Source organism: Cynocephalus volans, chromosome 3 (genome assembly GCF_027409185.1).
Source record: "Cynocephalus volans isolate mCynVol1 chromosome 3, mCynVol1.pri, whole genome shotgun sequence".
NCBI lineage: Eukaryota > Metazoa > Chordata > Mammalia > Dermoptera > Cynocephalidae > Cynocephalus > Cynocephalus volans.
The window spans coordinates 98,635,811-98,779,989 of NC_084462.1; the positions used below are offsets into that span (position 1 = coordinate 98,635,811).

General features: G+C 35.3%; 1 protein-coding gene and 1 pseudogene across 1 annotated transcript; one reads left to right on the plus strand and one right to left on the minus strand.

Moving 5' to 3' along the window:
- Positions 1–5,580: 5,580 nt before the first annotated feature.
- On the minus strand, positions 5,581–113,800 carry SPRED1 (sprouty related EVH1 domain containing 1). The gene is made up of 7 exons (XM_063091313.1): positions 113,508–113,800; positions 58,863–59,037; positions 36,539–36,707; positions 33,709–33,755; positions 17,269–17,427; positions 9,891–9,992; positions 5,581–6,706 (listed from the first exon to the last, which is right to left on the minus strand). Exons 1-7 carry the CDS (start codon positions 113,537–113,539, stop codon positions 6,056–6,058), a joined length of 1,335 nt encoding a protein of 444 aa, XP_062947383.1. The 5' UTR covers positions 113,540–113,800; the 3' UTR covers positions 5,581–6,055.
- On the plus strand, positions 76,038–76,639 carry LOC134374097 (rRNA-processing protein FCF1 homolog; annotated as a pseudogene).
- Positions 113,801–144,179: the final 30,379 nt, after the last annotated feature.

Genomic DNA, 144,179 nt, shown 5'->3' on the forward strand with positions numbered 1-144,179 from the left:
GCCCTGATAATAAACACAACTCTGGTTTCAAGGACAGGTTTTGTGGAATAACTCACATGAATGGCTCACCATTCAAACAAAAAAAGTACAGTATACAAAAGACTCATTTGAGAGTACTGTTTCTATTGCCTCAAGGTGAAGTACCCCAGCTTTGGTGAAAATGCCACCAACTGGGTAAAATGAACAATACCACACATTGGACTGTATATTTTTAGTGTTTCCCATTGATTCAGCTCACAATCGACGTAGCTTGATAGCTGAAAGATTACAATTTTATTCTCCTAATTATAAAGATTTCCCCTTGCCTCTGTGTATATCATTCCACAACTTAGTGAGATAGATGAATAGGAGGCCCAGAAATGAAACAATAGGGAGTGGGAATTAAATTATTCCAGCTTTGGATAATAAACAGAATTTCACTTTGAGTAATTTAATTATTCTAGTAGTACATCTGTAATCCCTGTAACAGAAAAGCAAAACTGCATTGGGACTAAAACCATGGGCTTCAGAGTCAGAATTTGGTTCAAATCCTGGTGTCTCTTATGTGATCTTGGGAACAGTTTTTAATCTCTTGAAACATATATCTCCTCCTTAGCAAAATGAGGAGGATATTTGCATTACAGGGTTATGTGAAGATTAAAAGTTACCATGTATAAAATATATTAAATAACAAAAATAAAAACAAATGAAAACATTCCAACTGCGATTTTGTTATACTTTTACTATGAATGCATTTTTATGAACCATCATTTCAAGGATCTCCCTAAAACTGCAAATCTAAGTAGTTAATTTTAAAGGAATTGACTCCAGCTTTCATGGTATTAATACCTGTATTTTTTCTTTAAGGAGCACCGTGTGTGCAAATCTGAGTAGTTAATTTTAAAGGAATTGACTCCAGCTTTCATAGTATTAATACCGGTGTTTTTTCTTTAAGGAGCACCGTGTGTATGACATTATATAGATGGCCCAGCAGGAAACCTAGTTTCAATTTCTCCGACATAAAAACTATTCTACTTACTTGTGGGTATTAACTTGATATGAAGAAATTAAGCAAATTTCTGAAAACCTATAAATAAGCATGAGACTACATTTAATAATTCATGGTAAAGGTATTTTTGGTTTTCAGATAAATACGTTTATAACATAGTAAATCCAAAAGTTACTCGTGTTTACACTGATTTTTGAGTAGAAAACTGTCCTAATAATTCTTCATTTGAATTATTATTTTCATATATATTGCAAGTTAAGTGAAACTGTGAAACTGACTAGAACACACAAAAATCAGTAGTAGTCTTGGGTTAAACATCTGCCACATATTTAAGGTGGTTAATCCAGACTTAGCTGCAACATGGTCCCAAGCCAGTTAATATAATTTATTAGATAACAGACTAAGAAAAATCTAGATACAATCAAGGATAAATAAGTCAATAAGATGAACTACATGTGAACTTTCATTTAAAAAAAATACCTTTAAAGAATGGAACTAAAAAAATTATCAAAAGCTTCCATTTTCACTATTACTTTCTCTTTTAGTAATTATTATCTCTTATGTGATAATTTGCCATGCTCTAGAAGAGTAAGAAAAAGTCCTTTTATATTTCATGATAGATTTAATCAGGTAATTCAAGGGAGGAGGGGAACCATTAAAACAAATTCTTTTATCATCTGATATGTCCAATTACATGGGTATAATGTAACAAAAACAATTACAAACTTATATATGCATATTTACATTATATACTCAAAACTAGCTAGTCAACTATATCTGAGGAGATACATTATGACATGAGTTAAACAGTTTTTCATTGCTTATTAGAAAGAATGCAGTCAAGCTTTTAATGGAAATAATATACATGTGAGGCACTTTTGAGGTCAACAGAAAGCAAATGACACTACACACTGGAAATGTTCACAAAAATCTATGTGTATCTAATACAAAGGTTTTTCAACTAGATTATTCTTGAAAAATTTCAAAACTAACAACTTACGCAATTTTAGAAGCTTTCAGGAACAATGACTAACATTTATCAGTGTACCAAAGAATATGAAAGTTTTATAACCACCTGGCTGCTAGGCAAACAATACCTAAATACCTTAAAGCCCTTTTTTTTTTTTTTTTTTTTTTTTTTGGTTTATATAAATCACCTCAGGTTGTGTTTCTTTAAAACAAAAAAAATCATTTTTTTACATTTGACTCTGCAAAACACCTTATGATGCTATTATTATCATGATTTATAGGTTAATTTTTCTTAGTGCAACAATAATGCAAGTTTCTACTGCATTCCCTTATACTTAGGAATGTGATCATGGAAGTCAAATCAAGAATGAGAATAATATCTAGTAAAGAATCTGTGTTTTTCAGGTAACTGTGTTTTAAAATTTTTATGTAGAAAAATGTTATATTTGCTTAATGCACCTTTGGGCTCTAATTAGAAACCCACTCTTAAACACAGATTTCCAAGTGTAATTACAAAACCTAAAGTAAATTTCAACAAAAGAAACATCCTTAAAATTCTTTACATTGCCTGTCTAGAGGAAAATACATGTTTCCTGTAATCCGGAGACTTACATGGATGTTAAGAAACATCTCTGTGCCATTCAATTAAAGGGGAAGGGGGAAAGAAAAAGAAAAGTAAAAGCAAGACTTACCCAAGATATCAGATGGCACTATACACATGAATTGAAAGTGCATTTGTATTACCTCAAAAGCTCATTTTAGGCACTGCTGAATTGAAAATAGGTAGTTTCAAGTTTTTCCCTTTAAATTTTAACCCCTGCCCCCTCATCAACTCAGAAACATACACACAATCTCTCTGAAGTTGTCATGATAAAATACAGGTGATTTTGTTAATTTTTTTTCAAAAAAAAATTGCCCCCCGACTAGCAATGGGAGGAAAAACAAGAATACCATTATGGTAATGGCTTTTGCAAGTTGAAGGAACTGGTTCTATAAATGCCTCAGCACATCCATTAAGTTTGACTGCCAGTTCCAAATATCAATAAATATTTTAAAATAGGATATGTAAGAGAAAAGTGCTTAAAATCTTTCAGCAACCAGCAAGACGCATTAGGGAAGAGGATCATTTTACAGTCCCTTTGAGTTATTTCTTACTCCTAGTTTCCCCACAGGAGGTAGCCACCACTTAAATAGCCCTTTACTGGTAGTAATGATGAAACCCTGTCAGATCCCTATTGCCATCTCACATCTCTGGTCTGGAAATCGTCCAGTAGGTGGTGCTGAAGTTCCACACCTCATATTTCTTCAGAAATCAAAATGACTTCCCTGTCAAGCCAGGAGAAATGTCATTTAAGAATTAATTCTGAACAAAACAAGCTCATCAGACCAACGTGTTTCTTGCTATGCAATCTAGATGATTTCATTTTCAATATTTACTACTACTTAAGCAGTTTTGTTGAGCCATTTGCTTATACTAATAGATTAAAAACAAAGAGAAAAGTTTTAGACGAAGAGCCAATTGGCAGTGCCAAATGTGGATACAGAATGAGAAAATGTTCCTGAATGTACCTATACACATGTCTAAGAATCATAGATTTAAACTACCCATTTGTATTCACAAAGGAATTCTAATCTACTCAAGAGAAAATCTCCACATAGGAATTCAGATAACATTATATTATCAGTTAGTCTTTTAAAACTGATAAGGAAACTGGGTGCATTAACTCTAAAGATCCAAGGTGAAATAAAAAACCATTACATCACCATAGTTTTTAATGAAGAAATCTGTTTAAAATTGTAAAGGAAAAAATGGGGATGGGACGGCAAAATCTTAGCAGCAAAGTGGTTAAACAAATTGAAAATATTAATGCACAAACATTAAAATATTAAAGCATATATGTTGCATATAAAATACAGTACAGAACCAGGAGTTGCACTATACTGATTAGTGCTTAACAGAAGAAATGATTAAATTTGTTCTTCCCAGAAGTATATACAGTTCATTTCCACAGCATTTTCCTATATAGCCAGCAAGTCATTTTCTTCAGTTAGTCACACCTTGCTCAAACCTGAATTATAAATTCAGCACTTACAAATATGAAAATTCACAAGGAAAACAAATTATTTCCATTTCACCAATAAAAGGTAAGTTTGAAAGTTAACAGTCTATTCTAGGAAACCAAGTTTAGTTGAAAACTTCAGGGATGAAGATCATCTGGTGTAGAGCAGCATCCAAATATATAAACAGTAAAAATAAGACTTAAAACTGCTGCTACAGTGTCATGTTTTGGATTTAGTTCATCCAATTGATTTTTAGTACAAAACTAGAAATAACCTCTTCTTCATAACATCTATAGTTATCAATATATTTTTCTTCTTTTCAATGTGAAATAATACTTCAAGATGATCTATATACACAATGTTGTCAGTTCAAGCTGTCATATAAATATAAATGCTTTCTTAAAAAAAAAGTATTATACAGACAGATAGTGTTATATACATTTGTTTGATCTAGGGCAAAAGAAGAAAGCTAACACAAGCTTAAGTGTGATATGTAAAAAGAATACATAAATGACATTTAAAAACCTGCATAGAAAATGAGCTTCAAATGGTAGTGTGGTTTTCATTTTTATCACCTCTGAAACTAAAAAAAGGCACACTTTTCAACTTTATCCCTCTAAGAAAATGATCTTAAAGAATCCCTCTCCTGGTTAGAGTTTCAATGTCACACCTTAAAAAAAAAAAAAAAAAAAATTTGACTGCAAGGTACTTTAAAGTTTGTTGGAACATTTATCCAACTACTTTGTAAATTAAACATCCAGTAATACAATGCTCTGAAAAGAAATAAATTTATATGTACAAGATATTTCATTCACAATGTTGGACTAAATATTTTCCTGGGATAGATTAGCACACATTTTAACAAAATAATTTTGCTTTTGGACAGTTTAAATAAAAATAAATGCAACTGAGAAAAGTTATCATTGTTATGTGAATAATAAGCACTGAGGATTAAGCTAAAAAATTACTAAACACAGCTGAACATATTCTGGTTTTGTAGAATGATAAATAAAGATCTCAAGAGGAAACTGTTTTACACTAACTATCCAGTTACACTTTTGCCTTGTAAAACATTTGTAAATGCGGTAAAATTTTTTGGAGGAGGAAGCTCTGAAAGAAAACAACTTGCTGGTTGAATACCACAAAAAACAAAACAACTAAATTTTTTCTGTAATGTTTACTCATTTCTTTTTATATAAAAATAAGTGTTACGCTCCCATCAGAACATTAGACAATTACATCTGTGCTTAAAAAAAAGTTGGTCACTCAAGGCTATTAGAATATTTTAAAGGATTTTAAGATTACCAGAATGTACAGATATAACTCAATATAAATGGTAGCCAAAGAGAAATGAGGATGAAAATATCAAATCATTCACATGGAATAAAAACATTATTAACTAGATGAGTTAAATATTCAAAATATATGGAATGTGACAGTAGATACATGTATATCTACTTCAGAACTAGGAAGGAGAAGAAAAGTTTAATACATAATAATTCGTACCTTACATTTAGTTAAATATAAACATTTGTTATTTATACATAAAATTGCTTTCAAAAAACAACTAATAAATGATTTAGTTGCACTTGTTTTACATCTTATAATTCCCAAGTGTTAACTTTTCTTAGATTGAAATGTACTGTCCCCCTAGTGCACTTTTAATTTTAGTTCATGTCCTAATGAATTCAAACTTTCAAAAGTCCCATCACCTAATACATAAATATACAAAAATGCCAAAAATTAATCCCTTTTAGTTGGATCATATTTTATGCTGACTTTTTATAGCCAACAACCAGAAATGGTTTCCTTCTGCAAATGCACTACAACTTGTAACAAAACATGCCATGCACTCAAGGGAAAAAGTTAGGCATGGCTAGCATTTGTGAAATGCCAAGAATTGACAAGTTCTGCTTCCTCCACGTGTGGCCCCAATACCAGGCAAGATTTCATGTTGCTTGCCAAAAGCTTCCACAAATCCAAGTTAGCTAATTCTTGGAAACAAAGATTTTAATCTCATTTTGGCACTGGATCATTTCATCCAGCAGCTTTATGTTTCCCACCACAGCACCCACATGCCTCACCACAGCGATGGCACATTCTCAAAGGGACGTAGCAGCACATACATGGTACAATGAAAGACAAAGCTACCAGGGCTAACCATCGTAAGCAGAACTTGTCATCGCTAGTGTCACATGAACAAGGATCAGAAAAATCTCCCTCTGAGTCTGACATACAATGATACAACATGCTCTCTGCGCAGAGCATACAACTAACTTGATATATGCATCTTTTAATAGGGTCTGGAGCATCCTGACATTTTCCCCTGCCATTTTCTTCATGATTAAACCTTTCCTGGCAGTATACGCAGCGAGAACGTTCACCATCCTCTTTTCTTCGTTTTGACTTCTTAAATTTTAACGAGGAAGGCTGTGTCTTAAATACCACAGAGTCTTTGAGTGAACTTAACTTAGTCTCGTCCCCAAAAGAGTACAGATAGTCTGATTTTTTACTGTCTGGTTTAGAAAAGTGAATACTGGCATCAGTATCATCTCTGTCCAAGTCATTTTTCCACATGTCAGGATGTCTGTAGTCTGCATAGCGACGTATTAAGATATCTCGAGGGTTTATTCTGACAATCTCATCCTCATCTTGAAAGCTGACATGTCTGATTGATTTCAAAGGGACCTAAAAAGGAATGAGATAAAACTGCAGTAAAAACTATAATGGTTAATTTTGTGTGTTAACATGATGAGGCCACAGTGCCCATATATTTGCTCCAACATTCTGATGTTTCTGTGGTATGTTTTCTGGATGAGATCTACATTTCAACTGGTGGACTACGAGCAAAGCACAGTACCTTCCATGATGTGGATGGACCTCACTCAATCAGTTGAAGGCCTTAACAGAACAAAGAGTGGTCTCCCCCTGAGCAAGAAGGAATTCTGCCAGCAGGCTTGCCTTAAGACTCAGACTGTAACTCTTCCCTGGATCTCCAGCCTGATGCCTGCCCTGCAAATTCTGGATTTGTACCTCCATTACTGCATGAACCAATTCCTTAAAATAAAACTCAACCTATCTTCCTATCTATACATCCTGTCAGTTCTGTTTCTCTGGAGAAGCCTGACCAATACAGATTTTGGTGCCAAGCAGTGGGGTGCCACTACAACAAATATCTAAAAGTGTGCAAGTGGCTTTGGAACTGGGTAATGTGTAGAAACAAAAAGAGTTTTGAGATACAGGTTAGAAAGCGCCTTGAAGAGACTGTTGGTAGAAACATGGAAAAAGGTGCTTCTGACAAGGCCTCAGGTGGAAATGCAAAACATGTTATTAGACACTAGAAGAAAGGCAATCCTAGGTATAAAGTGACAAAAAACTTGGCTGAATTGTGTTCTAGTATTTTTTTAAAGGCAGATCTTGTGAGTGATAAACCTGGATATTTAGCAGAGGAGATTTCTAAGCAAAGTAAGTGTTGATAGTATAGCGTAGCTTCTTTTGCTGCTTACAATAAAATGTGAGTGGAGAGAGATGAATTGAAGAAACTGTTATGCAAAAAGGAACCAATTTAGAAAATTATCAGTCTATCTATACTGTAAAAAATGAGAAAGCATGTTCTGGAGAGAAGACCTAGGGTGTGGTTGGACAATCATATAATAAAGTGAAATGCTACTGACTTGGGCTGAAGGGGACAGAGGCAAGACAAAATGAGGGAAGGCTGTTGGATTCTACTGTAGTATTCTACTGCAGGATTCTCCAGGATGAGCCAAGAGAGCTATGTGGCAGAATGAACCTGAAGGCAGGGCTGTTTCCTCCTTAGTCACAGAAGGTGGGGCCAACTCCTCAGTTTCAGTGGTCCATGCTATAGTAGCCCAGGGCCTTAGAGGTGATGCTGACACCTCCAACCAAGGGAGTGGGACCACCATCCCAGTGGGCCTGGAGGACAGAGGATCAAGCCAAAGAGCACTATTCTTGAGTCTTAAAATTAATGAAATTTTCTGTTAGGTTTGGAGTTGCATAAGACCCATGACACCTTTCCTCATTTCAATTTCTCACTTTTGGAATGAGAATGTTTATCCGTGCCTTTTCTACCACTGTATTTTGGAAACAGTAACTTGTCTGGTTTACAAGCGCACAGCTGGAGAGAAATTTTGCCTCAAGATGATTCATACCTCGAGTATCACTAACATTTGATTGAGATGATAGTTAGATGAAATTTATAGGACTCTGAATTGATGCTGAAATGGGTGAAGACTTTGAGGTGACTGGGATGAGGATAAATGTATTTTGCATGTAAGAAGGGCATAAATTTGGGACCAGAGGGCAGAATGTACTGGCTGAATTGCATCCCCCTCAAATTCATGTTGAAGCTCTAAAACGTAGTACTTTGGAATGTCACTATACTTGGAGATAGGGCCTTTAAAGAGCCTTATGTTAAAATGAGGCCTTTAAGGTGGGACTTAATCCAATCTGACTGGCATCCTTTTAAGAAGAGGAAATTTAGAAACACAGAAAAATATACCAGGGATGTGTGTGCAGAGAAAAGACCATGTGAGGACACAGTGAGAAGGTTGCCATCTACAAGCCAGGGAAAAAGTCTTCTGAAGAAACCAATCCTACCAGCGCTTTGATCTTAGACATCTAGCCTCCAGAACTGTGAGAAAATAAATTTCTATTGTTTAAGCCACCCAATCTGTGGTGTTTTGTTATGGCAGTCTTAGCAAACTAAGATAAGGAGATAGATGTTTATAGCTTAGCTATATGGAAAGTCTCTAAAAAGCGACTTAGCACACACACATGCACACTCTCTCTATTGCTTGCTCTCTAACCATTCTAAGCCAAGGTAGATTGGCTCTTTGATCTTTGAGATCAAGAAGCAAAATTAATCTTTTGACCATTCCCATCACCCATTAAGGCAGACTTCTAGTAGTCAAATTTATATCTCCTAGTTACAGTCCCTGAACACAGTAACTAGTCTACAAGTAAGTACCCGACAGAGGTTGGGGCAAACTTCTATTCCCCAGATATTTGAAATTGGGCTTAAAAAAATCCCAGATCTGGGATAAAAGTGAGGTAATGGATATAGTTCATTAAATTAACAATATATTATTCTTATTGTCCTATCTGGAATTGGCAATCCCCCAAACTCAAAGAGAAGTCTGGATAGAGTAACAGTGTTTATAAGCATATATGCAGCAAATTAACACCCTGAAAAATTTTCAAGTACAATTCAACTATGGGGAGAATTAGGAGGACTGGAAAATTTCACCTATATGCTAATTAGTTATGTTGCTTTGCCCCCCACTGATTTGTCCCCCCTCTTCCCCTGGGTGACGGAGCCACAAAGGATTACTCAAAGCCCATCTCTTCTGAGCAGTGAGAAGCCCCAAAGTGGTTAATTTCCCAGAACCCTCTAGAGGCATTCCTTTCATTTGGGAAATTAACCCCGAATTGGGGTTCTCTTCCTGCATTTATTCTCCAGCCCAGAAGTTACAGGAAGAGACATAGGTGGGGTTACAGTTTAACAATATCGGCTGGTAACTCTCAGTGAAACAAGCCAGATGACATTCCATAAGATAATTTAAGTGATCCACCAACAAAAGCTTGATCTCAGCAAACATTCCTTCCCCCTACAGCAGCTTCCCAGTAACTCTACGTATCAATCAGTAACTAGTCTGTCTTTGAACCAGCAGCCTTGCTGTGTTACAACTTTTTATCTTACAACACATACCAAATAGCCTGGGGAAAATTTCCTGTTTTTTTGTAACGTCGATATTTGAAACTGTAAGGCTTTGGAAAACCAGGCCCTGTGAGGTACATTTGCTTTATAGTATATTTCACAAGTTATATTCCATAGAAGATAAACATTACTTACCCTATTTTGAGACTTTAGGCTTCCACATTCCTTAGATATTTGCCGCTGTACATATTCCATACTTCTGCTCTGAATGTCTAGGCCTGGCTGACCAAACGTTATCTAAAATACAAATAAGTGACAAAAGAATGAATTTCTTATTTTTAATGAAACCAAATTCAATGTACCTTCCAAAACTTCATAACTATTGGCAATAAAGTTTTTCAAAATGATTTTGATAAAAAACTTTGAGTCATTCCTTCTTAAAAAAACAACAACTTAGAGTATATATGTAAAATTTAATTTAACGAGTAATACATAGGCAAAAATACAGAAACAACCCAAATATCCTTCAACTAATGAATAGGAAAACAAAATGTGGTAGATCCATATAATTAATTATTACTCAACCATAAAAAGAAATAAAGTGATGATATGACACAATAGTGGTTGCCAGGGACTGGGGGACAGGAGAGTAGGGGCAATGACTGCTATTTGGTATGGTTTTTTTGAAGTGACAAAATGTTATGGAATTTGATAGTGATAATTGTTGCATAGTCTTACAAACAAATATACTAAAAACCACTGAATTGTATACTTTAAAAAGGTGATTTTATGGTATATAGGTCATATCTCAAAAAAAAACCTATCATAGATACAGTTAGTGTTCTAACACATTCATTAGTTTTTTAAATTGCAAGGCCCATTTCAGAGCAAGATTATAGTTCAAATTTATCAATGTTTCATTTAAAAAAAATTTTTATAAAAATTCAAACATACACAAAAGAATAATATAACAAATCCCCACATGTACATGTATCACCTAGCTTCAATAATTTTGGCAATCCTGTTTTTTTCCTTCATTATTTTTCTGGAGCATTTTGATCCAAATCCCACTGTTACCCTTAATAAAACTATAACCTTGAAAATAAAAAGTAATACATGCACATGGCAAAATTTTTAAACAGTACAAAAGCACACACAGTAAAAATCTTCCTTCCATCTCAGACCATCAGTCCCTGTCCTAGAAGTTAACTATCTTAAAAATTTTTAGTGCATTCTTTCAAAAATTTACATACACACACACACATGCGCAAATATGTGAATCTTTAGAAGTTTTAAATACAAATGGGACCTTTTGTACAGTGCCTTGCTTTTTAAATTTAATAAATTAATAAATTATGGATACCTTCTATGTTTATAAGTGTAATATATAAAAATTCAGGAATTAGGGAAAGAAATTACTATGGATTAAATGGTCTGGGAAGGTTTCATAAAGGAAATGGGACTTGAAGTAAATGCAGAATGAGTTAAGTACTTGGTCAAGTAAACAAAACAAAACAAAACAGAAGAGCATTATAGAAAAGGAAGTAGAGAGGAAAAATGTTTTTCCAGATAGAATGCAATAACCTCAAGTTATATATTAAATATACATTCCTGAGATCTATTTTAAAAGGTAAGGATATCCACTTTTTCACTTATTACCCCAATTTCACCTTCTCAGAAAAAAAGTCACACACACCACTCAAACACATACATACTTTGAAAACTACGCCAAGTCAATAGTCTACAAATATTAGTCCTCTACGTGAAAAGACAAATGGACAATGTTGACTTTGCACATTTATTAAACACAGATGTTATAAGACACACCTCAATTAACTATGGCTTTTTAATACCCTGGGAATTTGGAGGTATTGCTATAGCCTTTAGGAGAATTTATCAGCTGAAAACAAACATGGGAGATGCTTCTTCAAAGTTGTTCACAAACAAAATTTTAAAAGGATTCCGTTTACAATAGCAACAATAACAAAATGTTACAAAGGATTAAATCTTATAAAAGATGTATAATCTTTTCATGAAGAAAATGCAAAGTTTTATTGAGAGATATAGAAGAGCTAAATAGAGGGATATAACATATTCATGGATAAGACTAAGTTCTCCCCCAAACTAATATACAGATTCAGTGCTATTCAAATACAAACTACAAAAAGATTTTTCACCAAACTTGACAAGTTGATTCTAAATTTTGTGAAAGGGCAAATAGCCAAAAAAAAGAACCGAGAAGAAAAATAAAGTAAGCACACTTGCTCTACAGATATTAAGACTTATTCTAGAGTTACAGTAATTCTCTAGTAACAAAGACAACATGGCACGAGTGCAGGGATAGAAAAAACAACAGATCAAATTAGAGAGGCCATAAACAGACCCAACATATGGAAATGATATATGACAGATATGGCACTGCACATGGTGGGGGGGGGGGGGGGGCGTGGAGAAGGCTCCAATAAATTGTGCTAGAAAAATTAGGTTTTTCTTTAGTTTTTTATGGAAAAAAATAAAATTGGATCCCTACCATAGAAGATATATCTGAGATATCTGTTTAAAGTGGACTAAAGACAAAACTTTAGCATTTTTAGCACAAAATAAAGAGAAAATCTATGTGATAAAGACAGGGAGGAGTTTGTAAAACCAACACGAAGAAAAGATTGATGAAATCAATTTCATTAAAATTTTGAATGTCTGTTCACCAAAATATCATAAAGAAAGTGAAAAACACTCACAAACTAGGAGATACTGGCCACAAATAAAACTCAAAAAGACCTGCACCCAGAATACACAGAAGTGGCACTGAAATCTTCATTACTTGGTAATGAGGTTACAAAAGAGCGTGTAGTTAAAATCAATTTTTAAAGGAACAATCATGGCTATTTTTAAAGATTTTCAAATGCTCAATATATATCCCTTGCACATGTGGCACACATCAATCCTAAAGCCTACTTTCTCTCAAGCCTTTTGTAGCACATCAATATCAAAAGCTCACTTCTATACACCCTAAAAAAAAACTTTGCACATGGATAGCTGTGGACAAGAAAGTTTTTATTAGTAGTATGCCTAATAACAACAAAAACCTGGAAAGAACTGAAATACCCACTGGTAGAAGAAAAAAAGTGTAGAACTATCAAGAAAAGCATGAGAATGCTAATAAATAAATAAAATCCAAGGTAATGGTTACCTCTAAGATAAAAGCAAGAGAATAAATTGGGAGTATTCACTTTTTAAGATTTTTGGTGTTTCTCAGGTGTTGAATTCATATATTCTTTTCTGCGTATTAAGTATGTCATAAATCTTTGATCATAAGCTCACTGATACACTATGTCTTATTCATCTATAGTGAAAAGACCCTCAGGATCTTGAAAGTAAGAGAAATTCAGTAAAAGAGCTATTAAGGTTTCCAGGCCTATAAGACTTAACTAAAACCTGACTGAGTGTATTAGAATTTTAAAACAACCTACTTATATATGCAAAGGATTTAAACAGCCCATAAAAACAGAAAATGAGTTAAAGACAAACATTGGCAGTGCCTATTTAAGCCTTATGACGAGAAAAACCTAAGCTAGCATTAGGTGACAATTCTTTGCGGGTCTCATTTCTGCAGATCTAGTGAGCATAGGCACTATCTGTCTTTTGTTTCAGACTATCTTTTCAAGGATGCTTGTATAATGAAACCCTTGAAAGACATAGTGTCTGTCCTTTCAAAAGAGGTCTGTTCAGTGTCTAGTATAACAAGGACAATGTCTCCTTCCACAGTAAAATTCAGGCAGACTTATTGCACATTATAAAAGACTAAGCTTCCCTAAGCTCAGGGTTCCAATGCAGTGATGCAAACCCACTAAATGTACAACATCTTCCTGAATATGACTCCCATGGGACTTGGGGGCACAAGAGGAACCAATACAAACATGAAGCTCATGTTACACATTGTGATCTGAGTAAAAAAGTCCTTTGTCTCTGACCCAGCAGTCTTATGTCTTCTGGCAGCATTCATAAAACTGGCAGGTTAACTTGCTAGCTTACAAGTAAAGTAAAATCTTCAACCATTCATAGTTCAATGGGGCAGTAGTTTAGTCCTTTTGGCAAGGTTGTTTCTCTATTGTATTCCAGAAAAGGATCCATCAAGCTATTCCAGTTCAATGCAATGAAATATTCCAAGTATCTAATTACTCTGTTTAGCATTTACACTCACCAAGGTAGCTTTTAGTGTGTAGCATTTACACTCACCAAGGTAGCTTTTAGTGATGATCTAGTATTTTATGAAGACCTAAATTATATAGAAAACGTGCTAAACAATAGTCAAATTTTAGTCTCTTCCAAGAATACTGAGGTCCACAATGATGAATTAATCAAGTTTGAATTTCTTTAACTTTCTGTCTCCTTCATAATAAATCTGTAGCTCTACCTAAATTTCTCTTCTGCCTTGGAAGATGAAGTAACTCTACCTCTTTTCATGCAATTCCTCTGTCTGTGTCTTTGATAGTCTCTGTTGTGCTTTTGCTCTATCAATTATTTTCTCTGTCCTGAATCTTTAACTTTTCCACTTACTTCATTTCATAAACATATTCATTCCTTGATCCTGCACCTCTCTAGCTCTATGTACTCATAAGAAAGGCTTTTATAGTCAAGCTTCTAGAGAGAAGTGCACGGCAAAAATATTATCTTTGTTTTCTCTCCTGTCATGCATGCCTCTATCTCACAGAAACTGTGGTAAGTTTACCAATTACCTTTGCAGAGATGAATTCAAATTTTATTGGAGCATTTTATTGTGATATATTAACTAATTACTACATCAACTCCTTTAAACTCTCCTCCCTAGGCTTCTGGGACATTATTATTTCTGGATTCTCCTATCTATGTGACTGTTCTTTAACTCACTATTCTCAATATTTAGTGATCTCTAGGTTGTAATTTTGAACACTACTCTTATTCTAGATAGTCTTTCCAAATAATTTTAATTACTTTCATAGTTTTAATTTCCATCCTTACATAATGATTCTCAAATTTTATCTCCAGTTCTAACTCTCCATTAGCCTCAAATCCAGAAATAATATTTAAAGACATATTGGTTGAGAAATTTCTAAATCTGTTCAAAGACATCAAGCCACAGATCCAAGAAGTTCTATAAGTCCAAAACAGGATACGTAACATAATACCTAGGAATAACATAATAAAATATCTGAAAACAAAAATAAGGACAATATTTCTTAATAGAAATGAAAGAAAATAGAAGACAATGGTATTAATCTTTTAAACTGATGGAAAAAACAATAACAGAATTCAGTAATAAGCAGAACATACTTCAAAAATGGAAGAATAAAAGATTTTTCAGGTCACCAACAGCAATAAACAGCAAATGATCCTAGATGAAAGTATGGTAATAAACAATGGATATAAGAAAATGAAATAATCATAAATAGGTAGGTAAAATTTCAATTAATATTGACTTTAAAATAATATTTTGAAAGGTTTTAAGATATCTATAAATTAAAGACATATATATGTATATATATATCACAGAGAAAGAGAGAAAATTAAAGTTCATAACAACCACACAGAAGGTAAAAAGATAGGTAAATGGACTTAAGATACTGTAATCTGTGCATTGTCCCTGAAGTGAACAAAAAAGTATTAATTTAGGGCAGATTCTAAGGAGTCAAGGATGCATTTGTAATCACTATAAGCTCTTAAAAATACTGAACTGTACTAATCAGCTAATAAAGGGGAAAAAGCAAGTAATTAAGTATATTTGAATAAGGAAAGGGAAAAAAGAACAGACAACAAATGAGAAATGGAAATAGGATAGTAGATTTGTACCAGTAATTACAGTTAAAAAGTGTACAGAATACTCCAGTTAAAAGACAAAGACACTCTGGGAAAAGACAAAATTCACTATACATAGTTTAAAAGAGACACCTTAAATAAAAGATAACAGAAATGTTGAAAGTAAAAAGATGAAAAAACATACTCACATTGTACAAATGCTAACCAGAAGAAAACTGGAATAGCAGAGAAAGTAGACTTTTAGGCAAGAAGTATCACTAGAAGGAGGATATCGTAAAATGATAAAAGAGTGAATTCAACAAAAAGGCATGCTATACCCAAACTAAGAATACACATTCTTTTCAAATGCACATGGAACACTGACCATATGGGGGGGTCATCAACGAAGTCTCAACAAACATTAAAGAAATGAAATCATACTGAGTCAATTATTCTTTGACAGGATATTTGTAATAATAAAGAAAACTAGAAAATCCCAAATATTCAGAAATCAAACAATCCATTTCTGAATAATAATGAAAATGTGGCACCTCATCATTTTGCCAGTGCAGGTGTTGAAAGTAGTGTAGTATATGGTAGTTTGTTCCACTATTCATTCTATCTCTGGCATGTTAAATTTTCCATTAAAAATGGATAAGCAATATAAAATCCTGTAAAATGTGAATACAGCATGTTTAAATGGGAATTTATAGTCTTAAATACATAGGTTAGAAAAAAAAAAGGCAAAAAAAAAAGGCTAAAAAAAGGGAAAAATCAAGAAACTAAGCCTTCACAAGAAGCTAAAACAGAAAATAGCAAAACTAAAAACTAAAACCTAAGAATGTAGGAAAATGGAAACCAGGAGCAGAAATCAAAAAAACAAAAAGCAAATATAAAAAAAAAGTAAAAAATCCAAAAGTTACACTCTTGAACAGGCTAATAAAACTGATAAACTCCTAAGCAAGTAAGAATGATCAAAAAGGACAGAAGGCACATATTTCTAATATCAACAATGAAAAAAGGGGACATATTTATGCCAATAAACTTGAAAATTTAGATAAAATGGACAAAGCTCTTGCAAAATACAACTTGTTATATCTGAAACAAAAAGTTAGAAAATCTGAATAGTCCTTATCTATTAAAGAAATTGAATCTGTAATTCAAAACCATCTCATAAAGAAAAATCTAGGCCCACACGGCTTCAGCAGAGAATTCTACCAAACATTCAATTAAGAAATAATAACCAGTCTTAAACTCCTTCACACACTGCAAAAAAGAAACACTGCCCAACTTATTCTATGAAGCTAGCACACCTTTATAGCAACACCTGATAAGACTATTGTAAGAAAAGGAAAATTATATGTCCATCTCTTTCATGAACATAGACATAAAAATCCTAGACAAAATATTGGCAAATTGAATCCAATTTTATGTATGCATGTGTGCATATGTGTATATGTATGTGTATATAATGAATATAACATGGCAACCTGGACGGGTTTATTCCAAGACTGCAAGGTTGCAAACCAATTACTACAATTTACCCAATAACAGAATAAAGGAAGAAAAAAATAGAATCATCTCGATTATTGCAGAAAAAAGCATGTGATAAAAACTTAGTCATTTAAGAGTAGAAAGATATCCTTAAAAAGGGGTCTATGAAAACATATAGTAATATCATACTTAAAGGTGAGTACTAACAGCTCTCCCCTGAGATCAGGGAATAGTCTTAATGTCCTTCTCTAACACATCCCATTTCTACATATATGAGTAACATGCTGAAAAATATTTATCTACTCACCTGATTGGCTTGGCTTTGTAAATAGACTCTTCTGGCATTCAGATCTTCAAAGGGAGAAGGTCTTATATTTGAGCTTCTATAAGGCTCACTGGTAACAACTGTCTCTTGCTGGAAAAGGTGATCTTTCACTAGAGAACTGGAAGTATCTTCTTCGGGTGCCTAGTGGGAACAACCCTCAACTCATTAGGTGCCAGAATATTAAAAACAACAATCACAAAATAAGATACTTTCATGTTAAGAAGTATTTAGCAAATTAATAAGCATGTACCACCATCATCACTATGAATGACAATTCCCAAAACTCAAATGTACATGATTAGAGCCATGTCAAAAAAAAAAAAAAAAAAGTTATTTAAAAAAAAAAGTCAACTTTGAGTATTCCTGTTGAAAACAACTTAGAAAGAACTGAAAGGCTAACCATGCCATGTAGAAGAGACATCTAATTATAGTACAGCTTTAACTAAAAGTGGCATATGTACACAGAAAATGAAGAAATTCTTAGGAAGAAACTACAAATCAATGTCTTCTTTTGCAAGTTTGTAAAAAAAATATGCACCAAGAACAGTACTGTTGATAGTGGATCGAAAGAAGGAAGACAGTAGTAGTCCATGACCTTGTGGAACTGAGTGAATGAATAAATTAGCCTGAACTTGCTGATTACTTGGATTTCAATCATGCACAAGAGACTTAGGTTGGGGTATATGCTCAATCAATGACAAGTCACTAAAGACACTCTTCGAATGTCAGAGACAATAATTTCTATGAAATAAGTGTTAAATAAGTGAAATTTAGCACACTACAAAACAGAAAATCCTGGAAGGGTTTTTTCATTTAGTTTTTTAAAGAAATGAGATAATCACTTGCTATTACCTTCCCAATTATTGTACAATAATTTGAAAAGAAATTATGACAGCCAAGTAACGATGGTTGAAATACTTACACTGGCTCATTCTAAAATAATTCAGAGTAATCACTATAGGACTAACGATTTTAAAGGTTCAAACCTTTATAAACTTTTAATTAAAAAAAGACAAATTTTTGTTAGCGGTACTTCTAAAATCAATCAATAAAATTCATAAGATGACTAAGATATTTTAAATTTATATATGCAAGTTCTAGTTCATGTTCTGGAACAAAGTATCCTTCTGCCGTTTAATTTCTTGGCACTCGGTTTTCTCAATTACAGAATAATAGTAACACCTATACAGTACTGTCTTATGACACTGGATTGTCATAAGGAATTAGTGAGATAGTAATATAAGTAAAAACATTCTGAAAACTAAAAGCTGTTATTGTACCAGGGAATAGGCAATTAAATGTTAAAAAATATATCTGAGAATCAATCACTTAAAGCTAACTATGTCAAAACTAGTTCACTGCTATTTTTACCTAATTTTCATAACAGTTCTAATGTGTTGTCACAGTTAATGCTAAATTATTAGAAAGGAACTGACTAAACACTAGTATCCAACAAACATTCTTTCAAAATGCAAAATGAGTAAAAAAATTCAAGAAGTATTTTTATCGGTCCCAGAGATTTCTGAAAATAAATGACTCAAGTAATTGTCAGAAATCATTAAGTAAACTGAATAGAAACAAACAAACAAACATCGAGGGAGGAAAAAAAGGTTGAGAGAAAGAGCCTAGCTTAGAATTTTGTCTCATCCAATTAGGGTATAAAATATAATCAGCTAACTTCCCCAAATGAGTTTCTTTTTATTATAAATAAATTGGGTATAATATCTGTGTAGACAATCTTAGGGTTAGTTGGGATACTCAAGAGATTAAAAACTATAAACAAGCATAAATTATAGTATGAGTATCAGTGAAAATGACAAAATAATTTTTTTAATGCAGATGATTTTTTGATTAGGTTGTCTTTTATTGAATTACAATCTAATTGAGATGTCATTTAAGAATTACAAACTAAAATAAAATTTTCTTTAAAAAATTTGTATCTGAATAAACAAAATGGTTATATAATCCAGTGTTTTATTATACTGACTTGGGTTATTCTATTTATATTCCGTACATTAACAATAACATTTTACTTTAAGAATAAATACATTTATTTATTTTTAAAGGGAAATATCCAAAGTGTTTGTTATTTTGTTATTAAACAAGTAAAAATGTGCATAACATTTGGGTAGCAAATGATTTTAAAATGTTTACCAAAATAGATGGAATTAACAGCGAATTTATCATTACACACATAAATGGGCTTCAAATAATAAAATAACGAAAGTTCAGGTTTCTGATATGACAAACAAAGCAAAATACTGTTCGAAAACAGTTATAAAATCTATAATAATGTACATGTTATTCATGAATTGTGAGAATCAAATTAATATGTCAGAGAATCCTAAATTAGAAAAATTTTATTTTCCTACTATTTGATTATATCTCTTTAAGCAAGTTAAAAATTGACATGCATATCAAATTGACAGTTAAAAGTGGTGATAAGGAAAACGGGCATTCTTATTCATTGCTAATTCTACACACATAGGAGTAAAACCTTAAACAACCATTTCTGAAAAGCAATCTCAAGTAAAATGTATGAAAAGCTTTTAAAACATTCACGCATTTTAACCACTTCTTGAATTTAGCCAAAAACAAACAAACACAAAACAAAGTACTAAAATGGAAGGAAGAAGCTTTAGGCACAACATATTTTTCTCCAACTTATTTTTAATAGTATAAAGCAAGAAACAACTTAAATGTGCCATAATAAAGGAATGGTTAAGTAAATTATGGTACACCCACGAAATGAAATATTGTGTGGTCATTTAAATTAAGGTTTATTAATAATACCCACTATGTGGAAAATATTTAGTGTTAAAAGTCAGAATATAAAATTTTATTTACAGTATTATCATAATCATAAAAAGATAAAAGATTGGAAGAACATAAAATGGATGTTAACACCATCTTTGATGGTATGATTATGTGTAATTTTCCAATTTTTCTGAGTTTTGCTTTTTTATACAGTTAATTAAAAATAAAAATCTATGTGTATACTTTCCCTGTTACTTTTGATATAAAGTGATATTTTAAAATACAACAGAAAAATACTCTATCAATGAATTGGTCACTTGTTTTTTGTCTTAAGTACATTTTTTCCCTCTTCATTTGAAATAATGAACCAAGACATTCTACACCCTTGCCCAAAACTCTCTGGATTCATGCACAATCTCTTTATGTTAATAAAATAATTTTATAAACAAGTTAATATTTTGAGTATCTTTCAAATCAATTTTCTCTTCTCAATACCCACTATTCACTCACTGCCTTAATGCAAGCCCTCATTATCTTTTATTTTTGTCTGTCTTATTGAGTAGGTTTCTAACTGACTTCCTTGCTTTTAACCTTTGTCCTGTTATTCTTCATGCAAATCTGCTAGTTTTTCTACTCAAAACCCTTCTAAGGTTTTCAATTACCAAAGCTGTGCTGGGGCACTAACCACATTCTGGAGAGGAGAGGGAAGAGGATCTGTATTGTTTAAGGAATGCTTTCATAAATATATAATTTACACAGTCCATAGGAATGGGCCTTCTTTCCCCGGGAAACACTGATTTAAGAAGACAAAGTTCAATTTTATTTCATAAAAAAATGGACAATAAACATATGAGAACATGCTGAACTTCATTCAATTAAAGACAAAAATATAATGCCATAATGCCATTATTTTATACTAACTAGGAAAGAGATAAAAGATGGATAATGACACAGTGTTGGCAAGGGTCTGGAGAAATAAGAACACTTTTTGCACTGTTGGTGAAAATGCAGTTTGACAATGCCACTGGAAGGAAAAATCCATTACCTTTTGACTCAGCAATTCTACTTTGAGAAATTGACTATATATAGACACACACACTTTCTCTCTCTCTCTCTCTTTCCCTCCCTCTCTCTCACAGTAGCAATGTTTAAAAAAAGAAAAAGAAAACAAGGAAGAAAATATTTCATGACTATTAGTAGAGGAGTGGTTAAAAATTATGACATACATGTATGATGGAATTCTATGAAGCAATTAAAAAGATCTGCATAGAGTACTCACAAGATACTATTAAATGAAAAAAGCTAGGTACAGAACAGTCAGTATGGCATGATCCCATCTGTTGGATTGGTAGGAGGATGGATAGATGAATAAATTTATGTTTATATTTTAAAAATACCAGGAAGGATACACACCGAACAGTTCTGGGAAAATTTGACAGTTCTGGGGAATTGAGGCTAGAACAAGGGATTCAAGGATTTTTTTTCCCCTAAGGAAATATTTTCTATACATAAAGAACTACATAATGATATAAAGAATAATAAAATGAATATATATGTACTTGTCACCCAACTTAAAAAAGTGAATATAATTAACGCAACTAATAACTCCATTGTGTTTCTCCATTGTTTATTTTTAACATCCCCCATCTCTACCATTTGGATCCCCTGCAGGTAAACACTATCTTGAAGTCATTATTTTTCATTTTCTTATTCTTCTTTAGAGTTCTACCATACAAGCATAATCCTTAAACAATATTTAGTTATAGATGCTTTTGAGCTTTATTTTACTGATATCATACTATGTGGGACAATCTGAGACTTACTCTTTTTGCTCAATTTGGGGGTGAAATTTATTCACGTTGATATATATAGCAAGGACTCAGTTATTCTCATCTCTGTGTAGCAATGATAGCTAACACATATTAATCATTTTCTGTGTATCAGACATAGTCCCAACAAGTACTTTACATGGGTTAATTTATTTAATCTCCACAACAATCCTTTGAGGTAGATAGTATTATTTTATCTTCCCTACTCCATGTAAAGAAACTAAAGCTCAAAGGAATTAAGTAACTTTCCTGAAATGAAACAGTTACTTAAAGTGTCTGAGCCAGGACAGACATTACAATTTATCCATCTATGGATGTTTGAGTTGATCTAATTTTTTGCTATTTCAAAAAATGTGCTACGAACAATTCTGTATAGGCTGCATGGTACACAGGTACAAGAGTTTCTCTCACATATATCCAGGAGTAGGAATGCTGATTTACAGGATATACATATGTTCCAGTTTATGTAATAATAAAGATTACTTTCCAAAGTGGTTTTAACAATTCACATACCCACAAGCAGTGTTCTGTATTCCTACCAAGACTGGGCCTTATCACAACCGTTCACTTTTATATATGTATATGCTATTTAATTTCTATGATAATGGATTAGTCTTACTAAAAATTACATAGTGGCTTCCCTTAGGAGAACAAGAAACTTTGAGAATGAACAAAAGAACTAAAGAATGCATAGGTCTGTTGCTTTAAAAAAAAAAAAAAGTCAATATATTTTCTACCATAGCTCATCCTACTGTTTCACACTTATCTCTTTTTGTTTCAGAATACTGATGTACTTGTTTCTACTACCACCTGACATCTCATAATTCTCAGTTTTTGTACATGTCACTTCCTCTTCACAATGGCTATCTTCAAATATTCCACTAAAAAACTCCTCTATACTTAACCTTCAAAAGCCTTTGTTGATCCACTTCCAGGTTAATAATTCCCTCCTTTGAATTTCCTTAAAAATACATACATCTATCACGCTATACTCTAACTATTCTCTTACTTATATTTTTCCCATGAGCTGGTTCTACACTTTGAATGTTTATGTTCCTCCAAAATTCATATGTGGAAACAATCAATATGGTGGTATCAGGAGGTGGGGCCATCCGGAGGGGATTAGGTTCTGAGGGCTGAGCCCTCATGAATGTGATTAGTGTCCTTTTAAAAGAGGCCCCAGAGAACTGTCTTATCCTTTCCACCATGCGAAGACAGCCCAGAAGGTACCATTTATGAACCTGAAAGTGGGCCTTCACCAGACACTGAATCTGTCCACTCATTTTTCATGGACTTCCCAGCCACAAGAACAGCGAGACATAAATTTCTGTTGTTTATTAGCTACCCAGTCTGTAATATTTTGTTGCAGCAGCAAGAACAAACTAAGACAGCCAGTAAGGAGAGACTCTGCCTGTGTTTTAGCCCTAAAGCTTAGAACTATGTTTGGCATACAGTAAGAACACTATAAATAATCTGTAGTGTGCAAATATCCACAAATCAGATCACATTAATACAGGCCTCAGGAGTAAATGTGGTATAACAGAAAAAATATATAGAAAGAGAGCTTCTTAAACAAATCTTCACACTAAAAATACCTTTCTGTTAAAAGTTCAAATTATGCAAAAAATAAAAATCCTTCCCATAATCCTACTCCCTTGGAATAGCCCATTACTATTTGACATTTATCTTTTTAGACTTCCTAATGTGTAAGTATATGTTTACACTCTATGTCTTAAACTCACATCTGGCAAAGGCCTTCTTGCTGTGTCAACTGATGGAGGAAGGGTGGAGTGAGGGAGAGGGACAGGAGAGGAATAAGAGACGGTGAGAGGTGGAGAAAGAGGGAGAAGGAGGTGGAGAAAGAGGAGGAAGAGGGAAGGAGGTGGAGAAAGAGGAGGAAGAGGGAAGGAGGGAGGGAGAGAAAAGGGCCAAATTTATTTTTATAACAAACCTACTCTTTCCATAACTAACCCACACCTGCAATAGTGACATAAATCCATTCATCAGGGCAGAGCCCTCATAACCTAGTCACCTCTTATTAGGCCTCACTTCCCAGCACTGTTGCTTACAGGTTAAGTTTCTAATGCATGAACTGTGGGGAACACATTCAGACCATAATACCCTCTGTATAATTTGATTCCATTTATATTCTAGACAATCTATCAGTTAGTGCTTTTTTTCCCGCTTCAAAACACTCCATGGACCTTTCCCCATATCACTCTGAAATGGCTGCAAAGAAGTCCAGTGTTTATATATGTCATTTATTACTCAGCCAATACTCTAATTACGGGCATTATTAGATTGTTTCCAAATTTTTGTTATATACATTTTAATGTACCTCCTTATACATACATTTTGTGCATTTTTAATATTATTTCCTTAGGATTAATTATCATAAATAAAATTATTAAACAAAGGAATTGCATATATTCAATTATATTAACAGGCTACCCTTTGGAAAGCTTATGTACCAACTGAAAACACCTCAATAGTTTATGACAGAGGGACCACTTCCTTACATGTCTGCCCACATTGGGCCTTACCACTTACCAATCTTTGCTAATCTAACAAGAAAAATACTATTTTCTAAAAAGATTATCAGTACAATTTCCATAATGAAAATTAATATTAACCAAAAAATTAATTTTCTTAGCTTGTACGTGATTGGGTAAAAAAGTGTTCAGACTTAATAAAATTTCTGTTTTTTACTGGATTATAATCTCTGAAAAGTAACAACTACTACGGAAACACAAAGTGAGGTGGTAAAAAATACCAAAAATCTTCTACAAGAGCAAAAAGTTGAACATGAGACATGCATGAAGACTGTACATCCATTAGCATGGTCTCTAGCTTTTAAAAAACCATCTGTAGCAGCTATATACATGCACATTCAGTGAGGTCAGTATTATGTGCCAGCACAGGCTCACCTATATTATCTATAAAGTAACCCATGCCAATATTTAATGTACAGTGGAAATCTGTTTTACTCTCAGTTGTTGGTATAATAATTATTCTTCTATGGTTGCTAAGGGATTGTTCAGCATTTTCTTTTTCCAAGATAACTACAGCAATTTTCTGCGGAGAAGCAAAAGGATACAGAGTAAAGCAATAAAATAATTCCAGCTGTAGCTCTCTATCAGAACATATGGCCAGATGACAGCTACAGAGAAAATAAAAACAGATTTTGCTTCTCTCCTTCCTTTGCCTCTTCTAGTATTAATTATGAGCAGAAAAAATCTAACGTTGTTCTAGCAAACCTTTTTAAAAAGTGATTCCCAATAAATAAATCAAGTATGGAAGAAAGTGATGTCAAAGTCTACATACTGCTCAAGAATTTCATTTTTTGTAGTTGTATATCACAAATCACAAACTTGAAAAATGTGTGGCTGGGTCATATGCAACAAAAGAAGTTTTTAACTTATACTATTGGTTTATCAAATGATGAAAGAAGTTTAAGACTTTCTTTAGTATAAAATCTTTGCATTGTAGCATTTCATATGTTAAAAAGGCTATCAAAGCAATTATTCTTCTGGTATTTAAAATTACATGCTTAAATTATGCCAACTTAGAAATAAAAGAAAAAGAAAAAAAATTTCCCACAATTTCTCAAGCCCACCAAAATCATTACAAATATTTCACTATAGTGTTTTGAGTAGTAATTCATTTTAGATTTGGCCACAATTGTCTCCTATTCTGGTCCTTAGAATTCTTTAGTTACTTTTGATCAGTTTAAGGATAAGATTAAATTAACCCTTGAGTTTTTAATTTTGTATTTGTCTATGAGCTTTGTCTAGAAACATTAACAGCTTATTGTATTTTCTTTAAGCAACCTGAACACATTAATCTGCGATGCAACAATATGGAATATGAAAAATGTACCAAGACATAATGTCTAGCAACAGTAGTAAAGGAAAACAAGTCCATTTTACCATGGCCTATTTGACAAAAGAGCAAAACTACCTTTCTAACAAAAAGCCAGTTCATCTTAAATGTGTATTAGGTTTGCAGAGATTATTTACTGTCTATATAGATTTATGTTTGAGTTAATAAGCAGCAGTTACATAGTTCCTGCTACTTATATAAATCTTTATACAACGCTTTAACCAGTAAACCTATTTCTAGGATTTCATCCTAAGGTCACAATCAAAGATGCAAACAAAAATTTATGTAAAAGGCTGTGGAAAATAAATTTTCAACAATATGTGAATAGTTAACTAAACTGCAGTATAGCTACCCAATAAAATGGCTAAAAATCTCTGAAGTCAGACTGTGTAAGTTCAAATTTTATAATTCATACTACTTAAATTCCAACTAAGACCATCGCCACCACAACCAATACAAACAAAAGTCTTATCAAAAATACAATCAAAATGGCTGTTGGAAAAATGGAATGGTTTGGTCAGGGCCCTCGCCAGTTGGGTGCGGTTCATCAGCATTTGTAAGCAAGTGTGTGTGCATGTGCGTGTGCGTGTGTGTAGTTAGTGCGCATGCATGCCAAGGTATCTTTTTGGTTTTGTTGCTATTCTTGTGTTCTTTTCCAGAGAGAGGGGGAGAGGGAGTTTTAGTGAAGCAGGCAGGCGGGCGTTTGCCCGGCACAGCCATGCTTTCCAACCTATGGCTCCAAGGACCGTTTGGCCGGTTACCTAGCTCATAGAGACCTGCATGAAGGGGTCTGGTGACCCAGCCTGGCATATGAAGGGTTTCTGACCCAGTCTGTGAATGGGCTTGAGGTGTCTGGGAGCTCCAGACCCAGCCCACATGCAACAATCGGCCCAGTTGGCAGGATTACCAGCAGGTAAAAGAGCCCGACAACTAGTGTGGTCGCCTAGCTTTACAACTGGCGTCACGAACAGGATTAAGAGCTAGACAACTGGCATTGTGAGGACTCTAGGCTAAGGCAATGGCCAAGAGATTTTAAACTGACTGCGTTTAAAAAATACGTTCCCCGTGCTTTTAAAAAGAAGTACGCAGTTGTATATAATGTGTAAGAAGAAAGAACCTCCTAGGCAGAAGCGCCCAAAGTATTGATAGCAGTTATCTTTGGGTGAGTATAAATGATCGCTAATTTCATTTAAATAATTTTCTAAATATCCAAATATTCTACATAAAGATACAGTAGTCTAAGAGTCAAGAAAAAACTTAAATAAAACATTATGCAAACAGGTTATATACAAAGGGTTTTTTTGCTTCTTTATTGGATAATAAATAAAACCCAACCCAAAATATATCAGGGCTTTTGGAACTTAACTGTAGGATAGAACTTACTGAAGGATGGTGACAGGTAGTATTATCATTAAATACTTTCTACTAGCTAAATAAAGTCTATCTGTTAATGTTGTTTTCAGATATAGAGCCTTTATTAAAATATTACCACCTTTGAAAAACAGTACATGAACAATTCATAGCCCCCTTGCCTAAAGCAAAATTACTTTAAACAATAAATTTAAATCATAGCACTTTTCATCATTTTGACTCAGAAATGACATTATCTAATTCTAAAAAAGATTAAGTTACTCAAGTATTTCTCAATGGCCAAAGGAGAAAATATGACAGCTTTTCACTTCAGATTGTGATCAGGTCTCATCTTCTGCCCAAAAGTATATTTTAAGATCTTTTCCTCTTATAATTTCAAGCCTGTTGTGAGATGAGTTTTGTTATCAATCCAGCATATCTGAACAATAAGAGTTGTAAATGTTATAACTGACAACTCTGGTTAGAAAAGCACTAAAAATGATCTTAAAACAAGCACAAGCTAGCATTTTTTTTTAAAAGCGCAAAACCTTAATTTCCCCACTAAAACAGTCAAAGGCTAGCCAGTTAACTCAATAGGTAGAGCGTGATGCTGATAACACCTAGATCAAGGGTTCCAATCCCTATACCAGCTAGTAGCTCCCCAGCCCTCAAAAGAAAATAAACAAATGAAAAGAATATCATACACTAATACTGGCTGTTTTTTAAAAATCCTAATTTTTATGATTTTTCTTCACTATAGTACACATCAGGGATAAAAGGTGAACAAAATAGGATTTTAAATCCAAATGATCTGTTATGAAACTGTTCGAAGACAGGAAAGGTAGACTTCTTTCTATTGGCTTATGATATAACTGAGGAAGGCACTGAATTGGTGAAAGCAGAAACTTGCCCACCAGCAAACAACCAATGTCTAGGACAGTTATTAGCATATCATAGGTACTCAATTATTTACTGAGTGAATTCATGAATATTCAAAACGGAAAGGATTTCCACTCAGACATTTAATGCCTTCGAGGCATGTTTATGAACATAATCATTACCTCCTAATCATTACTTCCTCTGGGTTAAAAAAATTAGATAATAGGTTATTTTTCTAAACTATATTAGTTGTCCTTGCAAATGATGACCAATAAAGTAAACCTGATATAATCACTACCTTAAGTCACAGTCAACTTGTATTCAATATAATCTCAAATGAAACTTAATATGGTGCATTTTATTCCTAGAAGTTAAATAAAGTAGAATACATTATAACCTTCATCATATTCCAAAAGAAGAATGATCTTCTAAAACTTTGGCACACGGTGAAATAAATAATACTGAGGTAAATTTAAGAGTTTTCTTTTGCAGTTTTAATTTCGGACGTTGACTTAAGAAATTAGCTATTGTTCTAATCATCATAAGGAAAAGTTAAACTTCTTTTTCTGCTCATGCATTGGTTATGTATTGCTGCATAAAAAGTTACCACAAAATTTAGTATCTTCAAACAACAAACATCTATTATCTGTGATTTCTGTGAGTCAGAAATTGGAGAGCAACTTAGTTGGGTGGTTCAGGCTCACAGTCCCTCATAAGGTTGCAGTCAAGATATTAGCCACAGCTAGTTATATGAGAGCTTATTTGGGCTGGAGGACTTGCTTCCAAAATGGTCCACTTCACATGGTTGTTCTTAGAAGGTCCCAGTTCCTTGCTGGCAGTTCTAGTTGGCAGAAGGCCTCAGTTCCTCACCAAATGGATCTTTTCATAAAGCTAATCAAGTGTCCTTGCATAAAGCAGTTGGCTTCTCTCGGAGTGAACCAAGAACGAGCAAGATGGAAGCCACACTTTCTTATGACCTATCCTCAAAGGTCACACTTCATCATTTCCATTACATTCTATTTGTTAAAGTGAGTCACTAAGTACAGCCGACACTCAAGGAGAGGGGAATGAGACTACAGTGAAGTGGAGTATAAAAGAATTTGTAGACACATTCTAAAACCACCAAGTTTGCTGCTCTTTGGACACAAATACTTAAACATTTTCTCAAATGCAAAACACACTCACCCTCTTCCAAAGACTCCCCCAAAATCTCATCTCTTTACAATAACTACTTCAAATCTAGGATGTTGGCATCTATGCAGGTCCACATACAGATGACTCTTCTTGGGTACAGTTCCTTAAGTACAGTTCCTTCAATATAGTTCCTCTCAATCTGAAGACCCGTGAGCTAAAGAGATGATTATTTACCCAAAATACAATGGTAGGACAAGCAGAGGATAGCTGCTATATGATCTTCTTGTTCAAAAATGGAGAAAATAAAAGGAACAATGGGGTCACTGGTCCACAGCAATTCTGAAATCAAGGTGGGAGTGCTGGAAATTCCTTGAGAATAACGTAGGACCTGGATATAATTCCCCACAGCTTTTGGCTCTGCCATTTGAGATCTGGGTTCTGATTTCTGAATCACCCTTCCATTTTCATAAAAGGTAATTCATGTTTGCATCTGCACAGTGTTTTTCAACCTGCTTCCTACCAGTGGAATCTTGGGGACCCAAAGGGCCTCTCTTCAGTCCAAGTTGGTGGCATTCCAGACAACTACATTGGCTGAAAAGCTTTTGGATAACTTTGTTGGTCTCTTGTGAATCTCATTGGGGTTTGCTCCATTAGATAAAAAGTACACTCACAAATCTCTCAAACTCTTCTCTACCTTAAACTTCTGCTAAGGGACATACCCTTCAGCTTCATATAAACCAAAGAACTTTGATTGAAAGGTTCTCTGAGGTATGACCTTAGATCTTTCTGAGATCTTAACAAAGGAATTTACATTACACCCTTGGCTTCATCCTTAGACAATGCTTTTCTGAGAGGGTCCTGAATTTGATCTTTGGAAACCATTTCTTAATTTTAGTATAGTAATGACATACTGAGTGGCTGAGAATTTTCAAAACCAGCAAGTTTAGCTCCTTTTTGTTTAGGAACCCTAACTTCGTGCAGTGAGAAGAAACCATACAATAGTTTTAACCTTTTAACAGAAAACCTCTTTAGCTGGATCATCCAATTCATTAGGTACATTTTCTGCTTTCCACATTACTGCAGGTGATAATGTTGCTAAACTTTCTGCCACTACAAAAGAATTCCTTTTCTTCAGTTTGAAATATGGTTTTCTTCATTTTCATTTAAGCCCTCACTGACAGTCTGCTCAAAGACCTTTAAGCTTCTAGTAACAGCCTCCTCAGGACGTCACTAAAAAACTCTCCTCAAAGACCTTCCAGCTCCCATTTACTGTCCAGTCCAAAGTCACTCCCACATTTTAAAGTATTTGTTAAGGCAACACCCTATTTATAGATACTGAAATCTTCATTGGTAATAAATCATTCCCTAAATTAGTGGCTTAATATAACAAGCATTTATTGTTTCACAGTCTCTGTGGGTCAGGAATTCAAGAATAGCTTAACTAGGTGGTTCTAGCTCAGGGTCCCTCATTAAGTTGCAGTTAAGATAATAGCTGCAGATATCTGAAGGCTTGTTTGGAGCCGAATGACTTGCTTCCAAGATGACTAACCCATATGGCTACTGTCTGAAGGCTTCAGTTCCTTACCACATGGACATCTACATAGGGTTGCTTGAGTGTCCTTATAACATGGCAGGAGAGCATCACCCAGAAATAGCGCTCTGTGAGAGGGAGCCAGACAAAAGCTGCAATGTGTTTTATGACCTATCTGTGGAAGTCACACTCTCTTTTCTACCACATTCTCCTTGTTAAGATAACAACTCACTAAGTATAGTGCACACTCAATGGGTGGGAATGTTTACATTCCACCAAATGGAAGAAAATAAAAATATTTGTGAATCTACTTTAAAAGCATCACAAAATTAAAAAAAAGAAAACATAAGAATTAAAACTTGATACAAAAGTTACTTACTGAAATTACATTTAAATTGAAACCTATTACTAGTTTCTCCAGTGACACTGCAAATTTTCTATTCTATTGTGGATATAAAACTAAGCAAGCACTTTAATGTTTAATGAAACTAAGATATAAACAACCCCTTTAGGCGAGTGTGTGTGTTATGTTTGTGTAAACTGTTGGAGTGAGGGCACTGAAGCAGAGATCCCAAGGAGCTAACAATAGAATAATTACTCTTGCTGCATTTGCTATACAATAATCTCCTTTACTAGCTTTCTTCTCCCTATTTCTAACTTTTTATTATTTTACCTGCCTCTGTAATAAATTTATTATGCCTCATCCATATCCTCCACATTTTTTACTCTGTACCAAAGCCCTCACTTATACGGTACTTGCAGTGAACATGATTATGAAAACATACAACAGTTTTTACAATATCCATTAATTGCTATATGTACAAAATCTTGCAAACTATGTTTTTTACATAATGTTATATACAGATATTAGGTGAAACCAAATCAAAAGAGTATTAAAACTAAATAAAAGACATAGTGTTAATATGTGAAAACTCTACTTTTTTAAATTGAATTTTAACCTAATTTACTTTCATCACAAGGAAGGAATTCCAAAAGTGTATCTTCCATTTCCAGCCCCACATTTTAATTGATACCAGAACAAAATGAAACCTTGTAAAATATTTAACTAAAAAATATATTTATTTTTGTATTGTATTACATATTTCCTATATTTAATTAAAGGCAATTCACTGTATTTTTAAAATAATAATTAACTATCAATGAAATCAAACATTCACACACACAAGAACTCTCAAATATATAAGAGGATGGGTAATTATGATATATCCATTAAAAAAATACAACTGAAACATTAGAAACTGTAAACTTGAAAAATATTGAAGGACAAAAAAATGTTACTATGTATTTAAGTGATCAAAGCACTGTGGTATAATGATACCATCATAACACACGTTTATGCATTTATGTATACAGATAAATATACCAAAAGCCATATTTTAAAATATGTATGTAGGTTATCATAAATACTAGCACATTTGTTTTTTCTTTAAATTCTGTTATATAACTCAAATTTTCTAAAATAAACATATTTATACTTTCTAATTTAAAAAGTATTAAAATAAGGAACTACGTACATAAAACACTTTGCCATGTCCTTAGGTCACAACTATTCTAAAAAAATATGAATACTGGAATACTAACACAACACATGTATATAAATTTGGGTTCTTTTACTATTACCATAAAAATAGTAATACTTACTACAGGAAATTTGAAAAATACTGAAAAGCTTTAAAAAGAAAGCTGTATAGCTCAGAATCCCACAATCCAAGGGTAACCAACAAACATTTAACGTTTTAGCTGAGTAATAAGGACAATACCATTTTTGTGTTTTTACTGCTCACCATATTACAAGCAAATTCTTAAACAATAAAGGTTTTAATAGTTGCATGACAGATGTACCTTAAATTATTAAACCATTCCTATCATTGTCCTATGGTTAGCTATTTAGATAGCTTATTTTTTTTATCAAATAATATATATAATTATATATATATAACCTAATCCATGTATAAAATGTTTTATGCATCTCTATTTCCTTAGTATACATTACTGAAAAATAAATCACTAGATCAACAGGCAAGAGTACTTCTTTTTGCAGGGGTGGCTGCCTGGTATGGGGATCCAAACCTCGGGTTTTATAACACTGAGATCTAACTAACTGAGCTAACCAGTCAGCTCTCTATTTTTAAGGCTTTTTAATACATATTGCCAAACTGTTTTCTAGGGAAAAAATGCACCAATATACATTTTCTCCAGCAGAGCATCGATATGTCAACCTCACAGACACATGCAACATAGGGTGGTATCCTTTTTTTAAACCTTTGATCATTTGGTAATTAAAAATGCTAATTTGGTCAAAAATTTAGATCCATATACCAGACAGCTGCTAATAAAAAAAAAATGTTAATTTACTTTAATGTATACTACTTGCTGATTACCAGAAAGCTATAACACAATAGTGTCCCCATATGCTTATTAGCAATTTATAATTCCTTTTCTGTGAATTTTTTACATAAGAATCTTGCCTATTTTTCTTCTGGGGGATGGGATATCTCTGATGGTTAATTTTATGTGTCAATTTGGCTAGGCTATGATACCCAGTTGTTTGGTCAAACATCAGTCTAAATGTTGCTGTGAAGGTATTTTTAGATGTGACTAACATTTAAATCAGTAGACAGTAAAGGAGATTTCCCTCCATGATGTAGATAGCCTCATCCAATCAGTTGAAGGCCTTAAAAGAAAAGACTGAGGTCCTCTGAAGAGGAAGAAATTCTGCCTGGAGACTGCCTTTCAACTCAAGACTACAACATCAACTCATGCAATTTTTAGCATGCCTGCCTGCCTGCCTGTCCACCTGCCCTGTGGAGTTCAGACTTTCCAACCCCTGCAATTTTGTGAGCCAATTCCTTTAAAAAAAAAAATCAAAACAAAACAAAAAACACTTTCTCTATATATATTAGTTCTATTCCTCTGGAAACCCTGACAAACAGTGTACTGGAAATTTTTGTAATGATTTATTAGCTGCTTATTATTAAGGCTAGTGATTTCCTCTACATCCTTTATTTTTAGAAATTCCTTTCAAGCCAGACTACTTACTTGTAAGTCATCTTCTCCTTCAGCTTCATTTTTTGATGCTGGGCATCCTAAAAAAAATAAAAAATAAAAAAAATAAACCAAGTAAAAAGTTAATTAAGCACAGAATTTTTGTTTCAGATTTTAGTATTAATGGCTAACTGATTATGTCATTACAACACTTTAGAAGAGTGTTATTATTCAGAGATCATTCTGGGCTGCCTGACAATCAGTCAGACATTAGCCAATTGTTTTTGCTCCTTTGTTAGAATAAAGTGATTATTTCCCTCTTCTACAGGTAAATTTCCAGTTACTTATTAAAGAGATGTTTTCTCTGAAAGCATACCACCTCTAGCAAGCCCTACCCTAATTTTTCCCAAATACTCAAAACGCTAGGCACATTACATGCATCACACTCTTTGTTGTTTAGGTTATCCCAACATGTGATTTATTCAATTTTTCTAAATGCTCTGACCCAGGAAAGAGTATTTGGTACCCAGAACCAGGATTTTAGCTGCTTTAGTTCAGAAAGAAAATGAGTCTTAATCCAATATTGGTAGTCAATGGCCAATTGTTGCCATTGACTTTTGTGCATCAATGTCTCTGTATAGGTTTTCATAGTGTTCAAAAGTACCTTTAGATTCCTATAAATTAATAAAAATGCATTTGTCCTAGCAAAGTATTCTGAGTTTATGCTACCCCGAGACACATACCTAACATGAAGTAGGCATGAGATAAGGAGAAATTTGCCCTTTGGAAAGAAGAGCATAGTCTATTCTTAGTATAGCATAAAACACTAAGTAAAAGAAATTTAATAGGATTGTTGAAAGTCTACACTGCAGCTGATAATGATGCTAACCAGTATGTTTAAAAAACGTTCACAAATAAGACAGGCTGAGTACTGTAGTCTATTCTACCTGGCTAGGAGTTTGTAAGCTCCTCATAAACTGCTTTTTAAAACACTAAATCCAATCTATTTGATCCTAGTGAAAAAAAAAGTATACACTTATGGGACATGAGCATGGGCTTAAAAGTAATTCAGAACTTGAAAATAAATTATATAAAATGCAACAGCCATGGACAATAATTTCTTCTTTAAAGCACTGGTTCTTCAAACCTGGCTAAAAATTAGAACCAAGTACGGAACTTTTAGAAAATACTCTTATACTGATGCCAGAGTATAGCCCCAAACCAAAAGATGTCAAAATCTCTGTGGGATGATGCACAGGGCATCATGCATTTTTTAATTTTGAAGTTTCTTGCACTACAATCACTGCTAGGTTGAATCCTAGGATCTATGGTCAATGTTTTAATTTTTTTTTTCAAATTCAAAGCATAATCTTTTGACTAGAGCAACAATTTCCTCACCATATTCCTCTCAGAGCTTTTAAAAAATAAGGATGTCTCAGTTCTACGCCCCAGAAAGTAAAATTCAATTGATCTAGAGACCAGAGATTCTTTTTTTTTAATTGAAACATAACTGATTATGAATATTTGTGGGGTACAGAGTTGAATGTCAATACCCTGTGTACCATGTGTGATGATCAAGTAGGATAGATAACTGGCAAACTTATCATTATAAAACATAATCATTTCTTTCTGTTGAGGACATTCAATCTCCTCTATTCTATTCACTTGCTAACTAACATGCAGTAAATTGTTAATTACAGATGCCTAGCTCAACTGTACATCAATAGAACTTATTTTTCCTAACTTCCATTAACCCATTTCTTGCTATTCTCTTACCCTGAGACCAGTGATTTTATTTTTCAAAAACTTCCCAGGTGATACTAATGTGCAGCTCAGGTTGAGAGAACATTGATACAGGAAGAATTTGTGGGTTCTTGTAATAAAGATAAAATGACTAATGATTATCATTTCATGGTAATTTTTTCTGAATCAGAAATTAAAGATTGCTTGTTTATCACATTCTTATCTTTTAAAGTAGCTAAATAAATTATTTAACCACAATTTCATGCACTATCAAAACAGATCTGTACTAAGCATTTCCCTGTTCTAGCGTGTGGTCTCATAATTATTTTCAATTAATTTCTTCAATTTTTCCTATTAAGATGCCATCTTCAAAATATACAAATCATAATGCTATCTAAGATTTTGATTCAGTAACTTTACATAGAAAGTTACTTCCATTAATAGAGATAATTTTCCCTCTTAATTAGAAAAAAAAATCAAATCTTAGTTATTTCTTCCTTTATGGAAAGAAATAGGTTTTAATGTGATTTCTTTCTGTTTAAATAAGCATAAGCTAGTCTTCTATGAAACTATATTCTTCCCACATTCAAAATCTGCATGCTTTAGAGTTAACCATCTTAATAGACTACATATCTTACAAAAGGGATAGAGTGGGTTGTGTCTTTGCTGATCCTCAAAAATCAAATCAAGTAAAGAATTTTGTCATTGAATAACTAAGTTCTACATATATTTGAATATTTCAAGTTATCTCTTTATCTAATTACCAAAAAAAGGGTGTGACTGATATCATAACATACATACAAGTGGAATACCTCAGAGTGATTTTGACAGCTCTACATTACTGCTCCACTCTTCTTCAAGCACTTATTTTAAAACATATTAGTTACCTGAAGGCTGCTGTTAATGGGCTCTTCAAAATAATACATGCACTGGCACAGACTGTGATGTGACAAATATAAAATAGGCTAAGGAGCCCATTATTTTTTTTTTTCCACCTAATGTGAACTTTTCAAAGCCTGGTCATGTGTCACAAAAGCTAATTTGCTTAAAGTGGCAGAACTATTTGGGGTCAACTTTAAGAAATAGACCTCTACTATACATAATTGGTAAACATATTAATAAAAAGAGTAAGAAAACCTACCTTGAGAAATATCCTCTATAGCTCTTCGAATGCCTCTATCAAAAGCCCTAGCATCAGCAGGACTTTGAAAAGTAAGGCCAAACTTCTTGTCATCAATCTTCCAGTGGTGAAATGTTGGAGTGACCTTATTATAAATGAGGTCTTTTTTAAGCATACACTCCAAAACCACCTGTCAAAAGTCAAACACCAAAAAATTAACATACATATATCGAATGCATATATGTAGCTCTTTGATACAAACCGAGGTGAGAAAAAAGCTATTACTTTCTCAAATAAAAATTTTTAAATAAATAAAGACATCTTGCTATTAAACAACTTCACAAAGCCATTCAATAAAGAGATTAAGATGGAATCAAAAAAAGTCATTCAATAAAGAGATTCAGACAGAATGATACAATTTGCAAACAGTATGGTTATCATACACCCATTTTAAAGAATGCACATATACACATACTCCTACTGCATATAAAATTACCAGAAGAATATGCCAGGAATTACTTCTGGGAAAGAGGTAGGGTGGTAGTTGTAATAGAAATTAGGTTTTTAAAGTCACTTTCCTAAATTTCTTAAAAGATCTATTAATATTTTGTTCGAGGATTTAATGGTCATAAGCAGTAGATCAAATATACACTTTGCCACTTTCTCAAGTTATGTATTTACGTGAATTACCTAACCTTTTAAAGCCTTAGTTTCATCATCTATAAAACAGGAATAGCAAAATTAAACATCTCATAGCTTGAATGGAATTACTAAATGACCATTCATGTAAACAGCTTTACACAATATGTGAACGATATACCCTTTTTGCTTTTTATTTTTATTTTGAAATTATTTCAAATTGATAGAAAAATAACAATAATATGGAAAATTCTTGTCTGGCCTTTACCCCAGCTTGCGACATTTATTTTTAATGTTCTCTCTTTTTGTGTATGTACATGTATAAACTTTATTTCATTCTAACCTACTTCAAAGGAGGTTACATATATTTTAATACTTGAGAATTAAAAGAGCAATGCTGTTCTTTTATGTAATCACAGTACAGTAATCAAATTCAGAACATTTAAAACACAATACTTTAATCTACAATCCATATTCCAATTTTATCCACTGTGCTAGTAACATCTTTTATAGCATTTTTAAAAACTCTTAGTGCAGTATCCATTCCAGCATCATACATTATATTTAGTTACAATGTCTCTTCAGTCTTTCTCAATCTAAAGCATTTCCTCAGACTGTGTGTTTTGTGACATTCATAATACACTTTTAATAAATGTTAACTTATCACTACTACATAAAAGTGAATCTATGAGTGAGCCTTGTGATTAATCTAATGAATCAAAAACTAAAACTACACATCTTAATTATTTTGGAAATACCCTATGAGAAAGGAGGAGGAAAAATTTTTAAAACAATCCAAATAAAACATAGATCCCATTATCCCACTTCACTCCTTCACAGTACTCATAAAGGTGTCAAATCATTTTGCTTACTTGTTTACTGTTTATCTCTGCTGTCCCCCCAACTAGAACATAAACACTACAAGAGTAGAAATTTGGACTTGTTTTCTGCCAAATTCCTGGACCCAGAACAGCAAATGACATGTAATGAATGTTCAATAAGAATTTGGTGAAAGACTGAATAATTTTTCACCACCTCCATTCTATTCCAATTACCATTATCACTTCCATGCCTCCTCATTGCACCTGCTCATAACCCCCTTAGAATAGTTTCACTACTTTGCAGGTGGAGTGATGATCTTTATAAAAAACAAACTTTATTTATCAGACCGCTCCCCTTGCTTCAATGTCTTCAGGGTTTTCTCAGTGCTTTCAAGCTCAAGACCAAAATTCTTATCATGACTTACCAGGCCCTGAAGAAGTTGGTCCTTTGTCTGTTTGAGTTCCATTCTTATTTCCTACTCTCACCCTGACTCTCTATGTTCAAGGTTACATTGACTTCTTTCACATCCTTCAGTGCCCTTGCAATACTGCTACCCTCTCCCTGGAACTCCATTTTTCATCTCTACCTTTTTAATACCTCCTACTCATCTAGATAAGATCTCAACACACACATAACTTCCTGAGAAAAGCCTTTCCTGACCCCTAGACTGAATAAAGTCTCTGATATACAAGGGTGCTTCAAGAACTTTGTAGAAAAATGGAATTAAAACATGTCATTCTACGAACTTTTTGAAGAACCTCTTGAACATTTTAAATTTGAGTGATTATTTGATTAATGCCTATCTCCCCCATTAGTATATAGCAGGGTGATGGGAGAGACTGTGCTGCATTTGGCCATCACTGTATCCCCAATCCTTACACTACAGTAGGCAACATACATTAGATACTCAACGAATATTTCTCTTCAGAAAAATACACGTGTACAAATTTTTGTATAAATTTTCTGGCTTTATGCACTCCCCTAGAAACTCACACATGGATCATGAATTAGAAATCCCTGATTTATACTTTAGGAGTGATTTAGGTTCAACACAAGCAAGGGTGTGCTAAAGACTGCTTGTACTAGCTCCCGAGAGCCAGATGATAAAATTCCAGGAACTTTACAATCCATTATTTAAAGCTAAATTATATAACCTTATAATAAAATAAATTACATTAAACGCTAAGTAGTAAATACTCAAAAACTCATCACTTATATATTATTTTTATTTTTGTTTTACTATTACCCATGTTCTTGAGGTAGTTTATGTCTATCATATATATGTGGTTGAAGTACTCTACAGCTGTCCCTCGCTATCTGATGGAGATTGTTCCTGGGACTCCACAGATACCAAAATCTGTGGATGCTCAAATCTCTTATATAAAATGACATAGTATTTGCTTACAACCTAGGCACATCCTCCCATATACTTTAAACCATCTCTAGATTAATTATAATACCTAATGTAGCACTCTTAATCCTGTTCGTGACACCAGTTGTAAAACTACACAACCACACCAATTGTCGAGCTCTTTTACCTGCTGGTAATCCTGCACCGACTAGGCCGACTGTTGAGCTAGGGCTGGGTATGGAGCTCCCAAACCCCTCAAGCCCACTGACAGACTGGGTCACAAACCTTTCATACGCTAGGCTGGGTCACCAGACCCCACACATGCCAGGCTAGGTCACCAGACCCCTTCATGCAGGTCTATGAGCTAGGTAACCGGCCAACAGGTCCTTGGAGCCACAGGCTGGAAAGTATGGCTATGCCGGGTGAACGCCCAAGGCTGATGCTTGCATGCCTGCTTCACTAAAACTCCTCCTCTCTCTCTCAAGAACACAAGAATAGCAACAAAACCAAAAAAGATACACTGGCGCACATGTGCACTAACTCCACACACACACGCACACACAATTTGCTTACAAAGGATGCTGAACTACACCCAACTGGACCCAAGGAGAGGGCCCTGACCAAACTATTCTGTTCTCCCAACACCTAATACAAGGTATATACTATGTAAATAGTTGTTATACTGTATTGTTTTTATTTGCATTATTTTTTATTGTTGAACTGATGTTTTATATTGCTTTTTTCCCGCAAATATTTTCAATCCACGGTTGACTGAATCTGTAGATGCAGAACCTGTGGATATGGAGGGCCAACTGTATAATGCTGTACTACTGCTCATTTCTTCCCAAAGCCACAGGCAGTGATGTCATGTTGACTGCAATCAGCTGAGGAAGTATGCAAATGCTACAAAATCGTTGTCTTTTGTCCCCTTTTGAAAGCTGATAGTTAAACTTTATCAGCATACCTCTAAATACAAGGGTTTCAAAAAGTTCATGGAAAAATAGAATTAAAAGATACTAATCTTTCCATGAAGTTTCTGAAGACTCCTCATATAATCATTCTTGATAGTCTTATTCATTCAGGAATAAATAATCAAGAAGGTGACTAAGATTCAGTCCTGCCTGTTTAGAAGGCAATATAATGAAATCTCCTCAAGACTTTTGTTTCCTACACTTTTATGACTTTACATGTATTGGAAAAGAAATAATATACATTCAGGGCTTTCATGAGTCAGCACTTTGCTAAGGCATTTCACACAGATTTACCATTTGTCACAACAACCATTTTTGCAGTAATAATAACAACCATAACAATAATAAAATTCATGATTAAATTAAGTTTTAGAATTCAAGAAGAAGTAAATATTGGTGTTATGGATTGCTGTAACATTTTTATTATATTCATAAACAAAGGGAAAAGTAGTGTTTAGAAAACAATGCTAAATCAGAATGGTTTTTAAAAAAAGGGCAGGACATAAAAAACTGAGTTTCATTCCTATAGTTTATATCACATAAAAATATCACTAAATTAATTTTTAATACATGAAAATATTATTGAATTAGCCCCTCTTGAATTTTTCAAAATTAATATTTTTCAACTGTTTCCTCTCAGATAAATTAAATTCCAACATGATCTGCACTAATTTCCACCACTTGTTTTCAAATGATATCTAGTTTTTAGAGGCTCCCAAAACTCACAGAAAAATGAGTTTTAAAAATGAGCTTTAAAATGTACTGAGGAAACGGGAAGGATAACAAGCCCTCTGACCTACACAAAAACCTGTGCAGGAATGTCTTCTACCCAAAAGTCATATAAATATTGAGTTTACACATTATACCAACTGGTACAAAAACAACATGTGAACAGTTATGAACTGGATCTCAATTTTATTTACTTTTATCTATAAATGATACTAGAAAGTAAAAATTACTTTACTGTTGACATTATATATTTAATGTACCATAAAACTATCCTTTAAAAAAAGGCTACTATAGTAGCATGGATTTAGAAACAGGCAGATGAATAGAAAAAAGGCAGGTTATCTACTGGCACAATTACCCAATGTCTTTGTAGATAATTTTTAGGATATGTCTCCTAGAACATTCTGCATCAACAACAAAAAAATTCACACTTTAACATACCAACAGATCTGACCAGGTTTGAGTAGAATATAATTGTTGCAAATAGGCTGGCTGGAGCCAGCTTTAGGAAGGTAACCATAATAATGAAGGAGGAAAAATAAAATTATGTAGGTATGTAAGTCTAAATTATTTTCTAGCTAAATAAATACTTGTGGAACCACAGATATTTTAAGAAGGTCTTGAAGTCTTTCAATCTGGTGGTAACAAAAAGAACAAATTTTTTTTGTTGTTTTTATTCTTGTTTATTCTTCTGTTATGGTTAAATAGGTGTTAATTATGAAAAATACAGACAAAACAATTAACTGGAATTTAAGAAAAATGAAACTACTGTTAGCATAAACTTATTAAAATCTGATATAGATGAAGAGACAGGGAAGTGGTCTCCCTACACCACCAGGCTAAGAGTTAAAAAGAGAAAAAGAAAGGTGGTTAATGAATACAAATGATTAGATGAGTAAAAAGTATCCAAAATAAAATGATTAAATTATGAAAAACAGAAGGGTTAGGAACATGACAGATACACTTCTCAAGGAAGAAGAAAAATGTTAGTACTGTATAAAAGGAATTTAGTGCAGTAATTAGTTAAAGCTTGTAGTCTTTGCAGCCAAGACCAGCTGGGTCCCATCCAGTCTCCACCACTTACTACCTAGCTGATTTTTGAGAATTAAATGAGGTAATATATAAAGTACTCAAAATAGTGCCTGACACACAGCAAACCTTCAATAAATAGTAGCAGTGATGATGATGTTGATGGTCACTAGGTGATGCCACTGGCCCCTAACAGGTTAGTCGCTATGAGAGGCTGGGATGTCATTGTTTACAAGAGAAGACCTTTTTTAAGTATGGGAGAGGGAGCAGTTTGAATGATAAATACACATACTCAGAACTTCAAAGAGCTTATGTGAATGGATTCTGAAGAGCTTAAGTTAATGGATTCAAAGGCAGTAAAAACACTTCAATCGCCAACATTTTTCCCTTCATCTGAAAGAAATCCTAGGGTAAGAATTTATAAAGGAAAAAAAGGTGTGTGTGTGGGGGGGGACTGTGGTCACTAAATAACTTGGAATACATCCTCAGAAATTTTAGTTATTTTGGGAAATACAGAGCAAAACTCCCATCACAAAATTACTATGCTGTTTGCTAGAAGCATTTAAAATAGATCAAGCCAAAAATGGGTATAAGTGCATTTTTGTTGCACTTTAATAACAACTAATAATTTGGGAGAGGAGAGTAAAATTATATACTCTTAAACTACTATGTACTTTATTATAGTTGCTCCCTTACAAGCAGATAATTGCATGTTTACAAATAGTATTATCTAAGAAATAGTACAGTTAAAAAATTTTTACTAGTAACTTTCTGAAAAACCTTTGAATCCAGTGAAAAATCATTTCATTTTTGAAATAAAAATTCCAAATTCAAATTAAATTACTTGATAAAGTTGATAACTGGTATCTCAAATAGCTGCCTCATATTATAAATACTAATCATCCAGAAGACTAGTACCCTTGATGAAAGATTCTATCACATTTTATGAAATATGGAATTATATTGTTATCAAATACATATTTTTACTAATTGTCTATTAATAAAAAATGTGTTTAACACTTTATTCTGATCTGAGTGGGTCTTTAGAAATTAAAAAAAAAAGTAACAGAAGCAATGACAGTGATTCTCACATAATACCACAAATGGGAGAGAAGGCGGGAGGAAAGGAGGAAAAGATGGAAGGAGGAAAATGGTATCACATTTTTGCAATTATGATACATTACTTTAACACAATTATTTTTATATGACTAAATAGTTCATATAAAGAAGGGGAAGTTACAAAAGGCAATAAATACTTGATAGTTACACACACACACACACACACACACACACACACACACACACACACACACACACACACTCATATTTTATTTCCATTCAAAAGACAGTAACTGGAACACCAGTATCCATCAGTTTATCCCCATTCCTACCTAGTTCCTATTGAAGTAAGTGAATAGGTAAGAGGTGAGAATAAACATGTACTCATGCAAATAATAAAAATGAGAATAAATACCAAATTGAGAAATAAAAGTGAAGACCCAGACATATTAACTACAGAGATCTGAAGAAGCATGCGCGTGGAAATTAACTTGACATCGCTAATACTGTAGGGGATTACCACCAGCAAAGAGAGGAGAGAAGTGTCAAAACTGACTCCTAAGTAGGACACTAACTCCTGGTGGTCACACTAAAGAACAACAAAAAGTTCTTTGGCACAAGCACTACTCCCTATTTCTTGACTCAGCTCTTTCCCAACTCCTCACAGGATGCTAGATTTCCAAATAGCTAGAAAAAAACCAACTAAGCTTAAACAATTCTTTTCTCCTTTAAGTGGGTCTCCACAATGTGAAGAGGTACCCGTACAATTTTGATGGAATTAACCTTAATAGTCTAAAGATTTAACAATCATGAGCGTTTATGAACCAATTTGTACAGCAATACTTATGTATAACACAAAAACCATTTAGAAACACAAGAATATTCAAAACATAATGATCAACAGACTTTGAGAGTTTAATTTGAATAATTTAATCAAGAAGATTAAACTTTATAAAGCCCAAACTTTATACTAGAGAACTGAAGGCTTTTCAAAAATCTGTGGACATTAGAAAGGTGAAAAAGTCTCAAATCAATAATTGAAGTTCCTATCTCAAGAAACTAGAAAAAGAAGAACAAAATAAAGACAAAGGAAGCAGAAGGAAGAAAATAACAAGGAACAGAAATCAATAAAATCAAAACAGAAAAATAAGAGAAAGCCAATGAAACAAAAGCTGATTTAAAAAAAAATCAATAAAATCAACACATCTCTATCAAGACTGATAAATTAAGAGTGAAGAGACAAACCACCAATTACAGGAAAGAAACGGGATGTTACTAAAGATCTTGTCCCCTTTAAAAGAATAATTGAGTTACTGAGAAAAACTTTATGCTCATAAATTAGACAACTTAGAAGAAAAAATCACAAATTACCACCACTCAACCAAGATGAAATAGATAACCTGAACAGTCCTATAACAATTAAAGAAATTGGATTTGTAATTTAAAATCTTCTGAAAAAAGATCTCCACACTGAGGTGGTTTCACTGGAGAATTCTATCATTTAGAGAGGAATTAACACCAATTTTACATAATCTCTTCCAGAAAATAGAACAGGAAGGAACATTTTTCACCTCTTTTTATGAGGCCAGTACAAACTTGATACCAACGCTATACAAAGACTGTACAAAAAAAGAAAACTACAGATCAAATCTCTCATGAAATTAACTTAAATGCAAAATTCCTCAACAAAATATTGGTAAATCAAATATAACAATATATAAAAAGATTATACACCATGACCAACTCATTGCATGTCTGCAAGCCTGGTTCAACATTCAAAATTCAGTATAAGCTATCATATCAATAGACGAAAGATGTGATTATCTCAATTGACGCAAAAAATATTTAACACACTATAAAGTTAGGAATTATCAGTAAATTAGGAATAATACCTCAATTTGATAAAGAACATCTACAAAAAACCCTCTAGCTAACATCACACTAAAGGGTAAAAGACTGTGTTTCTATTAAGATCTGAAGCAAGGCCAGGATGTCCAGTCTTTTCAACATAGAACTGGAAGTTCTAGCCACTGCAATAAGGTAAGAAAAAGAAAGGGCATACAGATTGAAAAGAAAGAAAGAAAACTGTTTCTATTTGTAGATGATATGATTGTCTATCTTAAAAAATACTAGGGAATTAATTTACAAAAAAACTTCATAGTTCAGTAAGGTAAAAGGATACAAGACCAATTCATGAACATAAGTTCCATTTTTACATACATATATGGGACCGCGCCCTTTTTCTAAGCAAAAACAACAGATGGCCTAAACGGATAAAAGGTGTCACCAAAGGGAAGTTAAGGGGGAGGGCTAAGCATAGAGAGGCAAGGCACGTGCACATTTGACCTTTTCAAGGATTGGCCTAAGCTTGGAAATCCCTGCCTGCTAAAGCATATAAACATGCTGTGTGTGTATGTGTTTGTTCCCTATCTGTGAGAGCAGCGGCGTGCTCACCCATCTCTTGGAATCTCTTTTCACCCCGTGTCCTGGCGGGGAGAAAAGGGCAATCCCTTTGGCCCCAACCCTCTAGGGAAAGGATAAACCTGTTGGGGTCGCATGCAGCCACCGGAGATGCCCAACATACATACAGTGTTCATACAGTAACCAAAATTAAAAACATAATAGCATTTACAATTGCTCCAAAGAAAATGAAACAGGTATATTATTAACAAAACATATATATGATCTGTGTGCTGGAAATCATAAAATACTAATGAAAGAATTCAAAGACCTAAATAGAGACATAGCATGTTCATGGATTAGAAGAGTCATCATACTAAAGATGTCAATTCTCCCAAAAGTGATCCATAGATTTAATACAATTCCTATGAAAATCCCAGTAAGGTTTTTTTTGTAGACATAGATGAGATTATTCTAAAATTAGTATGGAAAGGCACAGACCCTAGAATAGCTAAACCAATCTTGAGAAAGAATAGAATGAGACAAATCATTCTATCCAGCATTAGGGCTTACTATCAAGCTAATATACTGTATATACACTGTATGATATTGACAGAGGAATAGACAAATAGAGCAATGGAACAAAATAGAGAAAACAGAGAACCTACACAAATAAGCTCAATTGATTTTTAACAAGGGTACAAAAGTAATTCCAAGGAGAAAGGGCAACTTTTTCAACAAATGATGCTGGAAAAATCGACATCTAGAGGTTAAAAAAAAAAAAAAAGAACCATGACCTAAGTGTCACATCTTATACAAAAATTAAAATGGGCCATAGGCTTAAATATAAAATGTAAAACTATAAAACTCTTAGGGAAAAAGAAAAAAAAAGACAGGATGAATCTTCAAGATCTATAGCTAGGCAAAGAGGTGTAGGACTTGACACCAAAAGCATAATCCATGAAAATAGAAATTAATAAACTGAGCCCTATCAAAACTTAAAACTTTGCTCTATGAAAGACCCTGTTAGGAGGATGAAAAGACAAGCTACAGACAGGAAGAAAACACTTGCAAACCACATATTCTGACAAAGGACTAGCATCTGTAAAGAACTCTCAAAACTCAACAGTAAAAACAATCCAAAAGATAAGAATAGATTTTACCAAAGTACAAATTATCAAATAAAAAGATATTCAACATCATTAGCCGTTATGGAAACGCAAATTGTAACCACAATGAGTTATTATCAATACACATCTATCAGAATAACTAAAATAAAAAATAGTGACTACATGGAATGCTGGAGAGGATGCTCAGAAAATGAATTGCTCATACACTGATAGTGGCAATGCAGCATACAAAGCCACTCTGGAAAAAGGTTTGGCATTTACAAAACTAAGAATGCAACTACCATACAGTCTAGCAATTGCACTGTTGGCCATTTATCTCAGAGAAATAAAACTCACATTCACAAAAAATTTGTACGTGAATGTTCAAAGCAGCTTTATTTGTAAAAGCCCAAAACGGAAACAGCCTAGATGTCCTTCAGTGAATCAATGGTTAAACAAACTGTGGTACATACATATCAAAGACTACTACTCAACAATAAAAAGGAACAAACTCTTGAGACACTCAACAACCTGGATGACTCTCAGAGAAGTATGCTGAATGAAAAAAGCCAAACCTGAAAGGTTACATACTTACGATTCCATTTTTATAACATTTTTGAAATGACAAAATTATGGAAGTAATCGAGAGAACAGATTAGTGGTTGCCAGACTAAGAAGGAAGTGGATGTGGTTTAAAAGAGCAACAGGAGGGAGGGATTCCTGTGGTCATTAAACTGTTCTATATCTTGTCCATGGCAGTGGATACATGGATATACTGTATGAGCCTAAATAGACACAAAAACGAGCACAAATAAAACGGGAAATCTGAATATGATCAATTGTATCGATATGAATATATTGATTATGATATTACAATTACGGATATAGTTTTACAAAATTTAATCACTGGGAAAACTCAGTAGAGAGTAAACAGAATCTCTTTCTTTTATTTTTTTAAAACAGCAATTAATAATTAATAGATCTGCAACATAGCCAGCGCCACTTTAGACAAGCCCAAGTACAAAATGGTGCTGCCCACCTCTCTCCCTCCCCCCGCTTCTCTTTACGAGAAGCCTCCTGACTTAAAGAGAAACCCCTTTTGCTTCCACAAGGACGCAGTTCTCCACCCTGATCCACATTAGCATAATGACCCTCCTTGATGGTATCAGCCAGTCGTTGGCGCACTATATAAGCTCTATCATCCCCACACCTGGTGCTGTCCACCATTTTCAGGGCAGCCTTGGGCCCTGTGCCACTCTGAGCACAGCCCAGCAGATTTCTTTCTTTAATAAAGCTTGAATGGTACCCGGCATCTCAGCTCACTTACTTTCAATAATCTACAACTATTTTGATAAAAATTTCAATTAAAAAAGTCTGTGGAACATTTGCAAAATCAGATTTCATAAAGATCAATATCAAACTGTGGTGGTGGCTGTGGGGAGGGGGACATAAGGATACTTCCTTATCATAATGATAAAGGATATCTCAAAACAATAGCCAATACCATACTTACCTGTGCAACATTAGAAATTCCATTTAATTCACAAAGAATGTAAAGAGATCCTCTATCACCAATTCTGTCTAAATTATTCTGAAAGTTCTAGTTAGTGCCATAAAAAAGTATGAAGAGCTTCAAAATATACCAGAAATGATCAAAAGAAGAGGTACTGTTTATAACTGCCCCTTCATCCCAAATTTTAATGTACCTAGAAGAAAACTTATATGAATGTTTAAAAACTTAAATGAACTTAAACCTATATGGGGGGGGGGGGGAGATAAATTTTTTATAGTTCTGAAATAGTGAGCAAAAGTATACTCCACCAAAAAGTTAAAGACAACTAATGAGGGGAAACTAGTACTAGCAGATACTAACCTCTACATAAAATTACAACAATTTAAAAAGTGTAACATTCATCTAATAATCAACAGACAAACTAGTGGAATTAAACAGGAAGTGCTATGGACTGAACTGTGTCCCCCCATAATTCTTATGTTGAAACCCTAATCCCAAATGTGACTATATTTAAAGACAGGGACTGTGAGGAAGTAAAAAGGTTAAATGAGGTCATAAAGGTGGTGGTGGGGCTGGTGCCCCTATAAAAGGAAGAGACAACAGAATTCTCTCTCTAGGCTATGTGAGAACACACTGAGAAGGGGACAATCTGCAAGCCCAAAGAGAGCCCTCACCAGAAAAAGAACAGGCCAACACCTGATCTCAGACTTTCCAGCCTCCAGTAAATGTGAGAAAATAAGTCTCTATTGTTTAAGCTATCCAGTCTATGATATTTTGTTATGGCAGACCAAGCAGACTTAATAGAGGCAGTCTAGTATATAACAAGGGTACTTCAAAAAGCTCATAGACAGTCAAACTGGGGTGAGATGATATCTCAATGTGGTTTTAATTTGCATTTCCCTGATGACTAGTGATGTTGATTGAGCATTTTTTCATGTACCTGTTGGCCATTTGTTTGTCTTCCTTTGAAAAATGTCTATTCAGTTCCTTTGCCCATTTTTTAATTGGGTTGTTTTTTTTTTTACCATGTAATTGCTTGAGTAACTTGTATATTATGGACATTAATCCCCTGTCAGATGCATAGTTAGCAAAAAATTTCTCCCACTCTAGTGTGTAGTTTCACTCTGTCAACTGTTTCCTTTGCTGTGCAGAAGCTTTCTAGTTTGATATAGTCCCATTTGTCTACTTTTTCTTTTGTTGCTTGTGCTTTCAGGCTCATGTTCATAAAGTCTGTGCCCAGACCTAGTTCCTGAAGTGTTTCACCTATATTTTCCCTTAGGAATTTTAGTTTCAGGTCTTATACTTAATCAAAAAGACAATAACAAATGCTGACGAGGATGTGGAGAAAAGGGAACACTTCTACACTGTTGGTGAGACTGTAAATTAGTACAACCACTATGGAAAACAATATGGAGGTTTCTCAAACAACTACAGATAGATCTTCCATATGATCCAACAATCCCACTTCTGGGTTTATACCCAAAGGAATGGAAATCATCATGTTGAAGGGATACCTACACTCCCATGTTCGTTGCAGCTCTGTTTACAATAGCCAAGATATGGAACCAACCTAAATGTCCATCAGTGGAAGACTGGATAAGGAAAATGTGGTGTATGTGTGTGTACACACACACACACACACACACACACACACACACACACACACACACACACACACACACACACCATGGAATACTACTCTGCCATAAAAAAGAATGAAATTCTCCCACTTGCAACAACATGGATGAGCTTGGAGAAACTTATATTGAGTGAAATAAGCAAAGCACAGAGTGATAAATACCGTATATATTCACTCATAAATGGGAGCCAAGAGAGAAAGAAGGAAGGAAAGACCATAGTGGTGTGCTGGACTTGCAGAGGGAGAGAACATACCTAGGGATACAAAGTGGAGTGGGGAAAGGGGGATGTGGAGGGAGGTTGGGAATAATTGGGGGAATAATTGGTGGGGGACAGGGGATATAAAATCAATTTGTGGTAATGGGCATGCTGCTAGTATAGATCTGGCCATCGCATCTTATTAAGCACGAGTGGTGACAATTTGCTCTGTACCCCATGAATATTCATAACCAATAAAAAAAAGCTTTAAAAAAAAAAAAAGTTCATGGGAAGATTCATATTATCTTTTAATTCGATTTTTCCACAAACTTTCTGAAGCACCCTTGTAGAAGGTACTCAAACTGCAGTGGATGAAATAAAGGAAAAACATCAGTCAACCAATTAATTAAAAGCACAATATTCAAATTATAACTTAGATTCTAATAAAACAGAAGTAGTGAAGGAATATTTGGAAAGCAAAGAACTCGAATTTTAATCTGGCTATTAGGAACGCTGTAACAGTTTAGTGGCAATTGGAATGTGAAATATGTTATAAAATATATCACAAACTGGTATAAAAGAAAAAAGATGAACTCAAGATAATCATGATGAGCCTGACAGACCAAATCAACCAGTATAAATAACTAAAGAATGGAATGATGTTAGTTTAAAATAAACAATTGAATAGTAAAGAGAAAAGGTAATAAAGAGTGTGCTGGAGAAAGGTGAAAGTGTTAAGCTGAAGTTGTATGAAAACAGAATATAAAGGCAACCAGGAAAGTAATTTGGGACATATTCTGAATCTTAATTTTCAGGAATCAGCTATCACAAGGCCCCAAAAGAAAGAGAATAGAAATGCTAACGTGCAGTCTTTTTCCTCTTCAAGGAACACTGGCAATGTTAAAGAATTAACTGTTGTAAAACAAGTGCTGGAAGAAAGTCACAAAATTTCTGGTTGTACAGGTCATTAATAGCACAATTTATTACCTTTTCAGTAGACTGACTCTGAAACGGACAAGTAATTTTGCACTGGCTGAACATTATTATTATTAGCCTTTCTCCCAATTCCAATTCTTCACAGCAAATTGGTTTGCCCAAGGTACTTTCTTTAACCCAATTTTCCTGTTTTTCCATCTGTGACTTAACCTGTGACAACAAAAAGGAAACTGTTCCCTGACATTATCATTTCCTGAAGACTAGTAAACTGCCTACATTCTCTACTTCACATTAACTCTTAATATGCTATCTTTATACTTCCATATTTATTAATGTACAAGAAAGGAAGGCATTTTCTTAACTTCAATGCATGGTACTTTTGATGAACTATGAGTGACTCAGTAAGGCAACACCATGAAAATGATTGCCTTTGGTGAAAAGCCAGATTAAGATTAGAGATGAAGTAGGTAAAGACAAGATTATAAATGTTTTCTGTGTTGAGATACAGAGACGGAATTTTTTCTGGGAAATTATTGGGTGATAATAAAGACATATTAGACAAAGCCTTAGAAGTGCATTATGATAAACAATATAAAAACTAGAAGAAGCTAGGTAAAACTGGGTAATAAAAAAATCAGAAGACTTATTTGTAATAACATAGGCAAGATATGAGATGACTAGAGATGAAAAAGATGAAATAGAGTCAAGAATGAAGAAGCCCTGTTTGAATAAATGGATAAATCATTGATAACTCCAAAGTTTGTGACCATTGTTGATGTACATTTTGATATCATTTACCAAATCCAAGAAGTCTACGATCTTATATAGTACAAAGCATAACAATTTAACTAAAAATATAAACTCATTCTACTTTCAGAGCACTTAAGACTTGAAAATCTGAACATACAAACTAAAATATAAAATTATATTCATAATATAAATCATCTTTACACAAATGTTACCTACCATCTCAGTAAGGCTTTCCTTGGCTACTCCACCTAAATTTTAACCAACCTACCCCTCAAAAATTTCCTATATATCCCTTTCCTCTGATTTGTTTATTGTACTTATTTTTTTATTATAATATTTATTTAACCCTCACTAGAATATATATTCCCGCAAGAAATGAGATTTGTCTCTGTTCACATATTGCCAGTGCCTAGAACAGTATTTTGCACACAGTAGCTGTTCAATATTTGTTAAACGAGTGAATGAAAGACTCATCTTTAAAAAGGGAGTATCAAAAAGAAATACTGTAGGATTCAATGAAGTTCCTTTAGTATTAAGTGAGGTGAAAACTCAGCAACATATTGTCTACTGAAATATAAATGAGAGTGATTTAAGAGATACGAAAAATTTAGATTGAGATAAAAAAGAAAATAATAAAAAAAGATTCTAAAGCCAGAAGTAATCTAGTGAAATTAGCAGAAAATCAGAGGTACAAAGTAATAGAGAAAGCATGAAACTGAAGAGCAGTGAGAGGGGAATGAAAAAGAAATAATAAGAAATTGTAAAATTCCTTAAAGGGAACAGTTCTGGGTAACAACCAGATCCAGGAAAGTAGTGCTGAAATGAAGACAAGATCAAGATTGCTAAGAAAAGTAGCCAAGAATGATGATGAGGCTCAGATGTGGAAAAGCTGGTTACAGTTAAGTATTTGCTACGGTCAGCAGATGAAAATGAAAATGAAGGATGGTGATCTGAATAGTACAGAGTATCAATAAAGGGATTCATACATGTGGGTAATAGAGAAATATTCTGTGAGGGGAATAAGGAACAATGAAAATGCTGCACCATCTCCACTCCCACCGTTTTCCTAACCGTGGTATTATAGTGAATAGGAAAACTAGTATCTTTCAAGAGACAAAACTGCTAGGGAGGCTGAATTCTAAGAAAAAAAGCTAGTTAAGGCAATTAGTATTTAGTGGAGGAATACTTCTGTAGAAGGACTGAGGTTTCACAATGGAATAATTCAGAGGCACAGTGGAAAAGCTTAGCAGGAAATTCTTGTTCTGGACTTACAAAGTTCAACCCAAGGCAGAAAGATGTTTTCCTAGTCTTTAAAGATTTCCCCATGGTAGAAAGGAAGTGAGTCTTGTTTTTAATAAAGCTACTGTTATATTATAACTACCTAATTTTATTCCTAGGAAACAAATATTCTAATTTTGTTTTAGGCTCTAATAACTGGTAAGAAATCCCATTTTAAAAATGTGTTCTTTTTAAACAATAGGAAGGCACTTTAATTTTTATAAACAACTTTTTATCCACAATCTAATTACTTATCAATACTAAAAACATTCCTTAATCTCTTTGGCAACTTCCTAAACTGGAAATGTTTCCCATTTTTCCTTTCTCCATTTCAATATTAACTTTGTCACTCTAAGTTTATAACAACAGTTATCTTATAACCGTGTTTTTTTCTTGTTTCCATGGAACATCTTAAGTAATTCAGACATTTTAAAAGAGTCCTACTGTATATCTATTTTCCCTACTCCATCTTTTGTCATCTCTTAGCACATAATAGGCTTTAAAAAGCATAACTTTAATTAATAAATTTACAGTATTTTACTATCTACTATATAAACTTAAAATTTGCTATTTTAGATCCCCATGATAATTAAAAATTGTGTTTAGTAGTAAATAAATATTTTAGCTAATTTTTTATGTCACTATTCACACAATTCAGGAACTTATAAAGAATGTAAAGGTGTACCATAATTCAGTGTTTAAAATTTACATATTGCATATAATTCAGCTAAAAATGGTCAAATGACAAAACCTATACATATGGTAAACAATTTGATAAAATGTCTGCAATTTAGAAGTGTCATACAGAAGAAGAGCCACTGTACCTAATAAAAACTAAATGTAAAAGATAAAGTTTTTATCATGGGGAATGTGGAGGTCTATGTAAAGTTACCTATACAAAACAACAGTTAAATTTTAGTTAGCATTTTTAAAAATATGTCGTTCAAAGTAACTTGTCTTAAAGAATTAAAGGAAGAAATAAAGGCTCTAAAGATTTAGAAGGAAATGGAGAATACAGCTCATAGACATCAAGAAAGAAGTTCTGACAATCTGTCCTTGACAAGGACCATTCCATCCCTGAGTGTCTGCAAAAAAGGTTGTATAGTATGCATAAAGCAAATGTACTTTCACAGGGCCTGGTTTTCCAAAGCCTTGCAGTTTCAAATATTGACCTCACAAAAAACAGGAAATTTTCCCCAGGCCATTTAGTCTCTGTTGTAAGATAAAGAGTTGTAACACAGCAAGGCTGCTGGTTCAAAGACAGACAAGTTACTGATTGATATGTAAAGTTACTGGGAAGCTGCTGGAGAGAGAAGGAATGTTTGCTAGATCAAGCTTTTGTTAGTGGATCGACTTAATTGAAAGTTACCAGCTTCTATTGTTAAAACTTGTTAAAGGTTACTTAGCAAAAACCCCACCTATGTCTCTTGTAACTTGCTGGGCTGGAAAATAAATGCAGGAAGAGAACCCCAATTTGTGGTTAATTTCCCAAATGGAAGGAACGCTTCACTCTTGAGGGTTCGGGGAGATTAACCACTTTTTGAGGCTTCTCACTGCTCAGAAGAGATGGGCTTTGAGTAATCTTTGGCAGTTCCATCACCCAGGGGAAAAGGGGTGACAAATCTGTGGTAGGCAAAGCAACAAAAGGTAGTACTTTCATTCTCTTAGGCTACAAAATCAAAGCCTGGCGTTTCTTTCAAATTCTTTCTTAACCATCAGCAAAGCATGAAAGTCAATTATGTAGAGCAGTGCTTTCCAACCCTTTTCTCCTCAGCCCCACAAAGAAAAACATTTATAAGGCAACCAGTTGGGAGGCTCCAGCCACTTTAACCTATTCATGGCACGCAGGTTGGGAAGCTCTAATTTAGACTACTAGAAAGATAACCTAAAAAATAAACTCTACCTTTGTCAACATCATAAGAAAGAGCAAGTTATAGGTAACCATCATAGGAAATAGTAATTTCTGATGACTTTGAGGAAGTGAGTGAATGAATGAATAGGTACTGACCCAATTACACAAAACAATACCTTCTTCAAGTCCTGGGCTGTCTGTTCTTTATTTGTGCCCCCTTTCTTATATAAAAAAGGGTTTCTTATAACCCTTTGGGAAGCATAATAAAACTTACTTTTAGTACAAGTAATTGTAAATCAAAAGCTGGAAAAGTCTTCTACGAAAGTGCTTCTCTGATCATTAAAAAAAGCTATCTTTTTTCTTCACTATTTTTGCCAGCATTCTGACTTACAAACACTTTAAAAATATTATGTAGTATTTCTTTATTAGCCACAGAAGTGGCCATATGCACCTCTTCTTACTATTTATCAATTTTTTCTTAAAGGGCACAAGTTTATTCATGGAGTATAGGGAGAAGAACCTCACTTATAAGAATTCACCTAAGGACTCTAAGATGTGACCAATAGGCAAAATGGGTACAGAACAGTTTTTGGCAACTATCTTTTATAAATAACTATTACATAGGAACAACTATTAAAATGTACTGTTTCTTCTCTGAGAAGGCTTTTAAAAGAAAGCTGCTATTAATTTGGCAAACACCTTGTAGACTTACAGACTCAGTACTCAGAGTACTTCTTAAAAAAAAAAAAAATCAAGAAACTTGAACCCAGAAAAATGGATTAAAATAAAACCAAAGAAAAACACCCAACAACCCTGTAAAAATGGACATTAATGACCCCCAAATACAGTGATAATAAAAAAGAATATATGTATAGTTCCAATTCTATTATTAGACTCTTCAGAAGAAGTGTTGGTCAGAAGTGTATTACCCAGCAGAGGAGGTCAATTAATCTGTTTATTTCAGTGTCACTGTCTCATTTGTCTTGAGATTCCATAAGGCTGCTAGTTTCAATTTATAGCTTAGTTATTGCCTCTGCCTTTAATCATACAAGTCCAGTAAGCTAGAATGCTTTACTATAGCTAATCACTCTAAGAAATATGGCAAACCTCCAACTAAAAGCAATTTTTCCTTTATGTTTATACTGAGATGTGTTTATTATCCCTGTTTCACAAATAACAGTTTCCTCATGGAGAAATGCTTAGATGAAACAACATGTGTTCTGATTTCTGGTCAGTACTTCTAGAAGAGCCTATTTAGTTTATCAAGATTCTACACCCAGGACTAGGTTAAATGCTTTTTTAAAGCCCTGTCAGAGAAAATAAGAATTCTTTCTGAATCCCAGGTTTATTCTTGCTAGTTTTATGTTAAAGCTACATTCTGAACAATCACCTAATCCATCAATCAGAGGTATCTCTGACCAGCCTCACTCCTATTTATGTAGATTTGGTCCCTTATTTAATTATTTTAAAGCAAAATGTCCGCGTCTATTAATATATCTAGTATGCTGCTTCACTGATTTTTTTCCCCTCTATTTCACAACTAGGTTATCCTTTTTCTTTTTCTTATGCTTTTTCTAGCAAGGTTGTTTCTCCAAGCTTGACTCCACATCTGACTTCTTTCTTCTTCTTTCCTATTTCATTATTTTAAAAAGTGTTAGATATTCAACATATTACTCAGTTTCAAAAATCTACAGTTTCCTCTCTAACATTCCCCAGTCATCATTAGCTCAGACTAGAAGCATTACACTCTAGGCAGTTCACCATAGGCCCCCCTTCTTAGATGTCTCGAAGTTATAAAAGCATTAGTAGGTGCCAGACATCATTTTATCCAAGGCAGGAACCACCTTTAAATATTTAAACTTTTTAAAGGTGACATGTTAAACTTATTATATTGACTTCTGACATTATCTGGAGTCCCCTACAATACCAAAAGCACATTCTGATTAATTGAGATACATTGTACAGTGTGTGTGTAACCCAGAGGAGAATCATACCTTCACAAAACACTAGAGTTAGAAGGCTTTCAAGATGATTTAGGATAGCTCTCCTCAAACTGAGGAAAAAATTGGGGCACAGACAAGTTAAGCAACTTTCTAATGTACTGAAACGATTCAGTTGTAAAATATATCAAGAAACCAAGACCCAAAACTAACAATAGGTTGCATTCAAAATGTTCACATACAAAAGAATTATTTGGAATTTAAAACACATTTCTAATAGAAATAACATAGATGCTAAATGGGCTCATAAACAGGATCACAATATATATTTAAAGGGAATTATAGTTTTTTTCAAGAGTCTTAGAAATTTTGGGCACTTTATTGTCATTCTGCTTCTAAGTGTATGTTCTTTTCCTTGATGCAGAAATGACACTAACATTACTCAGCTTTTCAGATATAATGTTTGGGTTTTTTTCCAGATATAATTAGTTGTTTTTGGCTCACAAATGAAAAAAAGAAGAAAGAGCCTTCCACATTAATTAAAAGAGAGAAAATAACTAATATCAAAGGTTAGACTGAGATTGGCTATAATCTAAAAGACGGTGAATAACAAATGCTGGCGAGGTTGTGGAGAGAAGGGAACACTACTGCACTGCTGGTGGGACTGTAAATTAGTACAACACTTTGAAACACAATTTGGAGGTTTCTCAAACAACTACAGATAGATCTTCCACATGAGCCAGCAATCCCTCTTCTGGGTATATATCCAGAGGAATGGAAATCATCATGTTAAAGAGATACCTGTACTCCCATGTTCATCGCAGCTCTGTTTACAATAGGCAAGATATGAAACCAACCTAAATGTCCATCAATAGATAATTGGATAAGGAAACTGTGGTATATATACACTATGGAATACTACTCTGCCATAAAAAAGAATAAAATACTCCCATGTGCAACAACATGGATGAAACTGGAGAAACTTATATTGAGTGAAACAAGCAAAGCACAGAGGGATAAATACTGCATGTTCTCACTCATATGTGGGAGCTAAGAGAGAAAGGAAGGCAGGAAAGAAAGACCGCAGTAGTGTCGTGATCCAACAGAGGGAGGGAACATCCTAGGCTACAAATTGGAGTTGAGGGGAGAGGGGAAAGGGGAGGGAGGTTGGGGAATACTTGGGAGGGGACAAAGGGTACAAAAGTAATTTCTGGTAATGGATATGTCCCCAGTATGAATCTGGCCCCCACATCATGGACAGGAGTGGGGACAATCAGCTTTGTATCTCATGAATATTCATAATTTATTAATTAATAAGGATTTTTTAAAAACAAAAAAAAAAGTTAGACTGAAATTTAAAAATATATACGTGTAAGAAAACACTCATCTGGGTAGAAGATAACAGTGTTAAAATTTAGGCTGGCCACTAGGTAAACTTATGAGCCTAGAATAGAATAAATGGATTAATATGGGGAATGAAGAGAAAGAGCCTGAGAACACAGGAGTCTAGGGCAGGGTCAGCAAAATTTTTCTGTAAGGTGCCAGATACAGTCTTCTGCAGTTACTCAGCTCTGTCCATTGTAGTGTGAAAGTAGCCACACACAATGACCTTGGCTATGTTCTATTAAAACTTTATGAATAAAATTTAAATTTCATATAATTTTTGTATGTCACAAAGTATTTATTATTCTTTTGACTTTTTAAAAAAATCACTTAAAAATATAAAAACCGTTCTGAGCTCACAGGCCATACAAAAACAGGTGGTGGGCCTGAATTTGGCCCACAGACTATAATTTGCCAATCTCTGGTCTAGGAAATAGTGGGGAGAAAGGGAGGCAGGTTGTAACTGGTTTAATAACTACGGGGATTATTCATGAATGTCCCTGCACTAAACCCAAACGGAAAAGCAGCTCCCCTCACTCAACATGTGTACATTAATGTCAGTCTCAGTTCAAAGGAAACAGTCATATTTCACTGTCTTTAATAGAAAAACAGCTCCAGAAACATAATCACAGATTCATGGGCAAAAATAACCCTCATATATGACAGCATACTAATCGTAATTTTAAACACACAATTCATTTTGTAGAAAGTACTTCAAAATTATAGCAATAGATACATTTTTCATTACCATTTTGTCCCTGAGTCGCTCTCCACGGATAAAAAAGTCAGCACAGCCATTCTCTTCCTGATGAGGGACTTTGAAGACAGTGACGCTGCTTAGTCCACTCCCTCCTAGTGGTAACCATCCACCACTTGAATCATCTCGGGTCATCACCACAGCTCGCACTCGTGCATAACTATTACTAAAACAGATGCAAAGATCAGGAATTAGCTTTTCCATAAACAAATAACAGCCAAGATGTCAGTCTTGTTAGAGAAACCAGAGACCACATTAGATAATATGTGGTGACTAAAGTGTTTACTACTTCCATGACAATCCACAAAAAGTAACCTACTTGAATGAGGTCAAAAACTACAAACTAATTTTAAAGGTTACCCTTTATTTTGAAGACTAAACTCATAATAAAAGACTACAGAACTTTTGTTTCAATTCATTTCAGTAGTTCAAGTACATCTGAATGCCATGAAACAAGTTGTGAAGGACCTCAAAGACAAATACTGTCAAACTACATAGGCCACCATCAAACTTGTCTATATATGATCATTTGCTGCATTATTATTACTAGGACAAATTATTGCTGTATTTTAGCATATGTAATGTGGCATCTCTAAGTTCCTAGCAGTTCTGGAATATATTATGAATAAAATGCTGAGACAAACATGCTTAGCTTAGATGCCACATTTTTATTTCTTCTACCAATCACCTACACAAATCAAGCGAATTGGTCCGTATAAACCTTTCATACCTTCATTTGGGTAGACTATTCTTATAAGACACTACATTCTAATTCCATTTCAGAATCATTTTCCCAATATTAACTATTCTTTACATAAAATCTAGAAAACGTGTTTAGTGTACCAAAAGTTCTACACAACTGGTATATAAGCATTTAAGTTCTAAAACTTTCAATAGGATAATTATTAATGAAATCTTTTTAAAAGTAGTATATCTTGGTGACTTCTTAGAAAATTATACTGAATATAAATTAAACTTGTCCTGATTATTACGAATATCAGTTGACGTTGTATGTAATAGTTCATGCTTTTTGGTTTGTCTCTGTATGTTCTATCTTGTCAGTTGTCATTTCTGTTGGCATTGTGCTTGTTTGAAAGCTCCCCCTTGCTTTTTTAAAACTTTATACATTTATTTATTTTATTGAGGTGTACTTTACATACAGTAACATGCACCAATTTTAAATATATAGAATTCAACAAATTCTGACAAGTGTATACACCTGTTTCTATGGTAAATGTTTGTGTGCCCCCAAAATTAATATGTTGCGATCCTAACCCTCAAAGTGATGGTATTAGGAGGTGGGGTCTTTGGGAAATGAGTAGGTCATAAGGGCAAAACCTTCATAATTGCACCCTTACAAAAGAGATCCCAGAAAGCTAGCTCATCCTTTCTACCATGTAAAAGACACAGCAAGAAGGGGCCACCTATGAACTGGAAAGCAGGCCTTCACCAGACAACAAATCTGCTGGCATCTTGATGTTGGACTTCCCAGCCTCCAGAACTTTGAGAAATAGATTCCTGTCGTTTATAAGCTATCCAGTTTATGGTATTTTGTTATAGCAGCCCAAACGACTAAGATACATATATAACCAACATGATAATCAAGTTACAGAACATTTTCATCACTCCAAAAATTCCCTTATCTCCTTCCCATCAAATAAGCAACCACTGTTCTGATTTCTAACATGGAGATTAGTTTTCCCTGTTCTGGGCCTTCGTATAAATGGAATCAAACGGAACTACCACTTATACCATTTTTTTCTGACTTCTTTTACTACATTGTTTTGTGTATCAGTTAGTAATCCTCTAATTGAACAAATATATCTCAATTTATTATTTCTTATGTTGATAGCATTTGTATTGTCCTTAGTTGTTGGCTACCACAAATAAAACCGTTATAAACGTTCTTGTACAAGTCTTTTTGTAGACATGTTTTCATTTTTCTTAGGCAACTACCTAGAAGTGAAATTAATGAGCCACAGGATAGGTGCATGTTTAACTTTGTAAGAAACTAACAAACTGTTTTCCAAAGTTGTGCCATTATACATTCCTATCAATAATGTATGATAATTTCAGATGCTCCATATCCCTGCCAATATTTGGTGTTTTCAGTATTTTTAATTTTACTCTTCTTAATGAGCATATTAGTGGTATACATGGTGGTTTTAATTTCCATTTCCCTGATTACTCATGATGTTGAGCATCTTTTCATGTGATTACTGGCCAACTGCTTATCTTCTTTTTAAGGTTTTGGGTCATTTTTTATTATGTTGTCTTTTTATTATTGATTTTTAGAAGTTATTTATAAATTCTAGACACAAGTCTTTTGTCAGAGAACAGTATACTGTTAAATCTGCATTGTGTTGTGGTTATGAGTGAGGATTCTAGAGTCAAACTTCCATAAGCTAGATCTCGGCTCAGCAACTTTCTAGCTGTGTGACCTTGGGAAAGTTACTAAACCTCTGTACCTCATCTCATCTGTAAACCTCAGTCTCATCTGTAAAATAACAGCACCCACCCTAAATAAATGTAAATAGTGACTGACACATAATAAACACTATATAATATATAATAAATATAAAATATGTAATAATAATTATGAATACAAAGCATTTTAGTTTGAATAAGTTGCCATCCTGGTAATTAAAGCCAGGCACGACCTGGGAAATAATAAAATTTACATGGGTAACCATAATTTTCTATTACTGGGGTAAAAATAATTCTTTATATAGAAGCTCTGAAAGGTTTCAGCTTTACAGGTGACTATTCTGTCTGAGCTTTTTATTATTCAGTTATTCAGAGGCTCTAATTCTTATCTAGGCCCAATTCTTGCCAATCTTCAATGCAGAGAACTGGTCAGAGGAGGTATGGGTGCATAAAGTCTGGTTGGTGTAGATATCAAATTGGAATCCTCCCTTCTGGGATAGGCCAGAGCACAAATACCCCTACTATAAATAAACATGGCATGCATCTTAAGAAGCTCTGGGAGAATACAACATAATAACCACTTTCTCAGGCTAGCTTCCGATGCTGCTTTTTTGTTGTTGTTTTAATTCATAATCTAAATTGTACCCCGATTTCTAATCTTTGATCTTATTTATTTAAACAGTTATTTCCAATACATCCTTTCATACACAATAGGGGGATTAAACTACTGTCATAGTCCGTTTTGTGGTGCAATAACACAATAACAGAGTGGGTAATTTATGAAGAACAGAAACTCAACTCTCACAGTTCCGGAGGCTGGGAAATCCAAAACCAAGGTTCAGGTAGGTTTACTGTCTGGTGAGGGTCTAGTCTCTGCTTACAAGATGGCACCTTGAAAGCTGTGATCTCCAGAGTAGCAGAATGCTGTCCTCACATGACAGAAATCAGAAAGGCAAAAAAGGGATAAACTCCCTCTACCGAGCCCTTTAATAAGGGCCTTAATCCATACATGAGGACAAAGCTCTCATGAGCTAAACATCTCACGAAAGGTCACAGCTCCCAATACTGCTGCACTGGGGATTAAGTTCCAACATGAATCTGAGAGGACAAAAACGCTGAAACCATTAGCAACTACTAACGTAGAAGTCCAGGTGGATTGGACTAGGTTGATAATGAACACAAAGAGGAGTGAACTGATTCGGGTAGCTGGGGAGGTACAGACAAGAGGACTTGCTGGAGAGATTACAGTGAAAAAGCAATTGTTCCAAATTATCTAAATTTCTTAATAGTAACCATGAGCTGCATTTTAAATTTTCAACTGGTATTTCAATAAAGTTAGAGGCAAAAGAAGATGACCAAACACAAAGATAAATTAAAATTCTATCTATCCCCTATCCTCCTTACTGCTATCAGATCTGTTAAGCATAATATCTATTCTATTCAACTAAGTAAATGGAAAAAAAAAGTTACTAAGCACTGTGGCAATATCAGCTCCTATGGAATTCTAACTGATCTTAAATCGGTTTCATTTTCATTTTCTCAAGATCACTTAACATATTTTTGTCCCCTTGGAAGTGTAATAATTGTATGGTTTACTTGAGTGAGGATGTTTTAACTCCATTTAATTAGCACTCAAGTAACTAATTTGCAAGGAAATGTTATCTTGGTGAATCTACAAATCATAGGACCTAAAAACTGCAAAGCAACTTCACCCTTCAGACCAAAACTTTGTAATCTCAGCTTTCTGAAGGGTCTTTCTCTTGGAAGGGTCTGTAAATCACAAAAACTGTATTCAAATGTGAGTTTTTTTTTGCCATACATGTATTTTCTTCAGGGGAGGTACTACATAGCTTTAATCACAATGTCAATAGCATCAAATCTGTCCTGCCAACTTAAGAACCAAACAAAACGACTTGTACAGTTCTGGCTGTTGCCCAGATCCATTTCCTAAATTTGGATACATTTGTAATTGCATGATAGTCGTTTATAACATTTTGGCTGACTGTTCTTAGGCTTAACAGTTCTAAAATAAATTCCTTCCTTTGTCTTTCTCTCCTCACTATACCTCTCTTCTTTCTATTATTATATCCAACTAACAACTCTACTTTAGCCCAGTGAAACCCATTTGAATTTCTGACCTCCACACTACAATATAAAAAATTTCTACTGTTTTAAGCCATTAAGTTTGTGGTCAGCAGCAAGAAGCAACTAATACAAATAATGAGGGAAAACCTTCCTGAGGATATGAAAGCAATCTACACATAGGAAACAAAGATAACTGTTTTCCATTTCTAAGTACAATAGTACCAAAACAAAATGCCACCCCACACCCCCCAACGAATTGAGAAGATTCTTAGAATCTCAAGATTTGTTCAGTATAACATGAATTTGTTATTTTTTCCATTGAGGAATGTTTACAGTGACAAAATATCCTTTGCTCTCTACAAAATATTTTAAGTAAACATTTACTATCCAAATATTAAACATTATTATAGAGACCAGGTATAGGAAAAAAGGGAAGCATTGAATAGTAGTAGTTTAGGATGATACGGCCCTTCACAATATAAGTACTTGCCTTCTAAACTATGTAGAACACATACATTCAGAACATAACCACATTGCTACTCACACATCTACTCACTTAACTAGTGAGCATTTATTTATATGCTACATGCATTAAAAAAATTGAAAAGCTATGGTCCCTTCCCTGTAAAAGCTCCTAATCTAGTGGACAAAGGTTTAGTAATCTACTATATTCCCATTATGTGTTAATATACCTTTAATATTATATTTGATGTGAGTTTTGAATCAGATAGAAAAAAACTAAGGACACTTCATGGAGGGAGCATAACACAAGTATGTCATAGTTAAGGACCAATACTAAGTTCAAAAAGTGATGGTAGGCATGAGCAGAGCAGGAAAAAAAATAAAATACTAGTTGTCTTACTGTGTCACAGCCCTTGCATACTCTGTTCAAGCTTACTAGTACTCTATTTTATATCACAATAAAGAGACCACAGCATGACAATAAGCAAGATATTTGTGTTTTAAAAGATCACTCTAATAGCAAGAGCATTAAGAGAACTTTACTGTATCAACCCTACTGAAATAGGTATTGCCCCATCTACCGACAAGGAAATTAAGGACTGAGTTTGATTAGACAGATGAAGGTCTGAATTACTTTAGCACTGGCAACTTTAAAAAATGGAGCAAATATTCTTTTCCATATAGTAATCATCAATCCAAAGCATCACATGACATTCTGTTTAATAATAAGTCATACTTCCTAAGTTCCAAAGGCAGTACCATAACTTAAAAGCTATAATCTTGAGCAAATTACTTAAACTCTCTATACCCCATTTTCCTATCTATAAAATGGAGATAATAACTGAATCCATCACAGTGTTTATGAGAAGTAAATAAGGAAATGCATGTAAAGTGCTTAGCATTGTGCCTGGCTCATAGTTAGGTGCCCAACAAATGTTATAATGACTTGATATATTAAATCAACTTTATGATGTTATACTATCTGTATTATGAAATTGTCTAAATTTGCCTCATTCTATATTTATGATGGTTTTGTATAACAAACCCAGGAGACCGCCCTCCTTTCAGAATCTTTTACTTTAAGTAAGAATTATTAAGCACAGCTAAGTATCAAGTATCAGTTATCTAAGTCTCTCACAAACTCCCTACATGATGGAAGCACTTACCTCTAACCAAGTCACTGGCATCTGGGAAGACTTCTACCAAAAGAAGAAATAAAACTAAAATTTGATGGATGAACCAGAGGTATTCACAAAACTACCCCTGTGGAATCAACCATTCTAGGTTCTGCTAGAAAGTATCATCAACCTGCCAAAGTAGTTCATGTCCTTGGCCTTCTGACACCACTACTGTCCATTCCCCATGACTCCTTAATTACCAACACTGATAGTACTAAAATATCATCTTTAAGTTCCCTAAATGTATGTCAGAAGAACTGAACCATAAAATAGTATTCATTGTCAAAAGAGACCAGAACACAGAAGAGAGGATGTCAACATTAATACTAGAGTTTGTGATGAGATAAAAGCATTACAATAAAATATGGAAAACCTAAAAATAATCTTATAGTAAGAAAGGCCTAAGATCCAGAGACCATTAAAATATGAAAGCATAAATTCAACATAGTAAACATATGCAAAAACACCATAAACAATAAAAACAAAGACAAGTGACAAATCGAGAAAAATAAATGTACATAATACATATGTTTTTGTTTTCCATTGCTGCCATAACAAATTACCCCAAACTTAGTAGCTTAAAACAACACAAATTTATATGGTTCTATGAGCTGGAAGTCCAAAGAGTTTCACTGGGCTAAAGGTTGTTGCTTGTCAGCACTGCATTCTTTTTAAGACGCTCCGGAAGAGAAACCATTTTCTGCCTTTTCCAGCTCCTCTCCTAGAAACCATCAACATGCTTTGGCTCACTGTCCCCCCCTTTTCAACCTTCAAAGCCAGAAACATTGCTTCTCTCTGAGACAACTTCTGTTGTCATCTCTCTCTGACTATGGTCTCACATTTAGGAAAGGTTCTCCTCTTTTAAGAACTCATGAGATTAGATTGGGCCCATCCAAATTATCCAGGATAATCCCCTCATATCAAAGCTCATAACTTTAATCACAGTTGCAAAGTTCTAACATATTCACAGGTTCTGGGAATTAAGGCAAGGATATCTTTGGGGAGGGGGAAAAAGAGGATGGCGCATTATTCTATCTAGCACAAACAACATACTTGTGTAACAGTAAAAATGATTTTTCATATAAAATAACTTCATAAATCAGTAAGAAAAGACAAACAACCAGAGTAAAAAATAGGCAAAGTTCATGAATAAAATCCAAAGAAGAATATAAATGCCACGAAATATATAATAAGAAACTTAACTTTATTTACAGTAAGAACGCAAATTAAAGAGTTAACGCAAATACCAACACATTTGTTAACACAAGAGTCAGTAAGACCAGGGAAGTATAAATCAGTACAACAGGCATAAAGGGTCATCTAGAAATATCTATCAAAATTTAAGATGCATATATTCTGACTCAGTAAATTCTACTTCTACTCATCTTCTCTAGATAATAGCCAAAGGTTTAAAGTGTGGAAGCACATGCTGAATCAAGAAAAATGCAATTACCCCTTGGCCTAACTACCCCCCATCCCTCCTTGGCATTGGCCTTAAAGATGGCAGACCACATTCCCAGTGTGGGATCCTGGTGCCTGGTTCTAAAGGAGGGACCTATGTTTCAAAGAATCATGTCTTGTCCTAATTTGTCTGTGAAGAACTTTAAAGACTGACACAAGATACTTGCATTCCTCAAACACACTGTAAAGCAGATGAACAATGAGGGTGGGCAGCAAGCCACAGGGGCAGTGCAAAATAGTACAGTACAGGCCAACCACATATGCACAAAAAGCGTAGGAGGAGAAGCTGGGGAGAAAGTTTCTTTAAGGAGATAGGGCAATCCAAATTGACTTGACATACTAGGGAATTTAGAAAGCCACATGCATACTCAGAACAGAATACATGTTCAGAAAAGACATAAGTTTTCATCTCTGGCTGATCTCTAGGCTCAGCATAAGCAGTAAGTAAAGGGTAAGGCAGAATTGTAAATGCCCTTGCTAAGCATTGAAAGAGTGCCACCAGGATGGATTATTAAAAAAGCAGAGAGTAACAAATGTTGACGAAGATGTGGAGAAATTGGAACCCTCCAATTTAAAACAGTGCAGACACTGTAAAAACAGAATAGCTTTCCTCAAAAAGTGAAATATAGAATTACCATATGTGACCCAGAAATTCCATCCTTATGTATATACTCAAAAGAATTGAAAATAGGTACTCAAACAAATACTCATACACAAATGTTCATTGCAGCACTATTTGTAATAAACAGCCAAAAGGTACAAACGCCCCAAGTCCCCATCAACTGAATATTAATCAGCTATAAAAAGGAATAAAGTACTGATAGGCTACAATGATGAGAATAAATCTTGCAAATACTATGCTAAATGAAAGAAGCCATATACAAAAGGTCACGTACTGTATTATTCCATTTATACAAAATATCCAGAACAGGTAATTGCATAGACAGAAAGACTGGTGGTTGCCTGGGGATAGGGGAGAGGTTATAGGGAATGATTGCTTAATGGCTATGACATCTTCTTTTAGTGAGATGAAAAAATTTTGAAACTACATAGAGGTGACAGTTGCATAACATTGTGAATGTACTAAATGCCACTAAACTATACTTTAAAATGGTTAAATTCATGTTATGTGAATTTCACCTCAATTTTTTGAGGTTAAAAAACAGGTGAAATTAATATTAATAGTATATATTAATCCAATATAATATCATTAATGGGTAATCAATAAAAAATGAGATATTTTACATTTTTTGTACTAAATCTTTGAAATTTGGTGTGCATTTCACACATGTAGCATGTCAATTCTGACTAGTGCTTGATAGTAACGTGTAGCTAACAGCTATCATATTGGACAGGGAACCTTATGGAAAGATTATAAAAATAAATTGCCAAGTGACCATATATTAAAAGAAGACAGTCTTAAAATCTATAATGCTCATTCTTCTAACATGCAATACTTGTAGACAACAACCACCAATGCCTTCTCTTTTTTAGAAATTGTAATCAACAGAGAAATAAATATATGCATATTCCTACCTTTAACTGTATTTTCTCCTGTGAAATGCTCTTTACACCTGTATAACAGACCCACATTTCACTCCTGTCTTGGCTTCTAGAGGCTACAAGGGCTTCCCCTTCCTGTGAATTCAATATATTTATCATCTATATCTTTCATTAGGCAGTTACTATCCTTGTGATTCTTCTTATCTATTATTTAACTTTGCAAACTTCTCCCATTTATCAAATCTTAAACTGCCCTGTACCACCCACAGTGCCTCATACAGTGAGGACTAAATCTGACATTCAACATTTTCCTGTTCCATCACTACTATCTCTCTACAACTAAACAACTAAACAGTATTTCACATGTAGGTAATGATAATATGAAAAGGACATCTGCAACATCCATTCTCGGGCTGTTTTCAACTGAACTAACTACTCAAAGTCCATCAACCTGGATAGGCCACATTTAGCATCCTTAACTCAAAAGAATACAGAACAGGCAACACAGCAGGGCAGCTTCAAAATTTCTCTTCAGCAGGAGTCCTCACAGTAATTGAGGTGGCTACTCTTTCGCTCCTTGTAACAGTTCGGTTTTGAAAAAATGAGTCCCCATCAGTGGATGCATGAATTAACCTTGGCTTAGAAACCCCAAGCTCCAAACATAAACCAAAATACCTCATAACAGTCCCAGGGGCATTCAAAGACTTTGCCTTGAAGTCCTGGCAAAAGACCAAAACTCTGCCTTTCCACCAGGTACACAGTTTATTCACAATCCTTCCAGTTCAGATGCTGTTTATCAATCAGCAATGTCGTCTAATAACACAGCTGACATTCCATTTTCATCAGGATTTCAGACAACCAGAATTAAAAAGTTAACACAAAGCCATTTTTCCATCAAGAAGGAAAACAGACTTGGTTAACCTTTACTGCTATCTGAAACTGAATAACTGCTACATAGATGGGGATACGCTTATGTGCATACCTTATTTATAAAGAGGTGCTTGCTCATCGTTAATTCACTGTATTAATACTGCTATCAGAATATGAATATTGCCTCATTATATGTAACATTAATTATAACAATATCCTACCTGCATATAAATGAAAACCAGTAAGAAATAACTTTAGTAATTTCTTATACATAGTTTTAAAAATAATCTGAGTTATAAATCTGAAAAGCATTGCTGCTTTTAACAAATAAGATATTCTCCAACAACATATCATCAAAAATGTCACTGACAGAGGCAGAAAAAAATTCTATTTGCACATTAAGGAAAAAAAGAAGACTGTGGTAGAATATTTTGAAATAACCAAATATAAATTTGGGGTTGTAAGGACAGAGAACAGGTTAGGGAGTTTACAAGATCTGCCAGCCAATTAGTGCTGGCAGAGTGTACATTTTAAGAGTGGAAAGTCAGGACATATGCTCTTCTGAATCAAGCCTTCTGAGGAAAAGGTCTGGAAGCTGCTAATTAACCAAAAGAACAAGGATCACTTTGGGGAATCAAATCAAAGACACTCCCTCCTGATAGCATTTCTCCAGTTGACTAAAATAATCAAGTAAGATTTAGTTTCAGTTTTTCTTACAGTGAGATTTCCTTAACCCCTCAATTTTTCCAGACCCAATGACATATATAGTAAGTCACAGAGCGGGGATTCAAACAAAGTAGAAACAGAGTAGAAAGCCTATGTGCTCTGTGCACTTTATCCCTGTTACAAACAAGCAAACACATAGTTAATACAACTCATTGATTTAAAAAAAAAAAGGATTCACACCATTCAGCTAATCAAAGAATGTTGAATTCCTGTAGGATAAATTAAAAAGAAACCTCTCTTGCACTCATTTATGCACACACATGCACACATACACACCAGCCTCCATATGGACACAGCATACAACTGCCAGTATGGGAAACACTTAGCAGGATCCCAGCTACTATGAGGATACTTGAAAAAATTCATGGAAAGATTCATATTATCTTTCAATTCTACTTTTCCACTAACTTTTTGAAGTACCCTTGTAAGTTGTCTGAAGCATACATACAAGGCTTCAAACAAAAAAAAGTTTTATTTTAAAAATAAAACCAACCTCACTTTGAAGTTGACTCTAATTAAGGGTTCCTCACTGATCTTTTTCCTTTAGCTCTAGGTTCATAAAATCTTTACAGTCCCAGCAGAGAGTGTCTCTTCTAAGAGTCCCAAAGTCCTGGAATTCAGTCTCATTGTCTCATTTGCCTGGCTTGGGCTATTTGCTAATCCCTAATCCAATCACACACCTGGAGGGTTAACTCACTTAATGAAAAGGCCTGAAAGAAGAAGAGATGATTCCCCAAAGAAAAGGAGGGTGTTCTTAATGGAAGAGACAAGGTATGCTTGACAGACTAAAACAATAGATGGCCATTACCATATTGAAGGAGGTAACATGGATGTGGATTTAAGAAAAGGTAAAAAAAAATATATATATATCATTTAAAGTGCGTGGCACATCATGAAAGAGATGCAAGAGTATGCAATATATATATATGTATCCTTGCTTGAGAAGGAAAGATCATTGATAACAAAAATGAATTAGACTAAACAGAAATCCTTCTGGTGGAAGGCCTTGCATATTAAAAAGGGAACTAACTATTCTAGGATTCTGTGCAGGGGGAATATGATTAAATTAGTGTCTAAGAATAATTATACTGAAAAACAGTATCAAGAAAGCTTGGAATAGCCAGGAAGGAGAGACAGAAAGGCAACTAGAAAGATGCTATCTGAATCCAGATGCTATTTCAATAATAAAACCTGGGAATACAGCAGTTGTCTTTACAGACAGCTAGAAGGTGGAGACCTAGATCTATTCTTTTGGACAAAACTCACAGAACAAATTCTATAAGAGTAAGGAAAAGGGTACAAAAATACAGTAGTCAAAGACAATCTTCAACACCTGTAAAGATTTCAAGACTTGTAAGCTTCATTCAGTGGTACTGCGTATAGGGTAAAAGATGTAGAAAAGAAGTCAACCTAGAAGGGAGTTTAGTTAGGTATGGTAAGACCATTCCAAGGAAATAACTAAAAAACCACAGAGTCCAAATAATTCAACAGTACCTAGCACATAACAGGTGTTTAATGAAAAATCACATGGAAGGATAAATTTATTCAATGTCTTTTATAAGCCAAAAAATACATTAAACAGAAAATATCCAAAAATGAATAAGACACAGCTCCTCTTCTCAAAGTACTCAAAATACCAATTTGAATAAATATTACAGTAAAGGCAGTAATTTTTATAAAGTGGCATTGGAGTTCAGAGGAACAAGTGTTAATTCTGGTAACTGAAGCTTTGAAAGTAAAACAGAAGCCTATGTGAAAGAAAGTAAAATAGAAGACTGAAATTGAACTTTGGGAGAAATAATATGACTTCTCATCAGGAAGAGAGGAGTCAATCAGTGACGGAAGTCAATATTTAAGAGAGGTGGGAAAATTTGTTAAATGTAATGAAAACCAAGACAATAGTTTTGTCTTAAAATGCAAATGAAAATCCTAGTTTATCTGTATTATTTGAATGCAAATATACCAATGGATTGGTACAATAAATGTAGAACACTGATTTCTCCAGTAATGGAGAATAAAGTTATAAATTCAGATTGTTAGTATCTTTTTGTTAAGCCAAATTATTTTAAGTAAGACAGTCTGCCTTTTAGAAGGAAATTAATAGCTATAAATAAATGTTTGAATTTTCTAACTCTTCTCATTTCAAAGAAGACTCTAACTGGCCTATATTGACACCTGTTATAGTATCATAGGTCTTAAAGCAGAGGTTAAAAACAAACATAAATAAGCAAAAGCTACTTTAAGTGCATGTAATACTTGTGGTGGTAGTGGTGCGGGGGGCAATAGCCAAACAAAAGGAACACTTTAACACTCCACTCCAGCAGCTGCCTTGCGGGAAGGAACGCAGGCTCAGTATTGAAAACGTTTTGATCTTTTTTAGAGAAGCTGGAAATCCTGCCTAGGTGAAATCAGACTGATTTCTCAAATTCTGGCTCATTTAAACATGGACTGGTTTCGTCTTCAGTTTTCATCCTCTACCTTAAAGTAACAAATAATGACTCTTTAATCCAACAGAAATATAAATAGTTTTTATCCATTTTTACCAATGCATTTATCTTTTTTTTCCTTAAAACTAGGAAACTATACAAATAAACATAGCATGTTTGGGGATCTACCACACAATGCAAGCAGTGAGAAACCAATTAGCACTCTCCCCTAATTACTTAAACTAAATGTCACTTGAATGCATTTTTTTCATTTCTAAGTGTTGAATTCACTTTGCTCTTAAACATGAAATACAAAACTTGTAAAACCCCAACAAATTCATTTAGTAATGACCACACTAATGACCAGGAATCATGGCAAAACTTGTTCTAGTGGAAAACTCCACTAGATAATTAGTATATTAATTTCTTTCTAACAACAACAGCATTTTTTCTACTCCTTAAATAGTTCTAATGCAGGTCCTCTACACCCTATTCCATTACACTCTATTTTTTTTCGTGGTTTTATTTGCTTCATAATGCTTAATGACTACCTGAAATTATTTTATTTACTTATTTCTTTAAGTATTTATTGTCTGTCTTCTATTAACAGGATTTATGTTCCATATGAGCAAGGTCCTTGTCTTCCTTGAAGGAAGTAAATGGGAAAGTATATAAATCCCAACCTTCCTCTTAATTTATTAACATGCCATATCCATGTCTATGAAGACAATAAAATATTTTAAGAAATTTTAGTCCTAAGTAAGACTGACGTAGGAAAATTTCAGTATCCCAGTCTTCTCTACCTTCCTCTTCTGAGCTCCCTTCCTGCCGAAGCAGTCATTCACCTTGTGCTTTTGTAGTCAGGTAATTTTGACTTAGGGAACATAAACATAAGTGACTCAAGAAGCAACTCTAATGACACAGAGAGGTGCAAGCAGGTACATTCTTAAAATCCAAGCACAAACCGTAAGATTTTCTCAATTACATGTCATTCAGAAAAGAATATCTCAGATCTCAGAGTGATTCAAGTCTTTCCAGGAACCAGGTACACTCTGGATCCTAAAAGAGCTGAAGGATCAGTAGAGGTAAATTAGAAAAAAGGGAGAAAAGTAAAGGAAGGGGAAGAAGGGTCTTCCTAATGGAAGACTATTTTATGCAAAGGTCATGAGGCAAGAAAGAGCATCAGAAAAATGATATGCTGTAAGATTCAGACAGACGTTTTACTGTGGAGGAGGAAGAAAGCAGTAATGAGATACATGGACCAGTTCATACAAGGCCATATTAAGGGTTCTGTTCTTTATCTTAAGAAAAAACAGATTTATCTTAAGAAAAAACAGATTTTGAGCAGGGAAATATATAAGATCTGCTTTTAAAAAAATAAATAAATAAAATAACACTGCTTTGCAGATTGAAGGAAAAGACAATAGCGGGAGAGGAGGGAGTCAATAGTGAATGCAGAAGGTATTTTAGTAATCCAGCTGAGAAACAGAGAATGATGAGACAACTGGACAAACAAATGAGAATACTGAATGGACTAAAGACAAACTGTGCTGTCCAGTGTACTTCGAAAAGTCTAGCCGCATTTTTTGTCCCTTTTCAATTGTTCTCAACCTCTAGAATAAAGGTCTTCTTACATATTTTTTTAAACAAAGAATTAATAGGATAATGCAATGCAACTTAATATTTATGGCAACTGCATATGTGTGGTAGGACACAAGTACAAAAAAGATCACATCCCTTCCCTCAAGGAGTTTACCACCTAAACAGAATCACAAAGTTCTGGTCAAGATGGTGGAACAGACAGTCCCCAGCGTGTCTCTCCCCAAAATCAACCAATTTAGAACTATAAAAATGTAACAGCCACGCTGGGGCCACTGGAGCTGAGAGGAAGAAGAGGAGAGACCTATGGAGTTCATGAAGGTGGGAGAAATCACAATGAGAGAAAGAAAAAACTGCTCAGAGCATTTCGGGCTGTGGCCGCTTTAAGGCTAGAGCTGCTGAGCACATGGAGCAGGAGCCGGCAGAGCTGCAGCTATGTCCTTCGGGGGAGCTTGCGTGGAGGTGACAGGAGAGAAAAGGGCCTTAGTGGCCCACAGGCCAGCAAGACCACTAATAGGGTTCCTGTGGACCCACACAGGAGGAGCCAGAACAGCTGAAAATGGGGAACCATTCAGAGACCAGTGAGTCATTGCAAGGGACTGGTGCAGGGCTCGTCCCATGGGAAGTGTTTGGAGCACAGGCAGTGGGGGAGATGGGCCCACCAGGAGAACACTGGGACACAGCAAGGACAGCCAATCTGCCCCGCAATCAGCACAGGACCACTCAGAGGAGACTGGTTGGGAATGCAGAATTGCACGGGGTGCAGTTTGATGAAAAAACTCAGGCCCAGATCAGAGTTTCTACACAACCCAGGTGTAGGGTCTCTGGAGAGCAGGAAGTACCTATAAGGTCAACCATTAAACCCTGAACTGCACAAAAAGCCTTCCCTAGGGAAACAGCAGCAAAGCAGCAATTTAGCTCAACCACACAACTCAAGTACTGGTTCCCACAGAAGTTCCCCCGTTTTAGAAGTAAGCAAAGGACAAAAATTTAGTTCTGGCCCAGGCACACCACCAGAGCCTCAGGGCCGCCAGGGGACCTAGGCATGGAGCTGGGGACCGGACTCCCTTCCCACAACCACACACATTGTCAGTGCCTCAGGGCCCGGACCTGAGGATTAGAATGGAGGACGCCCCCCCACACAACCAGGCACACTGCCAGCACCAAGAAGCATACCAAAAACATCACATCCATATGGGTGGTCCACCACAGCAACCACAGTAAACACGGCTGCTGCAAAAGTGGCTAGACATAACAACCACTACGCAGATGGTCCACCAGCCAGTGGAGTGCACTGACACAAGGAGAGTCACCAGCAGAGAACAAAGAAAAGAAGAGGATGTCTCTCTCCACAAAGCCCATTCCAGAGTGACAGAAGAAGCATCTGCTCTGTGATACTATTGGGGGACCTGAACACACATCTCAGCATTGGACAGATCATCTAGGTAACAAATCAACAGAGTAAACATTACTCTTTCAGAGGGAGAGAAGAAATCTAGGGTTATCAGTGGTGGGAGGGGGGAGGGGGAGGGGGATTGGGAGAGATTGGAAAAGGGGCATAAAGAATAAGTACAATTTGTAACAATATACATACTAGACATATTGATTTGATCAACACAGGTCAACAGTGAATCCCAAAAATATGCATAATCAATTATGAATCAATAAAATAATAATAAAAAATAAACGTACCTCAAAAACCACCCAGAATCACAGACTTAACATAAGTAAAAATATAAGATGTACAGTATGAATAAAAATCAATAAAAATAGAAAGAAGGAGCAGAATCTCAAACATAAATTTGATAAAGTGAACAACACTATTTCTACATAGTTGGTACTCCAAGATTCAAATACTGAAAAGGGAACTGCTATGGTATGAATATCCCCACCAAAACTCACGTTGAAGCTTAATCCCCAACATGGCAGTGTTGAGTGAGAGGCTGAGGCCTTTGGAAGGTTTCTGGATCATGAGGGCTCTGCCCTCATGAATGAATATATACATTCACTGATAAACGGATTAATGGGTTATCATAGAAGGGGAACTTGTGGCTTTATAAGAAGTGGGAGACCTGAGCTAGCACTATGTGCACATTAATATGCTCAGCGCCTTTGCTACATGATGCCCTGCACTGCCTCAGGACTCTGCAGAGTCCCCACCAGGAACAAGGCCCTCGTCAGATGTCAGGCCATGCCCTTCAACTTCCTAGCCTCCAAAACTGTAGGAAATAAATTTCTTTTCTTTATAAATTACCCAGTTTCAGATATTCTGCTATAAGTGATAGAAAACAGACTAAGACAAGAACTAAACTGGGAATCAAGAGACACCGTTTCAGAAAAACCTTAATACCTTGAATGATAGTTTTTAAAAAAAAAGAGAGAGAGAGAGAGATTGAAGAGTGTGGCATGAGCACTGGGAAGCAAAAGAAAACAAGTACGGGACCATGAAGTGAATACTTAGTCTCAGAGACCAGAGGCTTAAAGAAAAGGATAGATTAAAACCAGAAAAGAAAGATTCCAGTGTGCTGAAGGAAAAAGAAGTCCACCAACACTCTTCCTCCTGCTTATTCTTCCAAATACACATCTGGGCCACTATAATACACAGCTGTGCAATATAATACACACCTTACCACATCCTGGTTGATACCAACTTTACCAACTTTTCTATTAAAGCCAAACTGGACTTAGTGCAGTCAATGATGGACTATCTGCATGCCAACTGTATCCTTTGTATAACTAACAGTGTAATGGCTGAAACTGAGAAATTGGGGCAGAAACATTGAGTAGCTCTCAGGATCTCCAAGAATCCAATATCTGAACAATTACAATGTAGCCACAAAGGAACCTATGCAGATGACTGCTTAGTACAGAGGATAATAACTCAGCACAAGTGTTACACTGTGGCCACAGGTGACCTGACCTTAATTAAACAAAGAATCCGGACGATTCCTGGAGTCCCTATCATGTACATTTCTAACCACAGATAAAACACCAAGCGATGCCAGATGATTATGGAGCTCCCCAGTTCTAATTCTCAGAAGACAAACTTTCTCTTCCTTCCTTCAACCAACTTTCTCTCTTGCCAGTTCATTATACATGCTATAGCATGAACTATTCTGTTCACCTGTTTGCTCTATTATGAGCTGAGTATAGTTAAATACATTCATTTTTTGATGCTATTTTGAAAGTGGGGGGAAAAAAGACTGAAAATTTCGACATTCATTCCTAAAAATATTCTTGGTAAGGAAGTATTGGAAAAATACTTCCTCAATCAATGAAATGCAAATTGCAACAATAATAAAAACTCAATTAGTATCATACCTAAAAGTGAAATACTTGAAGTTTCTATTAAAATCAGAAATAAGATAGCATTACTGACAAGGATAAAAGTTATAAGTACTATGATTAAAGAGGATGAGGAAGGAGGGTAAGAGAAATGAAATATAAATAATGATTTTAAAAATTATCCTTGCAGATTACATCATTGCTTACCTAGCAAATTATTACTATTGGACTGGCTATTATCAAAACGACAGAGAATAACAAATGCTGGAGAGGTTGCAGAGAAAGAGGAACACCCTATAGTCCTGTTGGTAGGACTGTAAATTGGTGCAGCCATTGTGGAAAACAGTATGAAGGTTCCCCAAACAACTACAGATAGAACTGCCATATAACACAGCAATCCCTCTGCTGGGTATATACCTAAAGGAATGGAAATCACCATGTCAAAGGGATACGTGTACTCTGATATTCTATTTACAATAGCCTAGAGTTGGAACCAACCTCAATGTCCATCAAGGGATGACTGGATAAGAAAAATGTGGTATATTTACACAATGGAATACTACTCTGCCATAAAAAAAGAATGAAATTCTGCCATTCACAGCAACATGGATGAACTTAGAGAAAATTATTTTAAGTGAAATAAGCCAAGCACAGAAAGAGAAATACTGCATGTCCTCACTCATAAATGGGAGCTAAAAAAAATAAATAAATTTTTTAAAAGAGAGAAAGATGCACAATCACAATAATACATTGAACTTTCAAAAGGAGAGAAGAGAACTTACCAGAGGTGGGAAAGGGGAAGGAGGAAGGGTTAGGGAGGAATTGGTAAAGGGCCATGAAAAATGATTACACTGTATAATGCTGAATATACTAATTATACTGATTTGAGCATCACATATTGCACACAAGTATTGCTATTCAACTCTGTACCCCACGGGTATGTACAATCATGTTTCAATAAAAAAAAAAAATTAAAAAAAAAAAACAGAGAGGCCATTGAGGACGCTGTGGAAGTAGCTGAGAGAGCACATAATGTCCTAGTATAAGTTAGCAGCAGTGGGAATGGAGAAAACTGTACACCTGTGAGAGGTGATCATTTAAATTACTTCTAGCCATTTCTGCCTCAGGAATTTTTCTATCAACGTACCACAACGACCAACAGCAAGGAAAAGAAAAGTCTGTCTTAAGGTCTTTTCCTCAAACAACAAGACAGATCAAATACATATTTTGGTCAACGATGTTAAAACAAGATTCAAATGACAAGGAAAGTGAGGGAGATTAAAACCAACGGTCAGTTCAATGGGAATATGCATAGAGTCTTTCAAACTTTGGTATCGATCAAAACAGGAATAAAAACTTACCATTAATATTGAGTAAGTAAAACATATACAATTTCAAATAGTACCAAAAGGTATAAAATAAAAATTCTCCAACCACCCCAACTCCTGTCCTTTACCTTTCCTTCCTAGAGGCAATTACTACCAATTTCTTCTATCGACTTCTAAAGATATACTTTGAATACTGAATCATATGTTAAAGCATATTATCTTGATACTTTATGTACTACTTATAGAAGTATTGTTATAGATTTGTGGACAAATTATCCAATGACGTATGGTATTCTAGTAACATCAATATATTTTTATAATAAAAAAATTTACTATTAGAAAACAGGAGAGTGAAGGACAGTGGTTGGATAGAAGAACCAAAAAATTAACTGGCTGTCCTCTGTACCAACAAATTAGAAATTGTAACACAAGAAGATCTAATTCACAATAATAAAAGAAATATAAAACTGGTCGGACAATAATGTGTAGGACCAATATGAAGAAATCTTCAAAATTTTAATGAAAGGTATAAAGGACTTGAATGAATGAAAAGAAATCGTTTGTTTCCTGGAAGCAAAGCTGAGTATAACAATTCTTTCTAAATTTTCTGTTCATTTATTGGAAATTCAGTTAAAAATATCAATAGCCTTTTTGGGGAAGAAGGTGGTAACTTGAAAAAAACAAAGTCTGAAGTATACTTTGAAGCCAAGAACACTTTAGTGATCTTTAAACATGAGTCAGGTTATGTGACTCATGCTCAAAACCCTTCAAAAGCTACATATTTCACTGATAGAAAGAGTCCAAATCCTAAATACCCTGAAAGATTTGGCTCTTATTATCTTTCTTACCTCATCTCCAATGACTTTCCCCCTCACTCACTCTGTTCCAGCCATACTGTTCTTTTTCTTCCTCAAATATGCCAAGCATTACTCCCACTTTAGGGACTTTACCCAGATCATGCTCTCTACCTAAAGCTCTTTCCAGAACCTGTATGCTTGATTTCCTCATCTTTCTGTTTTGTTCAAATGTCACCTTCTCAATGACGTACTCCTGCTGCCATCACTTCTACTCCATTCACCATCCCATGAAGCTTGTGCTACCATACTACTATAGTTTATTTACTATATTTCATTGTTTTCTGTGATTCCTCTCACATTACTCCCTACTTGTAAGCTTAAAGACCTTTGTTTTATTCTCTAAATACATCCTTAAACTAGAAGTGCCTGGCATAGAATAAGCACTGAATAAAGTATCTGTTGAATAAATGAACATTTTAATTTGGGGGTGGGATATGGTTTTCCTAGTAGTTATCAAAGTATATTATAAAGACATAGTATTTGAAAGCAGAAAGAAGGGCCAGGAAGGACAACTGATCTTGTCAGTCAGGCAGTGGGAGGTGCCAAGAACAAAACATTAAGAATATATATAAAAAAGATAAAGTATTTAAAATAGTGGGGTACTAATGAAAAAGAACAAGGTTGCTCGATGTATTTTATAAAACATGCATAAAAATAATCTAATGTGCTTATTAGAAAGCTGATTGCTATATCCCACCCAAACTTTTATTTTTTATTTACTTTTCTTTTGAGTCTTGCTTCTTTTACTCAGTATATTATTTTTTTAGATTCGTCAATTTTGTTGTGTGTATCAGAAAGTCATTCTTTGAAGGCCGGGAGCCCATCCTAGCAATGAAAGTGCATTTTCACTCACTGGAGCCAACAGGGCTTGCTCTCAAACTTTACAAGTTTTGCCCATCTGACAGATGAGCAATGTTACCTCAATAATTTTTAATTTGCATTTTTTTCCTGTTATGAGTCAGATTGAAAATCTTTTGTCTGTTAAAGTCCATTTCTATTTCTTTCTCTGCAAATTGCCCATTCCAGGCCATTCTTCTCTAACATTGTTGGTTTTCTTCTGTTTTTAGAAACTCTTTTATGTGTTAGGATATCAACATTTATCTGTATAAGTTGCAGACATTTTTCTAGTTTGCTGTTGTTTTTTTACCTTACTTCAATGTTTTTCCCATCTAAAAATTTTCTTTTATTTATATTAGATCAAATATCTCAGCTTTCTCTCTTATTGGTTCAGAATTTTTAGTAAGTTAAGTAAAGTTTTTTTCTATGTAGAGGTATAAATAAGTTCTCAGCTTTCTTCTCCACCCAAACTTTCAATCATAATTTCTGGAAGAAAGGCCCAAGAATATGCTTTAAAAAAAAAAAAACTACCAGATGAAGTGAAACTTATGTATAGTAATACAGTTTGAAGTTTGAAAACCACAGGAAAGGAGTCCAGAAAATACCCAAATGCATACAAACATTTAGTATGTGACAATACTATATCAAATCTGTAAAGAACAAAAGGGCTATGCAATGAACAGTGTTAGAGTAAGAGGCTAGCCATCTGAAAAATAAATAAATAAACCAATCTCTACATTTTGCTAAAATTAAAACTATGTAATTGTTAAGAGAAATATTTTTATAATTTGGGGTTAGGCAATATCTTTCTAAACTTGCACTAAAGTTAGAAATTGTAAGAGACTACTATATCCAACCCCATAAAAATGGAAAATCTCTGTATTGCTAAAAACCCCAGAAATATAAGACAGATGACAAACTAGAGACAAACAGATGACAAACATGTATTATGCACGGCAAAGATTAGAATTCTAATACAAAATAAAATCTTATAATTTTTAGAAGAATGTAAAAATGAACACAAAAACATGAAAAAGCAATTTATAAAGTAATAAACACAGGTTGTTCAACCTCACTAGTAATCAGTAAAATGGAAATAGATAACATTTTTCACCTACAAACTGGTAAATACTTAAACGTCTAATAATAGCCAGTATTGTTACAATAAAGTCTTCTACACTGTTTATGGGAACTGCGACAATGTTTTTGGAGAGCAATTTGTCAAATTTAAAATATGCATGCCTTCAGGCCTGGAAATTTTATATTTGGAAAATTTATTCTAAAGAAACAGAGAGTGCACTTGGGATTGTATGCACAAACTATATCATAACATTGTTTATTACCGTAACAAAAAGCTAGAAACTGGCCAAGGACACATAATTAAGAGACTAAAAGTACATTTTCAGTCATTACGTATTATGATATAATTTTTATAGGTTGTTACAGTAAGCAGAAATAAAAAAGTAGACTTCAAAACAGTATAAAATAGTATGATCTCAGTTTTGGAGAAGTAAAACTATGAAAAAAAGTGTATAATATACCTAAAAAAAAATCTGGAAAAATTTACAATATAATGTCATCATAGTCATCCCTCAGTAGCAAAGAGATTGCAGCTGGCTCTCCATATCCGCAGGTTCCACATCCACAGATTCAACCAACTGCAGACCAAAAATATTCAGGAAAAAAAGACAACAACAACAACAACAATAAAAAATAATACAAATTTTAAAATATAACAAGTATTTCATACAACGGTCTTGAGCATCCTCAGATTTTGGTATCTGTGAGGGTCCCAGAACCAATTCCCCTCAGATACTGAAGACTACTGTACCTTTATTTTCCTCTCTCCTAATCTCTCTCTCTTTCTCTTTCTCTCTCTCACACACACAAAACATAATACCACTACTTAAAATGAAAGAGAGCAATCTGAGCTCTAATAATAAACATTTAATAGTAAACACCTAATCGCAGATATTCACCCAGCTCTTACTATTTGCCTAATCTATTTTGGGTTATTTGGTTAAAGGCATTATCTTTAATTCTGACAATAACCCTGCAGAGGAGTATCATCTCCATATTACATATGAGGGAACTAAAGTTTCAAGAGAGTAAGTGACTTCACAAGACCACGTCATTTGAAAGTAACCAAGCAGGGATTTAAATCCCTGCTGTTCTAGTCTTGCTCTACAACTTATGTTAGCTATAACTAGAGAGGAAAAACAGTCCCTCTTTACCCTCAGCTTCATTTATGTAAAAGTAAGAACATATGAGGTAAATATTCTCTATCAATTGTATTTTTCATTTTCTAAAATTTCATGTCTAAGATGTAAGCTTATGGAATCTTCTGAAAAAACCAGATTCCACAGTCATGCCCATCCCCACCATCACAAAGAAACAAATCTCAAAATCTGTAATCCTGTTTCACAGAGTAAACATGTCCGCTGTTATGGTTTGAATGTTTACCCCCTTTGAAGCTCATGGAAGTCTGATCCCCAATGTAGCAGTGTTGAAAGGTGGGGCCACTGGAAGATGACTGGACTGTGAGGGTTAATGGGTAACTGAGTTATAACTGAAAGGGGAGAGGCACTCATGGCTTTATAAGGAGAGGAAGAGTGTTAGCGCTCTCTTGCTCAGTCCTTGTCTCTGAAGAGTCCCCACCAGGAAGAAGTCCTCACCAAATGTCATCCCTTGACCATGAACTTCCCAGCCTACAAAACTGTAAGAAATAAATTCTGTTTCTCTATGAATTACCCAGTTTCAGGTATTCTTTTAAAGCGACACAAAACAGACTAACACATCCACCTTGTCTACGTATCCTTTCACATTATGCCCTACATCCCTTTTCAACCCTCAAAATATTCAGAAAGCCCTCATGGAAATACACAAGAACTTATGAAAAGCTTATGAGCAATACTGAATTCAAATCAGCATCATGTTCCTCACACAAAGTAGTAGAACAGTAGTTTCAAACAAAAACAGCCTGACAGTAGGCACTTGCAAACCTACAAACCAGCGTCCAAACATGGAAGAAAAAACAGGCAATGACAAAATAAAAACAGCTATCATCAGACAAATTATAATCTATAAACTTTTCATTTCAAAAGTTATGAGTAAAGGAGAAGACATCAACTCTTCTCCAGGCTCACCCTCAGCAGTTCCTACAACTTGTCCTCATCTAACCTAGTTTCTAATTAGCTCACTATATGGGTAGATTAGGAACATACCACAACGGTTATATGTGTATTGCAAAAGAATAAATAATAACTTTTGAGATAGGGATTTTAGATGATGGGCTAGGCTCATTATCAAAGCGATTTATTGCTTTTCCTTTTAAGGCGCCATCCATTGTACAATTACTGTAACTACTAAATGAAGGTCAATAGAAGTCACAATATAAGTAGTTCTTTTAGTTGCAAGAGATACTAAATTTGTACTAATTCATTCTAAATCATTTGGTTTTGCAAACAATTGTTTTGATTATAAAAGAAAATGTAGTTTGCTGGTCCACACAGTCATTAAATTCATTAGTACACTGCCTAATCAAATGTCCTAAATAACCCCGATAAAATCATATCATTTTTCATCTCTTATCTTTAGATAAGATAGATTGAATAGGCTAATTATAACCACCCCCATAAAACAATAATGGATTTTTAAAGAAAATCTGGGACAAAGATAATAACAGTAGCTAATTCTGGATGATAAGGATATACATGACTGTTATCTTCTTTGCATTTTTCCAGATTTTTTTTAATTCTAGAAAATAAGCAACTCACCCATTCGCTAAATAATCAATCAATTTCTTGCCAAGACCTTGCTGGCTACCAGGAGAATGTGAATACTATAATGCTTTTAGAGAAGTCTTTTTCATTGACCTGTTGCAAGGATAACATTATACTATCATATCCCTTTAAGAAGGCAAATTAGACATTTCTCTTACAACTTATATTGCATATACTGTAAGAATCAGTGCTGATTACTAGTATCAATTATCCCTAAAAATAAAGAATATGCTTCCCCAAATAAATTATTTCCCTTAACATAGATCGGAGTTACTGCCATGTTGTAAGAAAAAAATTGACGAAGGTGATATTTTTTCAGTGGAAGCAATACCAAACTGACAGTCATGAAGATAAAGCTTCTATTGAGACTGACACAATGCAAATGTAATAATTTGGGCAAATTATTTTAACATACCAGGCCTTAGAACCCTCATCTATAAAAATAAGGAAGAAAATATACTATTTAATCAAAATCTTTTCCCATTCCAAATTTCTTTGATTCCATGAAACACCCAAGGACTTACAAAATTTTCCTAGAACATGTCCTGTAAATGTTTGTCATATATTACCATGATATTCTGAAATATATATTTGGCCTTCAGTCCTATCTTCTGGCATTCATCTCCTAAACTCCTTGGAGTCTCCAAAGTGGTAAGTGTCTCTTTGTATGCTAATGAATTGACTGATGGGTGGCTGCCCCTAGCTAGCTTCAGGTTGGAGGCTGGTCACCAGAAAGACCAAAGCAGGAAGAGAGGGTTGGGACTTTCAGCCAGGTTCCCCAACCTCCAGGGAGGGGACAGGGACTGAAGGTTAAACTGATCACCAATGGCCAATGATTTAATCACCATGGCTATGTAATGAAGCCTACATGAAAACCCAAAAGGATTGGGTTCTTTACTGATACCTGAACACATGGAGGTTTCTGGAGGGTGGCACACCCAGGGAGGGCATGGAAACTCCATGCTACTTCCCCCCACCTTGCCCTATGCATCTCTTCATTTGTGTCCTTTATAACAAACGGGTAAACGTAAGTAAATATTTCCCTGAGTTCTGTGAGCTGCTCTAGCAAATTAATCAAACCCAAGGAGGGGGCTGTGGGAACCCAAATTTATATTCAGTTGGTCATAACCATGGGCAAAATAACCGGGGGCTCTCAATCCACATTAGAAGTGTTGCTCAGTCCTGTGGGACTGAGCCCAAAGCCTGTGTGATCTGAGGCTATCTTCTGGCAGACCGTGTCAGAACTGAACTGAATTAAAGGACACCCAGCAGGTGACCACTGCAGAACTGATGGTTTGGTTGGATATTCCCCACAAATTTGGTCACAGAAGTCTACTGTTTTAGTCCGTTTGTGTTGCTATAACAGAAATATCTGAGATTGGGTAATTTATAAAGAAAGGAGGTTTATTTGGCTTATGATTCTTGGACAGCTATATCTGGCACAGGCCTCAGGCTGCTTCTACTCATGGCGGAAAGCGGCAGGCAGCCAGCAGGTACAAGCATATGGCATGGCAAGAGGAAGCAAGAGAGAGAGAGAGAGAGAGAGAGAGAGAGAGGAGGTGCCAGGGTCTTTTTAAACAACCAGCTCTCACAGGAACTAATAGAGCAAGAACTCATTCATTAATCCCCCCCTAGAGAGTATTAATCTATTCATGAGGGATTCACCCCCATGACTCAATCAGTTTCCAACATTGCCACATTGGGGATCAAATTTCCACGAGTTTTGGAGGGGACAACACATCTAAACTCTACCATCTTCATTGTTCTGGTCTGAGAGCAGAGGAAAACCTGGTTTTTTTCTACAGAATTACTTAGTGCTTATTCTAAAGTAGTAACTTTTAAGGTTTCCTTTCAATAAGTTACTTACTACTTCTGCCACTACCACTAATAATATTAATTGGCAGATAACACTTCAGTACTTTCTATGTGCAGAAAAGGTTCAACATTTTACGTGGATTATATTCAATCCTCACAATAACCTTCCAAAACAGGTATGATTATTATCCTAAATTTAAAGATGAGGAAACTAAGGCCTACAGAAGCCCAAGACCACATGACTCTGGTTAAGTGACAAAGCTGGGCTTTGAACATGGGCAAAAAGAACTCAAAAGTCTCTTTGGAAGTTTACTTCAGAGGCTGTGATGAGAATACAACAGCACTGTCTGGCACACAACCAGATCCTCTTTTGATCAACCAATACAATCTGATAAGATTAAGTAAGGAAAACAAGAAACAATATTCTGCATCTACTCTTAGGACTAAATTCTGCTAAACTTAATCTGAACTGCAGAGATACAACCTTAGCCTCACACTGGTATTGCTCTAAACAGAGAAATCAACCCACATTTAAAGTACCACAATAATAAAACGTGGTAGAAGTCTTGTTAGCCACTCACCAAAAGAACTACATCAACATAGTGAAAAACAAATATATTCTGTGTGTATATTTATATGTTACTCTAATTCTGATGTACACAAGAAGGAATAATTTCTAACAGTTCTCTTAACAAAAATGAATTTTTGTCTTACGGTTTTTCTACTTTCATCACAACTAGTGAATAAACAAATGCACATAGTTCTACCTTCTCCTACTCCACACTTGTTAATTTACTACTAAATAACTAATATAATTCTACATTACTTGCAACTGATAATTCCTTATACTGACACCAGAGGTTTTAAATACATTTCTTTATTTTAATGCAGAAGCACAAATGAGCTTTATGAATATTATTCTTTTGTTTATGAAGATGGATTCCAAACTAGCATAGCAACCCAATAAAAAAATGCCCAGCAAGCTTTAGCCTAGTATTAGGAACTAGCACAAAAATGTATCCCCCTCTTTGTACTTGTGGATGCTCGTCACTATTCCAACAAAACTTAATAGACCAGAGGAATGTCCCATAAAGTTAATAAAATGACTCTGAGATAAGACTATTTAAAGATAAACTACACTATGTTTTATAAGTCAGGTATAAGCTGAGAAAGGACAGTATCAAAATGTGCAAATCAAAAAATGTTTAAACAGAATAGACTTAGCAAATCCTCAGCACTGGAACTAAGTGGCACTCTAAAAGCCTGAACAGGCAGCACACACCACCTGGAAGCAGGCAAGAAACACATCCAGGGTCACAGGCAGGAGCCGAGGGCAGCCCCCACCGCCCAGATGCAGGCAAGGAGCACACCCCGGGTCCTAGCAAGGAGCTGAAGGCAGCTGTTAACACCCAGAAGCAGGAAAGATGCACATCCTGGGTCCTAGGAAGAAGCCGAGGGCAGCCCCAACTGCTCTGAAGCAGGCAAAGAGCATGCCTGGGATCCTAGGTAGGAGCCAAGGGCAGCATCCCCCACCCAGAAACAGGCAAGGAGTGTGCTGAAAACACTACTTCTGCATGGGTGGCCTGCTACAGCCAGGGCTGCCGCAAAAGCGGTTTGCCAACATAGCAGTAGCCACAGCCACCATGCAGGTGGCCCACAAGACACTCAACTGCAGTGACACAAGGAGAGTCACCAGCAGAGACCAAAAAAAGAAGAGGAAGTCTCTCTCCTCAAAGCCCACTCCAGCATAACAGAAGACGCAACTGTTCTACCAGATGACTACATATCAATGCATAGATACTAGAAATACGAAAATCCAAGAAAATTTGACACCACTAAAAGAATACAGTAACCCTCAAATACCAGATCCTATAGAGCTGGAACCCCTTGAAATGACTGAAAAGGATTTCTGAGCAACAACCTTAAGGAAACTCATGGAGATAGAAGACGACTCAAACAACATAATGAAACGAGACAAAAATCCAGGATATGAGGGAGAAAATTTACAAAGAGATTTAATACCTTAAAAAAAAATGTAGCAGAAGTCATGGAACTGAAAGATTCACTCAACAAAATAAAAAATGCAACTGAGAGCTAAAGCGGCAGGCTAGAACGAGCAGAAGAAAGAATTTCTGATCTTGAAGAGTTTTCGAAATAACCCAGCTAAACTAAAAAAAGAAAAAAAAGAATTCAAAAAAATGAAGATAACTAAAGAGAGCTAGCAGACTACTACCTTAAGTGCACACATATTCGAAGCATAGGTGTTCCAAAAGGGGAGGAGAAAGGAAAAGGCATGGAAAATCTATTCAATGAAATAATAAGGAAAAACTTCCCAGATATAAGGAGCGAAACAGAACTTCAGATCCAGGATGCTCAAAGACCCCTGAATAGATTCAACCCAAAAAGATCCTCTCCAAGACTCATTATAGTCAAACTGGCAAAGCTTAAAGACAGAGAAAATCTTAAAAGAAGCAAGAGAAAAGTGTAAAGTCACCTACAAGGGAGCCCCTACCAGACCAACAGCAGACTTTTCAACAAAAATTCTACAGGCCAGAAGAAAATGAGGTGACATATTCAAAATACTGAAAGAAAATAAAACCTGCCAGCCAAGAATACTATACCCAGCAAGGCTATCCTTCAGAAATGAGGGATAAATAATGTATTTTCCAGACAAACAAAAACTGGTCACCACCACACAACCAGCCCTGCAAGAAATCCTCAAGGGAGTCCTGCATCTGGAATCCAAAAAAAAATAATCACTACCATGAATACACAAGAAAGAACAAAACCCACTGGTAGAACAGAAATGCAAATGAGAAAGAAAAAGAAACTAAATCTCACCACCACAAAAAACCATAATGACAGTAAACAAAAGCAAGTAAATTCTCAGTCTCTCTGAAAGATGATAGGGAAACAATTCATTTTTCTAAAACTAGTAAGTAAAAGGGAAGAGTCAAGCATTTATTTGTCTTTCTTATACAAATTGTTCCTTAGGGTAACCTAAACAGCTGAGGAAGCAACACTTTTGTCTACTAATGTATCCCAGCTAGTAAATAAAGATGGAATAATTACAAAAATGGTATTTTTAAAAAATATAAATGTTTTAAAAAAAATAATTACAATATGGTATTTTGCAAACCCCTACTGAAATAATGGATCTACCAAATGACCATCTATGTCTACTAATGTCACAGAGAGAGACAATCAGACAAAATGGGCCTCCTGAAGTAAGAACACAGATCTCCAAAGACAAATCTAAACTGAGTGATATCAAGACTCAGGATCCAGCAACCAATCATCAGGAAATGCAGGGGATGGCGGAACGTGTTAAATGACACTACTGGGATGGAGCCAGCAAATCCAGAAGACCTTGGAAAACTTTACGGGATAAAGGGGGAAAAACTAAACGAAGGGGGAATCTATGGATTAAAAGAAACTTAAGAGACAGCTGACATAGCAAAGAACACAACAAGCAGAACTTGTCTGGATCCTGATGTAAACAAATCAGTTGTAAGAAAGAGAAATTTTCACCTGTTTAACGTTTGATTATATTAAAGAACTATTATAGATTTTTAAAATGTGTGTGGGGGGTATATCATTCCAGTAGCAGTAAACTAACATTTAGGGAAATAAAAAAGGATAATCTCTGCATGATTCTTTAATGATGCACTGTTGATTGCCTTAATTTAGTGAATTTAACTTTTTTTAACTGGAACCTTTGCAAATAAATGTTTCACAGTGGTTTTCATAAATATTTCTAACAATGTATTTTAAAAACAGCTTGCAGTGTTTTTACACAGAGATTATAAAAAGATAAATTTCTGCATAATTTTTTTTTTAAGTTGTGGGCTGCTTTATTTCCATGGATAAAACTGTTTTCTAAACTGTAAATTCTGTAAGCAAGTGTTTCACAGTAGTTTTTATGATTATTTTTATCCATTACTTTCAACGTGGGATTAATAAAGGTTTTCACATACAAGTTTTAAATAAATTAATCTCTGAATGAAAAAATAAAAGCCTGAACAAAATACACATACAACAGAAATAATATTTCACATAGTAGAGAGTATAAAAATTGGATTTAAATCCACCTTATAATATTTATTAACCATTAAAATCTTGGGCAAGTCACTTAATTTAAGTCTGTTTGCTCACCTGGAATATGGGAAAAATAATGCCAACTCAAGAAGCTACTGTGGGAATTAAATGCAATGGCATGAATTGCTTAAATGTGTTTAGCAAATAGGTATCATTTAATGTGTGCATAATATTACTAACAATTATAAAATAACAGTGCAATAAAAAGAGGCACATGTAAATATAAACAGATCTAAGTATTATATATTTATGTATTACATATTTACATATCATATACAAATCCTAAGCCATTTGGATTCATGGATAATGAAATAATTTAATAATTTACAATCGCCATACCACCTACCTCTACTCCTTAAAAATATATTGAGGGGAAAAAAGCTATAGTAACAAACAAAAAATCTCTTGGCACAATGTCCCTCAATACATATGCACATACTCAAATACAACCAATGTCTAGCACACTACCTTACTCATAAGCACACATATAATAAATATTTTGGGAACTTCAATGACTATTTTCTTTTTTGAAATAGCTAAACCTATTATTAGAAAATAATTTTCTTGCATATATTTTAATTAGATTGTGCTCAATCCTTGCTAGGAAAGACAAATAACAAAATTAATGGAAAGGCAAGTACAGTAATATAGAAAAGAAAGTAGAGAGAACCCGGACTCTGAACTGAGAAGGCCCAAGTTTACATCCCAATTTTATCACTTTATCTGGGTGTTATCAACAAGACTTAACTTCAGCTTAGTTTCCTCCATCTGTAAAATACAGTTAATAATACCATCAAACTTACGCAAAGTCAATGTTGTTGCACACTTAGCACCCACGTAATATGTAATAGTTTCCAAATATAACTCTCCAATAAAAGGAACCAGAGCTCTTGGAGAAATGGGATGATTCCAAAGCTGGGGCAGGGAAACCACAAGATAAGCCTGGACCATCTTGTGATGCCAGAATGGTAGTGCTCAAAAAATCAAAGAACATGTCAAAAGGACATAGAAGCCAATTTGATGGACTTCCCAATGGCCAAATCTGGAACAAGACAGCACAAAAATATTCATAGCAATGGATTATAACACATACTAATAGAAATAAATAAATGTGAGAAGAGACAGCTCTACTATAGAATTTCAATTAATAAAAGTAGAAAGAATGTGGAAATAGAAAATCTCCATTTGGTAAAAATCACAATAACTGTTGTAGGCAAGAACCAAAAACAGATGCTAAAAATAGGGAACAAGTATGTGAGAGAAAATAGGATATTTACATAGCATCAAAGTATCTCCCCAGAAGATGCTATTACAAAGAGAACTTAACGGTTGAGAAACCTGGAAAACACCATCTTAACCAAACGATCAAAATTAACCTCACTAGTAATGGGACATATCAACATCATCAAGCTCCTGATTTGATACACAAGGACATCATCACTCTAGAGTACTGTTGCCAAAAATGCATAACTTGAACTTAAGTACATCTATGAAATACCTGGCCAGTACGCTTCCAAAGTGTCAAAGTTATAAAAGACAGAAAGACTGAAGAGTTGTTTCAAATTAAAGGAGACTAAGAAGACATGACAGCTTAATGCAAAAATGTAATTATGGACTGTATCCTAAACCAGAAAAAGGACATTAGAACAACTAACAAAACTTGAGTAATGTAAGTAGATACTAATATTTTCAGTAGATAATAATATTGTATAGACGTTAATTTCCTGATTTGGCTATGCAAGATGTTAACATTTTGGGAAGCTGCCTGAAGGGTATACGGATATTCTTTGCATATTTTTCCTACTTTTTTGTAGGTCTAAAATGATTTCAAAGTGAGAATGAATAAATATCTGTGTTCACCAACCTCACATAATTACTTTGAGAATCAGATAAAACAATGGACATAAAGGTGCTCTGTAAAATCTAAAGCAATATATAAATGTTAGCAGCTTTCATTATCATTTCTAACTTTGATACTATAAAATGCCTAATACTTTTTCTTTGCAGTCCCACAAATATACTTTCAAGTTTTTTTTTTTTAAATTTCAAATCTACGGGAAGAACCTGAATTGCTAACTGGGATTACATGCAGAATTTTGGTCCTAAACCAAGGGTGCTTAAATTTCTACTCCAAAGGGAAAAAAATTTCTGAAAATGCAGTCTAACCATTTAAAAACAAATCCCCTCTCCCTATCACCATGGACCTTCAAGAAGATATTAAGACAAGAATTTTTCTGAAGGAACAAAGCAAAATGAGGAGGACTAGCTTATAATTACTTTACCAATAACTGCCAGGTATCTTTGAATGATAACTCTTCAGTAGATAATAGTGAAAAAATTCTCAAGATTACCTAGGTTGGCAAAAGACCAACATGTTTACGTAATCCCTTCAATACCTTTACCTTGACCTCTCACCCATAAAATCTTTATTTTTTTAGTATAAATAACTGAATGAAAGGAGAAATAAATATAGTTCAGTAGGTTCATGACAAGTTATTTGAGGAGTTTGGAATCACAACTGTGTTCTTCACCTAAAATACCCCTTAGTCTTCCAATCAGAAATCTATAGGCTGTCTGGACCATTTAAAAATGACTTAGTCAAGTGAACAGATATGGGGTGGTGAAGAACGGGTAAAGGGGCATGAAAATCAACTACAATGTATATTGAGAAGTAAAATAAAATTTTTTAAAAATGACTTAGAATGACACCTCATGCTCTTACATGAAAGCCTGACCTAATTGGGCTAATTATCATACAATTATCCTTGTGCATCAAATCATTCACTTCAAAGCTCTTGCTAGTGAAGAAAATAATTTTTTAAAAAATGATTAAAGTTATACACATCCCACAGATAAAACTTAAGGTATTATTCATATATAAATAAAATTTTCTTTACAAACTTTTGCAAAAAGACTAAGTTCACAACATTCAATAGATCCTTATCTCTAAAAGCACTAAATCTTTAACCCTTCTTACACAATCTATCCTGCCACACAAACTTCAAAGTGAATCAAAGACAGTTAAGACTGCAGCTACTTATCACACGACTACTGAACTTTATATAAAGTTAAGCATAACACATAAAGATGCTTCTTCAAAATGAAGTAGTTTTTGCTCAATAGTTTTTCTCACTCTTCTGGGAAAATTGTATTTCACCTAGCAGTGAATCAATATCTCCAAGTCCTTCATTATTAATCACTTATTTCTAATATTGGATTGAAGGAAAGATCCAGATTTTGTTCATTTACATCCCTAATACCTACAGTACTAACACCTGGAACATAGTAAACCTCAAAAATGTTGGTTTCCATCCTCTCTGGCATATAATAAATGTTCAATAAATATTTGTTGTAGCTATTTTATTGAATATCAACATTAATGACTGTGCCAAATCTAAGAGCAATGTAAAATCTAGGAGATGGACTAAATTTGACTAATAAGAAATGCTACAACATCCTGATCTCCATCTGTTCGGCTGCTTCTATCAGCCTTCCATTCCAAAACACATGTGTGACTGATCCTTTTGGGCCCACTGCACTGAAAAACATAATTACCACTAAAATATGTAGCATACGCATAATGGCTTTGAATTAAAAGACATTCCCTTACTGTAACAGTCCTAAACACTATTTTCACAGGATCTAAACACTTTAACATCTGACGTTTAGATAATACCGTACTTTGTCATGATATATGGATAATTAGGTGTTTATTATTGGGTCCAGCACTTTGTCATTCAATAATGATTAAGTAAAATCTCTTATCACTAGACTTATTTTAAAATAATATTTATCTTTAACACCAAATACCTAAAAGATAAAACAAATAAAATCTAATGAGCATCTTGCAGATTATAAGCAAAGATGACTGGCCTAATAAAGAAGTACCTCAAAGATATCACCAGGAAATGTTAAAGGAAACATTTCACTCAGTTCAAGAGATACATGTACAAAAATCTTATGTAGAGATTAGTATACATTCAAGTCTCCTGTGGATTTTTTTTTAATTACTTAATACATTAAAATATTCTTCTAAAAAATAAAGATTTTTACTTCAAATAGAATTATACAATGAAATAAAAATGAATCACCCTTAAAAATCTCACAATTTAATGTTCAAAAAGATAGAATATGCAAATAATAGATCATTCTGAAATTAATGACAGACTGGATAGGAGATTAAGTCAAATTGCAAAATATTAAAACCAAAAGTGCTAGAAATTATCTGAGCCATTTTACTCATTCTAGCAATGAGAAAAGAGGCTTTGCAACAAGTTTCTCTTTAAAGGAAGACTACACATTGGGTAATGTAAGGACAAAATGAATAAACAACACTCACCATCACAAGCACATAAAAGGCCGAAAGACTGAATGTATAAATAGTATTCCGAGAGAGGTAAAACCAGGTAAGTGGCTGAATTCTGAAGTTAAAGTTTGAATCTCAATTCTGTTATTTACTAGCTTAACTTTACCAGGCCTCATTTCCTCATTTATAAAATGAATGTTAACTGTACCTACCCCATAGGGTTGTTGTGGGATTAAATGAGTTTATTAACTCATGTAAATTAACTCATTCACTAAATCAATTCAGTGTCTGGCACTTAGTAAGCATTCAAAATTTTAGCAAAAATCATTATCTGTTACAGAAAATGCACATCAAGACCATTATAAGGTATGACTTTACACCCCTTCTTTATTTTACTAGTGGGAGTATAAATTGGAACTATTTGGGGACACAATTTGACATTACCTTGTAGACTTGAAAATTCACATCTTACAACCCAACTATTTCACTCCTACATATGTACTCAAGAGAATACTTAGCACATATGTATCAGGAGCATAAGTGAGAATGTTCATAGCAGTAATGTTTATACCTGGAAATGACTCAAAAAAAAAATTAGACAAGAGGATATCTAAACGTAACTTCACATAACAGAACATTATACAGCAACATAAATAAAATATTATTAAAAAGGAAAAATCTTAATAAAGTATTACTGAGTTAAAAAAAAAATTAAGTTCCAGGAATTGACATATAAGAAAATATAAAGTTCAAAAACAGTGAAACACCCCCACCCCCAAGGAAAGGAATGGTAAACACACTATTGAGGAAAAAGCTACTTCTGAGAAAAAAGGCAAGAGAATATGACAGAAGCACAAGCACATTAGGTAGATGTTAGTTAGCACTAATGTTCTCATTCCTGAATTACACTGTAGTGGGTATTTATTATTCAAGTAAATAAAAATTAAATTAAAATAATAGACTGTAGAGTACAATGATGACATACAATGATGTACAATGATGATAGTATGGAACAAGAAATGATTAATCCATTTCTGTAAACCTAAAAAAAAAAAATTGAAGGTTAAATATAATCTACTTTGGTGTGAGGATTAAATAAGATAATGCATGTATGACATAGCAAAGTGCTTAATACATGTAAGCTACTATACAAAATGGTATGATCAGAAGTTATTACAGAATAAAACACATCTGAAAAATTAAAATCTCTTCCCACGCTAAACCAACCTCTTTCCCATTTTCCCAAAGCAGAACCATACCTAAAAAAGATAGACTGCCCCAATTAAACCAGTGGCACAGTAGGGCTCCAGTTTCCCTACCAAGCCAATTTTCCTTCCTCTAGCTCAGTATGTCATAAACCTGTTTTGACAGTCACTACCTTCATCATTTCATTTTTTGCCTGTGTGTACCATGAATATTATCCAAAACATGTTGTTCCTAAAAGGAAAGGTTTTAATCCTGGTCAATTAAAAATGAAACAAAAACCTCACAAGCCACGAATAGATGATAATCATAAAATTTAATACAGTAAAAGCCAAAAACAGTATTACCTTGTCTACCAGAGATAGAGGTTAATACTACTTACTACTCCTTAAAAAAGACACATGCACACACACACACACACACACACAAACATGTAATCTTTTTTTACTTAAAATTCAAAAAGTATTGGGAAAGGAATAACTTCTCAATTTAATTTAATGCCATGTCTGTGAGACAACCAAAATTACCTTACATGTAAGTAGCAAATTCCACATCTTGGAAAAAGCTACACTATTTCAAGCTACCTCCCTATTAAAAAAAAAAATCAGAACTTTAAGAGACTGAATACAGAACATGTCATAGTTTTCTAAAAATCTGTTCAGTTTGAAGGAATAGAAATGTCCAGAACTGTGCTGCCCAATACAGTAGCCACTGGACACATGTGGCTATTTAAATTAAATAAAATTAAAAATTTAATTCCTCTATCATTCAATCCACATCTCAAGTACTCAACAGACAACTAGCAACACAGTAGCTATCGTATTGGATACCACAGAGTTCTATTGGACCCAGTGCTTTAGATTTTCAAAAGATTCTAATAAGGCCCAACTGAGCAAATGGAAACAAAGAAAATTTTAGCAGGGGAAAAAAAAGTATCTTTCACTAAAGTAATAAGAAACATTTGGAATGAATTAAAAGCTAGTAGTAAAAATACATTGTCTTTTTCTTTCTTTCTTTCTTTCTTTTTTTTGTCCTTTTCATGACCGGTGCTCAGCCAGTGAGTGCACTGGCCATTCCTATACAGGATCCGAACCTGCGGCGGGAGTGTCGCCGCTCTCCCAGCGCCGCACTCTCCCGAGTGCGCCACGGGCTGGGCCCTATATTGTCTTTTTCTACAATTCCTTCATAATCTGAGATTTCAAATGTTGGAGATACAACTAACACCAGCAGGAATCCCTCCCCGATTGAGATGATAAGGCTACCAATGGAATTGTGGAACGATTGTAAAAACACAGAAAACAAGGTTAAGAGACAAGTCATATTTGAATGCACAAGAGCAAACATTTATTTAGTGCTTATTGAGTACCAAACACTGTAACATAGCCTATGGAATTCTTACATTACCTTTGATCAAATAATGGACGGAATACCGATATATCTTCTAAAAATAATGGGTCCTGTATAATAATTTCTCATTTTCTACCCTTGATCACTTTAAACCATTAACGATCTACCTTCTCCCCCATGTGTCTCAACATCCTTGTGAATTTATTGTTTAGGGATAACTGGAAGTTAGCCAGTGGGGTAACTGTGTCATATAGACACAAACAAACATACATAAAACATCTTAGACTTACTGTGATGACAGACAAGCTGACTTTCGTATTCTATTTCATATGAAAATGTAATACTGGGCAAGACCCATTATAGTTAAAAATCCCCGCTCTAAACTATTGTGCAATATTTAGAATGTCATATCTCCTTGTTGACACTCAAAATTTACATTTATGTTCAGCTTATTATTTCATGAAAATAAGAGATAATACTGAAAGAATAGGATTCTCAGAGGAGTGGACTTCAAGGTCAAATTGTAAGGACTGCAGGTGAATTCAAATTTGAATTGCTGTAGCTAAATTATAGATGACAAATGTTACATCATTGCTTTTCTCAGATTTCTTCACTAAGTACCCCAAATGCTAAGGCAATGTATCCCAAAGCAATCTTTAAAAAGTATACAATTACTCTGAAATCTAATAACTATCTCAAAGATTTATGTGAGTACTAAATTCTAATCAATAATATAGTTGCTTTCCCAATATGAAGTGTTTTTAATTGTTCACATTAGGAAAAAATGGAAAGCTTTTTAACCACTAAATCTTTACATGTTTATACCTTATTGCATATTTGTGTATGTACACTGTGACAAAAGGTAAAATGTATTTGTTACATTTAGACTACCTGATATGGTCAAAAAGCATAAAAGCCACTGTTTTGGGGCACAGGCTTTAGAGTCAGAAGATATTTACCAGCTATGTAATCTTCGCCAAGTTATTTAACTTTCCCAAACCTCAGTTTCCTCATCTTTGTAAATGACATATTAACAGTAATAGCACTTAAAATAAATGGTTGTAATGAAGAATATCCATAAAATGATTTTAAACCAATGCTAATAATCACTCAAGTATTGGCTGCCATTTAATTATGTACTAGGAACTGTATAAAACCACAAGGTACTAAAAGACAAATATGGAATCTACAAAATTTGAGAATGAATTTCGTTTATAAATAATCCATGATTTAAAAAAATGTAAATTTTTAGAAGCAGCAATTCATAGTAATAATTTTTTTTAAAAACCCACTTATACACTTTGACAAAATTGTCCTACTTCTGTAAATTTATCTTAAGATTAACTGAACAGAAGAAAACAGTTACATGCAAAAAGATGCTCACTACAATGTTATTTATAGTAGTAAAGATCTAGAAACCTGAAGTGTTCATTAAGGAGGTAACAGATTTGTAAACTTTTGGTGCAACTTGAAATATTACAAGTATTAAAATGATGATTATTAAAAAACTATATAGAAGCATAAAGTCTTTATATTAAATATATCAGGTGAGAATGAATAATAAGTATTTGTGTGTACACTATTAAAACAAGCAAAAATACGTATGTATGGAACTAGAAGCAAATGAAAGTGGTATTGGGTTTTTGGCTGATTTTTTTTTTTTTCTTTCTTCAATGTAATTATTGCCCCTTGTGCTCCAAAACAAAGGAAGTCAGTTTAAAAGATTCACACTTAGTTTTACTGTTTTCCTTGTACTACATGGCTACACTTATCTGAGTCAGAGTAAATGCAAAAATTGGGCTAACCAATAATTCTTTTCTCTAAAATCATTCTTTTTATTTGATGTATGCTGGGGCTAGTCCACATTACACAGGTTCAGACTCAAAAGCAATAGGGTCTACACAGCATCAGATAAATTATTTTCTTCTGAATTATTCAGAAGCTAAGTTTGCTCCCTCCTTAAGTATCAAGACTAGGAAAAATTGCTGGAGAAAAACTAAGGTGACGACAGACTAGCTTTTCTCACTCATTTATCTCCCATCACTCCCATTCTTTTTTAAAACGATAATACCACGTTGAAGAATATCCTAATTTGACATATGTATTTAGGTATTTGTTATATTTTCTTAACTTTTACTAAACTTAAGTTTGGTCCTTCAGACCAAATAACCATCAAGAAAAAAAGTATGTATATTCTTCACCATCATATTTTTAAGTTCCTGATTTATGCTCATTCAAAATCTTGATTCACAGACAACTTCAAATTCATTCCTAAACCAAGTTTGTGATGTATTCAAGGCAATTACTTTTGAATTAACAACTTATGCAGTTTCAGAATAGTAGGGCTAAACATCGGGCTAAATCAAAATATAAACAAATTTTTGCATTAGTTGTTGATGACCATAAAATGAACTAAACATAAGCTTACAGACCCTTAGCTGTCCAAATTAAAGTTAGAATTTCATTTTTCTTGATTTAGTCTAACTAGCAGATCAAGTCTATCCATCTAAGCATTACTTATTACAGCTGTAAAACATTAAATGTCTAAATCCTTAACAATTTAAATTTCCCTAAGATGGAAAAAAAAACCCCAAAAAGCCAAAAAACTTCCTCTCCCCTTCTATCCCATAAAAGTAGATTTGTGTCCTCCATTGAATGATAGTTGAAAGTTCCTTCATTTAACTGTAATAAAGATGGATTATTGAAAATGAGGGAGAGTATCAAATCTATTTATATTTTCAAAATGTGCTCAGGTATTAAAGTTGTTTTAATAACAACCTCTAGAAATATACTCCTTTTATAACTAAATAGTTGTATTAAGAATCAAAAAACTAGCTAGAGCTAGGTCTTTGTCCTATTGTCCTGCCCAACACTAGTTATATCTATCTTTTCATTCATTCTTTTCCCAGAACATGAAGAAAATATTCACAATATTTTAGAGTTTTTGTTGTTCTTGTTGGAGTTTTTAAAGTTCTTCTAAAAAGCTGCCTTCTAACATTTAAAGTGAAATACAATCTTTCTAGGTTAATAATCCTTCTTAAAAAGTATCCCCACCTTCAGGCTAAAAGAAAATGAGTACTGATTATTTCATGAACACAGTACCTTTCTTCTGAAGAACTAAAAGTTCTTTTTAATATTTTCTTATCTCTAATCAAAAAATGTTATTTGGGATAGGAAGGTTACATTTATCTCAACATCCCTCTGAAGTAGGTACACATTATCTTGGTTTTACAGATGGAGAATCAAGCACAAAGACAGGTTATGTAATTTGCCAGTCTTAATGCTACAGTCAGCAGTAACCCAAGGATCACGTTAATTGTGAACACCAAGTTAACTGTAGAAATTTAGTAAGTAAATTTTGTTTTGAAAGAGCCTCTCTAACCACATCAATGGAGTACCCAAAGACTACAAAATCTTCTATCAACAAGAATACAATTTATTTGGATAAAACCCTACAGTATCAGTCAACATCTTGGTTAGCCTCTAACAAGACCTTAAAGTTCCTAGTAAAATTCAAATCTGGATTATTTATTTACTTGTGCACCTTCCCCTCTATTTTCTAATTCTCAATATCCTTCATTTCTGATAGGACTATTAGTACACGAGATCCTATCATTTCCAATACTCTTAACTCCTCCCAGCTAAGCCCTTCCCTTTTCTTATCCTCCTCCCTCACCACTCTTAGTACTACTTCTTTAACCTGTAGAGGCAGGTGGCCACATTCATGCTCCCACTCTAAGTCACACTCATCCCACACTCACACTAAATACACTGACTCAGGATTCCTCTCCACCTCACTCCTGATAAACTATCCCTAGCAACCTGAACATCCATATTATTTTACCATTTTTTAACATCCTAGCAGATCCTGGCTTCTCTACTCCAACAAACCTCATCTATGTATCTACTTTAATCTTTCCTCACATGTCATCACTGTGGAGCATTTGTTCTCTGATCAAAATCTTTCTATTTCCCCCATTTACATTTTACACGCTCTTTATCTTTACCAAAACATTCAGACTTTCAAAAGCTGTCAATTCTATGTATCTGCCTATCACTTCAAGCTTACTTTTTATTTAAAATCTAGTCTATCCACAGTGTGGTATAAATACTGTGCAATTTGAATCTCAGTTCTACCACGTACTCCCTTGTGTGGCTGTGGGCATGTTACTAAACCTCTCTTGAGTCTCAATTATCTCACTTGCAAACTATGGCTAATACTTAGCTCACATGGTCCTTCAAAGGATATTAAATCTAGCAGTGTCTGGCAATCAGTAAAACAGTTTGATAAACTCCTCTTTCCTGGGCCTTGCTCCATCAATTATCACCTTTCCTTAAATCTTTTTTCTCTTCCTCTCCACTACTGACATCACCTCAGCCAACAAAAAATCTCAACTCCTAACTTCCCTCTGAATAAGAACTTGCTCTTTGCTTTCTTCATTTCATCACTTCTCATTTTCTCTTCAATCAACAGCAAAATCTAATTTCTGCCCCCACTACTGCTCCCACAAAGGTCAATGACATCTTAACAGTTAAATCCTTTTCTTAGATATCACCAGTCTAACCTTTCTGCAATATCTAACACTGATGGGCACCTCCTTTCTTAATATTCCTGAACCCGCAGCCTCAGCGCTACCAGCACCGCACTCTCCCGAGTGAGCCACGGGGTAGGCCCTCCCCTTGGTTTCTAAAACACTTTCCTCTCTGAACCCTCCTACCTGTCAAGACTCTTCTGTCTGTTGGTATCTCTTTTTTCATCAACTCCCCATTAAAATCGTTGCTGTTTCTCACCATTCATCTTTCCGTTATTGTTTACTGTTCCCCAGGGGCTATTTTCCATGTGCTTCAACAATTACATATACTGAAGACATCACCTGTAACTCTACCCTCTTAATCTTCTGAGCTAATCCTATATTTAAAACATTTTATGGGACATTTTCAACCTTGACATCTAGTAAACACCCAGACTCAAAAAGATCAAAATTGGGTTATTTTCCCATTTAAAAACCTGCTCCATCTCTATTCCCACTTCATTTAAAAGCATCACAGCAGCCCAAATTTAAAATGATAAAGTCCTCCCATACTCTCCTTACACCTCTCTTCACATTCAGTCAAGTAATCCTACTTACTGAACATCTAAAATGCCTCTCAAATTCATCCTCAACAGTTTCAAATGCTCTACTTCCAGCTCTGTTTTTGTTTGTTCGTTTTGGGGTTTGTTTGTTTTTTTGTCCCTACTCATCAACTGGAGTTCATTTTCTTCCCCAAATCAACTGTCCAAATGAGCCCCAGTATTTAGCCTTCTACACACATCTCATATCACTACCTCACTTAAAATAATGGCTCCTCATTGTCTAAATGGGAAAGACTTAATCCAGTGCTTCTCATTAACTACCCTTCCTGACTGAAGAAAGCTGTGGTGAGGAGGGAGGGTAGCTCAAAGAACAAATCCTTTTTAACACTTGAGTGTTTCATTTGAAAAATTAATGGAACTCTGTTCAAAAGTAATGTTATTACTGACCAGTTAAATAAATTTTCCTCAACTTTTCAAAAAAACTGATTTCTAGGAGCTTCTACCATGTTCATCTTGTGGTTCTCATGATCCAGCCTAGCCACCACCACCTGCCCCAACGTCGCTGATCCACAAGTAAGCACAAATCTACTCATGATCTGGTCCCTTTTTCTTATCCCTTCACCACTCCTCCAAACAAGTATATCCATAAAGCGGTTGCTTTTCTTCAAACTTTTTCCCTTCTTCCTTCTATGTTCATTTTCTCTCCACCTTTCTTCATGGTTGAAATGCCAATACTCCTTTCCATGCCCTCATCCTAGGTTGCCACCTCTTTTGTGAAGCCTTCCTACACATACAACCTCCACTCTGCCATCCACCCCCATGTACAATCACTTTCTCTTTGAGCCTTGAAGAACTTCATAAGCAGAGCACGCATCACATTTCAGAAGGATCTATTTCCTCTTGCTGGACAGTGAAAGCAGTTATCACATTTTACTTATTTTTGTAACTCCAGAGCTAAGGACAAAGTCAAGTGCCTAGTAGGCACTCAAATGTCACTGAACCGAAATCCTTTAAGAAAAAGTTACTAATGGTGCCTGTTCAAATCTGTCCTGGCACTCTCCTGGATGGCTCCTGTTTTACCTTAAATATCCAGGTCTATGATTTAGCACTTTGTTTTAATAGAACATGCTATCATAAATAAATGTTAGGAAAACAGTATCTCACTATGTTTATCCTGCAGTCTCAAGTAACCCTGCACACTGTTGCATATCCCTGGGGTACTGATTCTAATTTTCTTTTCTGCTTTTTTGTCTTGGTTTATTTAGGTTATTATTTATATATATTAAAATTTGCCAACTGAAAAAATAATCTGTCTTGAAAGTGTCAGAAAATCAACACACATATATAATAGTTTAGAAGCAAATAAACTTCTGACATGTTTAATAATGGTTTTACATACTAAGAGGAAAAAACCCAGAAATAATCACTTATTTCAATCTCAAAGTATCAGTATGACACAATAAACAGTAAAAACATGTTTGGTGACTGCACTGAACTTAATAAAACACTCTGAGATGATGAAGTTATGGTAACTTTGAAAATATAGTATCAGAAAAGTCACAATTCACCAAATTTTCATCTAAATTTTTGGTAATCCTACTATAGTATAATACAGAGAAGCCATTAACAAATACTGTATTTGTGAAAATAATCCTTAGCCATGTGAACAGTCCCAGCAAGATGTGTCTAATCATATGCAATAGTATTATGTAATACTACCAGAAAAATAATTAGATTCCACATTCCAAATCATAATGGCCTTTATCTAAACTATATCTAAACTATGACTCCTGTTATAAAGATAAAATTTAGAAATAAAATTATTAAGCTGATATTAGATTAAACTTTAATTTCCAATTACTCCTGAATTTACTAAAGCTTATTTTCTGTTCCCTAAATGTAGAAACAAAATGCCGTGCAAGATAATTCAAAAATTTCAGGCACAAGGCGATTTCTACTAGTCAATCCTACATCTACAAGTAAAAGAAATCATATATTAAATGTGGATTCCAGAACTTTCAAACTAAAAGAAACACTCTCATTTTAAATCAGAAAAAATAACTAAAATTCTAGGGAGCAGAAAATATAAATCTGTATTTTTGAACATTTACTTCCATTATTATGGGCAGAGATTAAACGACAATATTGCATCTCTGGCATTTATTAACATTTTATCATTTCTCTCCCTTAATCTTCAAATGTGATAAATTACACTGATTTTGAATGGTAGAAGAACTCCATATGATGATGAAGGCAAAGACGAGAGTTATGCATCCACATGCCAACGAATGCCAAAGATTTCCGCAACCACCAGAAGGTAGGAAGATGCAAGGAATGATTATACTACTGGTTTCAGAGGGAACATAGACTTGCCAACACCTTGATTTTGGACTTCTAGCCTCCAGAACTGTGAGAAAAAAATCTGTTTTAAGTCACCCAGTTAGTGGTAATTTGTTACAGCAGCCCTAGGAAACTAATACATTTGATGTCACAAGTACCTCTAAAACTGCGATGACTTTGTTAGTATTTCCTTCAATTATGAATGTAAACAAGTTTCAGTTAGAGATTAGTAAAGTCTTAACATTATGAACACACCAATTGTTTCCAAATTTTATGTTGTGGTTGTTCAAAATTCATGCTTTTACTTCATCTTCCTACCAGAGCTCTACTAAATCTTTCATTTGCTTAAATATGTCAAAAATAACCAATATAATAAAAGTAACAAAGTCTAGTGACTTACAATGTGTCTACCATTGTATTACTTTAAGATACATTATACACCATTAGCACAGAAAGGGTCCATAATGATACTTAGTCCAAATTCCTTGATTTACAAATGCATAAACTGAGGCCTACAGAGGCTATCACTTGCTAGGATCACAAAAAAAATTAGGAACTGCTAGAAGAGAATTGCATCTCCCAATGCATTCAAGTCCAGTGTTCTTTACACTAAATCATACTGTATAAAGATGGCAAGAGTTAAATAAATGATATGCAAAAAAAGCTTTTGCATTATCATTTTAACTCTAATTATAGTACTTAAAAACATTCTAGTTAACCCAAAAACTTAACAATTTTTTAAAATCCACTTTATCATCCACCGCATTTAAAAAATAGGAACAAGATGTCATTTTTTACCTTCAAAATTAGCAAAACATTTTTCAAAGAGAATTGGAAAGACATAAACATAAGCACTTTCATACACTGAGTTTTCTTTTCCAGAGGCAATTCAGCAGAAAAAAATTTAAAATATTTGCATCTCTTTTCCATTCTAGACTACCACAAAAAAAAAGTAACAGATATGGATAAAGACAGACCTCAGGATCAAATGCACCATTGTTCAAAAATAACAGAAATATCTGACAATAGTAGACTGATTAAAACTAATATATATGTTGAACATAATGTAGCCACTAAAAATTATGATCTACAAGAACATTTAATGACATGGAAAAATATTCACAATATATTAAGCTACAATAGTATCCACTGTGCAATTCCATCCCATTGAGAATAAATACATGTACTACATACATAAACTATATAATACTTGTATAAAGCATTTATCACAGTGCTCGGCACACAGAAAAACCCAATAAATGAATCATCAACATCATAGGAAAAGAAAGATTTGATTATATACCAAAATGTTAACACTTTTTATCTAGAGATATGATATGGATTGTGTAACCCAAGTTTTAAGTATTATTAGTAACTTGATCCCCACTGTGACTTATAAGAGGGTGGGAAATTCTATTATGGTAACTGAAAGGTGGGACCTTGAAGAGGTGATTAGATTCTGAGGACCATGCCTAGTGAATGGATTAATAATGATGGTCATGGGAGTGGTTTTGAGGGCTTTAAAAAGACAGCAATAAGACTCTCTCTCTGCTCTGCCATTTTCGGCCACGTGAAACCCTTGCATTGCTGTAAAGCCATGACCAAAGAAAACCTTCACCAGATGTGTTCCCTAGACTTTGTACTTCCCAGCCTCTGAAACTGTAAGCAATAAATTTCATTTTCTTATGAATATTCAGTTCCAGGTATTTTGTTACAAGGAACAGAAACAGACCAATACAAGGTAGACTTATAAATAAAATTATTACTCACATTAGAGATCATTTTATAAATTAACTGAAATAAACTACTAGTCTTGCATGGGGTGAAGTAGAATTTCTTAAAACTGGCACTTTTAAGGCAGTTCCAGTTTCTACTAAAGTTTGGAGAAGGCAGACTTTTCTTTACCAATCCTTTCCCCAAACTTGATTAGACTAGTCAAGTTCAAGTTAAACAAACCCATGGAAAATGTTACATCCGTTCCCTTTCCCTCCAGGCACATCTCAGTCACCAAGAGCTGCATCATAAAATTATGGAACCTACTGCCTTTTACTCTTTCCTGATCAATTTCAACTTCTTTATCCCTAGGTCAGTTCCTAACAGTTGGCACTACTATGAAGGAACTGTGGGGGGAGGGAGAGAGATTTAAAGAACTTTAAATTGACAATGGGCAAAGATATAAAGTCTTAAGTTTTGAGAATAACCATATGCTAACAAACTGGAAAATCTAGAAGAAATGGATAAATTCCTGGACACATACAAGTTACGCAGGTTGAATCATGAAGGATTAGGAAACCTAAACAGATCAAAAATGAGTAATGAGATTGAAGCAGTAATAAAAGTCTTCCAACAAAGAAAACCCCAGGACCAGATGGCTTCACTGCCAAATTCTACCATATATTTAAAGAACTAATAATACAAATTCTTCTTAAACTCTTCCAAAATATTGAACAGGAGGGAATACTTTAAAACTCATTCTACGAGGCCAGCATTACCCTCATACCAAAACCTGAAAAGGACACAACAAAAAAAGAAAACTACAGACCAACATGCCTGATGAAATAGATTAAAAAATCCTCAAAAAATACTAGTGAACAAAATCCAACAACACATTAAAAAGATCATTCACCATGATCAAATGGGATTCATCCTAGGGATGCAAGGATGATTCAACTTATGCAAATCAATAAACGGGATACATCGCATGAACAGAATGAAGGAAAACTTTATGATCATCTCAATAAATGCAGAAAAAGCATTTGAAAAAATTCAACACCCCATCATGATCAAAGCACTCAAACTAGGTATAGAAGGAATGTACTTCAACACAATAAAGGCCATATATGACAAACCCACAGCTAATTTCATACTGAACAGACAAAAGTTGGAGCTTTTCCTCTAAGATTTGGAGCAAGACAAGGATGTTCACTTTCCCCATCCTTACTCAACATAGTACTGGAAGTTCTAGCCAGAGAAATAAGGCAAAAGAAAGCCATAAAGGGTATCAAAATTAGAAAGAAGGAAGTTGAACTATCTCTATTTGCAAATGACATGATCACATATATATATTGAAGACCCTAAAGACAAAAAATTGCTAGACAAAATGAATTCAGTGAAAGCAGCAGGTAACAAAAATCAACACACAAAAAAATCAATAGCATTTCTATTGAAATATCTGAAATATCTAAAAAAGAACTCAAGAAAGGAATCCCACTCATGATAGCTACCAAAAAAAAAAAAAAAAAAAAAAAAGAAAGAAATATTTAGGAGTAAATTTAACCAAGGGGCAAAAGATCTTTAGGATGAAAACTACAAAACAGTGATGAAAGAAACTGAAGAAGACACAAATAAATGAAAAGATATCCTGTGTTCCCAGGTTGGAAGAATATCATCACAGTGACCACACTGCCCAAAGCAATCTACAATTTCAACACAATCTGTATCAAAATACCAATGACACTCTTCACAGAAATAGGAAATACAATCTTAAAATTTGTATGGAACCACAAAAGGCCCCACATAGCCAAAGCAATCTTGCATCACACTGCCTGACTTCGAAATATACCATAAAGCTATAGCAATCAAAACAGCATGATATTGGCATAAAAACAGACAAATAGACCAATGGAACAGAATAGAGAGCACGGAAATATATCCACACATTTACAGCCAACTGCTTTTTCAACACAGGTACCAAGAATATACATGTGGCAAGAACAGCCTCTTCAATAAGTGGTGATGGAAAAACTGGATATCCACATGCAGAAGATTCCAACTAGACCCCTCTTTCTCACCATACACAAAAATCAACTCAAAATGGATTAAAGACTTAAATTTTACACCCAAAACTATGAAATGACCTGAAGAAAACAGGGAAAATGCTACATGAAATTCAACTGGACAACGCTTTTTTCAACAAGACTATGAAGACACAGATAACAAAAGCAAAAATAGACAAATGGGATTACATCAAACTAAAAAGCTTCGGCAAAGCAAACAGTCAACAAACTGAAGAGAAAATCTGCAGAACGGGAGAAAGTGTTTGCAAGCTACACATCTGACAAGGGGCTAATATCCAGAATACATAAGGAACTCAACTCAACAGCAAAAATGCAAATAACCCAACTAAAAAATGGGCAAAGGACCTGAACACACATTTCTCAAAAGAAATACAAATGGTCAACAGGCACATGAAAAAATGCTCAACATCACTAATCATAAGGGAAATGCAAATTAAAACTACAATGAGATGATATCTGATTCCAGTAAGAACGGCTATCAAAAAGACAGAAAATAAATGCTGGTGAAGATGCAGAGAACAGGGAACTCTCTCATACACTGTTGTTGGGAACACAGATTAATACAACCTTTATCAAAAATAGTACTGCAGCACCTCAAAAAACCAAAAATAGACATACCTTATGACCCAGCAATCCCAATACTGGGTATATACCCAAAGGAAATGAAATCAATATAAATATATAAGAGACACCTGCACTCCCATGTTCATTGCAGCACTATTCACAATAGCCAAGAGATGGAATCAACTTAAACGTCCATCAACAGATGAATGGACTAAAGAAAAAAAATGTGGTACATATACAAAATGGAATACTATTCAGTTACTTAAAAAAAATGAAAGTCTGTCATTTCCAACAACATGGATGGAACTGAAGACCACCATGTTAAGTGAAGTAAGCCAGGCACAGAAGACAAATACTGAATGGTCTGACTCACATGTGGAATCTAAAAAAAATAGAGTGGTTCTCATAGAAGTAGAGAGTAGAATGCTTAGCAGAAGCTGGGAAAGGTAGAAAGGCAATGGGGGGTCAGGGGAGCAAGAGATAGATTAATGGGTACAAAGTTACATGCACATAAAAAGAATAAGTTCTGGTGTTCTATGCTGCCTGTAGTTAATAATATCATATTGCATATTTCTAAATAGCTAGAAAAGAAGATACTGAACATAATCACCACCAAGAAAATATAAATATTTAGGTGATGGATATGCTATCTACCCAAAGTGAACCATTGTACCATATATGCATGTACTGAAACAACACATAGTAACCCATGAATATGTATAATTAAAAATAATTTATTAAAAATATACCAAAAATAAAAAAAAGTCCTAAGTTTTAAGCTTCCTATGCCAAAAAAGACAAAAACAAATACCTACATCCTTGTTGATGACATGGGTCTTAAGATATACCTAATCGCTCAGAGGCCAAGCACATCCAAATTTCCAACAGCATCTAGGACAGTTTTAGGCCTGAACTAAGTTATTTCTCAAACTTGCAGAAACGAAACGTCAAAAATGAGGCCAATTTTGCCCTTTTTTAAAAATAGGGAAAATATTCTTAAATGGGTAATAATTTGCTTTCCCCATATTCTATTTCAACTTATTTTCTAACACAGCTAATGATTTCAAATGCGTAAATTCACAGAACACAAAAATATGAGGTAATAAGACTCCATTAATTTAATCACATTTATTCAGCATCTATCACCCAGCATTGTGCTAGGGATACAAATAAAAGTGAGGTATTATATAACAGGGGACACAGAAGTAAACAAATAATCACAACATTATATGACACCAAAATAATATAAATATATGCCAAGTACAAAGGCAATACGGAGGGAGGGAATGTTAGGGGAGAAGTATAGCATAAATGAGAAGGTCTTTTGGGGGGAAATGATGAATTCGCAAAAAAATTTTTTGAGGGAAGGATTATTCTAGGCATGGTAGCATATTGTGTTTAAAAAATATAATTCAGGATCATAAAGTTGTAAGTTGGAACGCAGAGGGAAATGAAGCTGAAGTACGTGGGCAGTAATTTAGCTCATATTTACATAGGTCAACTGAATTCTAAGCAAATGTTTGTATTATGTATACATCTCTACATAAATAAACAGTTTACTTAATATTAATTAGCTTTCCAAAGCTTCCATTCATTTCTAAAATGTTTTTCAATATGTATGCATACATACACATAATGCAAGATGTATGGAGGTGAATATATATTTACATACACCCTCAGAATAACCCACCACTGGGCACATTTTTTATGAGGTTATAAACGATATAACCACAAAAATTTGTTTTTTATTTATGGAAAAATGGCCCAAACCCATATTATACCATACCAAGTTTATCGTAAGTGACGTAATTCTAGTTAACCTAATTCTAAAATCTAATACAATCCCAATTTGCTATGAGAAAGCCTAAATACTGTCACGGCAAATGTTTCTGACTAATGTGAGCATAACAAGCAAAATGCTTAATATTTCAGCTATTTCAATTCTCCCAAGAGCTTTGACAAAATTGGCAAAGAACATGTAGTGCTATACACACTCAATATCACAGGATAAAGACCTTTAAGTATTGCATATGCCTTTAAATGTTTAAAACTCTACTTAAAAGGTTAATTCACCATATGTAATACCGTACGATTTTACCTATCGAAAACGTTTGACTGGAGTATTAAACCATTTCTGTGAAAAGGAAAATTACCTACAAGAAAGTCACCTGTGGCTACTTCCTCTACTATTTATGACACAAAGCATTTTGATCTAGAGTACATTTATTTACTGCCTTTAGAAAAGTAAAATTTTTAAACACGAATTTAAAACAATCTAAGATAGAAATGTTTTATCTTTTTCTAATTCCTTTCTTCCTCATTTGGTTTGGCACTGTTCAAGACAAAGCCTTACACATAATAATAGATCCTCCGCTAATTCTTAATTAAATATATACTCATAATCAACCTCTAGGAAGTCATCTATTTTTCTACAAAGAACTCTGATTTCAAATAACAGAGCAGGTACTAGAGGATTTCAGAATGAGGCCTCTTCTCTACAGGCCTTACTGGACCACAAAGGCTATCTAGAAAAGGTTAATGGTTTCCCAAGAAATTGGTGTTTTCACTTTTTTTAAAGGTTGAAATCAGATGAAAAAGAAAGATTTAATAGTGTTAAGAACAGCCTCTACTGCAATTAAACCTCTAGGAACTGTGGCTAAAAAAAGAGAAAAGCAATAGAAAATGAAGTATATATATGGCCCAAGAAAAATCCATATTACAGAGCAGTTTTAAACTATGCTAAGGCCTTAAGACCTTCTGCCATAATTTGTCTCTTTTGTTTCTTCATAATATATGATTATAAATAATAAATTTCCATTTGAAAACATTACTCCATTTATTAAAGATGAGACGTATAAATTATCAGATTAAAAGCTACAGCCCAAAGAAGTTCATTCTTTGTGATTTAGCTAATGCAGAAGAAAAAATGTCGGCTCTAGCAAAATTGATTACCAGATGAAAACATCACTTTCTAATAGTTTTTTAAAGTAAAACCCCCAAGATTTTGTCCCTCTGGAGAGTTAACATCTCATACCAAAATATTATATGCTAAAACATATTATTCTTGTCCTACCAAAACTAATAGTGTTACAAAGTTCCTAAGGAATAATTTATTAATAAAGCAGGATAAATTTGTGAAAACAGAATTTTAAAAGTCTAAGGTGAGTAAGGTCATTTCCAAGTTGTCCCACACTGGGTACATTTACGATTAAAAAAAAAAAAAAAAAGCAGTCATTCTCCTAGAGAAGATTGCCATTCAGTGTTTCAAATATCAAAACCTTCGGGATTTAATCACTGGGAATATTTTCTCATTTTATCATCAAAACCTTGCACTCTCAATTTAGCCATGGCAGGTAAAAAAAAAAAAAAAAAAAAGTGGGGGGGTCCATTTGGAAACAATATATTTTACATGTGTGTCAATTCACATTCCATCATCTGCTTTTGTATTAGCTGCAGTCACAAGGGGATATTAAACACTTTGCTTAAAAAATAAATAAACCGGTAACAAGTCTCTTCCCATCTTTAAAATAGAACTTAACATTTTTGATCCAAGATACTTTCTTGAAAGATACCAATAAAAGTTACCATCACTCCATTCAGCATTTTTAGCAGTCTTTCTCCTAACCACGTATGATCTGAGATAGACTTCTAGATCTCCCTCAAAGTATATCTAATCTGCGGAAGGGAGTGAGACAGTGTACTGCACTGTGAATGGACAGCCAGGTATTTTATGAATGGAGGCGATCACGTGATCCCAGCACCTCCCCGAACTGATATTTCCCACATAACTGTGTCAACATTCTGAGAACAGGGGTAGTTGTTTGTGTGTGCGTATGTTTTTAAATTTAACCTAAAACTTCAAATTATCCTTACTTCCTGAACTCAAAAATCTCTGAGGGCAAACAAACAAGCTTCGAATTATTTTCTTGTGACATCCTTTTAAGATGTCCAAGGTGATAGATGTTTAATTATCTTTTTATGAATGAAGAGTGTGCTATGCAAATGAGGGCGATTCACAAAAAGAGAGAGAACATGGCGGCCACTTCTGCTTCTAGACTGCACTGACACTGCAGCAATCTACCTCCTCCTTCTACACCCGCTCATCAGAAGCGTGTGCTTTGGGGGCCGGGGTGGGGGGAAACGCTGCTTGGCATTTCTCTATTTTACGTTAAATAAGCGCAGGTATTGGATTTTGAAGTTCTTTCAGAAAGATCTGACCTAAGGAATGCACTTTATTTAAAGGAATTCATCCTAAGGATTCGTCCTAACTCAACTCTTTACAAACCTCCAAAGATAAACAAAACTTGAACTTAGTTACAAGAAAATGGGTGCTAATATTCTGTATGGAATTAAATCCCTCTTCAACAAAAAACTGCTACTACAGTTTTATTCCTCCAGGGAGCTGTTACGTTGAGGCAAAATACGTAAAAAGTAAAGAATTTCGTTTCGGAAACATAAGGACAGCCCAAATAAGCAAAAACTTAAACTGGAGTGCTCTTGAAGCTGATGAAGTCACCAACATGTTCAGCAATGTAAATTCTATCAAATCAATGTAAATGGTGTGTTTTAATACAGCCGAAGGGTAAAAATTAGCATTCAAAATTCTCCTACGTTCCTGACGAAGACGTGTCCAATATTCGAAAAGGTAAACATAATAGCTCAACAGCTCCCACACTCCAGGTGTCCTTAATCCTATTAAATTCTAAAAATGTTTCCCTAACCCCTATTTTTTTTACAAGAATCTTAGAGGTCACAAGTTTAAAAGGGGGGAGGGCGAAGGCTTAATCGGTATTTAAGAGTCACTGACTCATCTAATTCAGATTCAAGAGCAGTTTGCTGCAGAAGGTGCTCCCACACATTAGTTTCCGAGGGAAATAGCTATAAAGGCAGCAGGATGGATGGATGTTCAAGGTATGCTGGTTGGTATGCTTAAGTGAAAGAGGACAGGCCAGGGGTCTTCCAGGCAAAGGGGTAACTCTTAGTCCACTTCCATCCACCCACATCATTCCATCTCAGGGACGGAAAATTGCCATCCCACACCAACACTTAATACCCTTCCCCAACTGAAAACAACTAAATGCGGGGGGTGAGGAGGGGTGCTGCCATTAAGAAAAATGGCTAAAGAAATCAGTTATCTCCAGAAGGAAATGCACCGAACTCCCCAGGGTTGCAAGCTTTCTAGCACCCAAATCCTCGAGGGTCTGGGGGAGTGCTGAGAAGAATTGGGGGAGGGGAGATTAGCAATCAAGCTCGATGAGGCGCTTACTCGTTGTCAGAAGTCGCCGTCTCCTCGCTCATCTTTCCCTCACCGTGATCCGATCTGGAGATGGAGGAGCAACAGCAGGCGGGGGAGCAGCAGCAGCACCGAGGGGCAGGAGGCAGCGGCGGCCGGGGGGGCGCGGGGACAGCGGCTCAGGGGCCTCACCATGGTGGATGCCTCACCCGGAAAGGTGCCCCCCCAGCCGGGAACCCCGGCCACCCCCGCAGGGGGGTGGCGGTAGCAACCTCCGCCGTGGCGACCCCAGCCTCTTCTCCCGCCTCAGCGCCCAGCCAAGGGATCCGAAGAGGCCGAGGGTGGAAAGGGAAAAAGGAATGGGGGCTGCAAAGGCTGACTGGAGAGCTGCTCCTTCGGCCACTGGGGTGGAGCGCGGCGGGGTCCGGCCAGGAAGGAGCAGGCGGACGGAGAACCCGGGAGCAGAGGCGGCGCTTCCCTCAGGGATGCGGCGAGGAGGAAGCAGAGCTCCGCTCGGTGGGGGCCGGCGGGGGGGTGCCGAGCCCAGGCTCCGGGCGGCGGCGGCGCGGTCCTGCCGGAGCCCGCCCCACCATCTCCCGCCCCGCCGCCGGCTGCCCGCTCAGCCCCCGGCGGCGCCTGGAGCGGTCCTCAGGCGCGAGCAGAACCCGGCGAGGGGCCCCGCGGCGGCGGATTCCTCCAGACACGCTCCAGCCGGGACTCCTCCTGAGGGGGAGGAGGGGGACGGCGGGGAACGTGTGAGGCGAGGGGCAGGCAAGCCGATGGCTCCCACCCGGGGCGGAGAAGAGCGGGCGGGCCAGGGGGCAGAGTCTCGAGCAGGGGCGGGAGAGGACAGCTGCCGCGGGTCCCCAGCCAGCCCGTGCCCACCGGCAGCTCGGCGGGGCAGCTCCTCACGCCCGCGAAAGGGGAGCCGCGAGGGGGGCGGCGGAAGCGCTCACGCCGTCCGCTCCTTCCGCCACTGCTGCCCGAACCGGGGGCGCTCGCGGGAGAAGGAGGCGAAGTAGTCCCTCGCGACTTCTCCCGGCCGCCTGCTTCTCCCGGAGGCCAGAGCAGAGGCGGGGTAGGGTTGCCGAGCGGGGTGCTCGGGCTGTGAGGGCGTGTGGGCAGGAGGACTAAGAGCTGCGGCCTCCGGGCGAATCACTGCAACTGGAAGTCGTGTGCAGCATAGCAAGTTTCAGGAAAGTAGTCCCCTCCTTCCTTCATTTCCCAAATCGTTGTCGAGCCACTTGAGCGGGGAAAGGAGGAGGGAGGCGGAGGGATACGTCACTGCACTGTGCGTGCGCGCGCTCCAAACTCTTGGCACGCTGTGAAAGGGGGCGGGGGTGTGAGCCGCAAGGCGAGCTGCTGGGGAGGTTGCATTGTTGCGGCGCAGTTACTCCCAGTTACTTGCTGTGGCATATCCGGGTTGCTTGGACTAGAAGGGTAGAAGGACTGTGTGCCAAGGAGGGTTATCTGGAGGCGACTCTGTTCTGTCGTGTGTGTGTGTGTTTTTCTTGCAAAAAATGGAACTGGCATGAGTTCATCTTTAGTTACTGGAGGTTAGAGGCAAGGACTGTGCAAAGAGAGCTCCGCCTGCTGTCCCTCTGGTTGCATTGCTGCAGTCCCCTAGCTGCATGCACTACAGGAGTGGGGGGTGGGGGGAGAGAGAGAGTGTTTGTGTGTTCCAGAAAAGAGAGGAGATTTTAAAACCTCGCTGCCCGGATTCTTACTGAGCAAGGGTTATGCTGTACAGGGCATTCATCTCCAAAAGCTAGAGTGGTTGTTAATGGAGAACGACTTCCATTGAAGCCCAGGGTAGGCGTGTTACATGAATCTGGCGCGGCCAGAAGCACAGGAAATAACTCCCGCTGCGAGCGTGGTTGCATAACTATAGCGCAGGAGATGCCTCTGTGGCAAGAACTGCTCCGAACTGAGGCGGAGCGATTCTTGGATAGACAGCTGTCACGTTTGCATTGTTAGAGGACAATGTATACATTCATCTCAAAAGGCTTTTGCACAGAAACCTGCTGGGGTTGCGGGTAGGAGCCTAGAGTCTGTCAGAGGATTCGGAGCTCCTGGATCTGCAAATTCTATTATTTCTTTTCTACCTAGAAATCCAGCCTATACATGCTCTGGCCTGGGGAACTGAATCGCAAGCGCTCCCAAGTTCCTGACGCATCTCCCCAGGAATCAGTCTAGCACTGTGCGCAAAGCGTTTGTCTTCATTCCCAGGTCTGTTGGACCTGAGAATGAAGGTTGCTGCCCGTGCCACATTGAGGAGTAAAACAGTTCTTGAGGAAGGAGAAAGTGGGGGAACCTTCCAAACAATCTCGAACTGCTCTTCTGCCATCCATCTCTAGGAAGCTTCAGGATTGCTATTCTCGGGATGAGTGCGTACACTAACCTGTTAACAGTGTTTTGCACACAGTAGGTTTTTAACACTTGTTCGATGAATGAATGAAGGGGCTAAACCAGTCAATGTGCCTAAAGAAATTCCGTTGATTTCTGAGGTTTCTTTATGTATCTTGCTTCCTGCATCGGCAGCAGCATTGCTCTTACCATAGCAGGGAAGGAGCAGTGTTGGTGATGGAAGTAGATGCAATGGTCAGACGTGACTTTTAAACCTGTCGCTTTAAACTTGTTCTTGCCAAGAACCTGTAACTGGGAGTGTTGGTACTGGTCTCTACTACTTCCAGTACTATCCCTAACCACTTTACTCTGTTTTGAGTCAAGACCTATCAGTTATAATCTGTGTTCTTAGGCAAGTTAGTTAAACTCTGTAAAATGGGGATAATGGTACCTAACTCATAAAGGCATTGCACTGATTAATGAGATAATAATATATATAAAGCACATAGAACAGATTAAGAATTCACAGTAAGAGCTCAATAAGTCCTAGCTCTTACTATTTTTTTGCCAAACAGAGATAATAAACTCTATGGCAAAGTAAGGGCAGTTGCTCTGAAGGTTAAAGGTAAAGCATTCAGTATTCTTATCCATTTATTCAACCAATAACTATGGGTTATCTTCTGTGTACCATGTATCTTCTGTGGACCATGACCTGGTCCACAGTAAGTCATCAATAAATGATACTATCACAGTTATTATAATTAAGTACATAGAAAGTTGTTCACTTGCAAAGGCCTCTTTCTTTTTTGAAGATTTGCATCTGTTTTAGGTTCTAGGGCATCTGGGAAAATATCAATACAAGCTTTGGAAGAAGATATGAAATCCATCTTGGTTGTCATGTGCCAGGAACTATGCTGGCCACTTTCACACAAATGGTTTACCCAAAGGGGCAAGATGTGATTCACAGCCCAAATTAATGCTTTTCAGATTGTTCCCAACCACATGACCAAGACACAGTCACCAAACCATTCACTGCCTTTGGTGGTCCTTATGACATTCGTAGGACACTTTTGTACCCTTCTCTTTAACAGTGCATTTGTAGTTCTCTCACCCAGTTGTTGAAGATTTTACAAATTTTTTAAAAAATTGCTTTGGTATGGGCAGGGCTCTGAGTCTTCTACTCTGAAACAGTCAGAAATGGTCCTACAATGAGGCTCAGAGCCCAGGGGTCACCTAGTCTGACTTTCAATCAGCAACTACCCTAAACTCAAGAGGCCTCAACTGGTCTGTCCCAGTGTCTGGACCTTAAGAGGTATAAGAGACATAGCAACCAAAGACAATGTGTGAGACCTTATTTGGATCCTGATTTGAACAAATATTTTAAAATTTGGAACAATTGGAGAAATTTAAACCTTAACTGTAGACTTGATGAGAATAAGGAATTTTTTTAAAGTACTGGTTTATGGTTATGGTATTTTTAAAAAGTCCTGATCTTTCAGTGATATGAAGGTACTTTAAAAAGTTCATGGAAGGATTGTATTGTTTTTCAATTCCATTTTTCCATGAGCTTTTTGAAGTACCCTCATACATACTGAAATATTTACAGATGAAATTATATGACACATGAGATTCACTTCAAAATAATCCAGTGGGGTGAGGAGTAGGGAGAAGTGGGTCAGGGTATAGATGAAATAAAATTGGTTGTGGATTGATGATGAGCAGTATTTGTAATTGTCCATATTAATGATAGTTTTAAATACTCTGCAAGTACTTCTTTAAAATGCAGATTCCTAGGGTCCACCCCAGAGATTATGTTCAGTAGTTCTGTAATGGGGCCAGCAAATCTGCTTTTTTAGAATATGCCAGCTGCTTAGCTCTTTTTAGGCTTTAAGTCTTCTCCCCCTTTCCTCGCAACTGCTTTTGTCTCCCAACACATCCCTAATTGAAATTTCTATTGCAGCCAAACACACAAGAAAAGCGTGGCCAAAGGTATATCACAGGCTTAGGTAGATACTGGTCAAGGCCAGAGATGATAGTTCACCTGGGGCAGGAGGAACCAGCCAGATCACAGTTTCATCTTCAGCTCCAATTCCATTCAGTTGTTACTTGTCAAGAAGGATTCTATGGCTATGCCAGGGCTCAGCAAGAGGATTTGCTCCATTGTGTTTTCTCAGGTGAGAAAGAGGCTGATCACAATAGCTGGTTCTCACAAGTGACCCTGTATACTGTTGTCCTCAGCTTGGGGTATTAGCCACAGCCACTTAACGACTTGTTAGAGATGATTAATTATCCTTAACGTCCATGGGCCAAAGAGGGAGGGAGGGAGGAGCAACAGCCTAATTGCCAAGCTATTTCCAGTGTAGGATATCATCAAAGTTAGAAAAGTACAAGTGGACTCTGAGTTCCAAGTAGGTATCAGATCAGGGTTCACAAGGACAGCAAAAGGTGGACTGTCTTCTCTGGCCTCACTGAGGCACTAGCAGATGGCGTGTACTCTCCAACGCAAGGCTTTCTCCCTCTTTCCACACTACTCTGTCCGTGGTGGTTATCTTTCTTATGAACTCAGAATTTGTCTTCTTAGATACTTTTATTTTTGCCTTTACTGTTACACTTATATTGATAATTATCTTTTTTATTGTTGTTGTTGCTAATTATGAGTTTATGTTTGTTTTCCCAGTTAAATTTGAAGTGACTTGAAGGCAGAGGCTGCATTTTTTTAAATTTTTTTATTTCTTTTGGCATTCTCTTTAGCAGTGGTTTTAAGTGATAGAAGCTTTTCAAATGAAAGGCTTTGGCCTTGTCTGTGTATAAAATGGAGCTGTATTGACTGACACCATGGTGGAAATCAGGAATCCCTCTGGCTTCTTATAGTGACGTGAATACCACTGCAGTTCAGCATTTCACATAATCTTCAGTGCACTGTAAGCTCTCAGCAGATATTTGTACACTTGAGAAACCAAAAGAGGAGACAGCAGCACCAACATTTGAGGTTCTAATAGTACATAAAATACACCTGCACACTTCCATTTCTAAAATTACCCTTAACATTACTCTTTAGCAGATGTTATTAAAATTTTGTACTTTAAAATTGTCGTTAATATGTGCCTAGATCAAAAGGAACTCTCTATTTTCCTGCTGTACTTTGTTTAATGAATGATTTTTTTTTCTTTCTTTTTTTATAGTGTAACCAGTCTCTTGGCTAACGAGCTATGCCTCTCTGTGGAATTACTAAATGGTAACCATGTTTCTAAATAGTTTCCTTGCCTCTGGCATGAGTCTGTTTCTCCATCACTAGGGTTTCCGTGTTCTTCTAAACTAATACAAAGTATAAAGGATAAGTATGCTATTTTCTTTTTCTCCCTAAGGACTGCAATTGTTGGTTTGGTAGTATCCGGTGGATGTGAAATCAGTTTACTTTTAATGCTATAACTGCCTTTTACAGGAAGTTTCCACAAGTTACGAGTACAAGGGAAATGAGCAGTCTGTGATTTCCTTTATTTTCAGTACAATCTTAGCAGGGAGGATGCTTACCAGACCCCACATTACTAAATAAAGCACTCCTCCCTTACCATCATTCTCCCAAATGGTTTTGGCATGCTCATTCTTTAATGATTATATCCCATTACAACAAATATGAGCAACTGAAATATGCATCACAGAAGACTTCCAAGGCTATGTGTATGCAATGCAAATTTAGTACAATGAAAACTTTCAGGCAGTTCCTTGGATTTTGATTTAAATATGGCATTTATTTCCCTTTTAGTGAGTAATAATTAACCATTGCATAGGACTTTACAATTTATGATGCCTTTCAGGAAATTACTTTCGTAATACCCTTGCTTAGTCAACTCCAATTTACAGAGAGATTTGGGAACTGAATATAAGAGTGGTTAGATGGATTGCCAGAGATTACCCAGTAGTAAAGGTATGGATAGACCTCAAACCCAAATCATCTCCTTCAAAAACGTGTGTGTGTGTGTGTGTGTGTGTGTGTGTGTGTGTGTTAATATTATATATAATTCCTTAAAGATGAGATCCTGGTGGGATATACTTTCTATTTCAGGTCATTATTACTTTGGATGATGTTTTGGCAAGAGAACCCTGCTTTTAGATAAAGGGAAGATTAAATTCCTTGGCTGTTATTAGCTGCCTTCTGTGGATCTCAGGTACCTAAGTTCCCTTACGCTATCAGTGTCAGAGTTGGGTATGGAGACCTCTGGGTCTCTTTTGTAAATTGGTAGCTAAGTTTAGAGCCTTGATAGGAAGACTACTGCAATCAGGAACTGAATAACTGGTTGTCTTTGGGTGATGCTAGCAGTCATTAATGATCATGGTAGCCACTACCCATACATGGCTATTTATTCCTCAAGTGTACTAGCCATATTTCAAGTGCTCAATAGTTGTAAGTAATTATTAGCTACCATATTGGACAGTCCAGATATAAAACATTTCTATTATCATAGGAAGTTTTCTTGGACATTTTAAAGTGCAGATATGTTGCTTAAATAACACTGGTAGTTATTCTGTTATTAATGTAGACATGTAAGAATGATTATGCGCTCAAATATATTATTTTGGTTTGAATTGGGACACTGTATTCCTTCCTTTGATCTCAGATTATCTCTTCATTGCCATCAACTAAGGATAAAAGGGAGGATAATTTCATAATTAAAATCTTTGATACACCCACAGAAGATATCTGTATTGGAAAGCAAAAATTCATTGGTTTATTCATTTTATAAAAATTCTTTAAGTGTTCTTGTTTAATACTGTAAATCCTTGCTACTCAAAGCTGCAAAGCTTTACCTGGAAGCGTGTTAGATCCCGGCTCTTGGGCTCCACCCAAGCCTTACTGAATTACAACCTGCGTTTTAACAATATCCCCATGTGATCCACTGCACATTAAAGTTTAAGAGGCCCTGTTATAAATAATCTCTTTATCTATGATAGTGTCCCTTCCTAACCTTGACTCAGTATATTGTTCTTCAGACTTATCCTGCCTCCCAGTATACAAAAGATAATCCCATCACCATTTCCAGCCCTTTCTCTGGCCCCCTCCCAAACAGTATTTTTCTTCCTGTTTCCTTTTAGCCTCTTCATTATGCTTGTGACTTAGACCACTCAGCACCTCATCTCTGCTCATCTCTGGATTAAGCCCACTGCTGACTCTTAGTTCCCACAAGTCCTGGGACTCTTGGTCAGGGGTCTTCACCCTTAAGGGCTGTTCCACCCTTTCCCTCTTTGCTCTCAAATTTCCCTACGTACCTACAAAGCATTCCTTCTTTTTTCCAACTCTCATTTTCTAGTTTATCTGGTGTTTCTCTCCTCTTCCCACTCTGCAACATCACACTTTAATTGGACTTTATCACACTTCATTAGGCACATGTAAAGCCTGGTATTTCTATACAACCTACTCATGGGTTCTTAAAATTTTGCACTTTGTTGTAACTTCCATGTAGTCTATTAAGAATTTTAAAAAGCAAAACAAAACTTAAGACCCTGCATTTACATATAACATTGGCTCCTTTGTCCCTCTATCTGTGTTTGCAGTGTGTGTGTGTGTGTGTGTAATTTAATAGATTTAAAAGTCAGAATATATAAGTTTAGGTGGTAGAAGTGGGGGGAGAGCTATAAAGTAAATGTTAGTATTCAAGGAAAAAGATAAGTTATTTTTACTTTTATTACCTGTTTTATACAACATCTGGTATTATGTAAATGTTTCCTTGTGGTTTTTCATATCTCCCTAGCTGTATTGTAAGATTTTTGACGTGCTTTTATCCAAATTCAAATAAAAGGTTATTGTAATAGTCTATATAAGAGAAAAATAAGGTCACTGCTCAAAGGACTAGAGAAAAGAGGATGACTACAGAACAAGGATACTTCAAAAGGTTTGTGGAAAGATTTGTATTATCTTTTAGTCCTATTTTTCTATAAACTTTTTGAAATACTCTTGTACATGTATGTGGTAGAATCCACAGGACTACTTTAAGTACAGGGAGTAGGACTACTTTCCAGAAACTTATAGTCTACCTAGGGAAACAAACCAAAGGAAAACATTTAGGTAATCTAAGATGCAATATGACTAAATGCCATAGCAAATAATAAAATTAACTGCTATTGTTTTCCTCTGTGATACTAATCCCATTAGTATCCCCAAATGTGGCCATTTTGGAATCTTATGGTATGATCTTTAATACTTTGATATAATAATGTAAAAATATGCACCAAAATGAAAAATTCCATGTTTAAAAATTATTGCATGCTGAAAATTTCAGTTTCAGTGACATCTGACTAGGTCTTACCTCACCAGAAAGAGAGATTTTTGTTCTCCATAAGGTTTAAAATCCTAAGAAAACACTCATTTCTCTTCATACTAGAGAATGCCACCTTCCACTCTAAAGCTCTTTATCCAAAAACCCTAAAACACTTCACACCCTGTTGCCTCCAGGGTTTTAGCCAATCTTTGTTTATTTCAAGTTTCCTTCCTTTGCTACATCATCCCAGATTTCCTTCTGGGTGCCCTGCCAAGCTGTGCCATGTACGTTGAACATTCTCTCTTTCCCTGCCTTTTTATTCTTGCCTATTTTAAGTATATCTCCTGATATTTTCCATAAAGCTCTTTAGAATTGGTTTGGGAAGACAAAATTGCTTTCTGCATCATGCATTATTTGGTCCAGTCTACATCTTAGAAATGTGGTTATTTTTAATATGTTCCATAATACTATTTCTTAACCTTGTATTTAACATCTATATTTAGTGTTATACATCCTCTGCCAAGTTTTTATAAAATCTCAGTATTTAAATGCATCAAATTATTTTTGTATAATAACATAAAATGAGATGTCTGATAGGTGCTTTTCAAATGTTATTTTATTATGTAATAGTAATTTATTACTCCAATAAGACAACTTTTAGTTTATATTTTGAATTTATATCTCTGCAGCTCTTATCCATTCAAATGTATAAATGGCATTAGAAATTTTGACATGCTTTCATCCAGATTCATAAACTCTATTTTTGTATGATTCTAGTTTCTTTTTCCTTTTCATATATCTAAATTATTAAATTTCCTTGAAAATTACTTGAAATGTAACTCATTTAATTCTAACAATTATCATTTCTTGGTTTTGCTCTTTAGTTTTTTTCATCACCTTCACTTCTGATATTTATCTTATTTTGTAAAACCTAAAGTACTCAAAAAAGGATATAGAGAACCTTCAGAAAACTATCAGAGCCATCTAGAATTCATTGGAGTGATGTTTAAGTCCAACTCTAAAAGGATTCATCTTTGATAATCTCACAGAAGATATCTACATCAGAAGCTTTAATTTATTGACATTTATTTTATATGCCAGGCTCAATACTAGCAATGAAATGATAGCAGTCCTTGACTTCAAGAAGCTTATAGTCTTGTGAAGGTATAAGTTGGTAAATTACCATTACCACGGGAAATGTAGAGTTATGAATAAAGTGCTACTGGAGCAACCAATTTTGCTTCACATAAAATAGATGATGAACAGTAGATGAGTTACCATAAAGCATTATTGTGAAACATAAACAAGAACAATGCAGTGAAAAACTATCCTTGAAATTGACTTCACCTATGTGTTCGAGGAGTGTGTGAATAGAAAAAATACCGATGATTGTTTATTTGTATAACTTCATCTTCCAAAGGGCCAGTTGGAGCTAAGAGAGATTTGATAAATGTTTTGTTCTTTTTGTACACTTTTATTGAATAAGGCCAGAACGCTGAAGATGAAACCCCATCAGGATGAAGCTCTCGCAGCCACTCCCCGACCTTTAGCCTATTTAAATGTGTTATCCCTTTCACCAACTCCTATTTTCATTTTTCCTGGGAGTATATCTGTTTGATAATACACAGTGACCCAATGGATGTTTATGTAACTGGCTTGTTAGCTCTAATTATATTTTCTGGCAGTTATTTATTATGTGGACCCTTTTTGACTTATTTCAGCAATCTCCTAACTTAACTTAATACCGAAGTACTCTGAGAAAATAACCTTTTATATAAGGGACTGTGTTTTGATTCCCGGTTCAAGAACTGATGGTGGTTGCCTTTTGTATTATTTCTAAATGCCCAAGGCCACCTGTCCCTTTTCTCATTTTATCCATCCCAGTGTAGTTTTCACTGGGCCTTCTGTTTCTCTTGTCTTTTCTGAATGCATAAAATTCTATACTGAACATCATATTTGGTGTGTTTATTTTATTCCAAAATGTGTTCTTAGGCTTTTAGTGTATGTTCTGAATATCAAATTAAGAAAACAGAAGCCTTACTTTCTAAGATCTCTTTTATCTTTCAGATTGTTTAGTATTGCCCCCTCAACAATGTTGACAGATAGAAATTGCCAGTTACCTCCCAGAAATTTAGAGGAAGCTCATGTAAACCTGTGTTGTCACATATAACTCAAAACAGTAATTTTAAAAGGCACAAAATAATGTTAAGATGAAGAAATCCCAAGACTGAATCAGTTACCTCAAATTGGAGATACTGGAGTTGAAAGTTCACACGGACTCTCCATATATCACCATAGTAATGTCCAAGTTCAAAGACTAAAATACTAAACTGTCTTCTTTGTTTATTTTTAAATTCAGATAAGTACTTGTAAAAACTTAGAACTACATAAAAAAAAGTAGTACAGAGTAAAACTGAGGACTCCAATCCTATTTGTCTCAAGATGACCACTATTAGTCATTTAAAATATATCATTTCAGATCCTTTCCTACATATTTATATACATACATAATAAACACAAGTTTTATGTATTATTCTGCTACTGATTAAAATGCTATGTGTATTTTTTATATTAGTGTTCATTCTTTTAAATGGTTATATAGTATTTTATAATGTAGGTATGCTATAAGTTATTTATCTGTTTTTGTTTATTTCTATTTATAAATGACATCAATCATTGATTGTTTCTAGTGTTTTTTTCTGTTAGAACAATGCTTCAGTAAACATCCTTGTATTTGTATCTTTGGGCTTAAAGGCAAAGATCTCTAAGAAAGATTTATATAAGTGCAATTGCTAAGTCAAAGAGAATGAACATTTTATTTTATTTTATTTTACTTCTCAAAATATATTGTACTTGATTTTCATGCCCCTTTACCTGTTCCTCTCCACTCTCTCCCCCCCCACATTGTATCTGTTCACCTGACTTAAATAGTTCAAGGAATTTTTGTAGTTATTATGTCTTCTTCACCCCCCCTTATTTGTTTGTGTGTTTATTTATTTATTTATATTTATTAATTTGTTAATTAATAACAAATAAGTGAGAACACATGGTATTTCTCTTTCTGTGCCACACTTGTTCACTTAATATAATTTTCTCTAAGTCCATCCATGTTGTTGTGAATGGTAGTATTTCATTCTTTTTTAAAGCGGAGTAGTATTCCATTGTGTAGATGTACCACAGTTTCCTTATCCACTCATCAGATGATGGACATTTGTGCTGGTTCCAGCTCTTGGCTCTTGTATATAGAGCTGCAATAAACATTGGAGTACAGGTATCCCTTTAGCATGATGATTTCCATTTCTCTGGGTATATTCCCAACAGTGGAATCTCTGGGTCATATGGTAGATCTATCTGTAATTGTTTGAGGAACCTCCATATCATTTTCCATAAAGGCTGCACCATTTTGCAGTCCACCAATAGTGGATGAGAGTTCCTTTTTCTCTGCAACCTCTCCAGCACTTATCATTCTCAGTCTTTTGGATGTTAGCCATCCTAATTGGAGTGAGATGGTATCTCAGTGTGGTTTTGATTTGCATTTTCTGGATGTGATATTGAACATTTTTTCATGTGTCTGTTGGCCATTTGTATATCTTCCTTTGAGAAATACCTATTCAGCTCCTTTGCCCATTTTTAAATTGGGTTACTTGTTTTTTTGCTGTAAAGTTGTTTGAGTTCCTTGTATATTCTGGATATTAATCCTTTGTCAGATGTATATTTTACAAATATTTTCTCCCACTCTGTGGGAGTATTTTTACTCTGTTGATTTAAAAAGCTATCCAGGCATTAATATGGAACAACAGAAGACCATGCATAGCCAAAGCAATCCTGAGCAAAAAAAAATAAAGCTGGAGCCATAACACTACCTGACTTTAAACTATATTACAAAGCTATAATAACCAAAACAGCATGGTACTGGCATAAAAATAGACACACAGATCAATGGAATAGAATAGAGAACCCAGAAATCAACCCATACACCTATAGCCATCTGATCTTTGACAAAGGCAGCAAATCTACATACTGGGAAGAGACTACCTTTTCAGCAAGTGGTGCTGGGAAAACAGGATAGTCATATGTAGGAGAATGAAACTAGACCCGTACCTTTCACAATAAACCAAAAAAATCAACTCAAAGTGGATTAAAGAATTAAATATACAACCTGAAACAATAAAACTCCTTAAAGAAAACATAGGGAAAACATTCCAGGAAGTAAGAGTGCGTACAGAATTCATGAATAGGACCCAAAAGGCACAGGCAAATAAAGGTAGAATAAACAAATGGGATTATATCAAACTAAAAAGCTTCTGCACAGCAAAAGAAACAATCAACAGAATGAACATTTTAAATAATGAAAGATAATGGCAAATTGTTTTCCAGAAGCATTGTTCCTTTTTTTTTTTTTACCAATAATTTTCTCACCAGTAGTATATAAAAGTACCTTTTTCTGTGCACCCTCACAGAACATGAGTAATAACATTTTTTAACAATTTTGTCAGTGTGATGCCCCACCAAAATGGTATCTTATTGTTTTATTTTGCATTTCCTTAATCACTAGTTTTGATTTCATTCATGTTTCTTCTTCAGAGACTTTCCTAATTTATTTGTTTCTCATTAATTTCTCTTTGCCTCAATTACTTTAGCTGTACCGTTAGCTGTTGTTTTGAAGTAAATGTAATCAAAAGAGTCATTTATTAAATACTATTATCAGTGGGTCACTGTCTTTTCTAAGAAAAATAATAGATTAAAAATAAAGTATTGTTTAAAAGGTTTTTAAATTTTTATTTCTTGTATTAATATTCTATTTTCATTTATGTTATTTAAAAATTTGTTTTTCTTCCAGTCACACAGAAGTACTGTGAACATTGTATTCAGACTAGCAGTAATAATACATGTACTTCAAGGAGAAATTCAGTGGCCTACTATAAAATGTACATTTGTCCATAGTGTTCCCCAGCACAAAGGTGTTAAACCAGCATGATTCCTGTTATGAAACAGATACCAACTTTCTCCTCTGCCAAACCAATAATATAACTCTCCCAGTAAGTACAAATAGGCAAATATTGCTGGACTCTTGTATAAAAGTGTGGTGTTGTTCTTCCCTGATGGAGGACATGAAGATAACCATAATAGCTGACATTTATTGGGTGTTTACTGCATGCCCCATGTTCTGTTCCATGTGCTTTACATATGTTAATGCTAATTTCACCTCTAGATAGGTACTAATAGTATGATACCCAATTTTATGGTAAGGAAATGAAAGCATGTGGAGGTTAAATACTGTGCTTCAGTAGGTTTCACATCAAGGAAGTGGACACATTCTGATTCAAACCTAGGCCATTTAGTTCCAGAGCCCCACTCACAGTGATGTTGGGCTTTGACTAGTGCTTGACTAAAATAGTGAAAGAGGTGCAAGGAACTCTAAGAAGAAGGAAACTGACAAGGGAAGAAAAAGAAGTAAGAGATAAGGTAGAAAAAAGAAAAACATGAAGAGAAAGAAAAGGAAAAAAAAAGAAATGGGGAAAATTACCCTCCGGCCCTTCTCATTCCACCAACTCAATATCTAGCTACACAGAGCTCACTTCTGTCAGCACTAATGAAATGCACTGCCTTTAGGATTTGGTCTTCCTCATCCTCCCTGGCCCTTGGCCCAGCCACTCCTTCACATCCTTGCTTCTTTCAACTTGGGAACATTGTCTGGGCAACCCCTTAGGCTGTACTTCTCAGATTCACAAAAATTGTAAAGGACATGAACTCTTACAAAGAAAAATGGGAATTGACTCTATACTCATCATCTGATTTGTGATTTTAGGTATAATACAAACTCGTGGCCAAGTATTTGCAAAGTGTACCCTTAAAAAATTCTAGAAGAAACATTTTAAGATTTGGATTTAGATTTCAAATTCTCCCTAATTCATTAGACTCACTTCATCTTGTGCACAGTAGAAAAGGTAATCGCCACCATTACCCACTCCCCACCCCCATTTATAACTATTTCATGGAAAGGAATGATCCCTATTTGGTGATGTCTGGAGACATTTTTGGTTGTCACAACTGGGGATGGGGATGGGAGGGAATGACAATGGCATCTAATGGATAAGGACAGCCCCTCACAACAATGAATTATCTAGCTCAAAATGTCAATAATGCCAAGGTTGAGAACTCCTCTGTTTCATGAGGTAATGCTACCCAGGCTCAGGCTAAAGCTCCTCTCTAGTGACATGGGAATTTGTTCCCTAACAAATACAAGTACGGGTGGAGCTTTTCTTTCTAATTCTGCTTTTTCCTTCCACCTCCTTCCTGTCTGACATAAGGCCAGGCCATTCATAAAAAGAAAAAAAATCACGCAAAAGAGAAGTAGTACAAAGGTCCAAGCCAATATATTTGGGTGCAATTTCTTGCCAGAGTTTTCTACCTCTGGTCATATTCTGTAGAAGGATTTTGCGAATAATATTTGGATATCTCTTTATAAAGCCATTAATTAAAATGAAACTGAGCAGGTGCTGTTGGGATACAGATTGAGCATCCCTAATTCAAAAATCCAAAATCTGAAATGCTCCCAAATCCAAAACTTTTTGAATGCTGATATGAGGCTCAAAGGAAATGTTCATTGCCACATAAGTATAATGCAAATATTACAAAATCTGGAAAAATCTGAAATCCAAAACACTTCTGGTTCTAAGCATTTCAGATAAAGAATACTCAACCTGTAATAATAGAAGAAAAGAAAGAAAAAAATTTATTTTGTTGAAACTGCCTAAGGAATAATTAATACCCCAAAATTAGACTGGAATACTTGGATGAATGTTCCTTATCTTAAGAAAACTTACTTTACAGACTTGAAAATTGCCTCATTTAAGTGTCTATTAATGATAATATGTGGTATATTTATATAGAGATTCTAAGAAAAAAAATGTTTGATAATATCTAAAATTTATATACTATTTAAAATTTTATGTACCACATACTCTGCTCAGTCCTATGTACATTATTCCATTGAAGCCTTATATACCCATTTAGCATAAGTTGAAACTAAAAGCTCAAAAAGGTGAAGGTATTTGGCTAAGCTTATATAAGTTAGTAAGGAGCAGAGTAGGATTTGAATTCATGTTCTTTGACTCCGACCAAATCTAGCATTATTTAAACCATATAGTTCTGCCTGTGTCGTTATGCTTGTTCCCAAGATCATTCAAAAAGTGAAATATGTCCCTTTCGGTAATTTTTAATACACCCCCAAATAAAATCAAAGTGCAAGTTATATAAATGTTTTACTATCTTAATATATATGTTCATTATAAAACATTCCAAAACAATATTTTTAAATGATTGAAGTAAAGAACAAGTGAAAAAAATTCTAGTATTTTCTTTATTCCTCCATGAATCATCATCTTGTGTACCTCCTGGGATTCTTCCACTCCCTTCAGAGACCACTGGAGTAATAGGGTCAGTTCTTCTTTGCTGTATGCTTCAAACTAGGAGACCTGGCATATCTGTGCTTCTTCAGAAAGTGTTAGAAATGACTTCTGGTCAGATCAGTATTGAATGCCAGTCCTAGTCAGATCCACAATGTAGCGCTAGGGCTGGGTCTGGAGCTCACAGACCCCTCAAGCCCATTGTTCAGACTGGGTCACAAACCCTTCACACACAGGTCTATGAGCTAGGTAACCAGAAAAAAGGTCCTTGGAGCCTTGGTTGAAGAAAGAATAGTCTTTATTTCTGCACACACATGTCTAGAAGCTAGGCAGTCCAAAGAGAGACTCAAAACTCAACTGCTACCAGCAAAGTCCAAAGAAAAACTGAGCAGCTGCTAGCAAAGTAAACATATTCTATTTTAGACACAAGTTTTCTGCCATCCAGCACTGCTTCACACACTCTCAAGAACACACACACGAATAGCAACAAAACTAAAAAGATACATTGGTGTGCACATGCACTAGCTCCACCCACACATGCAATTTGTTTACAAAGAATGTCCTGCACCACACCCAACCAGACCCGAGGCAAGGGGACCTGACCAAACTATTCTATTTTCCCAACACACACTTGAAACCAAATGACACAACAACAGGAGGATATGGCTCTTGTCTATGAGAATAGTGCAATACAGTAGAGGATGTGGGGCAGGCTTTGTGCTTTCATCATCCATCAGGATAAAAATATAGTGTGACAAGGCAGACCCACAACACAAGATTGAAGGCTTCCTAGCATTTCATTATGAAGCCTTTTATCTTAGAGTCCCAAGGGAATATGCTTCTTAATTCCTCTCCATTACTTCTTCCATAGTAATCATTCAATAAAATACATACTGGGGTCAAGCACTTAAAATGCATAACTACTCTATGACAGGGTAAAGAAATCTTGGGGACATAAATTATGTACACAAAGGCAAATTATGAATATGCCATTTAGTTTCCTGATTTAATTTGGCTTAACGTGTTACTAATGCTTCTATAATTTTTTCCTGTTTCGCTTCTTACCAGTACCCTTGCTTTGACCCTTTGTGCAGATGGAACCCTCTGTCTCAGGCCTCGAACTAAGGTGAGATGAGTGAGGTACTTATCTCAAGCTCAGAATTTAAGAAGGTAAAAAACCCACTACTCAAGGTAAATATTTTAATGCATTGTTTTTTAAAAATTCAAATTAATGTAAAAAATCCATGATATGCAAAATATCAAAATTTTAAATAATGATAGGGGCATCTGTCCAACTCTTAGCTTTCCTAGGATTGTGGGAATAATATTCACTTTGTCTGATTTCACCGTGACTTACCTGCATGTTTAGGTAAGACGGTACTTCATTTAACTCCTTGATGCTTAATATCCTGAGTGAAAATATGCCTTTGATTCCCCTCTCTAGGAAATCTCCCTTCAGCAGAACATCTTCTGTTTTCAAGTCTGTTCCAGTTAAATTGCTTCCTGTCAAAGTATAATGTTTCTATCTGGCCACCACTGCAGACTTCACAATTCTTAACAATCTTCAACTGTTAGAAATAAAAGAGATATTAGAATATATTTGTTATAACTATTTTCATCTCAATTAATAGATAATTTATTAGCTAGGTGGCTAATTTAATTTTTAAAATGGGAATTTAAGGATTCTCAGATATCTCATTCCATAAAGAACAGGGATGCATTGGGCCTCAGGTTAAACCAGGATCATGGACTTAAAAGTTGTTTCGGTCTTTCTGTTCTGCTTCTCTCTCTGCTTCCTACTTCTCTCTCATTGTCTGTTGGTTATTTCTACCATTCAAATCAAACTGGGGAAATTGGCCACCAACAAGTTACAGGTTTGTATATCCTCAGTATCAGCCACCAGAAAGAACTTGATGTTACCGTTATAGCACCAGTTCTGAAATTCCTTGAAGAAGATTCATATTGGTCCAGCTTAGAGTGTCTGTGCCTGGACCAATCAACATTATCCATGGGCAGGGTCATATTTTACCAATTTGGTAATTACTAGTACAGTCCCATTTTAACTATGTAGATGATGGAGTTGGAGGGGGGAAGTTCTCCCACTAAGGTGGAGTTTGGCAGAAGAAAGCTTTTGTATCTAACACAGAAATAATTTAGTCCAAGCCCTTCATGTACTAGATGATGAAACTGAGGCTCAGAAAGGTGGGTTGACCAAGGCTAGTGAGAAAGCCAGAGCTGCGTACCAGATCACCTGAATGCCATAGTCATTTACTTTTATTCAACATTGACCAATCATTCACTAAGTGCCAGACCTGGTTTTAGGTGCTCAGGTTGGCTCCAACAGTAAACAACAGCAACAAAAGTTCATATCCTCACTATGCTGATTCTTAGATCAGATTGTCTTTTGATTCCTCTTCTAAAAGCTTCTTTTTTATTACTGCCCCTAATCTTCCTTATTGAAAACATGAGGCAATATCCCATTCCATCTGCCTCTTTGTTGCTTTCCCACCTGCCAATTGATTCTAACATTAGCTTTTCAATAATTCACATGAAGAGTGATTGCTCTGATAGATGCAGTCTTGAGACACACATTTAATACACACCAGGCTTTTGAAAAGATAAGGATATTTTCGCCATATGAGAGACACATTGTAAGTGAAGAGGAAAAAAAATAACACATTTATTTAGTAGTTATTGTACCCCATTTACAACTTTGCCTCGGAGAAGAACAATTATATGTAAAGATTGTAAATTCTTTAGGAGTTTTTTGGAAAAGTCAAGAGGGAAAGAATATAAAAGGATGAACACTAAATTGAGTCTAGGTTGATAGTCAGACATCACACTTTCCATTTGCTAGCTAAATGACCTTCAGAAGTTCGCTTAACTTCTCCGTGGCTTTGTTTCCTAATTTATAAAATAGCATTGGAGACTGGACAATCCATAATGAAATTATTTCAATTTATAGCCCCTTCTTTTTCTACGTTCTTAAAAGGATTTGAGAAGCCAATTAAATATAAAATCCACCAGTTTCAAAATTCTACACATTCATCATAGCAAGTGGTTTCACTCTGCCTTATTCAGAGGTGAATAGCCCTGTTTTTACCATTCATACACAGATCCTAGATGATCTAGAGATGTTCATTAAATCAAGATGTTCATTAAATCATATTTTTTTGAAAACAAAGTGGCTTTGTCTCCTAATGCTAGCATTATAATGGGTTGTTGCTATCATATAAGAAAAATCTCTAGGTAGCCAAAAAAATATCTTGCACTAGTCTTACATGAATAAATGCCACCCCTTCAAGTGATTCTTTCTGTCCTTCCCCATATGAGAAGGCTAAGATATAATATGGACATGTGATGTATATTATTCAGAGTTCTCTACATATTTCATTCCATGAAAACCTAAGAAAAGGGGAATAAGAAAAGGCATTTGTTTTTTGCTCACTGGATGACTCCAATATGCCTACCTGATTAATTTTTTTAGCCCTGTTTTAATTTCTTTATTACCAGAGCACATAGGTCAGTGCATATATATGTGTGTGTGGGGGTGTGGGTGTATCTCTCTCTCTCTCTCTATATATATATATATATGTGTATATATATATATATATATATATTTGGGTTTTTTTGGTCTAATATTAAAATATTTTTTCTTTCCTAAGGATAATGGTGGTTAAGATTCTCATCATTAAAGGTATTGTTTTAGTCCGTTTTGTGTTGCTATAACAGAAATACCTGAGACTGGGTAATTTATAAAGGAAAGAGATTTATTTGGCTTACAGTTCTGGGACTGCTGCATCTGGCATGGGCCTCAGGCTGCTTCTACTCATGGTGGAAAGTGACAGGCAGCCAGCGGGTACAAGCAGATCACATGGCGAGAGGAAGCAAGAGAGAGAGAGGAGGTGCCAGGGTCTTTTAAACAACAAGCTCTCATGGGAACTAATAGAGCAAGAACTCACTCATTACTCCCCCTCCCCCAGGTAGAGCATTAATCCATTCATAAGGATTATCATCCCTATGACTCAGTCAGTTTCCAACACTGCCACATTGGGGATCAAATTTCCACATGAGTTTTGGAGGGGACAACACATCCAAACTCCATCAGGTATTATCATCAGGAGTAGCAAATAAAATATCATCATTGTGGTATCAGAACATTTTCATATGGAATTCTATAAAAATAATCTTGGGCCCAGCATTTCCACATTGCCCTTTGTTCCCTTGACTATGGGACACAGCTATGCCTTGATGGGCCCTAGAAGGGACAGCATGTGAAATGTGCCAGTTCCCAGAAACAGCATACAGTCCCTGTGGCTAGATTCTGGATAGACATTCCTGGAAGCAACCACTCAGGAGTGCTACTTTTAGCAACAATAGCAGCTAAGATATGATGCAGGAGACGGACGTTGTGCTGTATCTTTTCTAAGTCTCTTGAATGAGCCACTGTTTGAGGGTGCTTACTGAGCTGATAGCTGAATGCGAGTCTTCATGTAACATAGCAATCAGTGATTTCCCATTGTGTAAGTGAGGAACTGACCTCAAAAGTGGCCCCACAGCAAACCATCTGGAGTAAAAACTTGGCAATGGGCATCAAAAACCATAAAAAACACAAAATTTATCTCAGTAATTTCATCTCTTAAGAATTTGTTTTAAAGAAATGAATATGTAGCATAATGGCCAGCACATAGGAAACATGCAATAAATGTTAGCTGTTATAAAGATAGTCATCACAGAATGATATATAATGATGACAGCTTAGATTAAACCTAAATTCCAAGAAAAGGAGATTGATTAAATAACTGGTACATGGTCATGTACAGTCATTCCTCAGTATCTGTGCAGGCTTGGTTCTAGGTCCCCCCATGGATACCAAAATCCTCAGATGCTCAAGTCCCTGATATAAAATGGTGTAATATTTGCATATAACCTACACATATCCTCCTGTATACTTTATAATACTTGTAATACCTAATACAATGTAAATGCTACATAAATAGTTGTATTATATTGTTTTTTATTGGTATTTTTTAATTGTATTATTTTTTACTTTCTTTTCCCCTGAATATTTGTAATCCATAGTTTGTTGAAGCTATGCATGCAAAATCCATGGATAGGGAGGGCCAACTGTATACCACTAGGCAGCCACTAAAAAGTATGTTAGTGGTTTCCAAATTTTGTTGTGCATCAGGATTGCCTAAGGAACTTGTTAAAAATGAAATTGTCCAGGCCCCATCCAAAATATTCTTAGAGTAATTGGAAAGTTCTATAGCTATGAGAGAAGTTAGGCTTCATGTGAACTCAATGTATAGCATAACAGGAATATTAATTATTCTTAAAGTTTTATTATTTAAGTCAAAGACTTGCTGATTTTTTCTTTCTAGTTCAAATAATCAAGCTGTTTTAAAAGGGCCCATTTAAATCCTTCAGGTCACTGAAAATAGGTTTGGCTTAAAGCTACATCTCATATGGTGAGATTTTCTTTAAATAGGCATCATTATAAAAAAAAACTTCTCCATCACCCTCTAAATTATGTCATTCTCTCTCTCTGAACAGACAGGTAGATAAACAGATCTTTCTATCTCCGTTTATCTAGTTCTATTATCTATGTATCTATCATCTCTGTACAGATATCTCTTTAATAAAAGAACATTTTCTTCCAGGAAGAAGAGTCCATTTGGGGTAACACTTCACATTTGTGGCTATCTTACAGTTTGCCTTCTCTGGGAGTGTTTTTATAACATCAATATAGGATTGACAGATAGTTGGAAGACTGTGGCTATGTACAGTGAAAGCATTTAACTAGCAACTCTGAAGGTTTTTCCAGCCCCTAGAGAAATAACTGTTTATCTAAAGTTCCTGTTTTGCTCAAAAAAGTATACACACTCAGAAAACGGCCAACACAGGATTTGTTTTCTTCCAGATGACACATTACTTCGAAGAGCAATAGAGTGTATTGACACTGGAAATTCCAATATATTCCTGTTTTCTGGGCATTCCTTGCTGTTTACTGTTATTGCCTCAAACCATGGAGCATACCCATCAGCAGCAGAGTGACTCAGTGGGTACAAATATGTCGTGTTTTAGAGAGAGTGTTGAAGTCCTAGTTTTTTAATTCTTTCCCACATATCAACTTCCCTAATAACAGCAGTTTACAATTATGTCATGCTCATCTGTGTCAGGCACAGCTCTAATCACTTTATCTTGGTGTTTACGTATTTAGTTCTCACCCTGTAAGGTGGTAGTATCATTATTATTCCCGTTTTACAGATGAGGAAACCTCATCCCAGAAAGGTACAGGCACTTGCCTGAGGTCACACAGTTACACACACACACACCCCTTCCAAAAGGATTTGAATCCAGCATTCTGAGTCTTTGAGTGTAACTTCTTAGCCTCAATCTTAGGTAAACTGCCCTAGGGATGAGACTCTTGCTTCAACTCCTGGAGAAGCTATGGGTGCAGGAGAGAATGCAAAGGATTGAGTAGTAGAAGGAAGTGCCCTAGGCTGAAAAGGGAGAGTTCTAAAGGTTGCAAAGTGAAACTATGAGAGAAGGAGCCTGGTCAGAAATCCTGCTGATGTCAGTTTCTGACTAGCTAAGGGCCCTTAGTAAAAATATTTCATTTTTCTGAACCTCAGTTTCCTATTCCATAAAGAACTAATGATAATACCACTTTCATCGTGTTATTATGATTAAATAAGATAATATATGCATAAAAGGCACAAAGAAAACTTAGCTGTCATCTACCCCCACCCACAATCAAAGGCAAAGAAAGAAACTTGAGATCTTTGAACTTACTAAATTGAATAGAAAGATCTCTGAGTAGGACTAGAAAACAAAACAAAGCAACAAAACAAAAACAAAAACCTAAAAAAACCCTGGCATTTGTAAACATTAGTTTTCATCATTTCAAATGTTCTTTTGTATTGCTCTCTTAATTTTTTACTTTCTCCCTTTCTCTTTCTCTTACTCTTTCTCCTCGTTCATTTTCCCCTTCGTGGCTTAGCAGAATACTTTTAGAAAAAATACAGCTTTGACTCAGTTAACTAAGAGGAGAGAAATATAAATTTCTACTAAGGCCAAGAAATCTATGGAAAGCAGAGTGCCCTGGGGGACACTTTAGCTGCAAAACAAAAACACAAAAAAGCTGGCTGATCTGGGAGATGAATATTCTAAAGGAAAGAGGTATGGAGATGACTAAAAATAGCAGACTCTTTTGGGCCTGGGATTTACTTACTGGGGTTTACAAAGTTCTACTTGGCTTATGTAGTTGATTTACTTTACGAGAGAGTGGTCCTTTGCCTGGGCCATCTTATACTTGTATTCCTTTAGGATCATTCAAGCTGTCTTGGGCGTCTCATTGCCCATCCAAATTGCTATTAGAATAAGAAAGCATATTTTCTCCTTTGGTTCTATCTCTGTGTGTCAGCAGAAAAGAACTAGGCTTTGGGGTCAGAGTCCTGGGTTGAACTTCAGCTCTGCTACTTATTAGACAGGTGACCTTGGCAAATTACTTAACCTCTGTAAAGTTCCTCATCTGTGAAATGGGAGTAAGCATAGTAACAACCACATAGATTTGTGGTGATAATTAAATAATACATGTAAAACACTAGCATAGGAGTGGAGACTAAGAAGTTATTTATTATATGGTAGCTACTATTATTATTTTTTAGTATGTTTTTCTCTTTCTCACAAGTACCTACTTACTCAGTTTAGTACAGGTTTGTTGTGCAGACTATATGAATGAAACTAAGATACACTATCAGTTGAGAAAAGATACATTATAGTAGAAGATTTGCTTCTTTCCAGAGGTTTAAATTTTAGTGTTCTAGATTGTATTTTAGATCTAAACCATAAAGGGCAACATAGAAACATGAAGATAAATACCAAGTGATATCCTGCACAGTTGTCATAGTGGTTAGGACAATCTTATTTGCATGCATAATTTTCGATTGTCTTAACTACGTTAAATTAAAATAACTGATTGAAAACTGAACAATTCAGTCCAATTCTAAAGACTGAAAGAGTAGTTAGATCCCCACCCTACCCCACCTCACCCCTGCGAATTAGCAGCTTTTGGGGTGGAAGAGGCTAGCAGGTAACTTTCTGCCTCCAGGTGAGCTGGTTGATTTTATTAACTTCAGTTAGATAAATATTTTTAATATATATCACATGTACTAGACATCCGTGATTCAGAAATGAGCAAGCCACATTTGTAACCCTGGAAAATAAGATTGCAAATGTGTTGAGTACATGGAAATCATGCTTTTGAGGAATGTGGTTGTGCTCATATCTGCTTATTATAAGTCTAGAGTGTGATCAATATGATCGTTCCTTCTGTGTCCTGGTTGTAGAACTCTGTGTTCATATATATTTTTCAGGTTGTTGGTTTACTAGGTTAGGCAGATAATTATTTTCCACCTTGTAAATGACAGTCAAAATTTATGCCCCAGAGTCAGAAGCTTGGGTGAGCCATTTGGTAGGGCCCTGGAAATTACCTTTCTCTGTCACACAAGCAGTTGTTGTAATCAAATTGGCTCCATGCCTAGAGCAAGGCTGTGTGACTCAGTGACAGTTGCAATCAGAGCATGGAGTTAGACACAAAGAAATCATAGATCAGGAAGTCACAGTGACGATAGCCAATTGGGATTGGACAGTATTATATCAGTGAAATTTTTTTTAAGGAATTTTTTTCTTTGAATATCATTCATCAAAGACACATTTAATCCTGTTACTATTGCATGAGATCTCAACAATTTTTTGTCATTTCCACCCCAGGCTAGATTCATTTCTTTCTGGATAAGATAATAGAATTGATTTTAAGAGAAATCACAAAGCAGAAGTTTTCAAATGTTTTGAAGTCTACAGCATGTATATTTTGTTTAAGAAAATGATCAAGCACTTAAGTTTTATATCTATCAATCTGCTTATCAATAGTTATAAATTTACATGGTAAATGATAATAAACATTTATATTGATTTATAACTAGTGGCCAAGTCTCAGGAGAAGATGTCCACAAAAAATTAGGGAAGGATAAATAAGGGTGTGAAGTTGTGGTGTTACAATGTAATTTATTTCTTCCCTTTACAATATCAGTTATACAGCAACACAAGGTAGAAATATTTTGGTAACACCAGGGGCATCATCCTTAATTGTGGTTGAGTAGAATTGCTCTATTACCAAGTGTCTTAGTACTCTTGTGCTGCTATAACAAAAAGCCTGAGACTGGATAATTTATAAATAATAGAAATTTATTTTTCACGGTTCTGGAGATTGGAAGGTTCAAGATCAAGGCCCTACATGTTCAGTATCTATGAAGGCCTGGTCTCTGCTTTCAGGATGGTGCCTTGAACACAGTGTCCTCACACGGTCAAAGGCAGTAGGGCAGAAAGGGCTGTGAACACTGTGTGAAGCCTCTTCTATAAGGGCCTTAATCCCATTCACAAGGGAAGAGCCCTTGGGACCTAATTACCTCTTAAAGGCCTACCTTTTAATACTGTTACATTGGACATTGAGTTTCAATGTGAATTTTGGAGGAACACAAACATATAAACCATAACACCTGGTAAAGATGAATGCAGCCTTGAGGCAATAGCAGAGAAAGGCACTGGATTCTGAAATAGTATCTTCACATACACTTACAATATTGGAGGTGGGGGAGCAACTATTTCACACTACTTGGGAAATGCTCTTATTTTTGTTTTTATGTTTGCTCTTTTACTCTTACTTTTGTACTTGGGGAATGTTACTTAACATGGAACTATAGTGTTCTGTATGAGGTATATTGAAAAAGCCATTGAAACAGTTCTGGAGAATTGTGATGCAATTCGAGACAGAGTAATTGTGTCAGGATTAAATTACATCACCTCAAAGTGAAGAGGTATTACTTGGGGAAAGAGTTTGAGTGACCATTGCATGTGATTTAGTTGGCCAGGTATGTAAGATGAACAGACTTGTATGACTAGATCACTATGTCAGGACTTTCCACCACTAGAAATGTATACTTTTCATGCTTCTTCCCTCCCAAAGAAATTTTGTTTTGTAATGGTTTATTGCTTGAAGATGAAAATGTTGTATTTTTTCAGGAATGTACGATGTCTCTTCTCTATGGAAATAGTTCATCCATATCATGTGCAGAAGCATCATTCAACAAATGTTTATTGAGCACCTATAATGTTCCAGGTGCTTTACTAGTCTTGGGATATCATGCTGAACAAAGTGAACAAAGACAACTGCCGTTATGGAATTTATATTTCAGTATGCAGTGATATACAATAAATACTAAATTTTAAAAATAAATTAGTTAGTATGGGAAAATAAAACAGCAGAGCAGGGTAAAGGGAATCAGAAGTGTTGAGGGGAGGGTGTTGCAATTTTAAATAGAGTAATCAGTGTAGGCCTTTTCAAAGCAAGTGAGGGAGTTGGCCGTGTGGCTGTCTGTAGGAAGAATATTTCTAGGAAAAGGAATCAGGCAGTGCAAAGGTCCTATTGTCATCATTTTCACATGGCTCACTGTCTTCATTATTCAACGAGTATAGCATGCTACTCACAGGGAAGTTATCATATTTTGCTATTTTATAGCATTGGGAGAGAGCGACATCTTTTCCCAGCTTTCTATCCAGGGTTTGTAACCCCTAATACCTCAAACATCCCTGATTTGTATGGCTCAGAAAGTGACTGTGACCAGCCTTGGCCATATTTTGTGGATCCTGCCTGCCTCCTTGAAAAGGCATAGCATAGAGAAGAAATTCGATTATGTGCTACTAATATTTTTTTTTGCTATACTGAACAGTCTAGGAAGAGATAATTATTGCTCACCATCTGTATTAACTGTAAAATGAACATACTCTAAGGATCATTGTTGTCTCCTCAGAAATATAACTGATGAACTTGATAGCATCATTGAAAGGATGAGTCGACACCAGTTGACGATCCACCGGAGAGAGCTCGTTTATTAGGCGTCACACACACATATATATAGGGCTTTTAGGGAAGGCTGATTGGCTTAAAATACCATCCCTACTTAGCATACTGCATGGGGCTTGGGGTGAGCTGACTGGCGTGCGATTCGCGCCGGCGGGAAGGAGAGTACGGAAGAGAAGGGCAACCAGCGCCATGATGGGGTGTGGCCGTGAAGGACTTAAGTGATCAGGGTGTGATCCCTTGGGGCATTTGGGTTCTTACAATCATAACTACATAGTAAATGAATATGGGACATACACACACATGCAAGTGTGCCATGCACACACTCATTTTCTCTATGTGACATTTTTCTCCAAAATATATACATCGATAATCTTCAAAGTACATGTATTGATGCAAAGTGCTTAATAAGCAATTTCGTGTGCAAATATGCTATTTCATACCATATGATAGATTCTGGAATAACACATTTCTGTGGTATTGTGACATCATTGATATGAATGAATAATGATAAACTGTGACTATGATTATATATGTATATATTCTTGAATATACATGCATACATGCACGCACATACACACACATGCACGTACTAGGAGGGAAGGAACTAATTCAAATCTAGTAAATGTGGCCCTTAGAATAAAAAGTATGCATACTCTTTGCCAGACAGGGAATATACTCTTAGGCAAACCATAGAGATCATTAACAAACATTTACTGAGCACTTACTGCTGGTAAGGTGTTGGTACCATGTCAAGTGCTCTTGTTTCATTGCAAAACTTGAATTAATTCTGCCTTTAAGGGCAACACAATATAAAAACAACAACAACAACAACTGCCATGCTCTGAGTGCTTATTATTTGCCAAGCAATGTACTACATGCATCTACTTGTATTATTGCATTATAGGAATATTGCAGTAAGTACTGTTATTAATAACAGATGAGACAACTGAGGCTCAAGGAAGCTAACAGACTGTGCAAGACCTCAGAGCTAGTAAAGTCTAGATCAAGGAATCAGACCTCAGTATACTGTCCCTAGAGCCCATAGGCTTAACCACTGCATTGTGTTGCTTGGGAAGGATCTCAGAATTAGTGTTAGAGTACTAGAAGGAGCATTAGGTTTGGAATCAGATGAGATCTGTTTTAAATCTTATTTCTGTCTCTTATGTGGCCACAGGCAAGTTACTTTACCTTTGAGACTCAGTTTCCTGATAATATCTGCTTTGCCTAATTGTCATAAGATTAGAGATAATGTATGTTCCTGTGACATGGTCTGTATTGGATAAATGATAGTTGTGATTTAACTGTTATCTCTGACTCTAACCCGAGTCATAAAGGAAGAAAGCTGTGCCATACTCTAGTGCATTTAACTTTCTGTTTTCTCATTAAACAGGGCTACTGGTGGCTACTTGACAATTTGTCCCTAGAATTGAGTATAACCATTGCTAGAGGAAAGACGACTATGGAGTGCATGCTTTTCCTGTATTGCTCACAACTTAGAAAACGAAGCCCATTTATTTAATTTACACCAGAGCTTTTGGTGCCGTGTAAAGTCTCTCTCTGGAGGAAACAGAGAACAAGCTGATTTCCCAAGGAGGAAGAAACAATTAGCTAATTCATGAACTAAGGTTGTAGTTACCACATATCTTTTGGCCAGAGATAATTACTCATTAACTTAAATCACATCAAACCAAGATTATCAATGTCACTAGAGGAAGTACTGGTTAAGGATAGGTTAAGCCATACATTACAAACTTGAAATTCAGAGATGTTTGGGATACTCAAAGACATTAGAATTTATGTAGGGTATTTTGGAATAAAAACAGAAAATCAAGCCTACAAGAAGTTATTATCCTGAAGAATAGAAGTATAAACAGGATCTTAATTAATTAATATTTTAGTAATTTTTTTTTTTCACAGCTGGCCATCACAGGGATCTGAGCTTTTGACCTTGGTGTCACAACACCGCACTCTAACCAACTGAACTAACCCACCATCCCCTCTAGTAGTTTTTGAGGAGATAATATGTCAGAGCTCATTTATTCATACTCCTCTTTTTTTTTTAGGTGTGGAAACTGAAAACCAGAGAAAGGAAATGCTGTGGCCAGTTCTATACAATACAGTGAAATATTTCTCATCTTGATCTTCTCCTGGATAAAGTGCTGAGGCTTAATGAAAAGTGTAATGTGTAGGGGCTCTAAAAGCCAGGGGCCTTGCTAAATTTAGATTTGGTTACTGCTTATGTAATTTTCCTTGTGTTTTCAATTATTTATACAAATATATTATTTATATATGTCTGGAACTTGTGCTTTTAGCACTCAATAAACAGGAATAATTTATAGGATTATGAAGTGCTTCCTGTCCTTACCTTTCAGAGTATGTTCTTTTGCATTGCTAATCAGATTGTTACATTTCAGCCCTGAACAGCTTCCTTTCCTAGCAGTCTTATGGTGATACTTAACTAGCCAGAGAGAACTATGTTAGGAGCTACCTTTATCATCATATGCACATTCCAAAATCCAGGTTAATCATTCTATTAGCCATTTCTCTAGCATAGCGAGTCTGGGGGGCTCAGTGGCATGACCCAGCAGGTCAAGTGCTTTGAGACCCTACTGGCAGAGGAAGCCACTTGCAGGCCTATATGAAAGTTGCCTCTGCTTCAAGTTTCATTTTTGCCTCTGCTTTAAAAAAAAAAAAAAAAAAAAGTCTAGTTCTTGATTTACTCCTTTCCACCCTACCTCGTCACCTTTTTTCCTTTCTGCTGCCTTGCACTGACCTCAGGTACCCATGTCATCCTGGCTCTTAACATCCTGGATTCAGGCTACTGCCAGAAATGCTGCCTGACTCCTGCTTCTTTCTCTGCCTATACTGCTGACTTCCAGGTGTTCCCCTCATCTGACCCTCCTCATCTTTGGTTCTCACTTGGTCTTGGATTTCTGAGGTTCTTGTCCTGTGACCCACAGGATTGGATGACGACTGCTGAGAAGAGCCAACCCTGCAGGTACCCCGGCATGGTGCTTGTGTGTAAAGAGGCCTGGGTAACCTCGGAGGCAAAGGCCCGTGGCAATATGTCCTCTCCTTCAGCCCCTCTCCTTCACAGTCTCCTCAGCATTCCACGGAGCAAATGGGCAGAGGTCCCTGGTTATTTCTTCCTGAGCCTGGAGTATATAGCTCTCTAATCACAATTTTTGGAAGAGTAAATATAGTGAGATACATAAACATTCCCTGTGTGGAAAGGAAGGACAAAGATTTGCAAACTGAGGTAGCTTTTTGGCTTCTGTCACTGGAAGCCGTGGGACCCTTGGCTGTGACTGAGGCACTAGAGTATGGCATTTCCTGGATTCTTTCCGTCTGTTTCATGGAGCCACCAGGTGAGCAGCACACTCTCAGACCATTTGCTCTGAAGGTACGAAACCACCTCACCATAGACATGAATGTGTATAAGGACGTAGACTATCTACACCATTGGCTTTGCATATCTTGTAGTCCTTGAAAGGACTACAATATATAAACAAAAGAATTCTTAGGTAAAAGGACCATTGAAGAAAATTTCTTTTTCCTCTTCTCAGCATTGTCAGTGATTTGTTTTCTGTCTTGTGGCATGGTAAATAGTAGTCAATCATCATGCCGGGTGTCAGTATGTGTTGAATGAAGGATGAATGGGTGGATTAATAAGCATCCCAGTGAAAGACAGGGAACTAGACCTGACCTTATTCATACTGGGAACTCCTTCTGATACGTTATGAATCAGAAGCCCTTACAGCAGTTTTCA

Coding starts and splice junctions, on each gene's coding strand:
- SPRED1 (XM_063091313.1), bottom strand. CDS start 113,539: ATGAGCGAGGAGACGGCGACTTCTGACAACGA. Junction 59,038..113,507: donor ACGGCGACTTCTGACAACGA/GTAAGCGCCTCA, acceptor CATCTGTTTTAG/TAATAGTTATGCACGAGTGC. Junction 36,708..58,862: donor AGCGACTCAGGGACAAAATG/GTAATGAAAAAT, acceptor GACTTTTGACAG/GTGGTTTTGGAGTGTATGCT.